General features: G+C 38.8%; 11 protein-coding genes across 13 annotated transcripts in view; 6 read left to right on the forward strand and 5 right to left on the reverse strand.

Moving 5' to 3' along the window:
* Positions 1-4,078: 4,078 nt before the first annotated feature.
* LOC117304139 (inhibitor of nuclear factor kappa-B kinase subunit alpha-like) lies at positions 4,079-21,404 on the reverse strand. The gene is made up of 21 exons (XM_033788640.1): positions 21,157-21,404; positions 19,231-19,351; positions 18,090-18,296; positions 17,055-17,216; positions 16,215-16,304; positions 15,091-15,215; positions 14,582-14,640; positions 14,065-14,113; positions 12,967-13,102; positions 12,042-12,233; positions 10,928-11,021; positions 10,121-10,244; positions 9,120-9,271; positions 8,459-8,523; positions 8,217-8,329; positions 7,889-7,935; positions 7,560-7,668; positions 6,933-7,086; positions 5,476-5,669; positions 4,749-4,843; positions 4,079-4,242 (listed from the first exon to the last, which is right to left on the reverse strand). Exons 2-21 carry the CDS (start codon positions 19,342-19,344, stop codon positions 4,226-4,228), a joined length of 2,298 nt encoding a protein of 765 aa, XP_033644531.1. The 5' UTR covers positions 19,345-19,351; positions 21,157-21,404; the 3' UTR covers positions 4,079-4,225.
* Positions 21,405-21,678: 274 nt separating this feature from the next.
* LOC117303904 (nucleoside diphosphate-linked moiety X motif 13-like) lies at positions 21,679-25,946 on the forward strand. The gene is made up of 6 exons (XM_033788354.1): positions 21,679-22,194; positions 22,619-22,848; positions 23,209-23,334; positions 23,902-24,013; positions 24,597-24,754; positions 25,385-25,946. Exons 1-6 carry the CDS (start codon positions 21,798-21,800, stop codon positions 25,547-25,549), a joined length of 1,188 nt encoding a protein of 395 aa, XP_033644245.1. The 5' UTR covers positions 21,679-21,797; the 3' UTR covers positions 25,550-25,946.
* A 689-nt stretch (positions 25,947-26,635) lies between these two features.
* LOC117303688 (CCR4-NOT transcription complex subunit 6-like) lies at positions 26,636-41,060 on the reverse strand. Its single transcript, XM_033787956.1, has 9 exons — positions 40,964-41,060; positions 39,487-39,808; positions 36,242-36,417; positions 35,735-35,803; positions 34,371-34,683; positions 33,738-33,892; positions 33,037-33,279; positions 32,419-32,696; positions 26,636-32,039 (listed from the first exon to the last, which is right to left on the reverse strand). The coding sequence occupies exons 2-9, from the start codon at positions 39,792-39,794 to the stop codon at positions 31,869-31,871; spliced, it is 1,713 nt and encodes a 570-aa protein (XP_033643847.1). The 5' UTR covers positions 39,795-39,808; positions 40,964-41,060; the 3' UTR covers positions 26,636-31,868.
* A 554-nt stretch (positions 41,061-41,614) lies between these two features.
* Positions 41,615-46,518, forward strand: LOC117303766 (39S ribosomal protein L1, mitochondrial-like). 2 transcript variants are annotated; one of them, XM_033788114.1, is made up of 8 exons: positions 41,615-41,700; positions 42,193-42,328; positions 42,885-43,167; positions 43,395-43,475; positions 43,881-44,064; positions 44,455-44,558; positions 45,293-45,374; positions 45,756-46,518. In XM_033788114.1, exons 1-8 carry the CDS (start codon positions 41,646-41,648, stop codon positions 45,893-45,895), a joined length of 1,065 nt encoding a protein of 354 aa, XP_033644005.1. In that variant the 5' UTR covers positions 41,615-41,645; the 3' UTR covers positions 45,896-46,518. The 2 variants fall into 2 exon arrangements, with proteins under 2 accessions (XP_033644005.1, XP_033644004.1); XM_033788113.1 differs by having other exon boundaries at positions 41,627-41,700; positions 42,190-42,328.
* Positions 46,519-47,005: 487 nt separating this feature from the next.
* On the reverse strand, positions 47,006-50,135 carry LOC117303767 (dnaJ homolog subfamily C member 12-like). Its single transcript, XM_033788115.1, has 4 exons — positions 49,564-50,135; positions 48,683-48,901; positions 47,707-47,845; positions 47,006-47,448 (listed from the first exon to the last, which is right to left on the reverse strand). The coding sequence occupies exons 1-4, from the start codon at positions 49,639-49,641 to the stop codon at positions 47,372-47,374; spliced, it is 513 nt and encodes a 170-aa protein (XP_033644006.1). The 5' UTR covers positions 49,642-50,135; the 3' UTR covers positions 47,006-47,371.
* Positions 50,136-50,413: 278 nt separating this feature from the next.
* Positions 50,414-56,888, forward strand: LOC117303765 (NAD-dependent protein deacetylase sirtuin-1-like). The gene is made up of 8 exons (XM_033788111.1): positions 50,414-50,708; positions 51,614-51,817; positions 52,141-52,400; positions 52,842-52,994; positions 53,284-53,431; positions 53,840-54,109; positions 54,502-55,467; positions 55,827-56,888. The coding sequence occupies exons 3-8, from the start codon at positions 52,149-52,151 to the stop codon at positions 56,213-56,215; spliced, it is 2,178 nt and encodes a 725-aa protein (XP_033644002.1). The 5' UTR covers positions 50,414-50,708; positions 51,614-51,817; positions 52,141-52,148; the 3' UTR covers positions 56,216-56,888.
* Positions 56,889-60,067: 3,179 nt separating this feature from the next.
* LOC117304114 lies at positions 60,068-63,217 on the forward strand. The gene is made up of 2 exons (XM_033788615.1): positions 60,068-60,207; positions 60,965-63,217. The coding sequence occupies exons 1-2, from the start codon at positions 60,068-60,070 to the stop codon at positions 61,260-61,262; spliced, it is 438 nt and encodes a 145-aa protein (XP_033644506.1). The 3' UTR covers positions 61,263-63,217.
* Positions 63,218-64,475: 1,258 nt separating this feature from the next.
* LOC117303800 (cyclin-dependent kinase 1-like) lies at positions 64,476-70,051 on the forward strand. The gene is made up of 8 exons (XM_033788161.1): positions 64,476-64,505; positions 65,554-65,671; positions 66,322-66,478; positions 66,799-66,919; positions 67,084-67,254; positions 67,586-67,749; positions 68,081-68,222; positions 68,725-70,051. The coding sequence occupies exons 2-8, from the start codon at positions 65,617-65,619 to the stop codon at positions 68,833-68,835; spliced, it is 921 nt and encodes a 306-aa protein (XP_033644052.1). The 5' UTR covers positions 64,476-64,505; positions 65,554-65,616; the 3' UTR covers positions 68,836-70,051.
* On the reverse strand, positions 69,592-79,127 carry LOC117303799 (la-related protein 7-like). The gene is made up of 11 exons (XM_033788159.1): positions 79,067-79,127; positions 77,505-77,715; positions 76,687-76,787; positions 76,247-76,330; positions 75,541-75,705; positions 74,818-75,359; positions 73,734-73,848; positions 72,605-72,706; positions 71,739-71,901; positions 71,431-71,528; positions 69,592-71,294 (listed from the first exon to the last, which is right to left on the reverse strand). The coding sequence occupies exons 2-11, from the start codon at positions 77,701-77,703 to the stop codon at positions 71,220-71,222; spliced, it is 1,644 nt and encodes a 547-aa protein (XP_033644050.1). The 5' UTR covers positions 77,704-77,715; positions 79,067-79,127; the 3' UTR covers positions 69,592-71,219.
* A 513-nt stretch (positions 79,128-79,640) lies between these two features.
* On the forward strand, positions 79,641-92,985 carry LOC117303611 (general vesicular transport factor p115-like). 2 transcript variants are annotated; one of them, XM_033787825.1, is made up of 20 exons: positions 79,641-79,809; positions 80,464-80,550; positions 80,987-81,137; positions 81,593-81,714; positions 82,280-82,438; positions 82,888-83,093; positions 83,341-83,449; positions 83,791-83,931; positions 84,057-84,145; positions 84,772-84,926; positions 85,698-85,903; positions 86,082-86,195; positions 86,640-86,758; positions 87,169-87,350; positions 87,905-88,011; positions 89,351-89,489; positions 90,015-90,187; positions 90,608-90,802; positions 91,243-91,617; positions 92,163-92,985. In XM_033787825.1, exons 1-20 carry the CDS (start codon positions 79,744-79,746, stop codon positions 92,235-92,237), a joined length of 2,970 nt encoding a protein of 989 aa, XP_033643716.1. In that variant the 5' UTR covers positions 79,641-79,743; the 3' UTR covers positions 92,238-92,985. The 2 variants fall into 2 exon arrangements, with proteins under 2 accessions (XP_033643716.1, XP_033643717.1); XM_033787826.1 differs by having other exon boundaries at positions 80,987-81,128.
* Positions 92,986-96,051: 3,066 nt separating this feature from the next.
* Positions 96,052-101,083, reverse strand: part of LOC117303610 (eukaryotic translation initiation factor 3 subunit A-like) — an 8,484-nt gene continuing 3,452 nt past the window's right edge. The window contains exons 4-5 of the mRNA XM_033787824.1: positions 99,287-101,083; positions 96,052-98,548 (exon numbers count right to left, since the gene is read on the reverse strand). The exon at positions 99,287-101,083 is cut by the window's right edge and continues 205 nt beyond it. Coding sequence (XP_033643715.1) covers positions 97,116-98,548; positions 99,287-101,083 — 3,230 coding nt within the window. The 3' untranslated portion in view covers positions 96,052-97,115. The remainder of the gene's footprint in view (positions 98,549-99,286) is intronic.

Genomic DNA, 101,083 nt, shown 5'->3' on the forward strand with positions numbered 1-101,083 from the left:
CTCATTAGCCAACCCTGATATTTCCAACAAACAATGTTGTTTACAGCGTTACTCATAATCATTTTAAAAATACAATGCGTCAAACCTGAATGGGCAAATAGAACTCACCCCGCATGTTGTAATCAAATACCGTGTATTCCTTCCTCTTCAACTCTACCGTAAAGCTAGTCTCTTCCCTCAAGCCGCTTCTCACAAAAACGTAAAACAAACATCTGGTAATTCCATTCGATATTTGCAATCGGAGTGGGCACGTGTAGTGGATTAGGTGTTAAAGGCACTGTTGTCACCGACAGGGCCCAATTTCATAGAGCTGCTAAGCAAAACAAATTGCTTAGCATGACATTTCTTCCTTGATAAAAACAGGATTACAAACCAACCGTCCATTTGTTGCACATTGCTTGTTACTGGGTTGCTTATCCTGAAAATCACGTAGAAATTTGGTTGGTAATTCTGTTTTTATCAAGGAAGAAATTTGATGCTAAGCAAAGTTGGGTGCTTAGCAGCTCTATAAAATTGGGCTCCCTGGTGTATCCCAACATATGCACAAAATAACAAACCTGTGTAAATTTGGGCTCAAATGGTCATCCAATTTCCAGGAGAATTAAAAGAAAAAACACCCTTGTTGCATTTGTGTGCTTTCAGATGCATAATAAAAGTCTTCTATTTGAGTGAGAAATTATACCTCTTTCTCTCAAAAACTCCACTACTTCAGAAGAAGCCGTATCTCACAATGTTGTATATTATAGACAGCTCTACAGGCTGCTCGTTACCAATCAAGTTTTTATACTAACAATTATTTTGAGTAATAACCAATAGTGTACATGCCTTTAACTCACGATGAAGGAAAACAGAGGCTTTACAGTACCAAGAAAGGTATTTTTAGAGCTCGGTTTATAAAGCTACTGTAGATACGGCCACCGGTGAAACTCTTCAAGCTGCTGCGTTCGAGACAACTTGAGAGAAAAAAAAAAACCTACTTGGGTTTTAGAAGGAAACGATTTGTAAAAGAAGATTTCGTTCCGGTAGTCTCGAACCTCGAGGGGCTTCGATTGTTTGGGCAGGCGTTCAACAGCAATATTGGCGCGAATGTCGAGTGCTTTCCTCTCCCGTTAGTACAAATTCTCGAGTTGTCTCTCCTTTCATCAGAATGCGATTGTTGTTTGTTATTTTAAAGTTTAGGGAATGTAGTATTCGACATGCGATTTTATATAACACCCAAGCAGATCCTTGCCATTTGATTGGAGGATTGTCCGTCACGTGATAGCAAATAAAAGTACCATTGCACGCTGAGTCACTCGCCGTGCTTTTTCGTTCCATCCGAAAAGTACCATTGCACGCTGGCACGCTGCCAGCGTGCAATGGTACTTTTCGGATGGAACGAAAAAGCTGAGTAAAAACATCATTGCGTGCGCGTGTCTTTGGTAACGCAGCAGGTGTTACTGCAAGAAGGCATAGTAAAATTACTAGCATTCGGCTTCTACAGTTGAAATTGTTTGTTTTGAAAGTTGTTTCTTTCAATCAAAATGACAAAGTTCTACTTGGATGTTATATAAAACAAATAATGAATGTTTTTCATTCGTGCAATGGTGCGAATATGTTCATTCGTTGAAAGCTGGAATGTTCCATTCAACTCGGCTCCGCCTCGTTGAATAGAACATTCCATCTTTCAACTCATGAACATATTCGCACCATTGCACTCATAAACATTCATTATGTGTATAATAATGCATTGTAATGATCGGATTTAAAGTGAGTTACCGTGTTCAGAATAACAAAAATATTGTTAGTGGGCATGACTTCAATTTGCAACAAAAAGAAACTGCATGCGTTTGGGTAGGAAGTTTATGAGTTTTCGCTTTACAGTTTGGGTTTTTGTGGGTTTGATTTTTTCTTTTTTTTTTGGGGGGGGGGGGGGGAATTTGAGAAAATAATGCATGCACACTCTAAGAACTCGAGATTCACAATTATGGATTCCGTGTTGCCTGGGTCAGAACTGTTCGATAGTTTAATCCTATATATCGTAAATGTTTTAATATACAATAAAATTAACCTGTGAAAATTTAATTTCAAAATGTGGTCGAGTTTTTTTTTTTTTAGATACTGCCGAAATTCCGGATTTTTAATTATGTCCACGCAGGAAGAATAATCCATGAATACACAATTTCACTTTTAGAAGCGTTACCGCAGCAACGCTTCCTGTATTTACATTTTGGGGATATAAAGTGATATATTTTTACCATAACCGTAGTATTTCGAATTTGTGAAAATGTTTCTCAAAAATTAATTATATTATCCAAAGCTACTGAACTCCTTACCACAAGAGTCATTACCAAACCTAATTACCAACACCAATTTGTGTTTAGTTTTAAGCCGCACTTCCTCACTCATGTTTCATAAATGATTCAACTTCAGACAAAACAGGCAATGTTTTTTACTTCGTATAATATATATACATGTTTTATTTCACAGGAGATGGGAAATAACAATAAAGATAAAATTTACTTAACTGGTTTCTGAAATGGATCAGGTTCTATCTCTTTATGTTTTACTAGACTGTACAAGTTTCTCGTGTGTTCAAACTACATGAACCGAGTTCATTGTGATTCTGTTTCTTTATTTTATTTTGATGAAGCTTTTGGGTGTAAACATTAAATCATTTTGTAAAGAAGGTAAACATCTAGTCATGAAATAAAGTTAACATAATTTTTACAAATATACAAAGAAAGCTTAAAATAAGACTTTAAGACACTGGACACTATTGGTAATTGTCAAAGACCAGTCTTCTTACTTGGTATATCTCAACATATACACAAAATAACAAACCTGTGAATATTTGAGCTCAATTGATCGTCGAAGTTGCGAGATGATGATGATTAAAAAAACATTCTTGTCACGCGAAGTTGTATGCTTTCAGATGCTTGATTTCGAGACCTCAAATTCTAAATCTGAGGTCTCAAAATCAATTTCGTGGAAAATTGCTTCTTACTCGAAAACTACGTCACTTCAGAGAGAGCCGTTTCTCACAATGTTTTATACCATCAACCTCTCCCCATTACTCGTTACCAAGTAAGGTTTTTATGCTAATAATTATTTTGAGTAACTACCAAAAGTGTCCAGTGCCTTTAACCTCTGTTTCCGTTTATTTTGTAAAAAGGAAAGTAAAAAAAATAAACAATGCCCGAATTTAGGTTCATATAAAATACACTCATAAATTCAGGTGTAATGCGGGACCTTTGGGATGCTGGGCGGCAGCAGGTAAATTGGTTGTTCTCGGTATTGTGGACATGCTCAGAATTACGTAATCGATGGAAATTTATCCGAGCTGCTGCCACCTAGCGTTCCAAAGTCTCCAATTGGCAAAATGGGGTTTCTAAAAATAAGTATCCTCGCTACAAGTTTAACTTAGTTGTAGTGTTAGTTTTATAAATAATTTGTGTTATAGGAACATTGAAATTTTATTTATAACAAAATTGCTGTGAAGTTTGTTTTCAAGACTTATGTATACATGTAAATAGTATTTCATAAGAAGATTTGATTTTATACAACAATGTATAGTCTTCGTTCAAGTTGATCTCTCTTTTTCCGTCTAGACCTTCTTGATACATGCACAATCTATTGATGATGCATTCTTATGGATTGGCACGATCAGAAGACTACATTTTCTTCATTTAATGAAGTTTTCATAAATATTCTAAAGATTGAGTTGTGTTTTTTGGAATACACAATTCAAATTTGGGGGCATACACGTAAAACGTGATAACTTTTTACATTACCACATTACTTCGAAGTGAAACATTTCTCAAAATGCATCACACTATCGACAGCTGCTGTTGACTTTTAACATAACAAAATAAATTACGTTAAATAGAATCTGGTTACCGGCCCAAAACGTCATTATTGTTACAGTGTAGTGACTGGTGCCAAACTAATTTGTTTATTAGCAAAGAAATTTGCTTAGCAGTTTTGTTACTGACAGCAGGCAGGCCTGATACTTCACAGAGGCAACAGAGGCGATTGCCTCCGTTGCCCCTTGTCATTGCCTTGGTGCCCTTGAAATGCTCCAGTAGAAATTTACAATTTCCTCGCAGGGTGCCCTTTGCCAAAGAGAAAATGCCTTGGTGCCCTTGCCCTTTCAAAAACGAAGCATACAGCCCTCAGCAGGGCTTGCCAAGTGACCAGTTGGCCTCCAGTGACTGGTTCGATTGAGAGGTCGTGAGGCGGCTCTTCAACTGGTGTTTGCAACTATAAAAAAAAAATAAAAAAATATTATAAGATCTCACACAAAAACAACATGAAAAAGGATATCAACAGCAGAAAACTTAAGGTTGCCTAAGAACATGTAAATATCTGTCATAACAAATTTGGAAAGAGTGGAGAGAATAAAAAATATCACCCAAAAAGTAAACAAAATAATACAGATATTAAAGGAAGGGTTTTTGAAAACATAATTCTCAATTTTAGACAAAACTTTTAAAATCAATGGGGAATTTCAGACAAAGTAATTTCACAAAATCCTTAACACCATTACTATCAATGTATACAAGTAAGCATAAGGATAGAACTACTAAAAAATTAAACAAGGTTTTTGGATAGGTATTACACAATTGTGTTTATCTTCTTTTTTATGTATTTTTTTTTTTTTTTTATGTATTCATTTATTTGTTTTTTTTTAAAGGGGGTTATTACCAAAGTAGGACCCTACCTTCAAATGCACACAAAAGAAAACATTTTTTTTTCAACACACTTACCATGTTCTGTTTTCAGAAATTTCCATTTATCAGACTCTGCCTCCTCCAAGAGTTCCCCGTGATCCATTTTGACGGTTTCAAAGAAATCTTCAAACCTGAAGTTGTTGAAGATGATCACAAGCGATGTATCAATATAATACTACAATTTCAATGGTTTGTTTAGCATAGTACAATAGTATAAAGTAAATATCCCACTTCTGCCCCCAATCTACTTCTGATCATTAAACACAGGTTGCTTCCTTTCATGGAAATGAAAGTATAACAGACCTCTAGGTCATGTTTAACTCGAATGTACTGAATGTGTTGTCATTTTTGCTTTATGAGAGTTCGCCTAACATCACGAGACCAGACGGCAACTTCAAGGCGAGGGCTAAACTTCTTTTTTTTTTTTTTTTTTTAAGGGTTTTTTGAGGGTTTTTAGTCCATTATTTAGTTTTTATTTTTATATTGTGGTCCCTAGTCTGGTTCTGCTTGTGTTTTAATGTTTACTTTTGTGTGATTTTTAAATGTTTCAGTGCAATTACCTTTTTATATTGTATAATTATATTTTTATCGTTGGCAGGGGTCTGGTTTTACACATCTTTTGATGACAGTTTTCTACTTTTGTTTTAACCTTAACAGCCCCTGTACAACTTGTAACTATTGTGTATGTCTAAAGATTTAAAATAAAAAATAAAAATAAGTTAAAACTGTGTACTATTAAAACTACCTCACTGCTGCAACTAACCTGCTCCTTGTCATCAAGCTCTGGTCCACCACTTCACGGGATTCTTGCAAGGGTCTTTGCTCTGTCGGAGACAAGCTCTGTAGTGCTCCTACAGGACGTGTGAAGCTATTTGAGCCTAAACTTGTGCTGGTCGAGGACTGACGGCTGAATGAGGATGAAGTTTCACCAGGTTGGGCAGCGTTTGCTCTGCTTAGCTGTGTGAACAGATCCAGTAATTCAATCAGATATCAGATTTTTATTTATTTGTCTATTTAGTGCTGTTTTCCTGTTTTGTTCTGTAATCTTGTAACAGGCACATCCGCCACAAGCCTCGGCTTTTAGGATGATGCCTCCATGTGATGTGAATGTGGAAATTGATTGATTGAAAGACAATGGACATTTTTGGTAATTGTCAAAGACCAGTCTTATCACTTGGTGTATCTCAACAAATGCACAAAATAACAAAACTGTGAAAATTTGAGCTCAACTGGTCGTCGAAATTGCGAGATAATAATGAAAGAAAATACACACTTGTCACACGTTGTGTGCTTTCAGATGCTTGATGTCAAAATCTAAATTTGAGGTCTTGAAATCAAATTTATGGAAAACTACTTCTTTCTCGAAAACTACATTACTTCAGAGGGAGCTTTTGTTTTATACTATCAACAGCTCTCCATTGCTCATTTCCAAGTAAATTGTTATGCTAAAACTTATTTTGAGTAACTACCAATAGTATCCACTGCCTTTAGAGCTAGAGTAATAGATTGGGTTTTTTTTACCAGCAAAAAGGCTGATTTATGGACAATTTATTTTAGAAAGAAACAATGAAAGTCACTTTCTCAAATTTCAACTAAACACAGTGTCTGCTTGCTGAGTGGTTAGGCCCCAAAAAAATGCTCGAAACGCTGAGACCAATTTAAGAACTCACTCAGTGGTACTGCAGTTAATATCGATCCTATAAGCTAAAGTAGTAGTTCTAGCCGATTTTCTATACCTTTCGCCCAGGTAGTAGTTATAAAGCAGGACAGTCCTTTTCAGAACTGAGAAGTCTCCTGAAAAATCTACTCCGCGGTAGTAGAATATATCACAAGACAGTTCTCTCATGAACAAACTCTACCTGGCAAGTAGATACTTACATGGTGTTATCGCAAACCAAATATATATTGGCAAACATAAACCGTGCAAACCCATTTATAATAATAATAATAATAATTGCGGCTTCTTATAAAGCGCACATGTCCGTCACCCAGTGAGGCTCCTGCCAGATGTGGGACTACGTTTGAATTATGAGACCTAATTCTGATAGCACCATAAAATGCTTTACAAGATGCTGTGGCGCAATTTGCTGCCGATCGGACCAGGAACACCGGGGCGAACCCCTTCTCTTTTCGATAAGTGCACTGGGTTCTTTTACATGCGTTACATAACACATGAAAGAAAAATAATACATGAAAGAAAAATAATATCTGCATGCTCACCTGACCCATGACATGTTTGAGCAGAATCCATATATCCGTCTGTCGCTGATGCTGACACGACATCATCCTCTCCTCTAACTTTCTTATCCTGGTGATGCAGGACAGAATCTTAGGGGTGACTTGGTCTACCTCCATCTTGCAAGTCACCAAGTTTCTGAAAAAGTAGTTTGGATTTGAAATCATTGGTAAAGAACTGTTTTCTTAAAGATGATGATGCTACTTGTTAGCATAAAAAATTGCTTGGTAACAAGAAATGGAGGGTTGTTGATAGTATAAAACATTCTGAGAAATGGCTCCCTCAGAATTATATTTTCTGAAATCAAGCATCTGAAAGCACACAACTTTGTGTGACAAGGTTGTTTTTATCTCCATTATTATCTCTCAACTTCGACGACCAATTGAGTTCAAATTTTCACAGGTTTATTTTGGGCATATATTGAGATACTTATAGTGAGAAGACAATTACCAAAGGTGTCCAGTGTCTTTAAGGCTGCTCCTTGACAAGCCCTACTTCTTCAAGACATGCCTCCACATTATTAATAAATCATTGTATCTTCCAATTGCAAATGTTAACATGGAAATAAATATTACTTCGAATTTGAATTAAAATATTATTTCAAAACTTACTGTAAGTGACTGTAGAGTTCCTTGGTCTGTTTGTTGCGGAGGGTAATACTATTGATGATTAGATGTTGCATATCGGTGCAATCTTGAAGAGGCGGAGTTGCTGGATTGTCTGCGATGCAACACATTCAAATAAATTTTTGATAAGGGCATGGTGAGGGTACAAAATTTGTCTGAATCCGTGCTCCATATTTCAGGAGGTGCAGTGAAATACTGGAAATTCCACCTTTTGGTTACCCCAAAACTCGAGAAAAAAATTTACATTTATCAGAGTTTTGTCTTTAATTAATTTATTTTTTAACCAGAGGTGTAAAATAAGTTTAGGCTCTTACTTCTACTCTTTTGTAGCTCTTGATAAAGCTTATGTGATGACGATTCTCTGCAAGAAAAAAACAAGAAAACAAGATCCCATTATTTGGTTTCACTTTTCATGCCAAGAGGTCAAGGGGCAATTTGAGGACTTCTTGAAACATTTTTTGTAGAGCGTGCAACGATTTTATTTTGAGTTGAACAAACAAAAGTTTTATAAAGCTTGACCTGAGTCTCCTCGTACTAATGTTGGCGATCTCCCTAAGGTTAAAAAAAGTTGCATCTCCTTAAGGTGACCCCTCTGTTGTTACTAAGTTGAGGGGCAGACTGACAGACAATGAGAACACTTACACTTCAGTCAGGCCATCAACCTGTCGCTGTCTGGATAACGGACTCCTCTGCAATTCTGTTAACCTCGTCTGCGTACGAATCACTGTCCGATTCAAGACGTACACCTGTTGTAGCTTCAGAATAAGAAAAAAAATTATAATATATTTTTTTAACACACAATTTTAAAAAAAATGGCCTGGCTCGACAAACACCTCATTTTGCTTGATTGGAGAGTCAATTGGAAGATTAAGAATCCAACTTACTGCTGTGAACTCGTCATCCAGCTCCTTCTCAGCAGCTTTCCAGTTTCGGAACATCTTTTCTGATGCTGCAATAAAAACAGCAAGACATTTTAGTTTAACTTCAAAACGCAAACATCAAGTACCTCATTTCTGCAATGTCTGCTGGACAATATTTCTCATCTGATTCAGGTCTTCCGTGGAGGTAAGCTGGCTCCTCTTTGCAGAAGTAGCTGAGCACATCAACTTCATGCTTACCAGATAAAGGTTACCTGATTACCAGCCAAAATATCACGTAAAATATACCGGTTTTGACTGGTATCTTGCTCATTTTCCCTAAGCAGACAAACTTTAAGCATAACTTTCTGCGTAAGTAACTTTAGAAAAATTTGCCCCAGACTCAATTCCATAGATAAATTTCGTTTAAATTTGAGAAAATATTAGCAAGATACCAGTCACAAATAGTCCATGTGAAATAATGTTTTGGCTGGTAATCTTTTTCTGGTAAACATATTTTGTTGTGCTTTTAGCTGCTTTTTATAATTTTGGGTCTGAGTTGTTATGAGGCAAAACAGCAAAAATCTGAGCCCCCGTTAATTCATCAAAACTCTCACTAGATTGACATTTTGTTTTGGTTCAGCTACAGCCAAAGTCAATAGAAAAGGAAACTGGGTTTCGGACTCACTGATGCCTTTAGAAGCCTGTACTGCATAGGAGGTCACATCGTACTCCAGACTAAAACGAAACATCTCCAGCTTCGCTTCTAGTTTCTGCATGTGACTCATCATCTGCTTATGAACGTCAGTCAGGTGAACGTTAAGTCTCATAAGGCACAACCTAGGGTGGGAGGGGCAGGGAGAAGGTTATCACTAAGACTGTGAGGGGGATGCAAAAAGATATTTTTTAAAGGCAAAGTCTACCTTTGGTTTTTAGAACCGTTCGACTGTTTCAATCCTACACTTTTTTTTAAATATGAATAAACCAGATTAATAATAATAATATAAACATAAATACATGCAAAAAAAATAACCTGTGAAACTTTTGATTAAAAACATTTTGGTCACTTTTTTGGAGCGGTTTTGTCCAAGCAGGATAAATAATCCGTAATTGGAATATACAGTCTGAGAAATGTTTGATGCAGAACAGTTCTCAGTTTTTGAAAATCTCTAAAACCACATTCCTTAAAAGGGAATAGTCTCCAAAAATATGAAGCATTATCAGTGTTGTCCAAAAATGATGGCTTTTGGCGATTTCCCCTATTTTTGTTTCGGGGATTTTTCTATTAAAACAATTCCCCTATTTTTTTGCCACCTCCAATTTTCTATGGCACTAAAGGAGTCAGTCTAAGGAGTCGATATATCACACAAAAATGTGATTATTTAAAAAAAATTGATTCAATGGATTAGCCAAAAATTGGTCAGATCGCACAACAGACCAACTACAATCCCGGCAAAATCGCTTAGGCCACCCCCTGTCTACTTCCCCCGTCCCTCCGGTCAATGTTGACTGGAATGCAGAAGAAGACCAGGCAACAGTCGGAACCAACATTGAGAGGGGCAGGTTGGCCCAAAGTGATATGGCCGGGATTGTAGAATCAAACAAATTTCCAGGGCTTGGAGCATGAACCCGTGATTGCGTGATCGCGAGGGTATAACATTTTGTGTATTGTGTAAATCAAAAACTCACATAGCTGCCCTCGCTCCTTCCAACAGTCTTGAGGCTTCTTTAGCCTGCTGGCTGCAGAAGAACACAGCATGGGCAAAAGCTCTCTTCCTATCAGTGTAGGCTAGCATGATCTTGGGCTCTTGAACTGCACAGAATAAAAACAACGTTCTGTATCATTCACTTGTTTTAATAACTCATTAATATTTGTTGATCTTTTGATTGCTATAGACGGTGTAACCTCTGACATCACATGTTTGCAAAAGAACCGTAGAGGAATTCCTTTAAGCATAAAATAATTGTATTGACCCAATTCACCTGACGTCATCATCAGAATAATCTTGGATGCACAATACTGGTGGGCAATGTCACTGTGTGATATTCAGTAAAGTGCCCATTTAAGCCGACGCAGCGTTCATACGCAAACCTATTGTCCATCAACACGCTGAGCGTGGACAGTCGTTGCGTGAAACGTGCATGCAAGGGGTCAGTACAGCTCAAAGGAAGAAAACACATTATCTTAAATGGCGATTGCACTGTTTGTTTTTTATCAACTTGGGATATGAAGAAAAGGAGACACATCTCAGAACTTGTAATGGGTGCATGTTTGTACAGCTATACCACTTGTACTACAGACTGCCACACCACCCAGGTTAGCATTTGATGCATTGGGTTTCTTATGTTTGTACAGCTCTAAGCAACAAGCCTTAAACATAAATCAACGTGTTCACTGTTTTGCAAGTGTCATCTTGTAATCAGAGCTTGTTGGAGGTGGTGTGATCAAATTTCTAGAAATTCAACAAAATAAAAAATTTTTTTATCGACACTCACTGATCATGTTAACGAGATCCGGTTTGGGTTTGGCTGGAACCGACTCCGGCAGCAAACCCTTGTGAAAGAGAAACATCAGGAATCCAGGATGATTCTGTGGGGGAAAAAAAAATTTAAAAAGTGCTCTAAAATCAAACAGAGCACAGACTTTGTACACTAACAATGTCAAGTAATAAACCATAATAGAAACTTACTAGGTATTAATTTAAAGACACTTTCGGGATCAGGGCCCAATTTCATAGAGCTGCTAAGCATAAAAATTTACTTAGCATGAAATGTTTGCCTTGATAAAAACAGGATTACCTCCAAAATTTTCACGTGATTTTTAAGATAAGCAAACAACAGAGCTGAATACCAGACAAACAAGCAATATGCAACAAATGAAAATTTGGTTGGTAATCCTGTTTTTTCCAAGGAAGAAATTTCTTGCTAAGCAAATTTGTGTGCTTGGCAGCTCTATAAAATTGGGCCCTGGTTCGCTCAGCAGTCTCTTTTGCAGCGTTTCACCTCTGTGGACCCCGCTTCGAGTCCCACCTCAGACCGGATTGCCTATAGATAAATATTACTTGGGTGTGATGCCCCGATTGTAAAGCAATTTCAGATTGTATGGCTTTTGACTGGCACCCCCGAACAAAGATAATGACAAAATAGGTAGGTCGCAGTCATAGGGCTAGATAAAGAAAAAAACGTATGATGTTCACAGATAACCCTTGATTTATCAATGAAACTTCAACCCAACATCAACAACATCATTTGTCTGTCGTCATTTCACATCAGGAATATTGGTAAGATATGCAAGTTCTTTAATGTCATTAATGCATTTGTTACTTCTCGTCTTGACAATGACAATGCTCTTCTCTACAGTCTTCCTAACAACCGCAATATCCGTTGTCAACACCACCAAAATACTACAGCCCGTATCGTGACACTGTCAGACTGTCTAGAAAATATCACCCCCATTCTGAAACATCTTCACTGGCTCCTTATCTTTCACTGATTTATCTTCAAGGCAGATGCACATTGTCCACAAAGCACTTGTGTTTGGTTTTACTGCGCCTTGAACACCAAGCATATTATGCGCATTACAAGTTTGTATTATTATTTTGAATATTACCTCGCCCTTGGTGTAATGGATGGCCGGTTTTTCGGGGTCGATGACCTGCCCAGTGGGCAGTAGTATATCCTGCTCCCTGATAGGAATGTTGGTATCTTTTTCCAGCAGTACTTGTACTGCAGACACCATGACTGTATCTTGGATGCAATAACTGTATAGCGTGTCGTTGGTCATGCACAGCACATTGATAATCTAAAAGTAAGAAAAGTGCACATATTGAATTGTTAAATTTTTTATTTATTCGTTAAGGCTTTAAAAACAATTTTAAAAAAACACACAAACAAAAACTAGAAATGTCTACAAAATTATTAGGAAAACAATTAGAGATATATAAAAAAAAAAAAAAAGCAAACAGAAGCCTAGGGATTGCCCAAAAGCGAACCAAATCACTATCCAAAGGAGCAATCCCTTTAGGTATATAAATAAGACCAAAAGTGTCCAGTGCCTTTAAGTAAAGTGGTATACCTCATTCATCTGAGGTACTTTCTTCATTTATCTGAGGTACTTGTATCTCCTACTCTGAGGTTTACGTACCCTCCATACAATCCACATGCCATAAATGCCATAAATCCCCAGCCATGACACTTGTGTCCTTAAGCAAGACACTTAGCCATTGCTTTGTCCTTCGGATGGGACGTAAAGCCGTTGGTCCCATGTGTTGTGCAACGCATGTAAAAGAAACCAGTGCACTTATCAAAAAGAGAAGGGGTTCGCCCCGGTGTTCCTGGCTGTGGCTGCTTAATGCGCCGTAGCACCTTGTAAACCCTTATTAGGTGCTACATAATTGGGTCTCAGAATCCATCACTGCAATAACCTATCTTTCTGAAAGTTTGTATATACTCAGCGCCTTGAGTACCTTGTTTGGTAGATATGTGCGCTATATAATACTTTGATATTATTATTATAACTCATTCATTTGAATTACCTGCATTTCAAGGACCTTGTCCAAGAAAGTGAAGCATCTCGGGCGTCCTGTTCCCTGCTCTAGACCTCCCCCTCGATTCTCAGGATCAAACTTCAACATGACCCTCAACAGCACCTCAAAAGTATCTTGGTATCTCCTATGAGCGAAAATTTTCAGAAGCAGATGAAACTGTCAAACTTTAAATGCAGAGCATGCGCATACGCAGACACAGTTACCAGGGATTTTTTTCCCCAAACCTCAGCTTGGGCTCCAGTCCTAACTTGGGCTCCGTTATCAATTTTTTCAAAAGTCAAATGAGGCCCAGAGACTCAGCCAATGTCTTGGAAAAGCCCTAGATGTAACTGGAATGTGATATGCAAGGCTCCTTGGCCAAATTTCAAAAAGCCTGTAAGCACAAAAACTTGCTAAACACAGAATGTTATGCTTAGCAGAATCAGGTTACCAGCACTATGGTTGCTGGTGCGCAAATCAATTTTTGCTCAGCAGTATTGTCTGCTTAACAGCTTTATGAAGATAGGCCCTGATAACTTCTGGGGCCCCCGCCCTTACAGTATGACAGTCACTATTCTCCAGTCATCAATGCCTTGTATAGTGAAGTACACATCACAAGTGGAAACCCCCACCCCCCAAAAATACAATTATAAAATGTTCTGCTTCCATTTGTGGCGATAACTTGCTAACAGGAAAGCAGAACCCCAAAGTTAAGCACTCTCTTGCAAAATGACTTAACTAGCAATCTATAAGAAGCTGTAATGAAATTGACAGTATTGGGTTTGTTTCCCACGGTTTGTAATGCCATTTCTGAATTCACAGGTGTGGCTAAGGCTTTGGCCGTTGCTAAGGGTGTTGCTGTGGCTATTGCTATGCTTTGGTGCTTGCTCACATGGAGTGCATTTTGGCGACCCCAACCAAGCCCAACCGAATCAATAAGCCGGTTACCAGTTGAACAGCGTCATCCCCGCGGTTCAACTGAACACACAAAAAACGCTCAACTGATGACCATGGTTTCTGGTTGGGGTCGCCAAAACGCACTCATGCTAAGTACGTCACAGCCACAGTCGCTATATCAGACACAGCCTTTGTTACAAACTGACTTACTTGGTTAGGTGATTAGGCTGCAGAAGCTTCTCTGTGAACACGACACCACCTGAACACCCGAAAACACAACCCAAGATGTTAATCACTTAAAAGTGCCCCATCGTTGAATTGTTACCAACGTATGCTAATTTATTAGCAAAATTATCACCACAATAAAAGTCACCTGTGAAAGTTTCACTTTGAATCAGCGCCCACTTGCTGAGAAAAAAAACCAGCCAAAACTTTCTCTGTATTTTCATCCATAGTGTCAAATCCTTCCATATTTAGCGAGGTGACAATGTATCAACTACATCTCTGGCCATATTGAGGGCAGTGTTTAAACAGATACCATTGAAATTTCTAGAAGTCGCCTAATCAACGGGGACATCCGGCCAAATAATTTTATAGGATGCTTACAAGTTTGATCCAATCTTTAAGCTATTTTGTACAAATGTTTTGTTACGCAGAGTGTCCATTTTCAAGAAACTCAACACAAATTTGACTAAATTTACACAAAAAAAATTAAAATTTCTCTCACCCTCTCCGTTCACGTAGGCACAAATTTCTTTGTCCGTCTTTTGTTTAACCGTTCCATGCCTGCAAAAAGAAAAATTAATTGGTTAAATATCAGAAAACAAATTCAGGATGGGATAACTCCTGTACCAGTAAAACTTTTCAAGGCATTCATTTATTTTTAGAAATGATCAAGGCCTGATTTTTATAATTCTGCTTACTGCCGAACTCTGCGCTTACAATCACCATTCTCTGATTACTGTGCTAGCTGTGTAAGCGAAGAATGCCTAGTAACGCTGTGTTTGCAAGCGCACAAGCAATAATTTTCTGCTAGCCCACTTGATTTAAGGGAGGAATACCCTGCTTCCGTAAGCGCACATACTCTCCTTACGATAAGCAGAGCCCCGCTCTCACTTCTGCACATTTTGAAATCAACAAACGCCATGCCAGTCCATTCTCTGATGTATTTTTTGCACCTTTTTCTTCCGTCTATAAATCATTGAACAAATTAAGATATTTGCTAGGTTTATGTACCATTTGACAGGAGGCATTTGGGGTAGAAACGGCCGCACACCGGTAATGCATTCAAACAGCACTGTGCCCAACGTCCAGTAATCTACTGTTAGGGTGTACTTCTGTGATGCATAGAGCTCTGGGGCCTGAAGAAAAAGAAACAAAAGCAGAACAAAGAATAGTGAGTGAGCTTAAGTGATGAATTCATAGTCATTATGCTCGCAATTGTCTTTCTAACACCTAACACTCTTGTGTTAGAAACACTCTTGCAAACAAGATTGGTTTAAAGGCAGTGGACACTACTGGTAATTACTCAAAACAATTATTAGCATAAAACCTCACTTGGTAATAAGTAATGGGGAGAGGTTGATAGCATAAAACATTGTGAGAAACGGCTCCCTCTGAAGTAACTTAGTTTTCGAGAAAGAAGTAATTTTCCACGAATTTGATTTCGAGACCTCAGATTTAGAATTTGAGGTCTCGAAATCAAGCATCTGAAAGCACACAACTTCGTGTGAGATGGGTGTTTTTTCTTTCATCATTATCTCGCAACTTCGACGACCAATTGAGCTCAAATTTTCACAAGTTTGTTCTTTTATCTGATGTTGAGATACACCAAGTGAGAAGACTGGTCTTTGACAATTACCAATAGTGTCTAGTGTTTTTTAAACCCTTAATAGACCATAGCAGCCACAAACAGCTTGCACCTAAATGCCCGATCAAAACATTTTCGGGCCCGACACCAAAACTGCTGGCCTAAGTCCTGTTGTCCAGTCTAGAATTCAAGCCCTGGAGTGGATTTCACAAAGGTAGTCCTAACTTAGGACTAGTCCTAGGAAATGCTAAGAGATAGGACCAGTTACTCATCCTAACTTAGGACTGGTCCTATCTCTTAGCATTGCCTAGGACTAGTCCTAAGTTGGGACTACCTTTGAGAAGTCCACCCCTGAACTCTTTAAAGTATACAAATGACCAAATAATGACAAATGAGATCAATCTTCTCTAGGGCTTTTTCAAAAAGAAATGTTTCACCGTTTTTTGTCTTTCTTATTTTGGTCTTGTAACATAATTTATTGTCCAGTAAATAGTCTGAGCTACAAGCCCTACCCCCCCACCCCACCCCAAATGACAGCCCTACAACTCACCAGATATTGAAGGGTACCCACAAAGGTACTGGCTACACTGCCTTGGTCCAAGTCCTTAGCGTAACCCAAGTCAATCAACTTGTAAATGATCTAAGAACCAAACAGATATTAGAACCGATAGTGAGAGATTGTGGAACTCTTGTCTTAATTGGACATTTCCATAGAGTTATATATAAGAACTAGAGGGCGCACTGGTGATGCTTCTTGCACAAACGCGACGGGACCGCAACGAGACACGCGCGCCATTATGTACGCGCGTTGAATACGAAGTACACAATAGAGTTTGTGTTTATTGAACGCTGACGCGATGCTGTTTTGTCAACTTACAAAATGGCCACACAAACACACGCTAATGCCTGTTTGTTCAACTCAGAAAATGGCCGCCTGCGCGCATGCTGGGGCACGAATATAGGCCAGTGCACCCTCTAGTTCTTATATATAACTCTATGGACATTTCCCATAATTAGGGTTAGGTTATGGTTTTGACTTGGGTGGCATATTCTTGATTGTTAATACATAGTTCAACCTGAGTGAGGCTTAGATAGCCTAGCTGGTAGGGAGCTGGCACGGCTAATATCACTACCTGCGTCTTGTTTGTTCTATGTCACGCGCCAAGTTTGCTTGAAGAAAAATACGTTATCGCACGAGGACTCGTGGAAATAAGGAAAATATAGCGCGTCGGATGTTGGATATGGGATGCAGAAGCGCTATATTTTTCCGTTTTCCACTCGTGCTTGTGTGATAACTTATATAATTTGAGCTTGAATCCAGTGAACTAAACCGCTTGGCCTCAACACTCCATAAACTCTTTAGATTTATAAATATATTTGTTAATCTGACCTGTCCATTCTCGTTTTCTTGGAGTACAATGTTTTCCGGTTTGAGATCCCGATGGATGATTCGATTCGAGTGGAGGTACTCTACGCCGCTGCAGACATGCTTGGCAATATCAAGCACCTGATCCTGCGCAAGACCACAAGAGTTTTCTGGTCTGCTCAGCACCTAAACAAAATATAAGAATATGGAAAGGTTGAGCTAAACTGAGCTGGCAGTGAACACGCTAGTGCTTTGGACCCACTACTCAGAGTCACTGTTCCCATGGGAGACCACAAACCACCTATGTGGACACGATGTGCCGCGACTCTGGCCTGCGACGGGGGGAGCTGCATACAGCAATGGAGGACCAACTATTTGGAGGGCCATCATCCGATGCTCCGCATCGACTGAATGAATGAATAAATGAAATACCATGTAATGATAATCGCTAAATGAGTTGGGGAGATTCTGAAAAGAACTGTTGGTTCCAACTCAACGTTTAGATCAATATGCTCTGGATAATTGTCTTCTGGAGAGAGCTGGACTGCGACTCTGATGCTGCATGCTGCTTAAGTACTGATGATGCTGATTAGCTTAGTGGTGCACAAAAGAGAAAGAGCATACAGTGTTACGACTGCTTTTAAGGCACTGGACACCTTTGGTAATTGTCAAAGACCAGTATTCTCACTTGGTGTATCTCAACATATGCATAACATAACAAATCAGTGAAAATTTGGACTTGATTGGTCATCGAAGTTGCAAGAGAATAATGAAAGAAAAAACACCCTAGTTACAAACATTTCTGTGTTTTCAGATGCCTAATTAAAGGCTTCAGGCCTGAAGTCTTTTATTATTTGAGTGAGAAATTACCTCTTTCGCAAAAACCATTACCTCAGAGGGAGCGGTTTCTCACAATACTTTTTACTATCAACAGCTCTCTATTGCTCTTTATTTTGGGGCACTACTTCTATGAGGAAGCATTTAAATTTGTACTGGCATTTTCAAAGGGCACCTCAGCAAAAGCTGCGGGTGCCGTGGGTTATTTTGATTAGCGTGTACCTTTCGAAGGTCTCCCTTTCTGCAGTGCTCCATTCCCAATAGGGGGAGCTCCCCCTCGATGCTCGTGTCAAACGGAACCTTTTTGGCCTTGACGATGTGGTCGTGGTCGAGGCGTTCCATTATGTCAACCTCCATCGTCCAACGTTTCCGATTCTTAGGGTCGAGATTTACTCTGCATTGCTTGACAGCCAGGGTTTCTTTGCTCTCCTGGGTTGAACGAAAATAGGACGATCAAAACAACATCGTTTTATCACACCTGGAGGATAGACGGCCTTATACTCAGCATAATACTACAATTTGCTTTGGAGAGCGGTCCGGTCCGGTTGTGATCTTGCGCTCCTGCTTCAAGCGAATTGTATTCTTCACTATGTCACAGTCGCATCATTTATGAAGACTTACACAAAATTTCCCAAATATGAAAGAAAAACTTTAGCTTCTAGGCACTCTACCTAAAATATAACACTTGCAAAAGATTTAAACCTTTCAAAGACTCTCTCGTCTGGGCATGTTCTTAACACTTGACTGGCGTAGAATGGGAGACTTTCTGGGACGATAGAGGGCAGCAGACTTACCGGGTAAATCCACTGTTCTCAGAATTATGCGCATGTTCAGAACTACGTAAACAATGGAAATTTACCCGGTATGTCTGCTGCCGCCTAGCGTTGGAAAGTCTCCTATTGTCTTGTAAAAACGGCTGGGGGCTTACAGAAGTTGGCTGTCATACTTTTCTGCATTAGACAGACTTACGGCGAATGTTTATAATGCCTCGAACAACTGACAGACTTAAAGCTGACTACCAGCCAACTCAATGTGTACAGCGCCCAATTTCATAGAGCTGCTAAGCAAAAAAAATTTGCTTAGCATGAAATTTCTTCCTTGTTAAACACAGGTTTACCAACCAAATTTACATTTGTTGCATAATGCTTGTTACTGGTGTTCAGCTGTTGTTTGCTTATCCTGAAAATCACATGGACATTTGGCTGGTAATCCTATTTTTTATCAAGGAAGAAATTTCATGCTAAGCAAATTTTTGTGCTCAGCAGCTCTATGAATTTGGGCCCTGTTGTGGTTGTTTACAAGTGTTCTAAAGAACCAGACAAAGACAACTTGTGGATTATGTATTTCATGGATTAGTTTTTACCTTGTGTTCCCAAAGTGTGACCATACCAAATCCGCCCTGTCCGAGAGTTCCTTGAAGCATCCAATCACCTCTCTCCTTCACAGCAAGGTTACCCCCGATGCTCTCGGAAGCCATTTTGAATCTAGAAAAAAACAAGTAAAGGTTGTTTTATGATGCGGATAAGATTGATTGGCGCTTACAACTCAATAGACACAGTGCACACAGTGTAGTGAAGGTCTTCACGAGACGCCCGCCCTCTGTTGTCTATTGTTGGTACGTGCTAAATCTACCCGTATCATAATGGACTGGTCGAAACATGGTTTTTAAGCCGAGATGGTGTCTGACCGCTCGACGTGTAAGTTCGGGTTTTTTCTGGTTAAAATTAAATTTCAGACTTTTCGTGAGGTTTTGCCATTATATTTCTGTTTTATAAAGCACACATAGTTCTAATAAGCCTTTGGTTTATTTGCTGTTTTTGAGGTATTTGAAACTTGTTGTCGGCGTGTTGTCGGCACTCTGGACTTAATGTCAGCGTTGTCTGCTTCTTGTCGACTTTTAGTAGGGCAAGGACCCAAAATAGGTCCACAACTTTACAAGTTTTACTCAACTCAAGTCAGTCAAAATGAATCATAAGTTTTATGGCGAAAAGCAACGTTGGGCGCTATCGGTCAATCTGCGCGATCAACCGATCGCGCTGCGCTATCGACCGATCGCGCTGCGCTATTGAAATATCTATTGGTCGCGCAACAATCGGTACATCGCGCAACAATCGGTCGATCGCGCAACAATCGGTCGATCGTGCAACATTCGGCAACGAACATGCGCGATCAACCGATCATGCGGGATTGGCTCGACGCGATCGGCCGAATGTGCAGGAATGTTTTTGCGCGATCGGCCGATTGTGCAGGAATGGTTTTGCGCGATCGGTCGATTGTGCAGGAATGGTTTTGCGCGATCGGCCGATTGTGCAGGAATTGTTTTGCGTGATCGGCCATTCACGGGTCGAATTCACAAAGATGTAAGATTGATCGTAACTGCAAATCAATAGTAGTTGCTAACTAAAGTGTGACGTCACAATATAAATCGCTATGGTGATACTGAAAATTTGTCTTGCAATGAATTTTCTTGCTTTGAGAAATTGCCCCCAGGAATGGTTTACCTGCACGATCGGCCGATCGCGAAACCCATTCCTGCACGATCGGTAGATCGCGCAAAACTTTTCCTGCACGATCGGTTGATCGCACAAACACATTCCTGCCTGATCGGCAGATCGTGCAAAGCCTTTCCTGCGCGATCGGCTGATAACGGGAAAAAATACTTGTACCGCAATCGGTCAATCGCGCAAAGATGTTCATTGCGCGATCGACCGATTGATGCGCGATCGACCGATTGTTGCACGATCAACCGATTGCTGCGCGCCCAATTGATCTTAATTGATCTTTCAATAGCGCAGCGCGATCGGTTGATCCCGCAGATTGACCGATCGGGCCTAACAGCAACATATCAAGAGAGGGCGCTGTTGAACCCCCACAAGCGTTGCGTGCACGAGTCGTATAAACTGCATAGAAACCGATAAACTGCATAGATACCCATATTCCTTCCCACAATGCATTGCGGTTCTGAATCGCGATAAACCTTATGTGAATGAAATAGTTCTGGTCAAATTTTGCCTCTTTTCACACCGGAAGGTTGTCCAAGAATGGGGTATAAATAAATAGAGAGTGAACAAGAATAAGGACTTTCCTTTCGGGAAGATCATCATACATTCCTAGGTACCTAAACAAACGAACAAACATTGATTGGACTAACATCTGACATCTCTGACTTCAGACTTGAGCATGTTGAACGTACATGGAGAAAAGTCAAAAATACACCCCCAGTTTCATTTCCAGTTTCAAGAATGACAAGTAACAACGTAGGTTTCAAAATTGAATCAACGTCCCTTACCTTATCTCCAACAACCGGTCCGGGTCCAAATTAATCTAACATTCTGTCAAATTACGACGAGTTTCCAAGAAAAATACTCCTTGTATTTTATGTTTGCAACATTTATGAGCCGTTACACACACACATGCAGCATGCAGTGAAGTACATAAGTACACAGGCACACTATTTAGGCAATATAACCGGGGTTTTCCAAGATGTCATTGGCTCCCCGCCCTCTGTCTGATAATTATGTACTCTTCAGGTTGTCAGTGCGATGGGAACCAGGGACAAAATAATATTCCGCGAACTTCCTGGGTTTTCTGTTTACGATTACGATGTTCTAAAAATAGATTAAAACAGTTGCATAAATATTAAGTACATTTGCATAAATATTAAGTACATTTATTACATATTTAGTAAAATAAATATATTTTTAATGTTAAAAAAAATAATTTAAACTATTCAATTTTTATATGTGTATATTTTTATACATTTTGTTTGTATTTAAAAAAAATATTACTTTTATAAGCAAGATGGCGGCGCCCATGTAGTTTTTCTCTTCACCATACGGTGTGCACAAACTTTTTGTACGGGTTTTCGTTGATTACATAACTTTCTCCCATTGAAATTTATGTATTTCCATTACTTGAGAAGACTTTAAGATGACTGTGCTTCAAAGAACCTTACTTTGCCTGAGATGGGTGGGCAAACACGTGCCCCTACCAACGACGTTTGCGCCGTCGTCAGCAGCGACAGCAGCAACGGGTAGATTTAGAATATCAACATCAGTCATTGCAGCAACTAGCAAAATTGACTTTTCTTCGCACCATGGATTCCTTCCTTCATGTTCATACACATCAATCGTGAGAAGACATTCTTCTTCATCGACTTTTGTACAAGGAATGAGACATTTACAAAAACTCAAAGAAGATCAAGATGAAGACTTTTGCAGAGAGTCGTGGGCAAGCGGAAGATTTTTAGTTCTGTACGACATGAAACCTGTACTTAAACAATTGGAAGATGGGAAACAGTGGGGAATAGCATGGAGTAATGTAAATGGTATTGGTCAATTTATTTATTGCAATTTTGGCTAGGGATAACTTTCCGTATGGCGCCACCACTTTTTCACTCATTTTTACAAAAAGGGATATATCAATCAGGTAAATTAGATACTATATTATTTTATTTCGAATGAAAAAGTGGTGGCGCCATACGGAAACTTTTCCTTGGCTAGATACAGATTTGCGTGAAAACTTACATTTTTAGTTATCTTATTTAATTAAATCATAATTGATTTGAAGAAGTCAGATTGTTTCATTTCTTCTGTCTTTAATTAAGCTTAGTCACCTCTAGACCCAGTAACTGGGGCACTGTACTGTACTCCTTTTTACTGGGTCTAAGTTACCTCTGTGACCCCAGTCCAAATCCTTCCTAGAGTTGTTTACTTCCATAATTCAGAAACAAATAATATTTCTTTTCTCAGATCTTTGTGACATTCTTCAAGAGGCTCACCAAAGCACAGTGGAAGAGTCGATTGTCTTAAATTGTATTAGTTCTGACACCAGTGGCCCAGCCAAGTTTGCATTCAACATTCCTGCCAAGACTGATCCAGAGCATAAGAGGGAAATTGAAGAAGCCTTGGGAGGCTTTGCAGTCAGTGAAAGAAAAGCGTTCTTTGTTGTATCGAGGGAAGATGCTCGGGTTTTATCTCAGGTACTCTGTCAATCCTAATAATTTTTTTGTTTGTTTCATTGTTATTTGATTCTACGGAGCCAGAAGAGATAATTCATAATAAAGTTTCCTTCCCTCAAAATTGTACACTTTTCAGGGAATGAACTGTTCTTTTTAGGAAACAAAATGAGGTAACAAAATCTCAATCAATCATTAAAAAGCAACTTGATGGATGTTAAAAAAAACTATAAATAAATAGTCAACTTGCAGGTACAACCATGTGCAAATCTCTTTTGTGTGAGTGTTGGCTCTGAGAATATTTACACATGGTTCTTGCAATTTTTACATATTCTATGGATGTCTTCAAACACTACCTGATGGTTGTGGGGTTTTTTTTTGCAGTGTTTCGCACTTCTTCAATGGCATTCCAAGAATGGGTTTTGCTCCAACTGTGGCAGTAAGACGAACAAAGACCCCCCTGGTGCAAAGAGGGTGTGTCCAAATTGTGAAGTCATTCACTACCCAGCAGTAAGTAAACAAATCTTGAAGACAGGTTCATGTTCAATTTTATGATGCACTCAATTACCAACATAGATACATGTAGATGACAATGTGGATAACAAGTCTTTAACCTCACAATGAAGTGATATAAAGTAAAATTGTAATTTTTTTTTTCATTCAGAATGAAATGTGATTCATGGAGTCATTGAATGTCAACAATTTACAGGTACCTTTTGTCAAAAGGTCAAATTCAATGTAGTTTTGATTTCAATGTCAGGAAAATTCACGATAAACTAAAATGTTTTGTTCATTAGCCGAAGCTGAGGATCTTGGCTTGGGTGCTCGACTGGTACTACTCCCCCTTTTCATGTTTTTTAATCTTCTGTGTTTTTAACTTCTTGTGTTCTAGTGTTTTTATTGTTTGCTTTGTTGTTTTTTCCCCACTGTTCATTGGGAAAGTTGCTTTGTTTTTTTTGTAAAGCACTTTGAGGCTCTACGTAAGGTGCTTTATAAATCCTTTTTATTGGCTTGGTTCAGGTGTAGATTTAAAAAATTATAACATTTTGTGTTTTCTTTTCTTGGTTTGCTTTAAAGGTGAGCCCAGTTGCTATAGTACTAGTAACCAACGGAGATAGATGTCTCGTTGTACGACAGAAGAAGTTTCCACCGGCCATGTATAGCGCCATCGCAGGATTCTGTGAGCCAGGTAAGTGCTGATGTAACGCCTAATATTATTTTGAGTTTTGTCCCGATTTTAGGATTTTTCATGTAGGCCCCTTCACCTTCAAGTTTTATTGAAAAGGAAAGGTGAAGAACCAAGACAAACCTTTTCCTTGTTGTGATCAAACATTTGCCTCCGATTTCACTTTGTGGGTAATTTCTCTAGGAAGCAATTTGAGAATGTCTGCAGGGGCCTGATAATAATTCTAATATAATATAGCGCATTTCCAAAAAAATTATCAATGCGCTTTACATACAAAAACAATAGCAATTATAATGCACTAGAATAAATAAGTTTTGAGGTTGCGTTTGAAAGCAAAAACAGTTGGAGAGGATCTTATGGTACGAGTGATAAATCGCTGTAGTGATGACCACTATACTTTGGATTTTAGGGTGTTTGTGAAATGGTTCTACTAGCCTTACAAACAGAGCTTTCTTACATTTTTGCCAAAATACTTTGACAAAGTGTTAATTTAGTAACTATAGCCTTAGGGGCTACTATACAAAAAGCTTGTGCAAATAACCTGACATGAATCCTGCGTATTAATTCTTCCTTTTTATTTAATCAGGAGAGGCATTGGAAGCAACCGTTAGACGAGAAATTGCAGAGGAAGTCGGCCTGGAGGTTGAGGACGTTACTTTCTTCTCCTCTCAGCCATGGGCCTTCCCATCCAGTACACTGATGTTAGGATGCCACGCCCATGTCAAGCAAGGAACGGCAGATGAAGTGGGTTTAATAACGGACATTATCTTTTTCGATTAGTAGAGATGAATACTAAGCCAATGGGCTGGGGAGGTCTCTATTTTAAAGAGATTCTTAAGCAGAAAATATTACTTAACAGAGCAATATCTTTTGTCTAGAAAATATTGCTCAACAATTTTCTTCTAAGCAGAAATGAGCGGGATACCAGTCACAGAGTGTGCATTTGACATAGTAGTTTGGCTTGTAACCTTATTCTTGCCTACGTTTGACAAAAGCACATTTTTCTGTAGGTTTTTCATCTACCATGTTGTAAGCTACACATTGCTGAAACTGGTAAGCAGAGCCATGACATTGGAGCATAAAGTGTTGCAAATGTTTAAAATAATGCGGTTCACCTAATGGCATGTGCATGATATCATCAAGTCAGTGCAACAATGTTGATTTTGCAAACGTCATATGTCAGCATGTTTTTCTTTTGCGTGTACAACCAGGTTATTAAAGGGACATAAAATGCTTCAACAATTTCAAATTGTGTACAATTCAAATGCTATTTTAGGAGATACAATGGTTTTACACTGTCATTATGATATAGGGCTGCTGGGATTTATATTAGCATTTCCTTATGTACGTTTCTCTGGTTACTGTGTTGTACAGGTAAATCTTGATGAGGCAGAACTTGAAGGATCAAGATGGCTCCATCGAGATGAAGTCAAAGCAATTCTTAAAGAGAATACTCCAGGGCGAGGTGATGGAGTATGGTTCCCTCCATCCAGAGCTATAGCACACCATCTTCTAAAAAGTTGGGCATCTCAACAATAAAAAGGATGTGTCTCAAAGGTTCCCCATCGACCCAGTTTCATAGAGCTGCTTAAAGGGACACGATGCCTTGGATTGGACAAGATGATTTATGTAACGCATTTTGAAACCGTTTGTTATAATATGCAATGGTTCAAAGATGTTTTAAAAGTAGAATTTAAGGATCCACACAAATATGACCCCAACTTTTTAAAACATGGAGGAGAAGGATTTCATGACATAATTTGCAACTGGTATAAAGTTTTTTGTGAGTATTTGGCAATAAATGTCAGGGAAATTAATATTTTTATTTAAAAAATGTTATCACAAGATTATAAAAGGACAATTTAAAAGAACATAATAAAAAAAGTCAATAAACAAGTTCTTGTTGGTAAATTTGCATTTTTTTTGCACCATATACAACCCACCAGCTCTGTGTTGGATTCACTCTATGGACATTCCTTTGTTCTGTGCACTTAAAGGCAGTGGACACTATTGGTAATTATTCAAAATAATTATCGGCATTAAACCTTACTTGGTAACGAGTAATGGGGAGAGGTTGATAGTATAAAACATTTTGAGAAACGGCTCCCTCTGAAGTGCCATAGTTTTCGTGTGACGGGTGTTTTTTCTTTCATTATTATCTCGCAAGTTCGATGACCGATTGAGCTAAAATTTTCACAGGTTTGTTATTTTATGCATATGTTGAGATACACCAACTGTGAAGGCTAGTCTTTGACAATTACCAAGTCTCCACTGCCTTTAAGGAAAATACTTCAGGACATAAGTAAGTCCACACAGTGTTTCATTATCTGGACCTCCCTTGTTCTCTGGTCCACACTTCAAACCTAGCACTAAAGCAGGCAGTCGATTGGTTTCAAATGCTTGCAGACCTTAAACTTCAAGGGAGCAATGAAGGCTATTGCCTCCATGCCCACTGGTCATTGCCTTGGTGCCCTTGAAATGCTATGTAGAAATTTATTTTCCTCATAGGGTAGGATGCCCTTCATCAAGGAGTAAATGCTTTGGTGCCCTTTCAAAAAAGAAGAATCCATGCCTGTGGTTGGTCAACTCGTTGGAAAACAAAAGTAATAGAAATACACCATGCCATTTATTTTCTTTTTGTAACATTTATTGTGTCCACTCCTGAGATTTAGCCCCAAGTTTTAAAACAAAAAGATACCATCGCCTTCTGACATCAAAACAAAACAAAGAAAGTTTAACCCATGCTGTTTTATGAAGGTGTTAACAATCCAAACACCTGTTACCTTATTTAAAAAAAAAAAAAATAATAATAAATAAACAAATAAATTAAAATTCATCTTAAGTAGACACCCGGCAACAAATTAGATGTTAGAAAAATGTCACCACAGATCATTCAGGCAAAATTGTTTTTTTAAAGGAAATACATTCCCTATCAAAAAGAAATCTTGACTTTTGCACGTCGGATTTGACATGAAATGTGTCTTTTCTTTACCCATGAATTTACAGTTTTCTTTACATTTAAAAAAATTGCACCATATTCCTCTTTGATTTAAAGGCAGAGTAATCCTCCGCAAGTTGACATCGATATTTTTTATCAAAATCATCTTTTTATCTTTATGTACAGCCAACCGATAAACAGGTCAGCTTGTTTTAGTTTTTGTTTTTCCTTTCAAATTCTGTCATCTTATAAGAGAAATCCATTATCCGTCTCGTCAACAGCCTGGGGCGAAATGACAAAGGCAGGCACAGCCTCGGCCCATACCATTTTGCCGCAAGGGGTTGACAAGGCAAAACATCAAGAGAGAGGGGCAGATATTTTGACTAATATTTATCAGTCTCAAATACTTTACTTTGACTTCTGGCGACCTAAAGTATCTTTCTCTGACATTTAACCAAAAAAAATGTTGTTTTTTTAAGAACGTATTTACAAGTTTAAGGGGACAAATTCCATACTGGGAATGTAAGTGACACATGAAATCAAGAGAGGAAAATAAGCTGACATAAAGTTGCCTATGGTCAGTACACATTTGGTCATTTCCCAACATTGCACAAGTCAAAAGTGTGATAAGTATTAGTTTTCATTCAGTAGCTTGGGACTACTACATGAGCATCTATTATATATTCACAAGAAAAATATTCTTCTATATAATGACAAGAAAAATATTTGTTTACCCCCCAATGAAAAATGAGACACACTCCTCAACTCTGTTAAAACCTCCTTAATACTTTAAACTAATTTAAATGAATTCCCAGTAGTTGGTTATCTTTGCATTGCTCAGTGTTGTTAAGGAGATGGAGGTGAACGTACCAAAACTAAGACAATTATAAAAAAAAGTGTTAACATTTTCCTGACCGTTCAAATCATTTGTGCAATTCTAGGCACTAGAATTCTAGGCACTGTTCACCTAGGAAAAAAACAAACAAATGAAACTTGGGAGTAGTATTGTTTGAAACTTAACTACTGGAGAGGAACAAAGAACGATCTGGGAGGGGGAAGTGGGAGGAGGGGCACTAAAATACCTGCCTCTCTCTGTCAGTTTTAACATAAAACTTTGTGAAGATATGACACATATTTACAAGTGAAAGGATTCTTCTAAAGCATTTGACAGAATCTGAGGTCTGAATTACCAGAACAGCATGGGTATTTGTTCTGAAATTCAAAAGGCGTTGGCAGTGTTTCATAAAATTTCCACAATTACTTAATATCACTTTAAAGTTCATTTTTCCCCGACAGATAAACAAAGCAGTTTTTTGTACAAAAAAAGGAAACAAAAAATGTAATTTTTAGCAAATCAAGTGCAAAACGTATTAAAATATTAATTATATTTTGCTTCACAATTGTGACAAAGATATTTTTAAAAAATTCCTAAATTTGCTACAATGAAAAATTGGGAGTGTTCCATTTGATGCTACAAAAAGGAAGGTGGGATTACACAAGCTAGTTTGTACAAAAAGAGTTTAGTAATTACTGATCCCACCTATAATCAAATGGAACAACCCTAATTTTACATTATAATACTGTAATAAGAACTATCCACTCATCCCTTGAGGGGGGATTTATAACAAGCTACACACACCTACAAAACTAAATCAAAAGGACACTAGTTTATAAATAAAAAAGGTTTGCTTTAAAAAGATGCCCGTACACATCGGCAAGACAAAACTGAATAAGCCATGATTCATTTTCAATGTTTGTATTTTAGCGTTGAACTTAACCTAACCAGTTTTGGGGGGAAAAAAATATTCACAAAAACACACTTTATGGTTCACTTCATTGAGTTTTGAAATTGCATTTGAATAAAGTTTTTAATTTATTTTAAATTTAGATTCAATTTAATATTCACACAAAATTGGCCGTTTCATTTTATCTTGGTATTTTGAGGTGCGTCAATTTGAATTTCTAACTGTTTTGTTTCGTCCAACATATTTTTTTTCTGACCAATATTTCCTTCAATAATTTGAATAAAATACCGAGTTCACTTCTGGCTTTTTGCGAAACAGAAAAAGTTTGCATTTTAAATGTATTGCACCCAGCTGTTACTTTCTCTCCAATTCCCCTTCAAATAAATCCTGTAAACTTGACCAACTCTGAAAGTCTGATTTGAACATGTTTCTCAGATCACTGTAGGTCAGACACAAGGTCAACACAGGGTCAACAAAAGGTCAAACTATATAAACACAGGTCAAAATAACAACAACGACATTTCGATTTTAGTAAGTAGTATAACACATAACTGTGTGACAAAACATGGCTAAGCATCAATGACCATCAAACAAAACGATTGCGTTCACAGAATGGAACACTTTTGCACAACCCCAACCCTCTTACAAGTGTTCCTGTTCTTATTACCTAGTTTTAACCCCTATAAATTAGACTGTGTGTCAGGGGCCATGATCTTGATACCATTGCTGATTAGAGTCAGCCACTTTCCAGTGATTTTGTCACACCATGTTACAAATTTTGGTCCCATGAACGAACATTCAAGACAAAATACTGGGGAAAAAAAAAAAGGTTTTGCTTTTGCTTATTAATACCGTCATTATGATAAAAAATGAAGGGGCATTTGGAATTGCTTTAATATAAAACAATCACTGCTCATTCTGAGAACAATAGGTCACTGACCTGGAATGACATGGTGGCCACAGAGGTCATGGCCTCTATTGCCTCGATCTTGGCCTTGGTGCCCCTTCAAAAAAATTCCCATAGACTTTCCAATGTCAAACTTTTGTCCAATGGAAGTGCCCCTTCCAAAGTGAAGATGAACTTGCACACTTGACAGTTGCCAAACAAAATTTTAAAATTCAAGCCAACTACAAAGTTATCCCCAAATTTATGACAGATAGAAAGCATCAGTCAGCCAAAGAAGGGGAGGGAAAACATACATTCTATACACAGTTTAAACTACAGGTAAAAAAAAACAAAGAAAAAAAAACAGGAAAATGAATGATTTAACGTCACTGGACAATTATTCAAATTATTACACATTCAGTTAATTGTGGCTGTTGCCCAAAAAATCTATTACATAGAAAACCACATTGAGTGCCAAAATTGGTGCTCCTATCAACATTCATAATTTAATCAAGAAGCACTTTTTAAAAGTGAGAGGACATTTTTGCCATTGCTATTTCGAGAAGAAATATAAGAGCAAGTCAAAACCCTGCAAAATGTTGATCCCTTAATGGTGACTTCACAAATCTCAAAACAAAAAAGGGTCCCCCAAAAGATTTTCTTTGGGGAGAGAGAAATAAAAGAAACCCAAGCTCACAAAAAGGCAATCGCTTACAAATCCCCCTTTTTTTGTTAGTTTTTCCCTTCTAATTAATTTTTGTCTGAAACGGTTGGAAAACATATTTTACATTTTGTATAATGTGTTACAAAAAGCTTGTGTCATTATTTTGAATTTCCTTGGTACATAATAAACCAATTTCTGTACACAATTCGACCATCATACATGTACAATATTATATCCATTCTAATAATTATTCAACAGTGGTAGCATAAGACCAACAATTATAACAGAAACATCCCACTCGTTAGTTGTATTATAAAAAAAAGAAAAATCATAAAAGCTTTTCACTTTTGTGGTTGCTGCAAAGTTTCTTTAAAAAAGAATCTTGAAAATGCAAAAATTAGATTTTCTGCCTCACTATTTGTTCACTAACCTTCACAAGGCTATGACCTTTGACTATGACCTTTGACTATGACCTTTGACTATGACCTTTGTCTATGACATTTGACGTTGACCTTTGAACAAGATGATGTTTAATTCAAAATTGGTTTTACAACATCTGGGCTCAGTTTCATAGAGCTGCTTAACAACAAAAAGTAGCTTTGGCTAACAGTTTTTTTATCCAGCTCCAGTAAATCAGATTTGTCCAACTCAAAAACATTTGCAGGATTCAAACAGCTGTGGTGTTTCCATCAACTAAGTAAACACAATTATTTGTACAAGATAATTACGCCAACAAACAAGAGGATGGAAAAAAACTACTTGCCAGAATGGTGTAAATCACGAATTTGCATAAAAAATATATTGACAACTTAAAAAAAAACTGTTTCTACAAAGAATGAAACCATGTAAGCAAAATAACGACCACTTGTGTAGCAAGGCACAATCAACTAAACAATGAAAAGTTCGTTGAAAACGAAAAGAATGCAAAATTTGAGACTCGATCATTCCAACCAGACCAAAAACCCACACAAAGTACTGATCCACTAAACACGTACCTAAAACGATAAACAGGTTGTAAAACACATCACACAGAGCACACATAATATCGTTAGTTTCCCGCCGCTTATCTTTAAATTCAGAGACCACGAAAATTCCGAAAATCAAAACAAACATATGTAAAAAAAAACTAGAAACTACGTGCTATTTGATGACAATCTTCCACGACCAAAGCATGAATGCCTGTGAGTCCACAGTACAAGTTATTTTGGTGAATATTTCCCAGATTCAGAATTTCTGAAATATTTTGAATCCCATAACTCTGCCAAAAGTCTCAAATCACCACCACTCCAAAAAAACATTGCTTTTCAAAACCGACACAAGGACTTAACAAATGCATGTTTCTAAAAAGACCACTGAATGAACTACTTAACACTCAGGAAGAGAAGACATGACGATTTTAAATAAAGTTAACTATTACAAACATCAGTTGTTGTTTTTTTAATCGACCCCCCCCAGCCACATTTCTTAAAATATTCTTATTTTTACAGCCTGTACAAGTACAAATTGGATAATACACCTAAAAAGTTTGGGGGGAGGGCGGGGTTTGTCCAGCCTTCTGAAAATGGCCCGACGACAAAAAAAGTATTATTCACAGTGCCCTTGGTTGGAGAGAGAAAAACTCACTACTACCGTCTGATCAAGTAGTTTCCTCCCCCTCCGCCTCCCCCGCTGCTGCTGTTGGTGTTGGCGTTGGTGCTGTTGGTGGTACCTGGGGTAGTGTAAGGCATCTCAAACTCAGTCAGTAAGGAGAAGTGATCAGAAGGGACGCTGGTGTGCGGGCAACCGACAATTTTCGACTGTGGATTTGGAGAGTGAGAAACAAATAAATAAGAAGTTAGTTTGTAGCTGCCGAGAATCTTCAAAGGAGTACATCGTCATCAAGGTGCACCAAGGACTTCCGATTCATCTTGAGATGAGTTTTCAATATTGCCGTTGTGATTTGTATCGTGACACCACACTTTGCTTAGCAATTAAAAGTGATTCGCACTTACTATCAATCTAATGTCTTTGAGCCGATTTCTTTTTCTCCTGAAATGGCGTTTACTTGAGATGTCAAAGTGTCAAAGTATTGTATCTCTTGCCTAAAATAACCCGGATGCAGACAATAAGTATGTGACTTGAAATCAAGCACCATCCTTTTTTTCTCTAAATGAAAAAATTAAAACCCTAGCATACCTGATCTAACCAATCTTGCTCCACGGGACCCAACACTCCCAGCGTCGACATGAAATTCCTCGAAGTGAAGATGTAATCGATCACCCCCTTGAAGTCATAGGTGTAGTTGGTGTACTGTACCGCCTGGTTGTGGTAAGCCCCCTGCAGCGAGAAGGAGTGAGTAATATGTCCGTTCTGCTCCGTATTGCTGGAGAAGTTGCGCAGGACCTTGTAGTGGATGTCCTTGAAGTCCTCGTGGTGGACGGAGACCTTGCCATGCTCCAGGTACTCGATCACGCCTACAGCCCAGAATCAAAAAGTATTTGTCAACTGAAGCATGAGCCAAGCAACCTTCTCATCCACATGAATACATCATCCATGTCGTGCAGGGATGAGATTCAATTCAATTCAATTCAACATTTATTTCATACTACTCTTCTCAACACATAACATATACAAAATATCACATAGATAAGCAAAATAATAAGCACAGAGACGAGAGGGAAAATAGTTAATCCATGTAAACCAAACATAAAGGGAGTAAAAGGCTAACACCTCCAAAAGAAGGTCTCTGAGCGCTCAGGGGAGGGGTCTACTTACCCCCAACCCTCCTCACCACCACCACCCCTCCTCACTCACCTGAGTCTGGTAATGAATTCAGATCTCCACACAGTACGAGAGGAATGGGCGTGTTCTCTGGGGTGCGCGAGACTCCGCTGCCACCACCGGGTCTAAAACTGATGGACTCCTCGTCGACGATCTTCTTCAGCTCGTTCATGAACATGATGGTCTGGATCAGCTTGACGTCACTGTACTCTGGATCCCAGTGGATGTGAACATTGGCCACTAGCATCAGCTGCCGAGTGTTGTCTGGTACAGGTACTGCGGAAGGTAAGATTTGTATACTTACATTATTAGTCCTCTCACAGTTTGACCATTTAATATTATCCATTTGGTTTTGAATGTTAGGTGCACTATCCTGTTTGTAGGTCATTGCGCCGCACATACCTGCGTATCTGCCGCATGGCCAAAGTTTTCCAAAGCTACTTCCAGCCCACAAAACCGACATATATTGTGAAATTTTACCAAAAATATTGTTAGCAAATCCTACCTTTATGAAGAGCAATCAGCCTCTCCCGTTTTTTTTTAAGTTGTACTTTTTCTTTATATTTGCCCCATTGGGCATTATTATTTATTCTTGATATTTACCTTGTGGCCATTATTACTACATGTAGTTGTTTATATTTGCCCCATGGGGCATTATTACTTTTTCTTTGTAATTGCCCCATGGGGCATTACTACTTGTTCCTGATAATGCCCCATTGGGCATTATTTCTCACCTGTGCCCTCGTAGCATCCTGGTCTCGTCTCCAGTAACACCGCCAGCCCAATGTTGTCCTTGGGCATGACTCTGTTGAGCATGTCTTCATTGCCGTCAGCGTTGGCAAGGGCAAGTTGGTTGAACTCCACAAGGTGTTCCTTCACCAAAGCAAACCTGAATTTGGGAGATTGTTTGTGAGCAACCTTAAAAGTGTGTCCGAGGTGAGTCAAGACTCAACCTCATTATTAAAGGCTTGGGGCCATTCAGAAGAGTGAATGTTGACAATTTTTAATTTTTTTTTAAAATTGATCCACCGATCCACCCCAAAATTTGATTTGGATATATTGAATGGCTTCATAATATAATCTACATAATACACTGCAGAACAAAGAAATGCCTCAAAACGAACCAGATATTCTAGGTCAAAGGTCTGCAACATCAGTTGTTTTCAGTGGCCTTTCCTGGCTTAAACAAACAACTTTGTATCTAAGTCAGAAATGATGACAATCTTGCCAGCTTGGTCAGCTGGGTACTTTGTCTTCTTGTCCATTTGTCAAACAATAGATTTTTTGGGTGGTCAACGTTAAAACGAAACATATTTCCGATGTTGCTTTATAGTAACAATCCAAAGGGGAACGTTATCTTTACTCACTTATTCACTCTGAAGAAGATGGCACAGCCGTCCACGTACTTCCTCTCATGTTCCGACATCGTCTTGGCCCTCGACTTGGGGCTGAACACCCCCTCGTACCCGTGCTGTTTTAAAGTTGGGTAGAAGAATGTGAAGAACTGGTCTGTCTCCACCTCCTGCAAGCAGATGATGTCTGCGTTTGCGTGCAGTATCTCGTCCATGATCCCTTTCCTCCGGTACTCCCAAGCGAGCGCCCACGTCGGACAGTAGCCGTAAAGCTGTTTGGTGGCATATTTCTCGCAGAGAACGTTGTAGCTCATTACTGAAAATATTGCTGCGTAATGAAATGAGGGAAAACAATAAACAAATGGAAGTAAACATCAACCAAAGTTGCAGGTCCTCCAAACATTTTGTACCTTCTCCAACTCTTCTACTGTCTGACCTTTCAATGGCATCCACTATGGTATTGAAGGATTGATAGGTAAACTATGCCAGCCTAAAATATGATACCATGTGGAGATTGCAACTAACAAAGCACAAGGTCAACCCTCCTACTGTTTTACCAAAAGTTTAAGTGTCGTTTGTCCCTAAAATCAGAAAAAAACTTGATTAAGTCCAGACCTGCTAGAAAATAAATTAATGGTATCTGACCTGACTTTACTTTTGTATTTCATATTCCTAAAGCATACTAAAAAAAATAAAGCTCTTGCAAAATAAATGTTTGTAAATGTATGAATATCTCTAACCTTTATTATGAGTATGGAATCCGAGTAGATTGTTCTTTCGACACGCAAAACTAGTTTGCGGGAATTAAATAAATTGAAGCGATGTAACATGACACTGACCACTATGGCAATTTAATAATGGAGGGCAATATGAAATGAGACACCGATAACCTCAGCTGAGATTTCACTCAACAGTAATTAATTTTAAAAAAGGGAAAACAACTCAGAATTTAATGAACAGTATGTCAGAGTCTTACAACTGCACACAAATTACACATTTTTAAGAAAAATGTGGAAGTGTAAAATTTGAGCTGCACAATACCAATTTCATAAAGCTGTTAATCAGTGATAAATTTAAAATATTGAGTTGGGTCGGGCACCAGCCAAAACAATACAAACTTAAAGTAATTTGGGCTGGTAACCTGATCCTGCTAAGCAATACTATTCTTTGCTTACAGACTTCATGAAATTGGGCCCTGATAGTTATAGCATTATCTAAATTGGGTCAAATTCTCAAAAGAACATAATCTACCTGGCAAGTAGACACACACATGGTTTTACCGCACAAATGTAAGAGTTTCTTAAACCATGCTTAAACCAAATTAAAAGGGGAATGAATAAGTTATAAAAAATCATAAATGATTGTTGAGGGTGACTTACCAGCTAACCTTGACCTGTCGGGGTCCTTTATGTGTATCCATGGTCTCGTTGGTGGCAACGTTGATGGAGCTGTTAAAGGGAGCGTTAACAAAAGTGAATGTGAAGCAAAAATTTCATGTACAAACCCCTCCCTAAAAAAATAATAATAATAAACATATCATAAATCCACAATAAACACATCAAGTTTACATCAATTCTGTCATTCACTTTTGACATTCAAGAAATTCTGTGCTTACCGCGCCCGGCAAAGCGCATAATTCTATAGTAGGCTGTGAGCACAGAATTCTGCAGTAAGCAGAGCCATGAAATTGGGCCCTGTTCACTGTACAGACAAATTTCAGCAGGACTTGGTGAGAGGTGAAAAAAAGAATGAACTTACGAGGTGAGAGGTGAAAAAAAGAATGAACTTACGAGGTGAGAGGTGAAAAAAAGAATGGACTTACGAGGTTAGAGGTTAAAAAAAGAATGAACTTATGAGGTGAGAGGTGAAAAAAAGAATGAACTTACGACTGATGTTGTCCAGCATGTACGAGAGTAGCCTAGGTACACCATTGTGTTCATTATACAGACCCAGCATGTCTGTGTTTAGCGGATTACCCTTCAACCCAAGCACTTGCAGTTGGAATAATCGACCAAGCTCAAACGGGAGATTACGCAAATAGTTGTTGTTCAACAACAGTTCCCTGCAGAGAGGTAAAACAAAAAACGAGGTAAAGTGACCGTTCCAATGTGTATTTAATGCGTTCATTTACTTTTAAACTTGATTAATCCAAACTCCCAATAGACATTCCACATGCATGTACATGTATGCACTCTATTCTACATCATATAACCGCACTCTGTACAATTTCATGAAACAATGTCCGATTGTCAACGTTTGTACCTAACATTACTAGTGACTGGCCAGCAGGATACAGCACTCCCTGCCATCAGCTTTTTCACAAATCCATATTTCAAATGATGGTAGTGTCAGGCCTGTATGCTTCGTTTTTGAAAAGGCAAGGGCACCAAGGCTGTTTCTCTTAAGCAAAGGGCACCCTATGAGGAAATTGTAAATTTCTACTGGAGCATTTCAAGGGCACCAAGGCAATGTCAAGGGGCAACGGAGGCAATCGCCTCCGTTGCCTCCGTGAAGTATCAGGCCTGTAGTGTTGTTTTTCAACACATGTAGCCAGCTGGACCATGCCACTGTGGGGTGAATTTTGACTGATCTTCTCGTGATTTAACTGGCATTTAGCCAGTGAGCCACTGCTTGTATAAAATTAGTCCGATTCTAATAAAACTTTCTGCCCTATGACTCTCTGCCAAAAAACATAACCATGGCTCAATTTCATAGAGCTGCTAAGCACAAAAATTTGCTAAGCATAAAATTTCTTCCTTGATAACAACAGGATTACTAACCAAATTTCCACGTGATTTTCAGGATAAGCAAACAGCAGCTGAATACCAGTAACAAGCAATATGTAACAAAAGGAAATTCGGTTGGTAATCCTGTTTTTATCAAGGAAGAAATTTCATGCTAAGCAAATTTTTGTGCTTAGCAGCTCTATGAAATTGGGCCCAGATTACGGTAAAGAGACACAAACCTTGGAGAAGTTTTCAGAAACATGTTACATTTTAATCAAGACCACCTTGCGATGAGGTTTTGTTTCTCTGCATACATTTTTCTGATCTGATTTTATCGTGCACATAAACAATGAATTTGAATACTTTACACCAAATGTGTACTTTTTCATAAAAATACACAGGTCTGCATAAGACAAAATAATATATTAAGGTGTTCAGCAAACATGTGCACAAACACCTCTTGATTGTTTTCTGTTTTGTTGTTGTTGTTATTTTAGCAGATGTCAATACAATAAATCCATGTGACCAGTTGGCATTTCCAGCTTATAGGCTGTGTAATTGCAATACTTACATCAGCATGCATTCATTCCATGTATTGTGTACGAGTGTCTGAATGATACATGTACTTAACATAATTGGGGCTCAAAATTAACACTAAACTGCAAGTTCAATGCCAGTGAATTTAACATCAGGCTAGTACATATTCATGACTGGACAAATCCAACAGTCTTGTGTTTTTGTTCAAATGTTGACTTTCACTCGTGAAATATCTTTCAATTATGAATAATGTGTATAGAAGGATTCTTACTCCATTTTATAAAAATGCATTTAATTTTCTTCATTAGCGCACGTTCAAATTTAGAACAGTTCAAATAAAAAATAATTAGATAGTATTTCAAATCTAGCATTATAATCGGCTCAATGGGAGGCAAGTCTCAGTGGTTTACAAGACATTCTACCTCCTTGATAAGACCGACCTCGCTAAGTGCATAACTTGTTTTTGTCATTTAAAAATTAACTTCCTCTCTGATACTGAAGCCAAATGATGGATTCAGAAATTTGTCAAATCTCCTTGGTGGAATAGAGCAATTTATAGCACATAGAGGTCATTCACACGCCGTACTAAAGTTGGTCTAACTCAACTTAGACCGGTTCGGGTTTAACTTTTGTGCGTCTGAATGCATAAAAAATGAGACCGGATCGGGTTTAAGCCCCCAAAGTTAAACCATCCAGTAAAGGCTATAATCTGAATACAGTAAACAAATCTGGCAGATTCAAGGACCCCCCCCCCAACCTTTGTACGAAGGTTCTTGTTATACTGTACAATGTATATTAACAGTTTATAAAACCTAGTCCATTTCAGCCTAAAAAAACATGTAGATTGCCTGTAAAAGACACACCTATTGTATTGCTTTGTGTACAAGGGAGTGCCTTTGTTATTGTAATCCAATAAAGACACCCATAATGTATCAATATTTGGACACGTATGCAGTCATTGTCTACAAACTAGGAGTGTGAACATGTACAAGGTTACATGCTGTTATGGTTCTTCCGCATGAGTAGTTTAGCTGAAAGCGTTCGATTAAACCATACCATGATTAAATTAACTTTTGCATCACAAGTCTAGTATACGTGTACTATAATGTACACTGATTGTGGACAGATGCACATAATGCATCAATATTTCATTTCATTTCTGGTTGGCAAATGACTTGCTCCTAGCAAAGGGAAATTAATCACAACCCAATGGAGAGAAGATTTATAAGGAAAGAAGTTTCAGTTTCAGCAAGGGGCGATACGAGCAATCATGTAGGGACTGTAAACCCAATCAAATAGTGACCCCCGGGGGAGATTCAAACCACATTATTCAATTCATTACAACATCCTAAAGAACATCAAGCACATGCAGTTTGCATTGAAAAACAACCTTTTAAGAACTATTAATAGGAGGCCTACAGGGTATAAATCCTTTCACGCTAAACCCCTAAAGACTGTGGATCATCTTGGAAACTGCCTATTTATCAGGTAGCTTTTAGCAATAGTTCGCTAAAAACACTGCCAAGATTCCCTTTTTGTGAAAAATTGAAACCCTCCCCCTAAGAAAAAAATTATAATACTAATAAAATCGTAAATTTTTAAATTTTGTACACTATGCAGAAGAAAACTATTGTAAGTAGATTTCGAGACAACTGTAAAAATACTAATAATAATTTGGAGTTTAAAAAAGAAAAATTTACTAGAGTAGGACTTGAACTTGTGACCTCCGGATTGATGTGACCTCCGGATTGATGTGCCAGCGCTCTACCAACTGAGCTACCTAGCCCCTATGTTGGAGGTCTTTCTATTTTGTCAAAACTTTTGTTGGCAGTGAAAGTAAGAGTAAAATAGCCTTGTTCAAACTTTACCTGAGCGTCACCAGATCCCCAAGTTCCACGGGAAGGCTGCGTAGTTTATTAGCCGATAAATCCAAGTGCATCAGGGAGGTCAGCTTGCAGATCTCCGGCGGTACCCTGGTCAGGTTGTTGTCGTTCAGGTAGAGCGCCGTCAGGAATTGAAGACTCCATAGCTGGGGGCTGAGATTGCGGATTGTCCCTACGATCTCCAACTGCTCCCAGTGGGGCTTTTTGCCGGAGACGATGTCGTCGGGGGACATGATGCGGTACTGCCGCCGATGGTTGTTGTGGTTGTTTTGTTCATAACGATCCTTAGGCATCCTGGAGGTTTTTTCTGTAGGGAAGATAGTTCAAAAGTGGGTTTAAAAACCGATAGTCTGAAGGTCCGTTAATCCAAAGGTTCGATAGTCCGAACGCACAAATTTCCCATAACAGGGGGTTCATTAGTCCAAAAATGAAATAGGGTTCTTTAATCCGAACATTTGATGCGATAGTCCGAAGGTTCACTAGTCCGAAGGTTCATTGATCTGAAGGTTCATTGATCCGAAGGTTCACTGGTCCGAAGGTTCGGTAGTCCCCATAGTTAGGGTAAGGGACCTAACTTATTGTCAATTCGGACTATCGAACCTTCGGACTATTGAACCTTCGGACAAACGAACCTTCGGACTAACAAACCTTCAGACCATCGAAACTTCAGACTATCGAGCTGTGTAACTCATTTTACACATGTCACAACATAAAAGACAAGCGTTTCCTCCGTAAATTACTACGTTTGCTGTTTTAAAAACTCTCATAATAAAGGGAATAATTTCCGATTAAAAAAAAGAATCCCTAACTTTGGTTTAAAATGTAAAAAAAAAAAAAAAAAAAAAAAAAAAGGTTTCACTTTCTTCAATGTTTCAATAACCGTAACCAATTCGAGTATGACGTGACTCTGGTACAAAGTGACTTGGGTATGAAGTGACCGACGGTCCATCAGCAGACTCGGGCCAGGAGCAGGACTCAGCTCATCAGTTTGTTATTAATTTAATTTAATTAAAAGCATGGTATTGTTGTAGAACATTGTTAAAATCAAATGACTAAAAAAAGACAAAATAAACTTTGTAACTATTATTAATATCAAAATAATGTCATTCAATTCAAATTCAATGAGTCGATGATCTCAACACAAATATAGAATTATCATATCTATAAACCCAATGCAAATGACAACAAAATTGTTTTTGCCAATGTGTTGGAAGAAGTATTCAATCAACGACAACACAAAATACATACAGCTGTGCAGTTTCTCACACACGAATTCCGTATCGCGTACGTACACACTGCACGGAACAATGGGAACAAGCAGCCAATGAATGAAAACAGTAAAAGCAAGCGAACAGTCGGTAGTAATTTATTCGCTTCGGAATAAACTCAAATTTCACCCTGTGTAAACGCACACAGCGATATTTCAAAACAAGAAAATGAAATACCAAACACTATACGTTACCTTCATTGAGTACACTTTGATGTTAAAAGTGATTAACCGTCTAAAAATGCATTTATTCGGCACGTATTTTCTACGGCAATTCTAACAGAAAATCCAAAATGGCAGGCAATAAGCGAAGCGAAGTAACGCATGCGCACTTCTTGATTGGGTAATCCATGGACCGTTCCATTATAAAGTTATCAAGCTTTCAGCCAATAATTATCAAAAAAGTCTCCCATTGTAGAATTCAAGGAAAATAAAATTATGCGTTTCATAAAAAAACAAACATTATTTTGACAACGTGATTTATCTTTAACTTATAAATGTGAGAGTTTGAATAAGACAGAGAGTAAGATGGTAAAATCATGGGAGGCAGAATTAGAGCTTTCTAAAAGCTCAAAAGTACAATGGAGCAATAAAAGTACAAAACTCATCCCACCGCCCTCCTCCAGGCCCAATGTTTGTCAAATGTCTTCTAAAAACCGAATTCTGCCATTGGTTGCGTTTTAATTCAGACCCATTAAACACTTTTCACTTTCCATACTGAAGTAATTTCCTCTGTTTTGTGCCATTATTGAAGAGGAAACACTACCCATCCCCACCCCACCCCCTACATAAACCCCATCCCAGTTAAGTTCACCGCACTTTCGCGCTTCGGCATTTTCCGTGAGTGTTCGGGTTTGTGTTGTGACGAAAATCCAAGATGGCAGCCTCCATGAGCACCGTGCTTGCTTCTTTTGCAGCAACAAAGTCGCGAGGTAAGCTTTCTGATTTAGTCTGACAATTTGTATCCTTTCATCGAATGTCGCGAGAATACTCGGATAACTTTCCGTATGGCGCCACCACTTTGTGAAAGCTTGACCGCACTCTGCCTGCTGGATTTCTTTCATTCTCAATTTCAAAATTTGATTTGCAGAATTATCAATAAACAAAGTTTTGTAGCCGACGGTGTCTTCTAAATATACTAAATCTTATCTTTTGTTTACGTTGTTAAAATTTATTTAAGTTCTTAATCTTAATCTTGTTTTTACAAAAACATTTAATAATTCATTCAAATGTCTCTTCAAATCGAATGTTCAAGTTCAACTTTCAATTTTGGTTGATAAACAACTTTGTTTACTTAATTAAATCAAATTTTGTCAAGTTTACAAATTATTGATTGTCATTATAATTTGAGCACTTTTTTATATTTCAAAACGACACAATACTACTATATACTTATGAAAGTTGTTTCAAATTCGATGCAGTAGTTTACTGCAAGCAGTTGACGACTGTATTCCGACTTCACCATGGAGCTGCGATGGGACCACATCACGAGAAAAGAACGTTGACTGCAACTCACATCTCCAAAAAATTTACAGGTTCGCTTCATTTGCATAAGAGAAGGTGGGTATTTTTTTATATGTCGGTCAGCTTGGTTATGTATTACAACAATTCTATAGCCATGACGACAGGTAATGAGTCGCATATGAAATAAATGTTTGTACCAATTAGTTTTTCCAAATTGTTCTGAAACAGGCGAGGAGGTTACTTTTCTTAATTTGTTGTATGTTTTGAATTCAATTGAAAACTTGAGACATTCACCCAAAATTCTTTGACATTCTAATATTTCAGGGCTCACCCTTAACTCGAGTACGGAGTACAGTAAAAATTGCTACGGGCTAGTACAGTAGACACCACTTCTAACCTGCCCTTTATCATAATTGCTTCTCTCCACCCAGGAGTGCATATTGGTACCATGCGAGAGCTGGGGAGTAACCTGCGATGGACTGGCATCCTGTCCAGGGGGAATAGAAATATTCTCAGTCGTTTATTGCCAAGGAAACTGGATTTAAACACTGGCCGCCCGAGCCATATTGGTTTGGGACAGATTTAACTTCAAGCTAATGAGGATGATTGGACAGCATTTATACATCTTTTTAACCTTCTCTCTTTCACACAGTTTCGCAACTGAAGTATCCCACCAGCTGGAAGACCCAACCATTGACCAAACCCCAGAGGAGACTCTGCTGACCATTAAAGAGAAACCCAAAGGCTATCTAGCCTGGAAACCAGTGGATGACGTCTACATGCGTATGCATTATCCACCCCAGTTACAGACATTTCAGGATGCTATGGAAACATTAAGGAAACAGGACAAGTGGATGTTTTGTCGTCGAAAGAGTAAACATGAAGACAGGACGGTAACCATCTCTATGAATCTCGACATGGCTCTACAGAAAAAGGTTAGGGAGACAAAATAATGATATAGTAATAATAGTTTTTGGTTGAACAAAGAAAAAATGAGTGGGAGGTGGGACTTCCAAATTATCTGCTGTCTATTCCTAATCTTATCTTCATCTTCCTTTCATATGCCTCAGAGTTTAGCACGTCAATACAATAATAAAATGTCCCATTCAGAAATATTTGACAGAAAAATGTGTAAACTTTTCAGCTTTCTCTTTCTCTCTAGAAAAAAGTGGAGCCATTCCAAGGTGTAGTACTTCTTCCTCACCCCTTCAAGTCGGACAACAGAATTCTTTGCTTTGCAAGGGTAAGTCTAAGACCATATGTGCATCTACAGTTTTTACATTTTACACATAAATGGTCAGACAGTAGGATGGTTGGCTCTGTGCTGTGTTAATAAATTCACCAAATGATGTCGTTTTGCATAGTTTATCTATCATTAATAATATCTCAGCGAGTTTGTGTAGTTTGATATTAAAAAGTCAAAGATTTTCACATGGGGGTGTATTAAGTTGACTCCTAAAGACCGGTTCATACTTCCTGCAAATGTGATACAATTTTTGACGTCACAAATTCGCAACAAATAACTCGCATCAACTGTCCTGTGCTCAACTCCTGCGAAAAACGGCCCGTCCGTGACGTCAACACTCAAATCGCATTTGATTTTACTCTCTTAGAGTTCTCATTTTGAAGTGAACATTTTATTTCACAGGGCACAGATGAGCAGAATGCTATCGATGCTGGGGCCGACATTGTTGGTGATGAGACCATCGTTCCAAAGGTCCTCAGCCGGAAGATCAAGAACTATGACTACTGTGTGTCGACGCCTGACATGATGCCGGAACTGGTCCCACTGAAGAGATTGCTCAGGAAGAAGTACCCAAGCTCCAAAAGAGGTGAGAGGGTTATTTGTATTCCTATAAACCCTTGCAGCATAGATTGGTGAATTTTGATTCTAAAAAATTGGAGTTTCTAGAAAAAGATTCTTGGTGAAAAGCACTGCAGCTGTTGATAATTTAGACTATTTTGAGAAAGTGATATAGTATTAAAAATTAAAAATGTTCACACAAAAAAACAATTGTATCTGAGAAGGATTCATACATGAGTCCTTTCTCAAATTTCTGAGGATTGGTGTCCATTCCTGAATGCTTTGGCCAGAGATGCGGTTGGTACCTGATGTCACTTCGCTTAACACTTCGCTTTGACCTCGTGGAATTAATGACAAATTTTAAAGTGCTCTGTGGATCTATTTGATACTATTCCCTTTTTAACACTTTTTCTTCCAGGTTCGGTTGGGCTGGATCTTCGGAGTATGATACACAGATACAAGAAAGGACAGGAATATAAATGCCAGATTAAATGGGCCCATGTCAATGTTTCAATCGGAAAGGTAAACCCAAACGTAGACATTTTTTTTGTGACTTTTAAACTTCTCAACCTACAGGGTTTTCCTTGGGCAATTTTAGAAATGTGGGAGACTTCGAATTTCTTCAAATGCTTCATCATTTGTTACCAAAGGATGTCCTGAACTTGTTTAAAAAAATAAATAACAAATTTTATTAACTGCTCTGGTGATCTATTTGAAGCATGTTTAATAAAGGGTATGTGTCGTCATGACCGCCAAGTTATAGCCTACAAGCACTCGCTCTAAGCTTGGGCGGTTCCTTCGATTACCCGGTTCTACCCGGTTCCAAATTGGAACCGGAACCGAGCCCCAAATTTCTGGAACCGCCCAAGCTTAACTCGCTCTCCATTCACATGATATGGATGTCATGGCATGCAGTAACAGGAAGTTTTCCATGATATGATAGATAGATAGATAGATAAAAGGTTTATTGACAATAGCCATCACAGCATAAAAACTGAATTGCAACTATGATACAATATTTTTAAAAAGTTAAAAGGACATCATTAAGAGAACAACAATATTATTTACAATTATTATATAAAATTCACAAGCAAAAAGGGGAATAAAAACGAACAGCAACCACACACACCTTTGGCAAGACACACACCACACCATCACACACATAAAGGAACAAAACCGCACGTACACACCCGAACTAAACAAAACAACACAATACCAATGTTGAATAACCTGTAATGACTTCTGACCCTTTACAGCTGAGCCTGACTAATGAGCAGCTTGAAGAGAACATGCAGTGTATCATAACAGATGTCAGTAAACACAAGCCAGCTGAATTCAGTAAGCATAATCTGCATTAATTTTTTTTCTCTTAGCTGAACATAATTTGTAATGCAATCGACATTTCAACAAAAGTGTTTCTGCTTGCTTAATTATGTGTTAGGGTCTTGGTGACCATCTCCCCTCCCTTGTCCATGCTCAAGCAAGGACAGCTCAGTAGGCACTACCTCATGTGGCGCTACAGTAATAAACATCCCCCTCCTCCAATTCTAGGGGAGAGGGCGGAGGAATGTTTGTAGTGTAAATTGTTTTGAATAAACCTGCCTTGATGATAAAACCAAATCCAACTGCTTTTCCCAGTTTTATTATAAGTTTCAGGGAAGGTATACATTAATTTTTAAAATAAATGGCAATAAAAACCTATGGTTTACCACATTGCAGGTCCACTTATCACAAAGATAACGCTGAATGCTTTCCTTCTTGACGGAGTTGCCCTGGAATTTGAGAAGTATCTGCCGAAGCGAGAGGACGAGTTCAGTGCCTTGAGGTCGAGTCAAGAACCTGAGACAAAGCAACTCTAACATGTACAGAGGCAGTTGAAATATTAATTCAATAGGGATGGGATTTGATGAATGTTGATATTCCTGAAAACAGGCTTGGGTCCCCCTTATTCTAGGCAACCTCTCAGACACGACACAGGCCTGGTACTTCACGAAGACAATGGAGGTAATTGCCCCCATTGCACCATGGTCATATTGCCTTGGTGCCCTTGAAATGCTCGAGTAGAAATGCACAATTTCCTCATAGGTTGCCCTTTTCCAAAGAGAAAATGCCATTGTGCCCTTGCCCTTCCAAAATCGAAGCATGCATACAGGCCTAAAATTGATCTCTGGCCGCACCAAGAATGCTGCGGATTTAACATTCTTGTAAAAATTATGTGGCTGTTTTTTTGCTGTTTCTCAACAAATAGACACTGTATGAAGCTAAAACTGCCACAGTGAGTTATTGTATCTCAGCATTATGTTGACAAAACCAATCTATGACCCTACCTTTAAAATCAAAACTTTACAAGGTTGTACGAACATTGTATATGCAAAGCTATTACAACAGTTACTTGGAAAACTTCATGCAATATTCATGGTTCCGATTTCCAACTAGAAAGTTGTAAAGTTTCGGTTGTAAATAAAAACAAACAAGTAAAGGACATTGCATTTGGTATAACTATCATTTTTTGTTTGTCTTTTAAGTGTATATAATTATGTGCGAATAGTGCAAAAAAAGGGAAATTCAAGGAATCACTTTCAACAATTGTTTTCACCTACTTGTTGGCATATTCCAAAATCCAACTTAATGTTATTATAAATGTTGATCTTTGAACATCAGGCACAAAAACACGAGTGCAAATTTATACCATTTCTCTGAGACACGTTCATACAGGATCTCTATGACCATTTTTCAGTTTTAGATGTGGGAGGAAAACCTCAAAGGGGATCAACCTTTATAATAACTCAGATACTCCAAATCCTAAGTCGACGCCTCTGGTCCGAGGCGAGAACTAGGGTCCACAGAGACGAATGGGGTATCATTTAATAAGAACACACGTGAAAGCCCCCAGTCCTTTAAGACTAGTCCTAGGCAATGATAAGAGATAGGACTGGTCCTAAGTTAGGACCAGTAACCCATCCTAACTTAGGACTGGTCCTATCTCTTAGCATTGCCTAGGACTAGTCCTAAGTTAGGACTACCTTTGTGAAATCCACCCCAGGCATGTTACTTGAGGCAAGTAAGATTAAAAGTATTTCATGGTGTTGAAAGTGGGAATTAAAATGGATATGGTTGTAAATTTGTGAAATCCACCCCTGGAAATTCATTATTTGTCAAAATATACATAATACTGGGGTGGATTTCACAAAGGCTGGTAACCTGATTTTACTAAGCAATAATTTTTTTAGCTTCAGCAAATTGGGCTAAATTTTGTATTTAGCACCAACATTCACTAGTCAGTTGTCAGTTAAAGGTATAGTGTCAATTCTGGGCTCAACATTCTGGGACAGTCCTTACAGTTGGTAGTTTCTAAACTTTCGGAGGATGTCGTTTGCAGGTTCACTGGTCCAACCAGAAGGTCTGGAATATTCTGAAGACAAACAATACACAAGACTTAAGTGGAAAGACAGAATTGACTCAATGCACACAACCAACATATTTTTCAAACAAAAATAATGAAGACAAAATACCCAGCTGGCCAAGATCGTCAGTTTTATTCCTGATTAAACTACAAAGTAAAAGTGGTCGGTCTAAGCCAAAGGTAGTAGGGTAGGTCCAAAAAAATAAATAATAATTATTGTGTCACACAATCCTCAATTAAACAGTAAAAGCGTAGATAAACTCTTACCATAGCTAGAGGGCGGTGTCACAGTGTATGCGCATGCATCTGTTTCACTCTTTCCAGCTCTGCCATCTACTGACTCTGCCTCTTCTTGCTGATGCTCAAGCATTAGATCTTTCTTCTTTCTTACTGCCCAATGCATTGACTGAAATGATCATAAAATTGATGCTTACGGATGAAAGAAAATAATAGAGAAAGATAAAGGTTTAATAAATGTTATTTTGCATCAGAGATAAAGAATATCATTTGTTTTTACCCTTACTCTGATGTGTATTAAGCACTGTATACTCGGTATTTTCTCGAGTTCTGTGAAAATAATCGACAAGCAAATCATTTAGGTGGGATTAGAACCTGTGACCTTTGCATTGCTCTAAGCAGAAACCGGGGCAAACCCCTTCTCTTAAGACAAATGTACTGGGTTCTTTTACGTGCATCAATTGATAAATTTTAATAACAACACACAGAAAATGTGACTTTACATCCCATCCAAAGGACAAACCAATGGTTTAAAAGCGTCTTGTTTTTAAAAGATTACAAGTGTCAAGACCTCAACTCAAATCCAAACTCCGCTGATCAGAAACACCAGGGCTCAAGTCCAGTGAACCTGACTACTCGGCCACAACACGCAAGATTCTCATTGCGGCCACAGCTTTTGTAGCCATTGTGAAGTGCCTTTGGAGCCAGATGGTTTGTATGGGGTAACGAACTGGGACATCATGAGCTTCAACACTGGCTTCAACGGGGGCCTTTCTCAAACCTTGGCTTTGGCTCTGGCTCCAGGCTCCGACACTCCTGCTGATATTCAAACCGGCGCATGCTAAAAATACATGCTGCTCCAGAGGCTGGTTCATTCTGTGTTTCCACTGCATACGCAGCACGCGGAGCTCAAGTCAGAGACAAACCCAAGCTGGAGACGAAGCCCACTGGAAACTAAGGTTTGAGGAAGGCCCCCCTACCCCTTCCATATCACTCTTTCTCATACCGTGTGCATTGAGTCTTTCATCGCGATCCAAGAAGTGTAAGGTACCGCCAGTCCACTCCGTCTCCAGTAGTCATACTCTTTTCGTTTTTTCTCATCTGTCAGAATATCCCGAGCCCTCTGCAGTTTGGCAAACTTATCGGCTGCTGAAGGATCGTCGGGATTCTTGTCTGGGTGCACATCAAGCACTCTGACTTTAAACTCTACATTAATTTGTTCTGTCTGCAAAAAAAAAAAAATCATGAGTTAGAACAAGGATCATGCCTGAATTATAACTTTAAAGCAACAATAGTTGTATGCTGACATAATGGCTGAGCCTTTTGGTACAAGAGTTGGGAAACACATCCCCACCATGGTTTTATATTACTAGTTTTGTTGTATGGGAACATCAGGTGGAAGATACTGCCCATTTGGTAGTGTCGCAAGTTGTGGGCTAAGTTTAAACTAAAATCAATTGACTATATCCTTGTGGGGATGTTGATCCTATCCTCGACAAACACGTTACAAATAGAATAATAGGCATTCATAGAACTGAATATAGAGTGGTGATAAATTAAAAGTGTCTGAAACATTTTAGCCATCTGAACAATACTACAGTCTACAACTCTAAATCTAACGACCAATCATTAACCATTATGTTGAGAATTTTTTTATATTAACAAAACTGTGAATCACATAATATAAATAAGGACTATCCTTTTAATTATAAAACACATGCCTTAACTGGGTGATAGTGTTGGATAACTGTTTGTTAACATGCAACGTAGAGTCAAATCTGGGCTAGGATATAGGCTATTTTGTATAACTATAGGGGAGAGTGTGCATGGCATGGGATTGGGCTAGCCTTGGTGAGGTGAGGGTTTTTTGTTGCAATCAAAACTTACCGATGAAAGCTCATCAGCTCCGAGCAATTTGTAAAAGTCATCATCTTCAGATCTCTGATTATTGAAAAGCTCTTCCATAATTTTGAACGTAAAGTTTTAATCGATGTCGGAAAACAGTGCTTGTTAAAACAGAAGCTGAAATTCTTTAAAGACTTTTTGTGTAAGCAAAATTTCTAATTACAAACAGTTTAAAAAACAAACAAATTGAAAAGTTTTGACTTTTTGGGTAGCACCACCCTCATTCACAGTCAACTTGTCATTTGTTTAAACTGTTCTTTTCTTAACACAGCACAGTACACCCATCATCTTGAGTTATGTGGTCACTATATATGCCCATCTATGGACGGTGTTTACAAGTTTGAACCAAATTTCATGTGAAATACACGAATTATTTGCCCCAGAGATTCTTAATCAACACCTCAGTTTTCAGCTGGAAGTAGTTCCTCATCTGCACTGACCAATCATCACTGAAAATCCTACTGAGGCAAAAAGTTTTAACCAATCAAAGTTTCGTATAATGTGTGAACACCAAATTCTTATCCAGCTTTGTGTAAGCACGCAACAGTCACAACATTCGGCAGAAGTTGCGCACCCTATGGAAAAAGAACGGCAGATTGGGGGCAAATGTTAAGAGTAAAGACATGTTTTATTTTAATTTAATTTTAATGCAATTAATAATATAATTGTAATGTGTATTAGAAATATAAAATATTAAAAGCTGTATTTATGTAACATAAAAACAATTTTATGAGTTGTATTATTAAAAAAAGGTTTATAAAAGTATTCGAAAGTTACTTCAATTTGGTCGAGGGTACTCATCACGGGTCAATTTAAGTTCAAGATGGCCGACGTAGTCGACAAAAGTTCTTTGGAATCACCAAAAAAGCGTCCCCGACTCGAACATAAAGAGCCACTTATCATTTCCCCAAATTCAGTAGAAGCAGAAAAGTCTCACGTACCGACAGGGACTGATAAAAAAGCAATTTATTCATCGAGAGAGAGATTTTCGAAGGGAAAAGATTCGCTCAACTTCGACCCCGGATCTGGCGCTGGATTCGAACATGGACTTCCGCCCGACGAAACTCACGTCTTATCAGAGAGATTCACTTCAGATTTGGATGATGATTTTCTTCCAGAGCAAAACGGTTGGTGTGAACTTAACGTTACCTAAACTTCTGATACATTATTTGAGGTGGATTTGACGAGTTGTAAATTAGTTTGTTTGAAAAAAGAATTAATTACAAAATTATTAAAAATAAAATAAAATTTTTAATTAATAATAATATTAATTAACTATTGGAAAAGTTTCCGTATGGCGCCACCACTTTTTCATTCGATATGAAATAATATAGTATCTAATTTACCTCAATGAGATATCCCTTTTTGTAAAAATGAGTGAAAAAGTGGTGGCGCCATACGGAAAGTTATCCTTTATTTGTTACATAATTGAGGCCCCTATATAATTATAATATATAAATATAAAATTAAATTTTTTGTTGACATTTCTTAATTATTTTGTGTATTTATAAATTTACTGTTTATTTCTTTCTTTATTTATTGAATGTTATTGTTATTGTTAATAAATGTTTGTAATTGTTCATAATATGAACCGTGACGGGCAAATAAAATAAATTCAGAAAGTTAAATTGTATTCCAAAAACAAATTTAAACTAATCAAATGAAAGTTGAACTTGAAGGCGGCCTAGGCAGGTATGGTAGTTTGGATTTAAGCTGGCACTGGCTACAAATTATTATATAGCAAAAAACTATGTTCTCTGGGGTGGATAAAAATTAAGCCAATAGTTCGCGATAATAATATTAACTGAATAATTAATATTGTCTTTTTTTGTTGTGTAATCATTGACTGCAGAGGGGAGGTAAAAGAGGAGTTCATGCTTGATAATGGACGCTTTAGGATACTGTATTTACATGTGATTGGTTACAATAAATATAACGTGGGTCGTTCGATACTCGCCGAAGCGTTACAATTATTGTAACTAAATTGTGATGACATTTCATTTGACACTCTGTGTTTTAATTGCCTTTCCAGGTGACTGCCACAGCGTTTTGCGCCGGGCATCTTCCAGCAGTCCAATAGCCGCCGACACCAACAACACTTCCCCAAGGTTTGAGGAGTCTGATGCGGAGAGTGATGGGGAAGAGAGCAGCTCTGTGAGTGACGAGGGAAGCTTAAGATCCCTCGATGGTGATCTAGATCTTGGCTTGGGTGATTGTGACCTGGTACAACCAACGGGTAAGATGTAATCCTAGGCTAATGGAAGTCTTCATCTCACCCCAAAGTTGGATCCGGATTGACAATTTGTTTTTTGTTTTTAAAGAAAATTAGAGGGGATGGGCAAAAGCTATTAACTTGTCGTAAAATAGCGACAAACAAAAATTAGGATTTTGTGTCAATCGATTTTAAAAAAAAGGTTTTACAAAAATTGACGAACCAGTCAAAACCTAGCGAATCGAAATTCAAACCAACTGGTCGTGCTGGCTAGTTGAAAAAAGTGAAGAGCAATAGTGTACAATTCAGTAATTTAGATTGACTTTTTTCCCCTTGCTTTTATTCAGTTGGTCCAATGGGCTGGCTTCACCGGCAGATGATGTCAGGCGTCCATCCACGTTCCATCCTCTCAAAGCTCATACCGAACATGTCTGCATCCCTGCCGCAGGATCTAGATGAGTTTGAGGTGTGGTCTATCATCGCTGATTACTTCAACATGCTGCGGGAGCCACCGCGGCGGAAAAAGCTGCAAGACGTGAACTCGTTTGAAGACGCCTTGAATCTGTTGCGGAGCTCCAAGAGGATCATGGTGCTGACAGGGGCAGGGGTGAGTTCTATGCCTTTAAAAATGTTGGGGTTAACAAGCCAGGGACTTTCATATTTTTTTCTATTTTCTCAACTGAAAATATCACAGGTAACTTTTATTGAATCTTTCTAGATAATGTTGCCTATAAATCAGCATTACATTGATGAAAAACCAATCAAGATTACAAAGCCATGCCTGTAAGTCATCTTTGAGAGGGCAAGGCCATTTTCATTTTGCCCAGGGCACTTCCATTAGAAAATCTTGAAGTCAAAAGGGAAAGTTTTGAAAAGACCAAGTAAAGACCAGGAGCAATGGAGGCCATGGATTCCACGGCCTGCGCTTAATTTCAGGCCAGGGTTCAGTTGTGGGAACCAGACCGCTGTAACAGACTCTGCCTTAGATTACTCCAAAATCCATACACGGTTCATTGGTTTTGAATTCCGATGCTTTTTATTTCCTCAGGTTTCTGTATCGTGTGGCATCCCTGACTTCAGATCAAGAGATGGTGTCTATGCCAGACTTGCTGTGGACTTCCCAGACCTCCCAGATCCACAGGCCATTTTTGATATCAACTACTTTCGACGGAACCCCAAGCCTTTCTTTAAATTTGCAAAGGTAGGCGGACGCTTTCCGGGTTTCTTTGTCTCTCTTTTTGTTTCTTTACTTGTGCACATTCTTTTTTTTTAGGGGTTGGTACACAAACTACTAAGTACATAAATCAATTTACAAAGCACTAAGCAACTTTGGGTTATTTTTATTGATGTTAGCCACTATCAATATCAATAACATATTTTTGGGGCTGGTAACCTGTTTCTGCTAAGCAAGATTATGTCTTTTCTAAGTATTATTTTTAACAGCCATGATGAATTTTAAATCAGACACTGTTCTTTGTTTCCCAATGTAGGAAATCTACCCCGGTGAATTCAGACCATCCACATGCCATAAGTTCATCGCTCTCCTTGAGCAACACGGCAAACTTCTACGCAACTTCTCTCAGAACATTGACACCTTGGAACAGGTGGCTGGCATTACCAAAGTCTTGCAGTGTCATGGTGAGTCAGTCGTGTAGTCAGTCAGGCCTCAAGAAAACCCAAGGCACCAACAGCATTTGCCTTGGTGCCTAAGACAGGGCGACTAGTGTCGAAGTCGCGACTTTTTGTTGCTTAGGGGAGACGCGACCACTGTTTAATAACTACTCGGTTAATCGTGCCGCCACGACTACTTAAAAAATTTAACCAATTGTGTCGCTAACGACTATTCACGACAATATATTTTACTGACGAAACACAATCAGACATCAGTGGCACAATCCTTCAATCCTTTCAATAAACCTATCCAGTTCTTCTCGGAACTTTTCCTAAGCCATCAGTTCTTCAATGACTTTAATAGCTCAAGATTTAAAACTTTAAAAAATTGCTTTTTCAAAGCTCAAAAAAGAAAGTCTCTGTTTCTTGCCAAAGGTTCCTTCGCAACTGCACACTGTACGAACTGCAACTACGAGGTGGATGCGGACGCCATCCGACAAGATATCTTCAACCAAGTGGTACCCCACTGCCCTCACTGTCCCAGGGACCCGGACGTCCTGGCCGTTATGAAGCCCGATATCGTCTTCTTTGGTGAAGGGCTGCCTAAAGATTTCTACCATTGCTTAGATGAGGATAAGGATAAGATTGATTTGCTTATAGTCATTGGATCTTCGCTAAAGGTGCAGCCGGTAGCAACCATTCCAAGTAAGTGTCCAATAGAAACATGTCGGCTGGTTTTAGTGTTTGAGTTTTTTTCATTGGAGGGGTAGCCAGAGACACTTTATCTATATTCAGGCATGGTACTCTTCCTACAATTTTGTTTGCCTTTTGAAAAATCAGATTTTCTTTTTAATAAGACAACCTACATCATGTGTACATGTAGGTCGCCCCTTGTACTTTTTTCCTCAATATTGACTCACCAACGAAAATTCACCTTAAATAATTTTGCTTGTTTTTTTTGTGTCGCTGCTTTTTATTAGCCTTCTTCAAATTTGTTCTTTTAATGACCATTTAACTTACCTAAATTAAACAAAATTATCTGTGACCAGAGTGTACAAATGTCTATGATATTATTTTTGTTTGTTTGGTTCTTGTAGATGCTGTACCAGGCAATATCCCTCAGATTCTCATAAACAGAGAGCCACTCCCCCACATGAACTTTGACATAGAGTTGCTAGGCGATGGAGACGTCATCGTCAACGAAATCTGCCGCCGCCTCGGCGACGGCTGGGATCAAATCTGCGATGGCAACCAGCTGGAGGAGACATCCGAAATGCCAGACGTGCCAACTCCTGCGGGTTCCGACTCGGTGGGGAGCGATTTTGAAACCATGGTTACGCCAAAGAGGCCTGAGGAAGGATTTGAAGGTGCTGATAGCACCAGTTGGGTCGGTCGGTCATCGGACGGTTCGCTGCAGTCTTGTGACGACCACGCAGAGGCAACTCATCAAGATGACAACTCTAAGGGAGAAGGACAAGGAGACATCAAGAAATCAACGACGCCTGAAAGACTTTCCAAATCGCCGCATATGTGTAGTTCCGCTGAAAGGGCCTCATCAGCTGGCACTACTATTAAAATCAATACTGAAACTAACACAGTCAATTCAAAACCTGAACTTGATGAATCCTCAGTCAGTGAAGATGACACCCAGCAAGATCAGAAATCCCACCCCAACCGCTGTCTTCAGAGTAGAGACACCAAGACCGTCAAAGATATTCGTGTAACGGATAAATCTCAGCAGCAAGACGGTGTCATTTCAAGCACAGTGTGTGAGGACAGCAAGCCACAGGGTGCAAAGCCTAACTGCACAAATGCCAATCAGTTGAAGAACGACCAAATCAGTCAGACAAATGAAGCCCAGAGGCAACAAAAACGGGAAAATCTAGAGGCTGAGAACATTGAAAACACTAAAGATGCTCATACCGTAGCCAATAGGAGAGGGGACAACGACAACAATGAAGGCGCAACAGAGGAGGGCTCTCGAAGCTTGAGTAAGACGAGTGCTGACCACACAACTCAACCAAAGAGGAAACGAAAAAGCAGCATTGCCTTATACTTACAATGTAAGTGGTTTTAAAATACAAAGTGGCGAGTAGCTCTTCAAGAGTATAAAATTGTTGTACAGTGTTTTAAAGAATTATCAATTTTTAAAATAAAATCAGCCTTTGAGAAAATTGTTGTTGAGGTTGGAAAGTGAGGCCACTATTAACAGTATTTGGGCATTTTTACTGTTTATTTTGGTTAGTAAGCAGTTTAAAACAGCAAACAACTTTACTGAAATATTTACCGGGACATTTCAAGTGGCTCCGTGGCGATGGGAGAGGGCTCTGTGTAGGCATGAGGTCTCTCCCATGTTACTGCTGGACAACCTGTTTGACGATAATTTGAAATTGACCCATGATTTTATTTTTGATCACTACAGCATCTTCCTATCTGTTTGTTCCTCCAAACCGCTATATCTTCCACGGGGCTGAGGTATACCCCCCTTCCAAGTCAGTCAGCCCCTGCAATGACACCGATGACATCAATGACAGACATTCTGTCGACGACCATGACAACAGTGACATCGAGGACCACCTCCGTGACGTCATCGGCCATAGCGAGGTACCGTCAACCAGCAATGCTCTGACTGGTGATCGTCAGCACGGGGACCTGCCCCCAGCGATGGATAGCCCTGTATTGCATCTCGGAAAGGGAGGCTCGTGTGAACCACAAGGTGACCCAGTGTTCTCAGATACCCACAAGGAACAAGAAAGATCTGAACTGCACGCTGAAAAAACTCCACTCAGCGAGGCAGACGAGGGGGTATAGGGTGAGTTCTTTGGGGGGTAGGTGGAAACTGGACGTTTGTAAAAACCAACAAGAAACACTTTTCGAATGGGTAGGACATTTTCATTGGTGAAACTGGACAAACTGACCAAAAAAAAAGAGGGATGTTCAGTTAACAAAAATGTCTTTAAGATAGACTAAAATGAAAATATTCAGACATAAATTTCGACATACAGTATATTTATCAGACGAGTTTTCTAAATCGAGGTAAATGACTGCTAAGGGGATGGTGTGCCATTCTATCATTAAATGCGGACAGGTTCTCACAACACCTGTCTTTATGCTTTGTCTAAAAAGAACAATGAATTTGGAAAAATTATATTAGCAGTAATTGTTAAGAAAATAATTTATGCCCTCCAAAACTCATATTCAAAGTTTTTGACTAAAGTGATTGGCCTACAAATTACCTCATACAATAGTCTGAATGAGAAACAAGGGTGCTTAAAGGTCACCCATTCTCTTTCCTTTTTCAACGCCATTATTTCAAAGGTATTCTAGTTTTACTTGAGTTTTTAGTTAGAGTATTTAAGATTTAACCTGACTTTGTTTCTTGTGTGTAATTGAAGATTGGCAAAAAGGTGATTGCTGATGCTGATTGAAACGATATCCAGAAAAATGTTATTTTTTATAAACATTTTCAATACATGTAATTATAACCGGGTTTGTGATATGACTTTAACGTTAACACTTTTTGCATGTTTTTAAATTTTTACCTGAAAAGAAAAAATGTAAATAATTATTGTAAATATTAGTATCTTCAACAGAAATACATTTTTATATAGCAAGAGGTGTGTCCACCATGAGGGCCATTTGAAATTTTTCATTCATACGATGTAAATAATTTAAACAATAGTTGTGTTATTCTGCTTTTTAAAGATTAACCTTGGTGATTTCACCACAGGATTTTTGGCCCTTGGAAAGAGTCAGAAAAACTGTGACTAAACAGCTGGATTAAACTGTCTATTAAAGGGAAGGTACACATTGGGTAATTACTCAACTCACAACAAATATTAGCTTAAAAACTGACTTGGTAACGAGCATTGGAGAGCTGTTGATAGTATAAAACATTGTGAGAAACCGCTCCCTCTGAAGAAGCGTAGATTTTGAGAAAGAGGTAATTTTTCACTAAGATATTAAAAGACTTCTAGCCAGATTGTCTTTTATTCCTATCTGAAAGCACACATTTTCTCGCAACTTCGATGACCAATTGAGCCCAAATTTTCACAGGTTTGTTATTTTATGCATGTTGGGATACACCAAGTGATAAGACTGGTCTTTGACAATTACCAATAGTGTCCACTGCCTTTAATGCCTTGGCCTGACATGTAGTCCTTGTACAATTTTCCTACTTTTTTCCAACGGACCAAATACCATGTCTGCAATAACCTTGCTCTATGGTATTACTTAGTAAAGTTGTTATCGAGAAAATTAGCTGTTCAAAGTTACAAGATTATATTTATTTTATTTGACATGTAATGATGACGTTTTTAAATTTACAATTACACTGCCATTGAATTTCTTCTAGAGTAGATGTTATGTGCACAAGGGAACAAGACGATTATGACTACACCCTTAAAGACACTGGACACTATTGGTAATTACTCAAAATAACTGTTAGCATAAAAACTTACTTGGTAAGAGCAATGGAGAGCTGTTACATTTAAAAACAATGTGAGAAACAGCTCCCTCTGAAGTAACATAGTTTTTGCGAAAGAAGTAATTTTCCACTAAAATATTTGAATTTGCTTTGGAGACCTCGGAATTTTATTTTTGAGGTCCTGAAATCAAGCATCTCAAAGCACACAACTCAAGTGACAAGGGTGTTTTTTTCTTTCATTATTATCTCGCAATTTCGATGCCGAATTGAGTTCAAATTTTCAAGGGTTTGTTATTTTGTGCATATGTTGAGATACACCAAGTGAGAAGACTGGTCTGTGACAATTACCAATAGTGTCCAGTGTCTTAAAAAAACAAATTGGTCTGTAGTTTAAACTTAGACAGTGATATTTTGCAGGTAGAAAAACAAACAAATGTCAAACAAATATCCAATGGGTTGGTAGTTATGTTTGTATTAAATTATAGGGTTTTCTGTTGTTATTTTGGAAGGTTCAAACCAGGGCTTAATTTCCCAGAGCTGCTCAATCAGGAAACATTGGTTAACAAGTAATGATGTGCTTATAGCACAAATAAGCAGAAAACCCTCAACATTGAGCAATGGGCATCATACATCTTTAAAACTACCACTAGTTAAATTTTATCAAAAATTTTACTCAGTTTGTTTTGTCACAACTTTTAACCATTATAAATTGAATTGAACCAATTTTGTGGTGTGGTTTTTTTGTTAATAATAAAGCAAAATGGCCAACCATTTCTTCCTCATATTATTTCAAACCTATGAGTACGACTGCTGCATCCTAGAGCACATGTCTCAATTAAGAGTAGTCTTGAAATCAAGTCGGTAATTGTTAAGCGCGGTGTGGTCACGGGGACGATACACTCATCCTCGAGCCAGTATGTGTGTGAGTCAGTCGACAGCTGCCACGTGCTACCTATGACCGTTGCATGGATGTATAATCGCACTGTGACTGTTGCATGACGGCAGAATGTGTGTTTGTAACTAATAGGCAGCGCCTAACGACTTGTCATCAAGTCTAAATAAACAGGGGCTCCAAGGTCAAATTGAGCTTTGTGATGCAATCAATTTTTTTTTTTTTTTTGGATCTATAGTCCTCATGAAAGCAGGGACAAAATTAAAAGTCTCAAATCTCACAATAAAAGGTTGTAATGGATGCCATTTTATTTAAACTCTTTCAAAACCAATGGGTCAGTACATTCCAAACGGGAGTTTCTGCACCAGTCATAACCACAAACTCGATGCTGATGTTTCGATTGAATATCATCAGAGTTCAGGCATGAACTGACAATTCTTTCTGAAATGAAATTGCTCTCTTGAAGGGTATCAAAGATACATGTAGTAGCATTTTACACCTGTTATTTTAACCCAAGGTTATACACTTTGTGCTTTATTAGGTGACTTTGCAGACTTGTAATTTTGTCCAAATATTCGTAAGGACTCTATCAATAGACCCTTCCCATAAAATATGTAAATTGCACTTAGCGTGTGCGCACTAACGTTTTGGTTGGCAAAATGAGGGAAAATTGTGCTGTTTTGTACACGGCTAATGGGTGCGTGACGCACACGCGATTGCGCGTCTGCTTAGTGCACAACTCTATGGTGTTTGCCAACCAACAAGGTCTGTACGCATGCGTGAATGTAATTAGCATATTTCATGGGAAGGGTCCATTGTAAAATGAGTCGGTTTGATCATTGCTGATCACACCAGTGAAGGATAATTTAACCAAAAATAATATTTTCTAAAAAGCATGACTTGGTTATTTAAATTTTTTGAATCAAAACATAGCTAGGGTAACAAAAGTTTAGTTATTTAATTATGTATGTAGTTAAACGTTTAGCCTGTTCATACTATGTTTGTGACTAACATGAGAGGAAATTAAAATACATTTATTTATATAGGATAATTTGAGTTGATTGTTTGTTTATTATTTGTTTTGTAATAATTTCTATCGTTTTATTTGGGGCATTGTGCCTGTTTTTAACTATTTCATTCAGATGATTTGTGTGTTGTTGTTTTTTTTGGGTTGGGGGTATTTTTTATTAGAAACGCCATTTTCTTAACTTTGTGGAAGTGTTTTTTCTCTATTGGGGGCGGGGGGGGGGGGGGCGCTGCACTTGGGACGGTACAGATTGTGAACGAAATAGGACTGACTTCCAAAGAATTATATAGCGCCCTCTCTAGCCTAACTATTTCCAACATGGCAGAATCTACGGAAGAAAATGCTGTGGCTAGCAGACGAACTTTAGACAAGATTTGCTACTCGTATTTACCCGTATTAGGGGCTGCAAGTCACACGCTGTTTGCCGTACACATGCTTGACAGGAATCTACTACCAAGGTATGAAATATTTGTGATTATTGTAGCAATAAACGCAAAATAATGGCTTACATTGTTTCGCGTTGTTCGCCAAAAAAAAGGTACAACGTTGAGCGTATCCGTATGGGCCTGAAAATGAAACGAAAGTCCAACAAGACTGGTTTATTATGCACAAAGATTGAAATGGACCGTGGTAAGGGAAAAGGTACCTAGGTATACAACTAAACATTTTCTTTGGGCATGAGCTGCCCACCTTCCTTTGGCTTTGCTTGGTTGAATTGTCCTTTTAACTGGGTCAAAGTTGCCACGCCCAAAAAAATAAAAATATTTAACATGAAAAGTGTGTTGTTATAACTTAAGACTACATGTATATTCATTAAGTAAACAACTGCTGATATATATTTCCATTGCTTTTTAAACTTTTTAGCCGCCGAAAAGATGATTTACGCTACTCAAACAAGTTAAACACATTTTAATAAATTTGACAAAACACTCTAGACAGCAGACTAAAGTTGAAGTAAGAAAGCTAGTTTACATCTGTATGCCTGCTAATTACTTGCTGCAGAAGTCTCCCGAATTCCAAAAAATCTGCTCCACGGTAGAATACGGAGCAAGACAAGTTCTCAAAAGAACATAATCGACCTGGCAAGAAAATATACACGTGGTGTTACCGCAAGCCAGTATTGATACCTCACCATGCATTGCTCAAATCCAACAGAACTCTGCTCATTTTCAACAAATCTAATCACTGTTTATGATTTGGTCTTCCCTCTCGCAGGTTGTTCCCAAGATGGCATCTCGGTGTCGCCAACAGTCTTCTCTTCAACTCTCACCTCGGCGTTGGGCTCTACATCTTCAATCGTCCCTCTCTGCGCGCCGCTACCATGCAACAGCGCATCCTCTGGAGCGTTTACAGCAGTGCCATGTTTAACTTTGGCTCTGTGCTTCTGTTTGCGACGGGGAAGCAACTGCTGACGGAAGACAGATTTGTTGGGACTCTCTACGCCATGTCGGCCAGTCTGTGCTTTCTGGTCGTTGGAAAACAGTTCTTTGATTTCTTGGACTCTCGAATATGAAGATACTCTGGGGAAAAGGATGGCTCAACTCAAACCCTCTTAGTCTTGAATCAAGACTCCTCCTATTATTGATATATTTGCCCATGATCTATGGCCACAAGAGGGCTCCCTTCCAACCTTAATACATTTATATGGCGCTTAATCTGTTTGCTCTAAGGTGCTTCACAAGAGTAATAATAATACTATAGCATTTATTAGGCGCACTTTACTGAAAACATTCAAAGGCGCCAGTCTTGAAGAAGAGTCATAGCAGTTTATGATAGCGATTATTTGCTTACAGAGCCCTCTATCGACAAGGCATTAAACAACAGGAGTAGAGCTTTCTCGATTATAAAACAACAGGAGCGTCTTGAACGAAGACTACAAACCCATTCGTGGGATAGGTTGCTCAAAATGTAATTGATTCATCTAATTTACCCAATTTTACATTTGTTTATCTGCATTATTGCAAATTACAGCCCTGTAGCCTAATCATGGCCTTTTGCTTGATGAGCCATTATTAGCCTTAATGTTCTGTTTTTTCACCCCTCTTTTTTACTCTCATTTTTTGACATAAACAGTAACCAGTACTATGGAAGTTAAAGCCTAGGGGTTATTATCCACTGCATGCCATGTAGCCTTCTAGTTGCAGTGTCATTATAAAAGTAGATGACATATCTAGGAGGACAAGTGCATTAATTGAAAACATATGTATATTTTAAATAATAATTCTCTTCAAAACTAAGATATCTGTATCACAATGGCTGCCAAAATTAGCAAAACTTGTCTAGCTTGACTATGCACAAAGTTGAAATTAGATTAATTTAATGATCATTTAAAACAAATTTAAACTTCTAATTATTTTTAAAGCAGTAGTACAGGTGTGGAGTTTCATCTTTGAGAGTGCAACGGCACTTCCATTAGTAAATCTTAAAGTCTATGGGAAACTTTTGAAGGGGCACCAAGGTCATGCACAGAAGACAACAGAGGCTATGTCAGCAGGCGGGCCTGGAATTTCATATAATATGAGAGGGCAAGGCCAGTTTCGTTCTTCCATTGGGAAATAATTATTAGTTATGGGAAACTTTTGAAGGACAACAGAGGCTATGGCTTCCCTTACCAGGGGCGGATTGCAATAAAACGGTCTTAGTCAGCGGTCTAAGACCAGTCAGTTATAGCAGGCTATCTGCCTTAGACGGTCTTAGCTTAGTCAGTCATAAAGCCTGTTGCAATAAGACAGTCTTAGATAAGTCAGCGAAAAGTAATGCAATACGAACCATCGTCCCATAAGCACTTCTGCAGGCACTGGCGGTATGGCATTGTTCTTATTGCTTTGGTTTGAATCATCGGATATCCAATCTCTGAGTTGTATAATTTTTACTGTTGGGAACATGACACTTACGATACAAAGTATCATCATCATAATGCCTCTAATGGGTGTAATCTATTTCTAAAACACAATCTCATCCTAGAGCTCTTTGTATCAAATCATCTACAACTAACAAATGCAGCACCAGGCTTAAGATTTAAGACTGGCTATAATTATAGACCACGCTATTGCAATCGGTCTATAATTAAAGACTGTCTAAGCGTGTTTCAAGTTAGCCGGCTATAGCGCATAGACCGGCTTAAGACCGCTTGGTGCAATCCGCCCCAGGTCTTGTAGTATGGTAAGATGCACTTGCCTTTTTACTTCTGAAATAATAATATAAATAATAAAAAATAATGGATAATTGTTTTTGCAAAGGATATGATGGTGTTGAAGCACGGAACATAAAATAATGTGTAGACAGTGTGCAAAGCAAAGCTGACTTTGTTGGAATTATTTTACCAATTATCAGTAAAAACCATTGCCTAATTATTAGAAATAAACACAACTTTTAACTAAAACACCAACAAATGTGAAGTGATTTGAAAAGTCTTTGTGTCACATAATAGCATATTTTGTTGTTAAACAACCTACACTGGGCATTGTATGGAGATTATTGCTTGAAACACTTCACTGTAATTATTTTGTAGTATTTCGTCACTCTAAAGCATGGAGCAATAAAGCCGCTCTATAACAAAATATAAAACATTATGCAACTTATTGTTCCGGCCAAACTTTAATAATTATGCCTAACTATTTAAAAGGGATCAATGGGACAGACTTGGTTCAAAAATTTCCCACATTCAAGTTTTAATTTGGCTAGCGCGAATTTTAAAAAGGACAACTTCAATTGCGGCCAACATCCCTGTCATTGATCCTCTTTAGTTGCCGTGTGATACAAACATGTAGCCTACACACATTGAGAAATTTCAGACTTTTATGTCTGTCTGAATTCTACAGGGTTTTTTTAAAAGATGTTTGCGGCCTGGCTATAAAACGTGGGAATAATCATGTTTTCTTCACTCAGAATAAAGAACGGGATTGGGGAGGGGACAGGGCGCGCGGTGCCCCCGGTAAAAATTTTGAAAACGGAACAACTTTATAAAATCATCCCAGCCAGAACCCCAACGCAGGCTTTGGTCTAGACCTCTCAATAGGATGAACAGAAATTCCCCAGTTTAGAAGATTGATTTGGGTCTGAAATGCCGTTTAAGGCTGACCCTATAGCTGGACAAAGCACCATGCCCGCTTTTTGTTTTTGTTTAGTTTTTTAGTGATGACCCGCCCGATGAATGCTAGTGCGCCGTTGCTCCTTGAAATCACTATAATAAAGTCGCATGCCACGGTTTACCGAACTTTTGATTGTAGTTCTGACCTTTTGGTCGGCAATTTCCCATACTGCTCATTAGAGAAAAAAAATTACAATTCATTATGGCCCAATTTCATAGCAGCAAAAACTGCTTGGGGAGCCGGGGGGGGGGGGGGGGGGGGGGACAACATTTCCTTGCTAACCGAAAAAAGGGAGGCCTACGGGGCTGCTGCAGCAAAAAGTTGATAAAGTTATTTGTAAACTTACTTTTTTTCTAGCAGTCTACGTGATCATTATATTAGGACGATGAAGGAATAAATCAACGGGCCAAAAACGGTAATTAGTTAACATTGATGAAAACAAAAAAATTGTGTTTTCATACAATATTGCACATGGGGGGGGGGGGCGACAGTCCATACAATCCCGTCCACGAGAGGGCGCCCTCTTCAAGACTGCCTTGTGGACACGACGTTCCTTTAACGTGATTGGTCAACAAATATTCCCTGACGCCTTCTGATTCGCTACTTCGAACTTGGCGGATTGCATGAATGACATTCTACGAGCTGGAAGTTTAAATGGTCGCACGGTGAGTTTTGAGCTGCCCGTTTTTGTATTTTTTAAAAGCATTTTGACGACCTTTACAGTCGATTTTGTTTAAGAATGTTTGATGAATCAAACGATCAGTATATTGATGTACATTACTGTGAGAGGATGTTTGTTGAAGCATTAGATTTACTCACTTTTTAAAAAGAGAGATTTTTGGGGTTGTATTTTTGTCACTCTTCCCTTCGTCTTCGACGACCTCCTCAGCCCGCAGTGTTCACAATAAATCCATTGTTCTCACTGTTATGATGGTTATCCTTCAATACAATTGAAATCTGGTTGGAATATTGGGCATGTATGTATACGTATGTGTAGAGCAAGTTAGAGAGCTAGGCATTGTACATACAATTAATGACAAAATGTTTGAACTTGTTGATGGGCATTTATTTGTTTAAATTATATTTTTTCAATCCATTCTATCTTAAATAAATAAAATAGCCTAATAGGCCTATAAAGTTTTACTTAAAATTTAAATTTAAATTAAACTTAAGATTTAAATGAACTGGAGAAAATTCCTTTTTTTTTCATTTTCTAATTCTTTTGTTTAAAAACTATTATATTATTATTAAAACTACATTTGTAACTAACAGGCTGGGCTGGGTAGATTTTAAACTGAATTATTCAATTGTGCCTTGGTTGAATGAATTTTGACTTTGATTGAGTTATTAATTAAACAAAGACAAATTTTACAAAAAAGAGCATGTCTCAGGACATTGGTTCAACATGTTCAATCCCTGCAACCTGCTCTTTTGTAAATTTGTCTTTGTGGAGTGCTTATTTATTGCCTCAAAGAAAAGAATTGTCAGGAAAATAACATGAATAATAACTTCCAAAAGTCCCAGGTACAACTGTACGAAGAATGCGTTAATAAATTAAAATAGTTTGTCAAACTTAGTTAGCCGTTACTCGTTAGCCTCATCGCAATTTTTTATGATTAATTGTTTTATTTAAAAAGAAATTTGGATTGTCATGATTGTACTCTAAAATATGTCATAAATAAATTTTGTCTTATGAAACTGTTCTCGTTTCAGGTACAAACTGTGTTTACAGTCGTCATTTTTGTAAATAGTTGTATTGTAAACAAACAAATCAAAATGGACAAACAACCCACGATGGAGGACTATGCGAAGATCGAGAAAATCGGAGAAGGTACATAAGAAATGAAAAAATAAGAACAAAAATCAAAAGATGATTACTGAAGCAGGCAAACCTAAAAAAAAAAACAGACAAAAGTATAAAAAAAAATGAACTATTCAAAGTTTCACATTATTTGTAGTGTGAATCACAATAAATAACTTATTTTAAAATAATTTCCAACCACAATTAATTTCATAACATTACCATACTATTTAAAAAGTCACAGAAAGCTGATAATACTGAAACGGGTACCGGTAATCTAAAAAAAAAACCAATTTAACCAAAACAAATAACTTGGAAACAGATTAAAAGTTTCACAACAAAACTACTACTTCCAAAATATATTTTCATCCATATTGATTTCATACCTTTAAGTTTTAATACCCCCCTCCCCCCAAATGCAGTGAACGATTTCCCTTGTTAAGCAGAGCAAAATGCTATGAAAAAAAATGTATTGTTTGCTAATTCAAAAATCATTTTTCTTATTATTCAAAATAACTATTCAGTGTGCACAATTTTCTTTTCAGTCAAAATGTTTTGCTATAAAGCAAAAATGCTGGATAAAATCATTCCCTGCAATGCTTTTTAAAGTCGAAAGTCCAATCCAAAGCCTATGTTATCGAAATGTTATAATGTATTCCAAAATTTGTTATTGTTTGCAGGCACGTACGGTGTGGTTTACAAGGGACGCTGCAAGAAGGACGGCACCATTGTGGCGCTAAAGAAGATTCGTCTTGAAAGTGAGGAGGAAGGAGTTCCAAGCACTGCCATCAGAGAGATCTCCCTCCTCAAGGAGCTACAACACCCAAACATTGTCAAGTGAGTTTACTCAACCACTTTCAAAATAACCGAAATAACCCTTACTTGAACTTTTTCCCAGCACTCTGAGCAAAATACACTGTGCTGCCCCCAGACTTCCCCCAGATTGCCACTTCAGCAATGATGGCAACCTCGGTAGTCTAGTTGGTAAGACACTGCTCTAGAATTTGCAAGGGTCGTGGGTTTGAATCCCACACGAGTAAATATGCCTGTGATATTTTGTTCACAGGGCTCAGGAAAGAACTGAGTATACAGTGCTAACACACATTGGTGTACGGGTAAAAACCAAAATTAATATTTTCTTAATGTCCTTGTTGCAGCTTGAGCAACGTCTTGATGCAAGAGAGCAGGTTGTACTTGGTCTTTGAATTCCTTAAAATGGACCTGAAGAAATACATGGAGACGCTACGAGGCACCGTCATGGACCCCGCTCTTGTCAAGGTAAGCGTCAGATCTCACACTTACGAACATGTCCTAAAATAATCTCACAGGAGGGTCTATTGTTTTCTATAGACCTAATCTAGGAAAGAGTGTACAAAATATTTGGAAAAAATGCGATACAAATTTTCAGGGAGAAAATAAATTGTTGACTTTTGTTTCTACAGAGCTACCTCCACCAGATAGTACAGGGCATCCTCTTCTGCCACTGCCGTCGGGTCCTTCACAGAGATCTCAAACCGCAGAATCTTCTCATCAACGAGAAAGGTATCATTAAGCTGGCAGACTTTGGGCTAGCGAGGGCGTTTGGCATCCCTGTCAGAGTATACACGCACGAGGTAATTTCAGTTTTGTTCTTTCCTTTTGGCTGAATAGTTTGTTTTAAAAGCTTTCAAAAAAAAAAAAAAAAAATGCATTCGTTTGGATTGCAAAGTAACTATAACCCTTTCATTCTCCATTTCATTGAGCATAAGGACACATTTTATGTTGATTCATTTTTTAAGAAAAAAAGCAACAACAAAAAAAGGGTCACCGACACGATAGCACCCTCAGGAGTCCTCTTTCTCATTCTGAAAACTGTGTGGTCGCGTGATCTTTATTTTTACAATTTTAACACTTATAACTTTTGTAATGATTTGAATCTATTAAATCTATTCTTTTGACACTCAGGTGGTGACCCTATGGTACAGGGCCCCCGAGGTGCTATTGGGTTGCCCGCGGTACTCTACACCTGTTGATGTCTGGAGCATAGGGTGCATCTTTGCCGAGATGGTCACAAAGAGACCATTGTTCCACGGAGACTCAGAGATTGATCAACTCTTTAGAATATTCAGGTCAGTGAACAAAATGACTTCAATATATAACATTTGGTTTGGGGTAACACCATGTGTGTGCTTACTTGCCAGTTAGATTTTGTTTAGAGAACTGTCTTGCTACATATTTTTCTACAATGAAGTAGATGTTCGGATTTAGGGAGACATATCTCTTCTGAACTTCAGACTTTTCAGTTCTGAACTGAAAAGAACTGACCTGCCTTTTAACTTCTACCTAGGCAGAAGGTAGAAAATCGGCCGGCACTACTATTTTGAGTTTACAGTGGATCGTTATTTAATTTTAACTTGATTTTTAATTCTTCAAATCTTGTAATTTCTTTAATGACTACAGAACTCTAGGAACTCCGACTGATAAGACATGGCCTGGAGTCACGGAGCTCCCCGACTACAAACCGACCTTCCCCAACTGGAGCACCAATAATCTTGCCAAGTCGGTCAAGACGCTTGACCCACAGGGTCTGGATCTCCTGCAGGTCAGTGGGGGCTGAGAGCCCTTAAAAAAAAAAAATTGTAATTCAATTGGCTAAGCCACAAACAGTTGTTAAAATTTCTTTAGACCGGACTAAGATGTCACCTGAATACTATGGTGCTTTCCTAATGCTCTGCTTTTAACATTGAAAAATTAACCCGGGCCATTTTTTAAAATTTTGTTGAACACAAACACTTCAGAAACAATGCAAGGTGTTGACAAGATTCTTCAAATAAACAGGGGCTAATTTCATAAACCCCGTCAGCACAAAAACTTACTAAGCACAGAATAGCATAGCATCGCATAGCAAATACAGGCTATCAGCCAAAAGTACGTTAAGTTTGCTTTTTGTGGCTTATGAGCCCTACTCAGTTTTTGCTTGGCAAAGAAATTTGTCTTTGTCAAGCGTATTTTTTTGGCTCAACAGCTTTATGAAGTTGGGCCCTGATTCCCTTCTATGATCCTTTTTTTTATATAAATATTTTTGTTTCTTTGCAAAACAACAGAAAATGCTGATCTACGACCCATCAAAGAGAATCTCCTGCAAGGCAGCGCTTACTCACCCGTACCTCCGAGATTACGACAGCACCGTAATGCCGGCAAGACTTGGTCAGTGAAGCTGTCCCATCCCAATGCAATCACAATAGAGCTAACTTCACAAGAGTTCACTAATAATATGCTAAGCACAGAAACATTTTCCAAAGTTGAAATGAGTTTTACAAGTAAAAATACCATGTATGTTTGCAACTTGTACCATGCTAATTCAGCTAAACAGATACTTTCTTCTGCTTAGCAGCTCTTGTGAGATTGGATCGAAGTCATGAAGCGTTGTACATAACGGACTGTATATGATTTGTACATATCCTCTTGTTTATTTGTATTCGTTGCAGAAATCATTAGCAAAATTTAAAGTGAAATATTGTTGCGTGTGTAGTTTTTGTATGAATAGTGTTTGTTGATTTTCCTAAAAAGATGCATAAAAGAGGGGGGTAGGGGGAATGCTAAGAATCCTCTGAATGAAAATTGGCGTCGAAGGCGCAGCGACTATTTTGCTTTTTTTCTAAAATGGGGTTACTCGGGAGCACTATGCATCAAGTGTGCTTTTATTTCTGAACTTGCTTAAAACAATTGATACATTTGTAGAGAATTGTGTTAAAAAATCAATGAAACTATCACTATTTTGCTGGAACCATATTATGTCTGGTAGTTTAAAGTATAATTCATTATCATAGGTAGCAAAAGACTAGGGTTACACCCCAAAGATGCATTACTTGATACAGTTAGATCCTTCTCAGATTATTTCACTATTTTATCGCTCATGTACGAGTCCCTAATGTCATAACATACACACACACCGAAAGCACTGTGTGGCAGTCTCTGTTAAAGCCATATTGTTTTTCAAGAACGAGTTCAGTTTGAATTTGCAAACTATTATTGTGACTCCAAATTAATTCAGTAAGAGTAGGCTTATAGATATTCATATTATTTACCATGATATTAAAAATTGAATTTGAAATCGTGGAGTTTTTCAAACGTCCTAACTATTGTTAAGTTAAATGTGTATTGTAGTTAAATATTTAGGTATACAATTCATCTGGAGAAAATTCAATTTCATGGTTGTGGTTTCAGGGTCGAGTAGTTGCCTACAGAAATCATAATACACTGTACACGTACAGGGAACTTGTTGCTCTCCAACACAACAATTAAGTATATGTTTAGTAACGACTTATTAGATCCTACCGAGATAATGTACAGTTCAACACTACACTAAACCTGTACTATATAGGGCAAATGTACAGAACAACATCAAGAAATAAACAAACGAAAAATGTATGATCTGGTGTGACTAATTGACTTTATTTATTATACAATACTTGCATGAAGACAAAATTAATGAAAATAGGTATAACAATCCATATGAATTTAAAACAGTAAAAAAAATCAACAAGAATAAAATAGGGTTGATACTGTGGGAAAGAACAATAATTCAGAACAATGGAAAATGGCACAAATATGGACTTTGATTTGTCTGTGCGCAAAGCAGGGGTGGATTTCATAAAGAGTTAAGACTAGTCTTATCTCAAGTTAGGACGAGTTACTCATCCTAACTTGGGACTAGCCTTAAGTTTTTAGTACCTCCTATGACTAGTCCTATGTTAGGACTAGTCTTAACTCGGTTAAATTGACCCCAGATTTAATGTTCAGGACTTCAGAATGTACTCTTTATGTATGAACAAAAAAAAATCTTCCGTATAAAGAGAGCCGACTACATGTACATGTAGTGTACAATAAAAAAAAAGGGAATACTCACATAGGGACAGTTGGAATTTCATAAGTCATGGTCTTCAATGATTTGATCCCAATCATAGCAACTGCCTTTACATGTGAAAGGAACACGTGGGAAGGGTATGGGACACTCTAGTATTGTTCTTTACACACAAACAACACAATAGTATAATCCAATATTGAAGAATTTTGTATGAATTTAATGTCAAGAAATTGGGGCGTATGTACACTGTTGATTGGTCAATGCGTTAACCAATTCACGTCAGACGTATTTATTTATCCCTTATTTGTGAGACTCTTTAATGTTTTTCATTTGTCAAGTCAAGCTTTCATTGTGGCAACATTATTTAAAAAAAAAAAATGCACTAACTCAAGAAGCTAAAAAAAAATAAGAAAATTAAAACCATGGCTGGGCACGGACAATTTGTCAGGGTATCAACATGCTGTGGTGAAGGGGCACAAGGAGCTCGGATTTTCACACACAATGCCCCTTTCCGAAGAAGGGAAAAAAAGTTCAGGACTGCAGACAAAATAAAATATGAATTGGTAAAAATTAAAAGCATAAAAATGTTAATCTCAAACAATCAAGTGCCGTCTAGACAAAAACAAATATCACAGCTACAGTCAGGCCGTACATCGTCTCGAAGTCAGGAAAATATTGAAACATATTGAACTGACGTTACTACAACATTTCTGCAGCGGTCAACAAATCAATCTATTCAAATTGTTTGTGACCCTTACTCTTCTTTGACTTAGTCAAGCCAGAAGCCTTCTCTGTCTTATCCAGTATCTAAAAAAGGAAAAAAAAACAGAGATAAACAAAATGTTAAATGAGATACGTATGTGTGAAATGACAAGTGTAGTTCTAATTTGAAGATAAAGAATGTTGGGACTAAACGTTTGTAGAATAATAAACATTTACATACCCTGTCAACTCCACGCTTCTTCTTCTTCCTTCTTGCCTGGTTGAGCTTGGACACCCGGTCTAATTTCAGTTTCTTCCAGTAGCTGTCCTCGTCCTCGCCTGTTAAAAAATGTTCAAAATAATCCAAATAATCTTGGAATACACTAGACTTTCACAAAATTCCTTTGAACAACTTTCACAAAATTTACTGTTTTTTTGTATTGTGCTTTTATTACCATGTATTGATTAGTTTTGATTAAAAAAAACAGTGCATGAATGAATGCATGGAAATAAATAAACAAAAAAACAAACAAACACACAGAAACACACCTGACAAAAGGGTCACTTTAAATTGGACGTCCTCGTTCTTGAGCTTGCTCGCTTGCTCAAGAACAGCCTTAGCGCCCTCGGCTGATTCCAACCGCACAAAGCCACCCTTGTCCCCGTCCTTGAGGTCAACATAAGCCACTGGAGACATCTCCTGTATCTGCTCCTGTGAAAATAAGGGAGGCCAATCGGATCAGACGTAGGGGGGAGAACACTCTCAACAAAGACGACGGGGCTTACAACCTCCAGAACATTTACGACCATTTAGTCCAAACCATGCCTACAACGCCCTCCATGTCCACTAAGCTTGGGCGATATCGATCTATTTTATTCACAATGTATCGCCGACAATATATCGCGATATTCGATATAATGGCGATTAATTAAATTTGACATCATCAGTCTTCAAACTCCAAGTGAAAGTTGTATAAGAGACAGTCATAGCATAAGAGAGGTGTTCTAATGACCTATTCTTCTGGTTTTACTCCAAACCTATGGGGTGCAAGATGTCTCAGCTAGGAAATACATGCGAAATTGCGATACTTAATCGATATCGCGATATATCGATATTTCGAAACCATTTTCAAACTAGTATCGCGATATTCGATAATATCGTGGTATCGCCCAAGCTTTATGTCCACCAAGAAAGGGTATAAAAGGCAGTTGGGTATTGTACATCGTCACCAGTCTGTCGAAGCTCCTAGCTTAGGAGTGAAGCGTAACTACTAAATTATATGTTAAGTAACATCATACATAATATGGGATTTGTAAAAACGAATCTTTTTAATTCATAATAACCCAACCTTTCAGTTTAATTTAACACATTTACTTCCATATTGATGTGAAAGAAAAGGAGCGTGTGGACATACTCGGACATTCTTGCGGGATGCAAACGGTTTGTTGCTGTCAATTTTCAGGACTACACCGGGAACAAACTCTGGTTCTGTAGATTTCGTTTGGCTGACAGCTGCCTGTAAATAACAACAACCAAGTATTTTAGTATAACCCTAGTACCTCAAAGCAGTATCTGTTAATACAAATATTACAAAATTGTTACAGAATTAACAAACCAACATTTTTAAATTATTGGTTAAATTGAACGTCTCAACTGCCTTCTTAAAATATCACCAGATTTTCTCAAATGTTGAGAACACCTAAAGAAATAAGAGGAATAACTGGATGAAAATGATGAGGGAAAGCTACTAACAACATCTGATTTGAAGATGCAGAACAGAGGTGCGTTTTGACAATCATAACCAGTGACCTTGGCCAGTGATATAACCAATTGGCAATTCAATCAAAACATTTATCGGTTTTGACTGCCAAAACGCATCCCCAGGGAAAGACGCGGTAAGATGGAAACCAACGATGTTTTACATGGTTTTTTTAGAGGCTACTAACATAGGGGTTGATTAGAGCAGGCCTGAAACTTCACGGAAGCAACAAAGGCGATTGCCTCCATGCAATGCCCTTGAAACAATCCAGTAGACATTTTACACTTTCCTCATAGGGTGCCCTTAACCAAGGAGAAAATAGCTTGGTGCCCTTGCCCTTTCAAAAACAAAGCATACATGCCTGTTTAGAAATCACCCTGGGGTGAGTTAGGTGGTTTATCAGAAAGGGATGAGGAGTGGACGTCAGATTTAATTAAAGGCAGTGGACACTATTGGTTATTATTCAAAATAATTATTAGCATAAAACCTCACTTAGTAACTGGTAAAAACGGAGTTTTCGAGAAAGAAGCAATTTTCCACGATTTTGATTTCGAGACCTCAGATTTTGAATTTGAGGTCTCGAAATCAAGCATCTGAAAGCACACAACTTCGTGTGACAAGGGTGTTTCTTCTTTTCTTATTATCTTGCAACTTTGACGATCGATTGAGCAACAATTTTCACAGGTTTGTTATTTTATGCATATGTTGAGATGCACCAAGTGAGAAGACTGGTCTTTGACAATTACCAAGTGTCCAGAGTCTTTAAACAAAAAAAACTTCTTACCGCCTTTTTCTGCTTGTGGCCATTCTGACCCTTCTCTTGCAAGACCTTCTTCATATCCTTTCTGCTCGTCTTCTGCATCGCGAGGTACTCTTTCTTCAGTTCTAACCAATTCTTCCTAAAAAGATTGCAAGATTAATATTCCGTATCACTTTCAGTGCACTGTACTGTCGAGCTGGCTCTGCGAGACTAGATTTAAATTAGACTTATTTTGGTTATACACAAGTAGGCCTACAATATGTTTATAATAGAAATTGCCTATAAGCTCTCATGCTTAAAATACATAAAAATATGATACAAAGTAATAATAATAATAATTAATAATAATAAAGAACAATTTATAAAGCGATAAACAAAAGCAGAACGATTCCGCCTCAATGCGCTGAAACAAACAAAATAAAAGTCTGGACAAGACAAGTTCATACAAAGCAAAGTTTTACACAAAAATATAGCAAAATAATTAATGAAACTAGATAATATAGAAAACTGACAAAAAGTTACAATGTAAATCAACCTGTTAAAAAAGAAAAGATGAGACTTACAATAGAAAACACAATATAAAAAATACTGTTAAAAAAACACAATTCTAACAGCATATTCATTTTACAATGTTACAAACACAGTTAAAAAATGGCAATACTGTATTCTTTAGAGCACTTAAAAACACCCGGGCATTATCAAAGCGCTCTCTATTTGCACCAACAGGATGAGCAGAATAAGAGCAACTACAAATATACATATTAATAGTAAACTTGCGGGTACAACCGTGGGTAAAATCTCTTTTGAAGGAGTGGTGGCTCTGAAAGGAGCCGGTTTGGTCTCGACGTTTCGAACAGTACACTCTGCTCGTCTTCATACACCATTTAGGATGAGCAGAGCTGCTATGTTCTGAATCATGCGAACTTTTAAGTAGCTCCTTCTAATGTTTTATTTTACCTACGACTTTACATCGCATTCAAAGCATGAAGAACAGTATGGTTAAGTGTCTCACAGCACTTTTAACCACCCAACCTACAACAATAACATGCACACAAAGACATGTTGATACAAAACCTGACAATTCCCGCGTCTGAAATAAAAAACTTACTTTGGAATGACCCTAATCTGCAGCACGGGTGCTTCCAACTCATCTCTCTTATGCTTCCGGCCACGGCTTCTCTTCTTCTTCTTATCACCGTCCTCACCTCCCAATGCCTCCGAGTCGGTCCTCGTCCTCTTTGCTTCCCCGCCGGCAATCCCCGCCTCCTTGCGACTCTTCTCCTTCACGCTGTCGACGCTGCTGATGGATTCATCTCGTCTCCTCTTGTTTGCTTTGTCCTTTTGTGCACTTTTTGCCTCAAAGTCCAATCTGTCGTCTTCCCCGGACTGTTTCCGCTTTTTGGCGCTCTTTTGCTCTTTCGGTGTCTGCGCGTCTTTCTTGTTGGGCGTCTTTGTTTCTACTTCACGAGATGCCGTCGACTTCCTCTTTGACTTCTTCTCAAGCTGTGCTCCTTCCTCGACGTCTTGTGTCGCCTCGCTCGTCTCCCTCTTTCTCTTTAACAGTGTCGGCTCTGTGAGGATCAACCGTCCTTTCCTTGTCAGCGGGAATCTGCCGTCCAAAGGTTTCTCAGTTGTAGGATTGTCTAGAAGCTATAGTGAAAGAAAAAATGCCAAAGTGGCAATTATTAACTGAATTTAATAAATTTAAAGGTGTGTTACTTGTAGGATTGTTGAGAGAAAACAAAACAAAAACACCAATACAGGGCTACATAAATAAAAAAAAAATAAAAAAAATGACTGCCAAATAGAAAATTTGATAAAACCTTTTTACCTTGCAGGCATTTGCAGCTTCATCAGGGGTCGTGAACTCTACAAAAGCAAATCCCTTAGTGTCTCTTGTGTACCTGTACTTAGGTATACTAATATAAGCAATGTTTCCACACGGGCTGAACATCTTCCTCAACATCTCCAAGTCCACATTATGAGGCAAGTTTTCCTTTTGGGTAGAAAAAGAGGAAAACATGTTCAATCATCAGGCATGATCTTTGGTCCTTGGGAAAAAATATACTTTATCGAGTAAGGCCGACTTAACTTACCTACATGTACACATGGTGTAGGCTTTAAAGACACTGGACACTATTGGTAATTGTCAAAGACCAGTCTTCTCACTTGGTGTATCTCAACATATGCATAAAATAACCAACCTGTGAAAGTTTGCACTCAATTGGTCGTTGAAGTTGCGAGATAATTATAAAAGAAAAAACACACAAAAATTGTGTGCTTTCAGATGCTTGATTTCGAGACCTCAAATTCTAAATCCGAGGTTTCAAAATCATATTCGTGGAAAAATTACTTCTTTCTCGAAAACTATGTCACTTCAGAGGGAGCCGTTTCTCACAATGTTTTATACTATCAACCTCTCCCCATTACTCATTACCAACTAAGGTTTTATGTTCATAATTATTTTGAGGAATTACCAATAGTGTCCACTGCCTTTAATCATGTTGCAATGCCCTGAAATATTCTAGGTTCCTTACCACGTATACAGTTAAATCATTCTCATCGTATTTTGGTTTCTTCGGTGGATTCTTTCTCTTCACCCGTTTCTTATCCTCACTGACCTAAATATCGTGAAAAGATAAATAATGTTATTTTAAATGTCACAATAAGACGGAAAAAAGTATATATAATAATCCATAATCTATTCTTCAAAATGATCTCACATGTTTTTTACAAGAAAATTTCCACTGAACCTAGAAGTTTTAGTAAAATATAAATTCAAGAAAAAAAGACGGTCAGGTTTCTGTAAAACAATCGGAGCGTTAGAAAGCTGTTGTGTAACAGCCGTTCATCATCGTGTTGCCATGACTACTGCCAAACATGCACAGAAACTTGAACACCAGGTTACAAGACGGCTATGACTGAGTTGTGCGTGTATTGCAAACTGGTTAAGATTACAGATACCGGTTTACAATACCTCTAAAAGATCGCAGTTTTCCATTGCTCTGACGATGAGTGATGGATCTTTTGTCAGCAATTGCATACGGTTGAAGTTGGCGATGACAGAAACGTCAATACCTGGGGGAACAAAAACAATACTTGTTATTATTTTGTCATGAACTGTCCTCAACCAAGCAAGTTTTTGGCACACAGCAATCAAGAGTTTGGATACAGATAAGATTGTAGTACGATGTTACATCCCACATTTCTGCTCATTTCTTAATCACCATCCTATTGGCGCTTGCATTGTTGGATTCAAATCAACATCACGGGTGAGAGTCATTACTGACGAAAAAGTATGAAACTTGGAAACAAACTCAAAGGTATGTTGAAATGATGCCATTTCTACCGATTGGCAACACCTGGGGTTATAGACTCCAAGGAGCTTTTGATAACAGTATCCAAAGCACTAGCCCACCTTGTTGAGCTGTCAATGGCTCCGCTTTTAACATCTGTCTCATCACTGTGATGAGACAGATGTTAAAAGCGGAGCCATTAACAGCTCAACAAGGTGGGCTACCAAAGCACTAGAGAAGTAGACAATTGAGCAGGATTTCTTTATTCGTGGAAAAAAATATTGTGTGATTTTCTTTTAGTCTGAATTCAGACAAAAGTCTGAACAATATCATCCCTGCAACATTTATTTCCATAGTATTGCACAATGAACAAGACACAAAATTATAAAGTTGGCCTATGAGGCGTAGTCATGTGTAATGAAACTCATTGTTAATTATTTACCCCCTCCCCAATTAGTCATTTGTGAATGTTCGGTGTTTTCATTTTTGTTTTTCTTACATCCGTCATCAGCTTTTTCCATCTCCTGTTTTATGAATCGATCTTTGCGGAGATTTGAATCGCCGAAGTAGAACTCGAGCTGCTTCTGGATGTCGCTCAGAACTTTCTTCAGACGCTTTCTCTTCTGCTTCTTCTCTTCGTTGCTCACACCCTCCGCACTTTTCGTTTTCGCGTCCATGGTAACACCTTCAGTAGTCATGGTTGTCCAGACCTTTTTAAAAATACAAAATCAAGTTTAGTATTTAACATGATATAAGAAGCATTTTATTTTCACATTTGTGTTGACTGGTTGTGGTTGGACGGTCTAGAGTAGTTTTAACGATTGCCTAATGTAGAGGGCCTAGCGATTTCTCACCTTACTATCATGACTACATTAATGTATGTAGCATTTACATAGCAAAGTCAGACCATCAATTAATCAATCAATCATCAGGAAAAATGTCCGCATTCCGTATTACAAAACTTTAAAAAAGGGAATCTCATTTTTGAGCATGATGTTTATTTGATAAATAAACTAGATACGCAATCAACATCATGATACTCATTCATAACTAACAAAAGAAAAAATGTTGCCAGAACATGGAAACTGGGTCGATTTCACAAAGATCTAAGATTGATCGTAACTGCAAATCAATCGCAGTTGCTATGAAAATGGTGATGTCACAATACTAATTACTATGCCGGTGATACTGAAAAATTGTCTTGCGATGAATTTTATGGGTCCTACTACTTGCCGTCAACTCGCCGTCAACTCACTTGCGCCGTCAACTCGCCGTCAACTCCTCCAATATACATTTAAAATCCACAAAAGAAGCATAGAACTGTAAAGTATCAGCTCAAAGAGCATTCGCGTAAGTTTTAGGTCATATTTCGGAATAAAAATTGATTTTTTTTCTCGTGAAAAAAAATTCTCGAAGCCAAAAAACTGTCGGCCGCCATCTTGCTTTTTCACAATGATTAGTCTTGGCCCAAGATGTCAATGATAGGTACTTTTTTTTTATCAACACAAAGTCGTTTTTGTGAATGAATTTGTACCGAAAACCATGAGAAATATCTAGTTTAGCCCAGACTTAACACTTCCGTGCCCCCTTTTTATAGATTTTTCATGTAAATTTAATGAGTTGACGGCACGAAAATGAGTTGACGGCGAGTTGACGGCAAGTCAGCGAGTTGACGGCAAGTAGTAGGACCGAATTTTATTGCTTTGTGAAATCGGCCCCTGTTCCTCGTTCTGAGATGATAGCAGAACAAACCTCATATTATTAACTACAGTCACGATAGTTCTAGCCCCCCCCCCCCCCCATTAATATGATTAAATATAAGCACTCTGCACTGTGCTGCAGCAGCACTCTGCTCTTCCATCCCACGCATGGCCCAGCGGTGCGTATTTTCACGTGTCTCTTTTCATTGGCACTGTAAATGTAATACTAATATTTAATTAATAAGTATAGCTCGTTATAAAGCATACAATTATTAGTTTATCTTTGCTGACTAGTGCAAGCTATGAACAAGTCTAAACATAGAAAAAAGTAAACCTTTATAAATACTGTACATTTTCTTACCAAAACCAGCTAGCAGATTAATCAACCACCACGAGAACTTGAGAATTAAAATCCACATGCAACATGTGCTGCTGAAAGTGAAACACTTGACTTTTTCATGTAACCTGCACAACGTCCATGAAATGGTAATTGTCATGAAACAGCCGTTTGTTTAACCCCATCAAATATATTTTGTCCTAGGTAAGTATAGACTTTATTGTATGTAAAACGTTAACCCTTTATTGATTCAGGGGAAATGTTTTCTCGTTTACCACTGAAATTAAACTCGTTACAAATGTTTTGAAAATTGATGTATTTATTGATCTGGACTTTGTCAATTTATTTAACTTTTTATCACTAGTGAAGTTAAAATGCACACAATTTTAGTATAAAACAATCATTAAATTCTTGCGGATGACTGACAAAATACCTAAAATATAGTGTAACACTTGTTAAAGTTTAGACAAAACATGTAAGGACTAAGTAATTTTGTGAAAGTCTAAATCTGATTGTATTTCAATGGTAACCCACCATCTGCATTCGAATGAGTACATGGTGAAACAGGGAATCACCCAAATCTGGGCCACGTATCATTTGCACGCAAGTACCGTATGTGGTACAAAATAGATCACTCAAAAATCACTTTAAAATCATCTTATTTGATTGTGAGTAAGATATAAACACCACCGGAGTCAGAAATGAGTTGGTTAAGATCCGTACTGGGCTCGAATGAGGCTTCAGCTCAGCCGTCTGGGGCAGAAACAGTAAGTTTTGGTGGGCTGTCGATAGGCCGTCTGCTCTCTCGCTCTGTGTTTTTCTGTTTCTGTGGATTTGTTTTGTATTGCAATTTAGCATTGTATTTTTGTAATATTTTATGTGACCGGCGTAAATTATAACAATAACAAGTCAACTCGACTTTGACTTTTTTGATTGGAAAAGTTTCCGTATGGCGCCACCACTTTTTCATTCGATATGAAATAATATAGTATTTAATTTACCTCAATGAGATATCCCTTTCTGTAAATATGAGTGAAAAAGTGGTGGCGCCATACGGAAAGTTATCCTTTTGATTTCCTCTCTAAGTTGTATATCTATTTTTTTTTTAGATCAAATGAAAATCAACAAAGAGAATATAGCAGCGCACAATAAGTATACCTTTACAAAACAAAAATAAAAAGGAAAGATTTCCATATTTGATTGTTATAAATAATAATATCTTGCCACCACCACACGGGCACGGCAAGCCAAAAGGAATATCTCATTAATTGTTGAGTAAAATTGAACATATGAAAAAAGGATAGCAGGATACAGACATTTTTGTCAAATTTTAAAACAATAAATTTGAAGCCAAATAACTGTTTACTTTTCTCTTTTTCTGATTTATATTTTGTATGGATTCTTTTTTTCTTTTTTTCTAGGTTGCTCGGCTTTGTGACCGAGTACAGTCTTCAACCTTACTTGATGACAGACGAGATGCTGTGCGTGCCCTTAAGTCACTCTCAAAGGTAAGCATTCTTGCCCCTCCCACAACTACTGTGCCCTGTGCCCCTGCGGCAGTGATAATTGAGTGACTGCTTCAATTCTAAAAAAGGGGCTGGGCAGGTTTTGACGAGACTTACACACTTCATTTGAAAATCTTTGAGCTTATATAACAAAGAGAGAGCACTTTTTAAAAGTCTCCCCAAAGGACATAACTTGGAGACAGGAATTATTGACCTTCTGCGATGACAAAAAGCAATGTTTTCAGCTTGTAGTTAAAAACTTATTTTCCAAAAAGACCAAAAAAGTGATAGTTGGGGGAAGAAACCGCCGAACTAAAGCCTGAATGTATCAAATAAAGATATGTCAATAATAAACAATGAATGCTGTTGGAAGAAAAATTGTGTTTTTAACTTTGTTTTACAATTCTGCAAACTTTGTTTATATTCTTATCTGCCCTAGAAATTTCGCCTCGAGGTGGGGACCCAGTGCATGGATGTGTTGCTCGGTGTCCTGCAGACAGACCGTAACGATTCGGAGATAGCGAGTTATGCAGTGGAAACACTTCTTAATGTCATTGCTCCTATCGTGGAAGAGGAAGATGGTAAGAAAGGTAGACCAGTACTTGCTTAAAAAACCCTCAAAATCTAAGGTTTAATCGTCCTGATTTTGCTTGGTGCAGGACTTTGTAATAAATGCAGTACAAAAGTGTGAGGCCCTATTACTTGCCAAATAAACCTCTAAGTATCTATAAAAAGCAAACTCTTTTACCATGGCTTCTGACTGGCCCCCAAACAAAGATATTGACAAAATAGGGAGACTGTCAACATAAGGCTTGATAGCTCAGTTGGTAGAGCCTCGGATGTAAACTCGGAGGTTGTTGGTTCGAGTCCCACTCTAGTAAGTTTTTCTTTGTTCAACTCCAAATCTTTTACAATGAGTCAAAACAAAAAATTCTGAGAAAATCTAAAAAAACACCTTACGAAATATTTGAAGTTTCAAAACCTTTTCAGGGGAATTTCGCTCAAGCAATTAACCCTGCTGTTAATGATCTGGTTGATGTTTCAGAAGAGTTTCAGCAAGTGGATGTGGAGGCGAAGGAGCGAGAGAATCGAGTTCTCAGTGAGCAGTTCATTGATATCTTCCTTAAGAAGACGGACAATGTGTCCCTCTTGCTGAGCCTGCTAGAGGTAAGTTACTCAATCGTGTCATTCGGCTGAGCGGAGAAGAACACCGGACTCAAGCTCTAGTGTTTCTGATCAGCAGAGTGAGGGTCGAGTCCCGGGCATGACGCTTGTGTCCTTTACAAGCAAGACACTTAAAACCATTATTGCTGTGTCCTTTGGATGGGACAGAAAGTCGTTGGTCCTGTGTGTTGTTGTCCTATCAGGATGTTTGAGCGTGAAACCAGAGCTTGTTCTCACCAATACACTCTTGCTTTGCTGAGATGTAGACCAATGAGCCATTCCAATAGCTTTAATCAACATACTGCATCTCTTTAGAATCCCTTGCTAGGTGCATGCTTCTATCCTACAATCTAGACTGTTTTAAGAGGAATGTCAATTGCTACCTTCTCATGTTGAATGTGTGCTTCTTGTAGCCCCTTACCAAGAGTGGCTCTTAGCCTTGTTTGGGACAAACTTGCATTACAAAATAAGCAAAATAATATTTAGGTATTCTATTCCAACAATACTTGTAATTATTAAAAAAGGAATTATATGTTGTGCTCTCGCTCTCTCTCTCTCATCATTTCAGGAGTACGAGTTCCGAGTCCGGTGGCCAGCCATCCGTCTGATGACCGCTCTTATTAACTTCCGGTCATCTCAAGTCCAGCAGAGCATCTTGGTCAGTCCCATGGGTGTCTCCAAACTGATGGATCTGCTCTCTGACAGCCGTGAGGTCATCCGTAATGATGTGAGTGTAGCAACATGGGTACAAGAGGGGTACAAGAGGGGTACACGAGGGGTACAAGAGGGGTACACGAGGGGTACAAGAGGGGTACAAGAGGGGTACAAGAGGGGTACAAGAGGGGTACACGAGGGGTACAAGAGGGGTACAAGAGGGGTACAAGAGGGGTACAAGAGGGGTACAAGAGGGGTACAAGAGGGGTACAAGAGGGGTACAAGAGGGGTACAATAGGGGTACAAGAGGGGTACAAGAGGGGTACAAGAGGGGTACAAGAGGGGTGTTGAGGTGTCTTTCATAACCTGTGAAGTCTTTGTCATCTTGTTTAGAATTCAGACGCCCTGTTAAGAATTGGGTCACCCTGTTTCGAATTTGGACACCCTAGATAAAGTGGACACCCTGTTTCTAATTCAATGTCCCTGCAATCTATTTATTGTAATTTTTTTGTTCATTTGTAGGGTCTCCTGCTCCTTACTGGTCTGACCAAGGGGAATGCCAACATCCAGAAGATTGTGGCCTTTGAGAACGCCTTTGATCTTCTCCTGCGAATCATCATGGAGGAAGGGGCTAGCGATGGAGGCATCGTTGTGGAAGACTGCCTCATGCTTTTGCTGAACCTTCTCAAGAAGAATAGCTCCAATCAAACGTTCTTCAAGGAGGGAAGGTGAGGGATGTTTGAAGCTTTAAATAGTACAGGGATGTAATTTCTCCATTTTTAAACGAAAATACTTTATTTTTTAAACCCCTACCCCCCCCCCCCCAAAAAAAAAAATTAAGATGAAGTCGTATGGAACACCCCAGGTTGTTGAGTAGGGCTGTCAAAACCAAAGATAAATGTATGTAAGCAGGCTTTGCACTTTGTTTACTTATAAATTGAAATCTTGAAGTTTTCTATTTTTTTGCATTCACAGTTTCGTTCAGCGTTTGTCCCCGTTCTTTGATCTTCAAACGATGATTCCTCAGAACCAAGACGGCACTTGGTCGACACAGAAAGTCCAGAATGTCCACTTTATGCTTCAGGTATGTATAGGATAATGCCCGAGGTGCGCGCCATGCGTGGGTAGAAATAGCAGAGGGTGAAGCTCAAGGGCCATTCGTATCCCACGCATGGCACGTACACCGGTGGCATTATTTGTTGTAAACCTCCACCTGTGACATTCCAGCGCTCCCTTATTTCGCACAAATGGCCTGATATTGTTTAAAGGTAGCCATCTCCCCATTCGCGTGAAATAATGGTGGAACAATGGCAGGATGTCACAGGTGGACGTAAATACAAGAAAACCTCCTTCTACTTCAGACCTTTTTGTTTTTCTAAAGATAAAATTGTTTCCTGTAATTTTTTTAACTTTTACTGTTCGTAGGTGGTTCGGAGTTTGGTCTCCCCGAACAATCCCCAACAAGCAACGAGTGGTTGCCAGAAGTTAATCCACTCGTGCGGACTGCTGAAACAACTCTGTGGTATCCTGATGGCCAGCGGGGTACCAGCCGATATCCTGACGGAGGTAAAGGGTTTTCAAATTTTCAGAAATTCAACTGAAGGAAATAAATTGTCTAGAAGTGGTGAAGAAAACTAAAAGCTCTTTCTGGATAATCGGATTACTGTGATTTTTTTGTTTGGTATTCGTAGACGATCAACACAGTGTCAGAGGTCATCAGAGGCTGCAAGGTCAACCAGGATTTCTTCGCAGCCGTCAACGCCCCTTCCAGCCCTCCAAGGTACTAAGTTATTTCCAGTATTTTTAACCCTCCTACGTGAGTTGCTAATCCATCCGAGAACAAACCCTTGTTTTTTGGTTTTTTTTACCATTTTTTTCAGCCCCAAAGTTTAATTTAGTAGACTGTACAAAATACCCTGCTTGAGCCCCAATGTCACTTTAGTTGACTGTGCATCTTACAGAACCGATTCCTTCAGCTGATAAATGTTTTATCTTGAACATTCAAGGATCGTGATATACATGTGTATGCCAGAGATCTGCCATTGAGCCCATCACCATAGCCACATTTGACCTCGCATCCTTTTCCCATGGCTTTCAAGGTTCTGAAGATTCGCAGTTAAATCTGATGTGCAAGTGTATACATATAAACCAATACCTGTCTTTATCCTTGTGGATCAGGACAGGGGACCAGTCTAGTAAAAGTAAAGTAGGATTTGAAACTTTGCATGGTGGAAAGATGGAATGGAAAGGTTTGCGGTAACACCATGTAATGACTATCTCTAAATGAGCTGGGGCGGTTCTGAAAAGAACCGTTGGTTTCAACTCGACGTTTCGATCAGTAGCCTATGCTCTGATCGTCTTCAGGAGAAAACTGGTAAATGCTGTTTTTTCTGCTCATGAATACAGGCCGGCCATTGTCGTTCTTCTCATGTCCATGGTGAACGAGAAACAACCTTTCATCCTCCGCTGTGCCGTTCTCTACTGCTTCCAATGTTTCCTCTACAAGAACGACGTGGGACAGGAGCAAATTATATCAACACTCCTCCCTGCCACTGCAGATGGTACGTTCCGATTTGTGTAGGAGATATATACGGGTCTGGTTATACCATTTGAGTTCAAAGGGGAAAAGCATGGATTGATATTCTGCCGCACGTGAACAAAAGTGTAATTGCTCAGAATTAGTTAGACCTTTGCCATATTGCAATAATACAGGGCAAAAAATATTAGCTTTTCTATGTTGTTTTAAGCCCATACACTGGGTGCTTTCTCATACCTACAAAACAAAACCACAGGTTACACATTTATTTTACTCCTTGAACCACATCAGCTCCATGTGGAGCATACAGCCTGTGTTTTGGTTGTGGGAAAAGATAAACACAACTTATTGTTGGAACGTAAACAGTAACTGGATGACTTCTTTACACCAATGAGATCACTAACATACGGAGGAGCCACATGTAAACCACGTTAAGTTTTGTATGTTAAAATCAGAACTTTCAAATCAATACGAAATCTTAATTTTGTTTTACCCATACACCGATGTGTGTTAGCACTGTATAGTCAGTACTTTCTCGAGTCCTGTGAACAAATATCACAAGCATATTATTACTCGGGTGGGATTCGAACCCGCGACCCTTGCAATTCTAGAGCAGTGTCTAACAAACTAGACTGCCGAGGTTGCCTGGTAGCTAAAGGCAGTTCAAATCCTATGTTTTGGCAGCGGGTACCGCAACGTTATATAATAGACGCTAAATTTGCATCAGGGATAAAGAATATTAATTTGGGTTTTACGAAATTTGATAGGCAACTAATAAATCAATTCTTGGTTTCAGTGTCGGCCGTCACAGCGGGTCAGCTTCTCTGCGGAGGTCTCTTCAGTCAGGACCCGTTGTCCAACTGGTGTGCCTCAATCGCCCTCTCCCACGCCCTCAAAGATAACAACGTACAGAAGGAGCAACTCCTGAGAGTACAGCTGGCCACCGGGATGGGCCAGGCTCCCGTGTCTCTGTTACAACAATGCGCTAATATCTTATCACAAGTAAGTGCCGTCTCCTGAGCGGTTTTGGACCTAGCGAAACTTTCCTACTTCTTTTTTGAGGATCAATCCCAGAATTTGAATTTCATGGTTTAACATAATAATAAATAGTATCAATAAAGACTTGTAATGCACACATATCCACAATGATATTGTGTTTTATTCTGTTTTTGATCTACAGCCCACAGTAAAATTCCAGACGAAGGTTGGCCTTCTAATCCTGCTGTCTTCATGGCTTGCTGGATGCCAGTTGGCAGTTACACACTTCCTTCTCAACCCTGCCAACATTCCATTCGTATCCTTTTTAAAATATTTTGGTTCTCGTGTGCACTTTGTGAATGTTTTCTTTGAGTCTGAGTTGCGCTCCGCCCAGGGGCCTTTCTCAAACCTCAGCTTAGGCTTCGGCTCAGGCTTAGGCTCCGCGCGCTGCGGATAGAGCTTGGCCTTTAACCTGCATTTTGGAGCAGGGCGTGTTCAAAGACCAGTTTTCTCACTTGGTGTATCCCAACATATGCATAAAATAACAAATCCGCGAAAAATTTGACTCAATTGGTCATCCAAGTTGCAATAGAGTAATGAAAGAAAAACCCATGTTCACACATTTGTGTGCTTCCAGATCCCTAAAAAAGGCTTCAGGCCTGAAGTCTTTTCATACTTGAGTGAGAAATTACCTCTTTCTCAAAAACTACGTTACTTCAGAGGGAGATGTTTGTACCCTTGACTGAGTTTTCCTGTCTAGCTGACTGCACAAGTTGCCGAGACCACCGACGAACACGAGTCCCTCGGCCAGGGCCTCTGTGCCTTCCTGCTGGGTATCTGCGTCAATTTCAACGATAATTCCAACTCAAGCTTCACAAAGTAAGTACGAAGATGAATCATCTTCAAGCTTGGGGGACTTTGAAGTTCTAGGCAGGCATGTGATTTCTCAGTTTTTTTTTAAGGAAAAACGGTTGGTCACCTTGCTGGTACCAAGAGCAGAGGGTTAAATGTACTCTTATGAACAGGGATCAGGGAAGATTATAAATGATCTTATATTGAGCCAAGTACTTAAAAGCAGCATCCAGAAACAGAGTCCAGCATTCTCCTGAAGACGATCAGAGCATAATGATCAAAACATTGAGTCGTTAACCAACAGTTCTTTTCAGAACCAACACTACTCAAAAAGAAATATTCACACGGTGTTTAAACCAAACCTGTCTGAGTTATTTTTCCCACCATGCAAATTTTTAAATCCTACTTACAAATGATTTGTTTTCTTTTTTTTTCAGGGACAGCATGAAACAGTTGATCGAGAAGAGGATTGGCTTGGAGGCGTTTGTAGAGAAGCTCGACATGGTGTCTAAACATGAGATGTACACACTCGCAGCTCAGAAACCTCAGCTTAGATTCACCTCGGCTGACAGTATGATGCTAGATTATGAATTCACTGCACTCTTCAAACAACTTGAAGGTATTGTTTCATCGGGTCACACCATGAATTGATGTATGGTTAACCACGGCAACGATTCCGTGTTTGGAGAAAATTGTAGTTATTTTTCAAAACTGCTGTCTCTGAGACTTTTTAAACAAATTTATTCTTGTAATGCAAGTCGCAATACACAAGGCCTGAAGGCCTCTTCAAGGTGTGGGCTACAAATCAACTATTTTTTCAGGGGGCCTTTGCCACCTACTCCTGGGGCTGAAACTGGGTTACCCCCTTTACAGTCCACACAGAAAGCACTGCCTCCCCAGCTTTACGAAGCAATCATGATTAAGTGTCTTGCTTAAGGACACAGGTGTCACGCCTGGGACTCGAACCCACACTCTGCTGATCAGAAACACCAGAGTCGGAACCTGGAACTCTTAACCACTAGGCCGTGACACACCACACGTGCTTAGTATTTGAACAAAAGCATTTCAATAGCAAAGTATAGCTGACTTTTTCCTTTAGCAAATAACAAGCAATGAGTAATGACGCTAACACCTGACTTGTAATTACATACTTGGTGTGTTTTATTTTACAAGGTGTGGTCATGAGAGCAGTTGGGGAAAACGAAGACCTTGAAACGAAGAAAAGTATTGAAGATCACGACGGAATAGTGACGCAGTACAAAGATATCATCCGCGAGCAGGTAAATGATTGCAAAGTTCCCAAAGCAAAACCTTATGGTTCATGTTTGTAAAAAGTTGGCACTTTCTATGTTAGTAGGCATTTAGAATCATCAGTGTTCTTATTTCAAAACTGTTTTGACCCAGCCACACAGACCCCAAATTTAAATTTTTAGATATTGAAAGACAATTAACGCCCTGCAAAACAAGCTTAGCAAGAATAAGCAGGATACAAGTCACAGATTGGACATGTGACATGGTATTTTAGCTGGTAACCTTATTCTAGTAAGCATAACTTTAGTTGTGCTTAGCTAATTTTTGAGCTTAAGCAGGCCTGCATAGAATTGCTAGGGCCACTGATTTTCCGTTTCAGAAAAGTGCAAATTCCGTTTGGCAAAAACATGAATTCCGTTTCAGGCACAAAAAATTCCGTTTCATGTTTTTTTAATTAGATAAAAGGTTGTTTAATACCCAGGGACACACTTATAAAAAACAATTTGAGATAAGTTGCACTGTTGACTTTGTAAAATGTTCATTTGAACTGACAAATTTCAAAAAAATACTTTTTTTTATAATTGTGGATTATTTTGTATACTGCTGTTCTAAAAAGGTTGCACTGTGACTGCAGTATCAATGCACATGATGTGATAGACTTGATTCCAAGTCTAAAACTGCAGTTGATTCTCTGCATCAGCCACATTGTAGGCTAATGACAGGAGTGTATCCACAAGAGGGCGCTGTTTCAGCATGATCAAAGACTTGGGAACAAGTCTATGGACGTGACCATTCTCCATCCACAAACAAAATGTCAGCCATTTTGTTTTCGCTTTGGCGACAGAATGTTGACAGTTTACGGTTTTATTTTAGACCTTTCCGAGATGAAAAAACATTGTATGTGTTCTTATAGATCATAGGTAAGCTAGTTTGTGTATTATTGTTGGTAAAAGAGAGGGAGAAAATGCAATTTGGGTGAACAAAAAATGTTTAAAACGTGCCGCGAATAATGCCCTTCGCTTAACCATGTTAACAACGTGTGTACATCATGTGTGTAAACATTGAGGATGGTGTGAAGTAGAACTGAAAGATCCACGGTTACGATCTCGTACTTTTTAATGGTCTGATTTCTGATGCCTTTTTAGTTTAACAAAAAGAATCTTAATAAAGAATGCAATTTCAATAGTTTTGGCGTCCCGAAAAAAAAAAAAAAAAAAAAAAAAAATCAAATTTTCTGAAATCCCGTTTTCCGTTTCAAAGGGCGGATTCCGCGAATTCCGTCCGTTTTCCGCGATCGCGGAAAATCAGTGGCCCTAAATTGCGAACAGAGTTTTGAGCATATATTGATTTCTTCTTTTATTATCGCAGGATATGGAACTTGGCAATCTTAGAACAAAGAACACAGATCTGGAGAAGGAACAGAGAAAGGCAGAGGCACTCCTGGGGGAGCAAGCTCAACAGATTCAACAGCTCAAGGATCAATATGCCCTAATCAAGGCACAGCAAGGTATGTTCAAACATAGAGAGTTTGTCTGTCATTTGCTAAAATGGCATTTTTATCGGAAATTCATCAAATTTGTTTTTGCTACTTTAGAACCTCTTGTTAATACAGGTGATTTAGGCTGTGTCTAAATGGTGACTTCGGCTACAGTTACGGCTAGATCAGCGGGTCTGCCAGTGTTAAGAATAGGCAGATGTGTGTGATCTAGCCGTAGCTGAAGCCGAAGTTGTCGTTTTGGACTATGGCTCACAGTACAGGGCGTTCCCTTCAGTTAACACTGGAGAGGCCATTTTGCATGAATGGTCGACTAAACTTTGGAGGATAAAAGTGGTATTTTTTTTCCAATAACGCAGTTATTTAAAAAAAGAAATTTCTCAAAATGCATTGTACCATTCAAAGATGCTTTACTTCTTACCAAGTAAGTTTTTATTAAATTTCAGAGTCATTACAAAACAGAAACAGACCCTTTAAGGACCTAATGAGCAGAAGTTAGTCAGCTTGATGTCATTTTTTGTATTGTGATCATTTTAGGGGTACAGGCTGGGCAAGGTGACATCCCCAACTCTATGGACCCCACCGGTCTAAACCAGGAAGCTGATGCAGAGAAGACTGCGCAGCTAGAGGCAACAATTGAGGAGTTGAGGAACCAGACTGCTGCAATGACCACACAGCTGCTAGAAAAGGAATCGAGGATAGAGAAACTAGTAAGTTTTTTTGGTTTTTTTTACAAAGGAAATTCTGCACATTGCTGCATACTATAGATGGATATCGCATTTGATGATAAACAAGTGCACCTGTGTAGACGCTGCACTGATAGCCTTGCACACGTGCACATTCATCAAAGATGGTGATCAAAGACGTGATGTGCAATTTATCTATTGGCCAACCTCCCAACACACATTCCCACAGAAGGGGGTGGTAAAGTACTGTTACCAGTGTTTTTGCAACTGCATCAAATGGTTATTTCTTGGCATTTTTTTCATTTAATAGGTTCTTTTTCTGATGATTGCTACTTGACCTTGACTCTCTGTAACCTTTTCTGAACACACAAATTCTTGATTTTGAAATAAGATGTGAACACCACCGCTTATGACTTTAATTATCTGCTGGTTTCCAATCTACAGACCAACGACTTAACAATATCAGACGCCAAGGCTGTACTCTCATCGAGTGAAATGGAGAACATATCGTCGGACGAGCTGAAAACACGCCTTGAAGAAACGCAAATGGAGAACGAGAAGTTGCGAACAGCTCTGACGGAGTTGAACGAAGATATGAGGGGGAAACGGCAGGAACTGGAGAGGTTAACTGAAGAAGAGGTGAGGTGACAAATGGTCACTAGACAATATGATCTTAAGTGTGCACAAGAGTTGAAATTATACAATTAATTATAATAAGTTGGCACTTATAGAGTGCCTTTTCTAGAGGAAGCAAAGCGCTCGATTTTCTTATGAACAAATAAAATCACTGTCATTGAAACAAGTGAGTCTTCATCAATTTCTTTGAATGATTCAAGTGAGTTTGTATTTCTGCAGCTGTCTGGTAGTAAGTACCACAGGGCAGGGCTCGCATTGGAAAAGGCTCGGTCTTCTGTTTGTCGTTCTCCTACTTGTAGGGCTTTCTCAAAGAGCATGATGATGTCACAAGTGTTAGTTTTTTCATAAGTTCGCTTGTACTTAGTTAGTGATATTTTTCCGTTATGCTGGTATTTCTTAAATCAGCTCCGTCTATACTTTTGGATTTGATGTTCTTCTTTCAGAGATTTAGCCGAACCTCCTTCGCAGAAACAAAGAGTGACCTAGAATCAAAACTACTTCAAACGGAAACGAATTGCGCCTCGTTTTCCGCTGAGAATGAACGCTTGAAGTCGGCAAACCAAGACCTGGAATCGTCTCTACGAGAGGCGCAAAACTCTCAGCAGGGGGGCAGCGGGGATGCAGAGGAAGTCAACAAACTGAAAGAGGTCATCAGCAGACTCGAGCAAAAAAAGGATTCCTTGGAGTCGGAATGCAAGAAGTTGAAGGAGGAGGTAGAGAAGGTTGGGAAGGAACAGGACGATCTCTTAGTCCTGCTGACGGATACCGACGCTAAGAAGGACAAGTATAAGGAGAAACTCCAAGAGCTGGGCCAAGCAGTAAGTTAACAAAACCAATTATTCAGGCCTAATGGGAGTGGACATTTTTGGACTGCACCTTGTGGTTTTCCAATTTTTGACCCAAATTTGATACAATTGCTGTACTTGCCCCCTGTGATTTGTTAAATATTTTACCTTAAAGAAAACCCATCGAAATTCTTTCAATTTTTGGCCCACTAATTTGATGAAGAAGTGCTTAACCCAATGAGGTCCATGTCTGATACAAATGATTACGGACCAATGGCTATCTATCTTTACTCCAACGTAGGGGTCTCTCAACTCTGTGACATCATAAAAGGCCTGAAATTGTTATCTTTATAAGGGCAAGGCCGTTTTCATTTTGCAATAGTCACTTCCTTTGAAAAATCTTAAAGTCTATGTGAAACTTTTGAAGGGGCCCTCAGGCTAAGACCAGGGCAACATCGGCCATGGCATCCAGGCCTGTCATTATAAGGTGTTCAGGGCGGTGCCATTTTACTTTGTGACACGATGAAATCTTTTCTTCTTTTTTTAATTATGTTTTTTTTTTTTTTTTCCCTGGACAGATTTCAGATGATGACCTCGGTGACGAGGAAGGTGAAGATTGGGAAGAAGAAGAAGATGACGATGAGGCTAGCTGAGACACCCAGTAAAGAAGTAGTCACTTTTTATGCAAACTCTTTAGTAGACTTGATTCAAGTCCCATTCTCGTGTGAGAGGTCCCTGCCAACTAGCAAACAAGCCGTATAGCTGTGTGCCCTCAGTCAAAATGTAGCTGTTGTTGTCCTGAGAATAGCTCAGGTTGGAGGATAAAGGCCGCGCAAAAGTTCTCTGACGTTAGGCGATGATGGGACTGAAACTAAAAGGACTCTCACGGGATTGGGACTTGAGTCAAGTCTAATTGTTTAGAAATCTGGAGGATGTATATTTTTTGAATGGGTTTATCTATTATTTGATCTCATTGATTGGTTGTTTCATAATAAATACAAACTCAAATGACATTTTTACTAGTATTTCATTTCTGAACTGCCTGCGCACACCTTCTTCTGTTTATGCGTTAAAATTATTGTCAAAGATTGGTTTTTGTCAATGTAATGCTGATTTATAGGCAAAATTTAAAAAGAAAGATGTATTACAAATCACATGTGAAAGTTTCAGCTGGAAACAGTTTTACTTGCCGAGAAAACAGGGGGTAAAAAAACATGGTATTTTCACAAGAACATCCAATATTTAAATTTTTGATTTTTTACCCAAATTTGATATAAGTGCCGCACTTACTTGATGTTTTGATTTTTCGAATTTTGGGCCAAATATCTACAAAAATGCTGGACTTACCCCTTGGGATTTTTTAAGTTTCTGGCTAAAATGGATAAAAATGCTGGACTAACTTACCCCTTGGGATTTCTTCAATTTTGGGCCAAAATCAATCAAAATGCTGGACTTACCCCATATGATTTTTTAAATTTGGGACAAAAAATTGATCAAAATGCTGGATTTACCTCTTTGATTTCACCAATTCTTAGCCAACCCCTTGTGATTTTGTCAGATGCACACAAAAAGTGGTCTCACAGCTGCATCGCATAAATTTCCTGACCAGCTTCATTTCAAAAGACCAACAGGGTCTTAAAGTACTTCAAAGTGTATCAATATTTTAGACAAATTAAATTAATGAAGATCAGTGATTGTTTAAAGTTCAGAATCTAATTTTTATTTCACATACAATAATATAAATTTTACAAAAACTTGTCTTTTAGGTTTTTTTCTAGGTATGGTCCTGTAAAAATGTACATGTCTTGCCAAGGTCTTTAAAATTGATTTGTACGAACGTCTGTGTTTGTTTTGTTTTTTGAGGGGGGGGGGGATACAGTATGGGATAAACCATGTAAATTTTATTTACATTCAATATGAAAGTAAATAAACTAGGGCTCTGTGTTCGTTAAAGTTACAGAGTTTAAATAATTTGTGATCTTCAGTACATGAACAATGTCTTAGCAGTCAAGATATACATTTGTAGAAAATGGGGTCCAATTTCAAGGGTGTGCTTACTACACTGTACAGTGTTCTTTGCTTATGGTGCCCTGTATTAAAAAACATACAAGTAGTAAGCTCCGAGTTCCACGGTAAGCGGAACCATTATATTGGGCCCTGTTTTTATAAGAGCCTGATTTACCTAAGATCAAAGGCGGTGGACACTATTGGTAATTTTCAAAGACTAGCCTTCACAGTTGGTGTATCTCAACATATGCATGAAATAACCAACCTGTGAAAATTTGAGCTCAATCGGTCATCGAAGTTGTGAGATAATAATGAAAGAAAAATACACCCTTATCACACGAAGTTGTGTGCTTTCACATGCTTGATTTCGAGACCTCAAGTTCTAAATCTGAGGTCTCGAAATCGATTTGTGGAAAATTACTTTTCTCAAAACTATGTCACTTCAGAGGGAGCCGTTTCTCACAATGTTTTATACCATCAACCTCTCCCCATTACTCATCACCAAGAAAGTTTTTATGCTAATAATTATTTTGAGGAATTACCATTAGTGTCCAGTGCCTTTAAAGAACAGATTTGTCATGCCTAAAACCAGTTGCGTATTAAATAAAAATTTACAACATGTACATTTTACATACATTTTTGTATAGACTGACTGTAAGACTACAACACAGACTGTTGTGCCACTTCAGGGAGAGTTAGCAGAAATAATATGGGACTAATTTCAAAGAGCTTCAAAAATTAGCAAAGCACATTTTCCAGAATAAGGTTACCAGCCAAACTACCATGTCACTCGTACAATTTGTGACTGGTATCCTGCTACTTTCTGCTTAGCAGACTATTGTTCAGCATTATTTTCTGGTCAAAGAGCTCTATGCAATTGGGTCATGGTCCTTAGCCCTAACTTACTTAAGCCTGTGGAGTCTTTCGAGATGCTTAGTCTATAGTGAATAGTGATACACACAGATTCTCAAGCATGATTTATGTACTTCAAGATTTTCATGACTTGATCTCGTAAACATAGAAACCAGATTTGTGTTTAAATAAAGACAACAAAATAATTGTACATGAGCAGTTCACACAATGAATAAAAGTACATCAAATTTTAAAAGCAATCAGTACGTAAAACCACATGAAGTTTGTCAACCTGTCTTTTTGTTGGTGTGTACCCAAGTTTTCATAAATGTAATGTTCAGCGCGTTATCTTTGGCGTTTCAAAGTGTGTATGAATTGGACACATTTATGTAGCACCTGTCACAGGGTTTACAAGGTTCTACAGCGCATTCAGCAGCCACTGCCAGACACTCTTGGGCAAGCCCCTTCTATCTTTGTTTTCTATAATAACATGCTGAAATAAACACTGAACCAACTCAAAATTATTTTCTCTTCGACTCATAAGACAAATTCAGAAGCCTTCTTGTGGCACTTAAGTACAAATTTGTAGTTTTTGTTCACATACCAGAATAAAATACTCTAGTTGGAGTAAGGTTGGTTTGAAGGATCCGAAAGCAAAACCCAAAATAATTGAGAAGCTACCGTAACACTGAAGGAATCAAAAGTCTTTCTATAAATTGCGTTTGACAAATTATTCACATTGACATGAACCTGCATGCGAGAAACACTATCTTTATCATGTTTAAAGAGGGGCTCCAAGCCAAACAAAATGTAAAATCAGAAAGCAACAGTTTTTTGTTCAGTCTTGTTGACTTTGGTGAGAGGTCAAACATAGCTACATTAACACAATTTTAAACCGCGATCTAGTCATGGTCATTTACTTGCATTGTAAATACTTGCTCCTTGATCTAAAAAAACAATGGTAAAACTATCCAGCTTCTCTTTGCCAAGCCCAATGCCCCTTATTTTTGACCGCGCGAGGGCGCTATAAATAGTATTTTGATCACTTCCAGGGGTACACGCGAATCGCCCTGCACAAATTAATAGGCGTTCTGTCACTTTTGTTGCGCCGTAGTTTCAATTTGCTTTAGAGGTGGATTATAACGGCTCCTTTAAAAGTCTTATTGTCTGTGATGGATTAGATGTCTGTGGTTATAATGTGTTCCAATCTTTAAAAACTGTTTTGCGTATGAATGAATATACCCCCGGAAGTGATTGAGAGCGCCCTCACGCGGTCAAAAATATGGCCCATTGGTTTTAGCAGTGCATACTGGAATCAAACAAGTTTTTAATTGATACAGCACAATTTGGGAGTCTTTTGGGTCGAATAATCAAAGGTATATTGTTATCTAACATCATAACTTTGTTAATTTTGGTTTCATCCTTGCAGCAATGTGTGTAACCACTGTTTAATAATAATAATAATTTGGGGGGCTAATTGTCCTTACTCTCAGCTAGAGCTGAATTGCGAAGGACGCGGCTACAACGTGTTCGAGAAGCAGGCATGTGCAAGGGCGCATTCAGCTGCCAGCCACGTCAACTCATTATGACCACGGTGCACAGCCAAGATCGAAAGTGTTTGATTTTTTCCTGAGGGAGGAAAACCGGATAGTCTGGAAAACCCTCGTGGCACAGCAGAGAACCCGCGCAACGTATACTTCCCCTCGAGTTCCATGGGAAAAAAATCACAGGCAAATCACTCGGGTGGGATTCGAACCAACAACCATTGATCAACACAAACCAAAGTACCCATTGTGAATGTCCAGCGGTTTGAACAAAAAATCAAACCTAGCTCAACTGCAGTCCAGGCAGTACAATCAAAAAAATTCTACTTTCTGACAATTTTTACAAACAACGCGCAAATATACCAAACACAGTTTTTAAAACAATTTGAACAATCTGACTACCATTTACAACGTCGTGTAAATCAAACAGTTTGACTCCTTAAACAAACACAACATAATAAAGATAAGTAAAAATGTTTTGAACATCCAGTTCAAATACACAAACAAATTGTGTCCCATTTAAAATTTTACCACCATACTGTCCTTCTTTGCCATTAAAGCTATTAGGAGATGCGTTTAGCAAAACTAGTGTCTAGTCAATCCAGCCCAACTAAATACTAGAAACAGAAAAAAAAGTATACAAATTTTGTAAAAATCTTTGATCTTGAAAAAAAGAATTCTTACTTCAAGAAGCGCCTGCTTACACAAAATTACAAGAAAAACAAAAAGCCTGTAGTTTAGAACAAAAGTTTATTAAAACTTTGAACCAAGAAGCACATCTCAAACACAGCTATCAAGCTTTCAAACTTTGCAGCTTGCACCATTTATCTCTCGTTTGTGAAATATAAGATGCAAATGCAAGTTAAACCAGAGCATCCCAGTTTTGTAAAAACAATTTTGAAAAAACCAACTGCAGTGCATGCTACAGGACCACATTTGTAGCACATGAATAACTTTTAAACAACACCCAATGATCACAAAGAAAAAATATGTGAACATTTAGACGTGAATGACTTTTTTCTTTGAGATTATCTGAAACTGGTTGCCTGAAAACTGCCACGTTTGACATGGCCCTTAGTTGTTTTTTACAATCTTTTGAGATGTTCAATTTTCAAATACCAACTCGTCTCACGAGCCAAACATGATCTTCTCGGCCTCGATCTCATTGTATCGTTGCAAGATGGCCGCATTCTTCCTCTTAATCTTCTGTATCCTAGCGTTGAGCTCTTCCTCTTTCAACCTCTTGGCTTCCGCTTCCTTCGTCTCTTCGATGGCCTGCCTCTCCTGCTGCTCCATCCGGACTTCCACCTCCCTGGTCCTCTCCTCGATGGGTCCCCGCTTCCACAAGTCACCCCTGCGACTGAGCTTAGTGTGCCGGACGTCCTCATAGCTCAAGGATTGGGATGGTTCCCTTTCCAAGTCTTCGACGACCATCCTCCTAGAGGGGCCTCGGTCGGCCTGGTACACCCTCCTCCTTGAAGAATCAGAATCAGCATTCAGGAACTTTCTCCTCGGTGGGCCCGAATCATCGTGGAAAATCTTCCGCCTCAACGTATCTTCATCTTCCTGGTAGACTTTTCTGTGAGAGTGCCTCAAGTCTTCCTGGTAAATATTTCGACGAGGCTCATCGTACTCGTCCTGCTCGGACATTTTGTAATCGTCGTAGACGATCTTCCTCTTGGACTTGTCGTAATCTTTTCCCTGTACAATGTTTCTCTCCGACCTGTCAATAAATTTACGACTAGAATGTTCACCTTCTACACTGGAGTCCTTGATGACTTTTCTGTCATCAGCACGAGAGCGTGACTGGATGAATTTGCGGGGCTGCTCATCGTCTTCAAACAGCATCTCCTCCTCCTCTCTATCCACACTGACCCTCACACCATCATCCTCGACACTCTGAGCAGAATTTCTCTTCAGTTTGATCTTCTTCCTCTTCACCTCCCGTAAAGAAACCTCCTTTTTAGCATCTTCAACGGGATGATGAATTTTTTCAATCTCTCGCTTTTCGTTTTGAGTCTCACTTTGTGGAACTGAGTTCTTATCGTCCGTTTTTCCATCTTGATTCTCATTCTCCTTCACAGATTTTTCAAGCTCCTTCATCTGTTTAGTCTCATCCACAGTATCCTTTCCTTCTTCCGCTATTTCTACATCTTGTGCTCGCTGTTCTCTTTCCTCCTCACGATGCTCTTTGCTCTCCTCCCGAAGACGCTTCTCTTTCTTAATCCTTCTTTGTTTCTTCTCCGCCTCTTCCAGCTGATGTTTGTGTTTCTCCGCCTTCCGTTTTGTCTCGACATCCTGTTTAGTTCTGGTCTTGAGTTCGATAACGGACTGTCTTGGTTTGGTGGCGACCTCTACCTCTGCTGGGCTGTCCAGTAGATCATCGTCGTCAAAGCCTCCCGAGACACTAAGTGGGTTCTTCGAGAGCTTCTTTGGATGTTCCTCCTTCAGGTCATGAATCTTCTTCCCGAGGCGATCTTTTACAGACCGTCTAGGCTTGCTGCTACTTGCCGTTTTGAGCCCAAGTCTCTCATGAACTGGTTTCCGTTTCGATGGCGGACCTGTAAATTATTGACAGAGGTAAAAATTTGCTCAAAATACATTTTCAAACAGTGCTGAGATGATACTCAACCTTTTTTCAACCCAATTTTCACATGAAAGTGTTGCATCGAAACTGAGAGCTTACATTTGGGTGTTTTCCCAAACATTTTCTTAACAGTACAAGTAAACTTTCAGTATCATATTTAAAGGAAAAACAAACAATTCAGTGAGTTTTTGGAATGTTCAACTACATGAACGTTTGTTATCCTGTTTAACGGAAATTGTGACTTTAAGTCATTGACTTTGCTGTAATGACCGGGGCCCAATTTCGTAGAGCTGCTTAAACAGAAAATATTGCTTCAAAACTCCCTGCTTAGCAAGAAAAAGCAGGATACCAATCACAAATTGTACATGTTGGCTGGTTAGCATAATTTGGTGTGCTTAGCTTGTTTTTGTACATAAGTAGCTCTATGAAATTGGGCCCTGAACCTTGCAAACCAAGCAGGGCTGCTGTTGTACTCTAGTTTGGCATTGCTGAAGTTTAGGCAAACTGCAGGCATCGTTCTAAAAACAAATTTAGTGAGGTGGCAATATCGACTAAAAAATTAGCGAGGCGGCCACTAAAAGAAGTGAACCTGAACACATCATCTGGAGCAAACCCTACAATGGCTAATTAGAGCTACTACATTAGCTTTTTAAAAACTAAACAAGTATATTGCACAAAACTGAGCGAAGCAGAAACTAAAAGCTCAACAAACCTTCAATAAATGTGACGCGTATTTCAGGACTGCCAGATCTTGTCTTAGAATCCCCGTGGTCAAGACTGGATTCCTTCTTTCTCGTTTTCACTGAGATGTCCTCTTCCCTCATTTCTCTGGATCTTCTCTTCCTTATGTCACGCTGCGACGACTCAACAGGTGCAAGTTGCCTGTCTCTGTCACTTTTCCGTTTGTGAGCCTTCTCGTTTGGAGAACCTTTCTCTTCATCCGCTGCAGCGGCACGTACACCCAAGCGAGATTTTAAATCTCTACGTTTTTTATCAACCTTGACAATGCTACGAGGGCCAGTGGGAACACCCTCACCATCCGATCCAGACTCGCTCTCAAACTTTTTCTCCAGATTTTTCAACCTGGACGGGGACGTGAATCGTTCTTCAGAGACGGCGCTTTTAAGGAGCCTAGCGGTACCCGCACTGTCATGGTCGGACCTGGGCGATTTTTTCAGGTCTACTCCGAGTCTAGCACCGAGTTTTGGATTCCTCACCTTGATGTCAAGAAGTGAAGGAATTTTAGAGGGAATGGAACTCCTCTCTTTGGAACGAGCCTCTTTGTTTGCCATTAGAGGTTGGACAGTGGACAAAGGACCGTTGCGGGATTTTGATGGATCTGTCTCTTTCCTGTCCTCTTGTTTGCGGCTACGGTCTCTGTCCATTCGATCATCTTTTTTACGGCCATCTTCCCTCCTTCTCCTTCTCTCATCCCTGTGTCCATCATCATCTCTCCGCCGGCGATCATCTCTCCTGCGGTCATCGCGTCTGCGGTCCCGTTCTAACCCATCCTTGAACGGTCGAGGGGGTGGCCTCCGACGAATTCCAAGTTCATGTTGAGGTTTCTCACCTTTGGTATGTTTGAACCGAGAGGTCTCCTTGTCAGAATCACTCTCCAGGTCACTAAACGATATATCAGAGTCAGTATGGGTATCACTATCCACTGACGAGTTTCTAGACTTTGCACTATTTGCTTTGCTTGGTGACTTGTCATCACCCTTTCCAACGACAGTGTTTGAGTTTCGATCACGGTTACTTCTTTCTGGTCTCTTTTCGCCAGCTCTTTGATTCCTCCTTGACAAAGTTTCACGGGCATCTTTTATCTTAGACACACCACCCGAATCGGTGCCTGCGATCTTGCGCAGACGCGACTCCAATGAATGATTTGAATAAGGCACTTGGCTTTCGCCAGATCCAAATCCACGGGTGCCATCTGGACGTGTCCGAAGTCCCTGGCCATCCCGTCGCGAACGAGGAGATCTGGATCGAGTTCTGAATCGGTCAGCATCCCTCTGGGACCCTTTTATATTGTCTCTGTGATTGCGTGAGTCACCTTGTCCCGGTAATCTGGGTCTTGATGGCCGATTATCTCTGCCTGAACCTCTTTGAGGGGAAACTCGCCTTCTTTCCCGATCCCTGTCACGTCCGGATCGATCAGGGTATCTTTCATTGTTCCTCGAGCCTTTCCCTCGCTCATCTCTTCCCCTCTCATTCGTCTCCCTCCTACGGGAGGCCAAGTTATTTCTTCTTTTCTTCTGACGTTCCTTTGTAGAGTCGTCTGAATCAGAATCGGAGCTGTCTGATGAGGAGCTACTAGATGAAGATGAAGATGATGAAGAAGAAGACGATGATGAACTTGACCGGGACCGGCTGCTCCTACTGCTGGAGTTGGACCTCGAGGAGCGATCACTGTCGCTACTACTACTGCTATCGCTGCTTCCGTTTGACGAAGAGCTCCTAGAGCTGTCGCTGTTGAAGGCCTTCTTGGTTTTCCTTCCGCCATCAGACG

The sequence above is a fragment of the Asterias rubens genome, chromosome 20, assembly GCF_902459465.1.
Source record: "Asterias rubens chromosome 20, eAstRub1.3, whole genome shotgun sequence".
Taxonomy (NCBI): domain Eukaryota; kingdom Metazoa; phylum Echinodermata; class Asteroidea; order Forcipulatida; family Asteriidae; genus Asterias; species Asterias rubens.

Excerpts from the sequence above, each read along its gene's own strand:
- LOC117303611 (XM_033787825.1), top strand. The coding sequence starts at position 79,744 with ATGAGTTGGTTAAGATCCGTACTGGGCTCGAATGAGGCTTCAGCTCAG. Across the intron at positions 80,551-80,986 it reads CCCTTAAGTCACTCTCAAAG|AAATTTCGCCTCGAGGTGGG; the intron begins GTAAGCATTCTT and ends TATCTGCCCTAG. Across the intron at positions 83,932-84,056 it reads CAGCCGATATCCTGACGGAG|ACGATCAACACAGTGTCAGA; the intron begins GTAAAGGGTTTT and ends TGGTATTCGTAG.
- LOC117303766 (XM_033788113.1), top strand. The coding sequence starts at position 41,646 with ATGGCAGCCTCCATGAGCACCGTGCTTGCTTCTTTTGCAGCAACAAAG. Across the intron at positions 42,329-42,884 it reads CTTCATTTGCATAAGAGAAG|TTTCGCAACTGAAGTATCCC; the intron begins GTGGGTATTTTT and ends TCTTTCACACAG. Across the intron at positions 44,065-44,454 it reads GTACCCAAGCTCCAAAAGAG|GTTCGGTTGGGCTGGATCTT; the intron begins GTGAGAGGGTTA and ends TTTTTCTTCCAG.
- LOC117303799 (XM_033788159.1), bottom strand. The coding sequence starts at position 77,703 with ATGACTACTGAAGGTGTTACCATGGACGCGAAAACGAAAAGTGCGGAG. Across the intron at positions 76,331-76,686 it reads AAAACTGCGATCTTTTAGAG|GTCAGTGAGGATAAGAAACG; the intron begins GTATTGTAAACC and ends CACGATATTTAG. Across the intron at positions 72,707-73,733 it reads GCCACAAGCAGAAAAAGGCG|GCAGCTGTCAGCCAAACGAA; the intron begins GTAAGAAGTTTT and ends TGTTATTTACAG.
- LOC117304114 (XM_033788615.1), top strand. The coding sequence starts at position 60,068 with ATGGCAGAATCTACGGAAGAAAATGCTGTGGCTAGCAGACGAACTTTA. Across the intron at positions 60,208-60,964 it reads GACAGGAATCTACTACCAAG|GTTGTTCCCAAGATGGCATC; the intron begins GTATGAAATATT and ends TCCCTCTCGCAG.
- LOC117303800 (XM_033788161.1), top strand. The coding sequence starts at position 65,617 with ATGGACAAACAACCCACGATGGAGGACTATGCGAAGATCGAGAAAATC. Across the intron at positions 67,750-68,080 it reads CAACTCTTTAGAATATTCAG|AACTCTAGGAACTCCGACTG; the intron begins GTCAGTGAACAA and ends TAATGACTACAG. Across the intron at positions 68,223-68,724 it reads AGGGTCTGGATCTCCTGCAG|AAAATGCTGATCTACGACCC; the intron begins GTCAGTGGGGGC and ends GCAAAACAACAG.
- LOC117303765 (XM_033788111.1), top strand. The coding sequence starts at position 52,149 with ATGGGCTGGCTTCACCGGCAGATGATGTCAGGCGTCCATCCACGTTCC. Across the intron at positions 52,401-52,841 it reads TGGTGCTGACAGGGGCAGGG|GTTTCTGTATCGTGTGGCAT; the intron begins GTGAGTTCTATG and ends TTATTTCCTCAG. Across the intron at positions 54,110-54,501 it reads GCCGGTAGCAACCATTCCAA|ATGCTGTACCAGGCAATATC; the intron begins GTAAGTGTCCAA and ends TGGTTCTTGTAG.
- LOC117303688 (XM_033787956.1), bottom strand. The coding sequence starts at position 39,794 with ATGCCTAAGGATCGTTATGAACAAAACAACCACAACAACCATCGGCGG. Across the intron at positions 34,684-35,734 it reads CGACAGGTCAAGGTTAGCTG|CAATATTTTCAGTAATGAGC; the intron begins GTAAGTCACCCT and ends TTCATTACGCAG. Across the intron at positions 33,893-34,370 it reads ATCTTCTTCAGAGTGAATAA|GTTTGCTTTGGTGAAGGAAC; the intron begins GTGAGTAAAGAT and ends TCCCAAATTCAG.
- LOC117303767 (XM_033788115.1), bottom strand. The coding sequence starts at position 49,641 with ATGGAAGAGCTTTTCAATAATCAGAGATCTGAAGATGATGACTTTTAC. Across the intron at positions 48,902-49,563 it reads GAGCTGATGAGCTTTCATCG|ACAGAACAAATTAATGTAGA; the intron begins GTAAGTTTTGAT and ends TTTTTTTTGCAG. Across the intron at positions 47,846-48,682 it reads TGAAAGACTCAATGCACACG|TCAATGCATTGGGCAGTAAG; the intron begins GTATGAGAAAGA and ends TGATCATTTCAG.
- LOC117303904 (XM_033788354.1), top strand. The coding sequence starts at position 21,798 with ATGACTGTGCTTCAAAGAACCTTACTTTGCCTGAGATGGGTGGGCAAA. Across the intron at positions 23,335-23,901 it reads AAGTCATTCACTACCCAGCA|GTGAGCCCAGTTGCTATAGT; the intron begins GTAAGTAAACAA and ends TTTGCTTTAAAG. Across the intron at positions 24,755-25,384 it reads AGCAAGGAACGGCAGATGAA|GTAAATCTTGATGAGGCAGA; the intron begins GTGGGTTTAATA and ends TGTGTTGTACAG.
- LOC117304139 (XM_033788640.1), bottom strand. The coding sequence starts at position 19,344 with ATGGCTTCCGAGAGCATCGGGGGTAACCTTGCTGTGAAGGAGAGAGGT. Across the intron at positions 8,330-8,458 it reads TGGATGACGAGTTCACAGCA|CTACAACAGGTGTACGTCTT; the intron begins GTAAGTTGGATT and ends CTTATTCTGAAG. Across the intron at positions 7,669-7,888 it reads AGAGCTACAAAAGAGTAGAA|ACAATCCAGCAACTCCGCCT; the intron begins GTAAGAGCCTAA and ends GTTGCATCGCAG.